The 144,179-nt window shown below is 45.7% G+C and overlaps 2 protein-coding genes across 2 annotated transcripts; both read left to right on the top strand.

Annotated features, from left to right (window-relative positions):
• The first annotated feature begins 30,461 nt into the window (after positions 1-30,461).
• Positions 30,462-59,337, top strand: LOC310780029 (uncharacterized protein). The gene is made up of 5 exons (XM_083640565.1): positions 30,462-30,497; positions 43,613-43,726; positions 45,690-45,803; positions 56,856-56,969; positions 59,213-59,337. Exons 2-5 carry the CDS (start codon positions 43,659-43,661, stop codon positions 59,328-59,330), a joined length of 414 nt encoding a protein of 137 aa, XP_083496691.1. The 5' UTR covers positions 30,462-30,497; positions 43,613-43,658; the 3' UTR covers positions 59,331-59,337.
• A 6,164-nt stretch (positions 59,338-65,501) lies between these two features.
• LOC310780027 (NLR family CARD domain-containing protein 3-like) lies at positions 65,502-100,698 on the top strand. Its single transcript, XM_083640563.1, has 9 exons — positions 65,502-65,554; positions 68,326-68,398; positions 77,010-77,238; positions 90,696-92,502; positions 92,599-92,772; positions 92,938-93,111; positions 97,818-97,991; positions 98,174-98,220; positions 99,759-100,698. The coding sequence occupies exons 1-9, from the start codon at positions 65,505-65,507 to the stop codon at positions 100,283-100,285; spliced, it is 3,255 nt and encodes a 1,084-aa protein (XP_083496689.1). The 5' UTR covers positions 65,502-65,504; the 3' UTR covers positions 100,286-100,698.
• The last annotated feature ends 43,481 nt before the right edge of the window (positions 100,699-144,179 follow it).

Here is a 144,179-nt window from a genome sequence, read left to right on the forward strand (position 1 = left end):
CGGTCACCACCTTGGTATGTTTCATGGCATCGATCCTCGAGCCGGCCACAATAAGAGCGTCGTCGAGGTAAAGGAAGATGCGAACCCCTCTCGCGCGGAGGGGGGCCAAGGCCGTCTCCACGAAAGCCGTGAAGGTTTGCGGGCTCAATGACATGCCGAAAGGCAAGACACAGAACTCGTAAGCCTTCCCTAGGAAGGAGAACCTCAGGTATTTCCTGTGTCTCTTGACCACGTGGACATGGAAGAACGCATCTTTCAGGTCCACGGAAGTAAAGAAATCCCCCTGTCTCAACGCGTTGAAGAGGTGGGGAAAAGAGAGCATTCGGAACGGGAGCTTCCTCAGCGTCTTGTTGAGGCGCCGGAGGTCCAGAATTGGACGCATGGAGCCGTCCTTTTTGGGCACGACGAAGTACCTGTGGTAGAACCCCGAGCGCACCTCTGCCTTGGGGACCGAGTGGATCGCCCCCTTGGCGAGGAGCGAAATGACCTCCTTGTGGAGTATGTCTATGGACTCCCCCTCCACGACCGTATCGTGGGTCCCGTCGAACCTGGGTGGGGCCCTGGCAAACTGCATGGCGTAACCCTTCCGGAGGGTGCGCCGCAGCCACGGGGACGGGGAACACAGACGCTCCCAGGCCTCGAGCCTGTCGGGCAACGATGGTCTGTTTAGTATATTGTTGGGCACCGGGGGACCCGGTGCTTTGGTTGGGGAAGAAAAAAGGGGGGGGGGGCGGGACAAACGAGGCTAAGCCCCTCTGCCGGTTTCTTACGCGGGCTCCGCCTACTGACGTGCCCTGTGAGCGTGTTGAACCTGCGAAACCCCCCAGCCGTGCGGCTTTCGCCGGCTGGGGGGAGTAAGGAGGCAAGCCTCTCTTTTGACCGCCGGATGCGGGCTCGTCCGCTCGCGCGGTCCCCAGGAGAGCTCCCGACCGGACTCGGGCGCTGGGCACCGAGGACGGTGGGCTTGTCCCTAAAGCTACAAGCCGAAGGCTGGCCCTGAAGCCAAGCCCCGGCGAGCTGGGTTGGGTAGGCCCCTGCTGAGTCCCAGACCGAAGTTGAGCGCTGAGCTCCAACGACGGTGGGCTCATAGCCTCCCCCCTTCCCCAGGAAGGTGACTAAGTACGGGACTGGTGCCCCCCAAAACGAGGAGGTGCGCGGGGGCCGCGTACCCTGGCCTGCCGTGGGACCCATGATGGGCCCACCGCGGCTGGGTGGGGCGCATCCACTGGGGGCGCCCTAGCCGGTGAGACTCGTACCCGCTGATGCGGGGCGGTCCGCGGCGGCGGAGGCCCCGGAGGACGACTCTGCGCGCGCGCTTGGACCTGGAACCGGCGGTCCTCCCCCTTCGCCCGCTTGGGCAAGAAGGAGCTGACCGCCGCCGAGTCCCTCTGACGCGTCTCCAACCGCTGGGCCAAGTCTTCCACGGAGGAGCCGAACAGGCCCCCCGGGGAGATCTGAGCCCCCAGCAGCCTCCTCTTATCCTGCTCCGGGAGCTGGGTAAGATTTAGCCACAGGTGGCGGTGGGTGAGAACGGAGAAGGCCATGACCTTCCCACTGTTCTGCGCCAGGCAGTCTACCATACGCATGGCGTAATCCGTGGCCATCCTGAGCTCTGTAAACAGCTCGGGGGCAGGGTCACCTTGCATGTCCCGCAGGAGCACCGCCTGGTAGCCCTGCAGAATGGCCAGGTTGTTGGTCATGGCGGCGGACTGCCCCGCCGCCAAGTACGCCTTTTCGGCCAACTTGGCTGTAAGTTGGCACGCTTTAGAGGGCAAAGCAGGCCTCGCGGAGTTAGGGGCCAGGTGTCTGGCCACCATGTCCTCGAGAGGAGGCATCGCGGTTAACGCGAGTTTATCCGCCCCCTCTAAGGCCGACCACGGAGCCATGCCCGCGCAGAGCGGCTTGGCCTCCTGAGGCCTTTCCCATCCTGACTGCACCGCGCGAACCACGTCTATACAGACCGGCAGCCGGGGCTTCGGGCGGGGTGCCTGTGGTGCCTGGAGTGGCTGGTAATAGCAACCCCGCAGCACTGATTCGAGGGGCGGAGGTGTTTCGGCCCGAGCGATGCCAAGCTTAGCTGCAGCCCTAGACATTACCCCCAGAAACTGCTTCTGATAGGGCTCGTTGAGGCTAGCCTCCGAACGGGTCCCTAAGAGAGAGGTGGCCGCGGTAGCGCGGTCCCATTCCTCCCCGCCAGACAACTCCTCTTGCGGGGCGTCCTGGGGGGGAATGATGGGGTCATAGGGGAAAAACCCCCCCTGTTGTATCACAGGGTCGATGGGCTCGTCCCCCCAGTTCAAACTCTGCCATTCGGGTAGGACCGGGGAGCCCTGCTCTTCAGGTAACTCCTCTTCCTCCGAGCGGTCAGACCCACCGCACGCGCCTCCCTCGGGAGGTGCGTGGCTAAGCCGCGGGCCCACCTGGATAAAGAGCATCGCTCTCTCCCGTAAAACGGCCAGGGTAAAGCCTTCGCATGCCCGGCAGAAGTCTGACTTCAACAGGGCGTCGCTAGCATGGTTGTGCCCGAGGCAAAACACACACTGGCTGTGGCGGTCCTGGATCGCCAAAGTAGCCTCACAGCTAACACAGCTCTTGGCTGTCTCCCTCTGTCTCATGTCAGCCGCCCGGTTCATTGTGCGAGTAAGCAGTAGCTAACCCGCCAACAAGCCCCGCCGACTGTACCAGAATTAGCGGGAGTTAACTGTGTAAGCTGACTGTCTACAGTCGCTTGCAACGGTGAAGATGCTGGAGTGCTAAGCTAGCTGCTAGCTGCACGAGACGACTAGCTAGCTATCTATCTAACGTTACTCCAGCCGGAGAAACGTGCGCGCGCTAAGGCTAGTAGCTGGCGCCTACAGTACCTAGCAACAGAAGCAACCGCACGGATGCAAGCTAGCTAACTGTGACAACTGTGCTAATTAGCCTGTTGTTCTAGTGCTTAACGGTACAAGCTATTCTGCACGTGTGCAACCTAGCTAAAAGTTATGAGTGCAGACCTGAGTCTTGCGCTCAAGCCTAACAAACGTTAACCCAGCCGGGGAAACGTTATTACATGTGCTGCACGGCGGCAGCAATACAACAGTTAGCAAAGAAGATACTCTTAGCTTGGATGACTTGATCCAATGCCGCTGGTGAAGAGAACAGGAACGGGTCCCCGAATCCTGATTTATCGAAGGTGGGCAAATTAACCGGAGCGAGTCTATTTGTCCAAGCTATGAAGAGCGCTGACTTTAGAGCTAACCGCGGAGCTTAAGAAAACGACGTCCTCACACTGGCTGGAAGAAGCGAAGAGTGGCGGCCCCTGGGCTGACTGGCCGTGACGTAGTCACGGGGGCGAGGTGGGAGGCCCAGTCAGCCCCAGGGGGGCACCACGTCACCTAAAGGGGCGTGGTCAGGTTTTAATGTAAAGTAATTTTTGGAGCAAAAATGACAGTCTTCCATAATGCTGCGTACGCAGCGAACTAGGCACTAGTGAGAGCTTGAGTTCGAAACGAAGTAAAACATAAAAATCAAAACACAACCCTATGTGAATGTAATCCAGGTCGTATATATATATCAGTCGCAAATAACGTGTTATAGTCGAGTGACAACCGTAACACGGTTGTACTGTGATGTCCGCTCCAACAAGACTTAGCTTACTTGACACGTACTTTTTCAACAAAAACACATTTATGCCATGACTTTACATAATGCTATATTTATGTAGCATCGTTTAGCCTGTGCTGTGATGTGCAGGAGCAGCAGGTAGCCTACAAGTTATAAAACTAAGCCTGCCCTGAATGAGCCGAGTGGGGGTGCTTGTTCACTATTGTGAAAGTTATGTGTTTACAACATTAAGATCATGGAATTGGATGGTATCAGGAATGTCACCGATTAATTAACTTTCTATATTGTAGGCTACAGGGAGACCATCAGCCCTGCTGAACAGATCTGTATTTGCCTGGCTGTAGGTTGAATCGTTTTATTCAGGCTATGATCTGTGATGCGCTGAGATATCCAAATTGGCATGAAGAAATGACAGCATGCAGCCGCAACCGGACTTTATCGAGTGGATCGGAGTTTGGAAAGGAAGAATGTGATTGCTTTACTGCAGATCGCCAATGGCCACAGTGGTGAATAATTAATGGTTAAATGGTTAGCGCCGGCTTTAGCACAGAGGAAAAATTAGGGAATGCGCCTGACCACACCCACAAATAGCGCTAGGCCAAGCCATAAACACAAATTTAAGGCCAGGGGGAAGATAGAGCCCACGATCTCTAGTTCAAGTTAGCTTGCTAGGTCAGCACTAACCCCAGACTCAGTTCTGTCACAACATTTCAGGGGAGAGGTGACCACATGACAATTTAGGAGACTTGCTCCTCGTTTTGGGGGGCGGGGGCCGCGTACCCTGGCCTGCCGTGGGACCCATGATGGGCCCACCGCGGCTGGGTGGGGCGCATCCACTGGGGGCGCCCTAGCCGGTGAGACTCGTACCCGCTGACGCGGGGCGGTCCGCGGCGGCGGAGGCCCCGGAGGACGACTCTGCGCGCGCGCTTGGACCTGGAACCGGCGGTCCTCCCCCTTCGCCCGCTTGGGCAAGAAGGAGCTGACCGCCGCCGAGTCCCTCTGACGCATCTCCAACCGCTGGGCCAAGTCTTCCACGGAGGAGCCGAACAGGCCCCCCGGGGAGATCTGAGCCCCCAGCAGCCTCCTCTTATCCTGCTCCGGGAGCTGGGTAAGATTTAGCCACAGGTGGCGGTGGGTGAGAACGGAGAAGGCCATGACCTTCCCACTGTTCTGCGCCAGGCAGTCTACCATACGCATGGCGTAATCCGTGGCCATCCTGAGCTCTGTAAACAGCTCGGGGGCAGGGTCACCTTGCATGTCCCGCAGGAGCACCGCCTGGTAGCCCTGCAGAATGGCCAGGTTGTTGGTCATGGCGGCGGACTGCCCCGCCGCCAAGTACGCCTTTTCGGCCAACTTGGCTGTAAGTTGGCACGAGAGGTGACCACATGACAATTTAGGAGACTTGCTCGTACCATTTCTCACAATTGGCGGCGCCTGCGGTGACATATCTCAATAATGGACCATCTCTGGGCGGTCAGCTATCAGCCTGCTGCCTGCTTTGCACTTACTCAGTGGGGGAAGCTAGAGAATATAGGGATCATTTTTCAATAAGATATTGTGTATTAAATTAGATGACTTTCATTTTATTTTTAAATGGAAATCAACACAGAGCGTACAGCTAACTATAACGCCTCGCGGTTGTATGCCACCACCAACAAGTCAATTTGCAGTCTACATCTATGTCTGTCCAGACTCATACAAGCACAAACATGCATTCACCCTTATGCCACTTTAGGCAATGTTTGGGAATACTTCACCAACATGGCTAATAATTTTCAACATGGAAAATGGTCCTAACCCTAAACCACCCACACACCCCCAGCCACTCCCCCTACCCACCCCTTTAACAATGACTCCCTTGCTATCCCTAGCTACTGCCCCTTTCCCCTAGCCCTACCCCTTCCCTCACCATGACCCTCCTACCACCCACATCCCCCTAGCCACTCCCCCTACCCACCCCTCGAATCCAGACACTCTATGACCTCCCTATCCCTAGCTATGGCCTCTTCTCCCCAGCCCCGCCCCTTTCCTTGACCTTTGATCACCAAAATGTAATCAGTTCATCGTTGAGTCAAAGTGGATGTTTTAGCCAATTTGAAGAAATTCCCTCAAGACGTTCCTGAGATATCGCCCTATATTGAGCATGGAACGGGTGCTCATGATGTCACAGTGACCTTGAACTTTGACCTTTGACCACCAAAATCGAGTCAGTTCATCATTGAGTCCAAGTTGGCATTTGAGCCAACGGCAAGGCGGTCCTGAGATATCGCGTCAATGAGCATACGTACGGACGTGCGGACGGACGGAGAACCCAAAAACATAATGCCTCCAAGCAGCCACAGCTATCACCGGCAGAAGTCTAAAAACAGGAAGAAAGCACAAATGGTTCTCACAGTCGCCTGAAGCTCATCTGTCACGGATCCCGTCATAGATGTGCTGACTGTCTAAAAAATATGGACAGAGTCAGCGTGATGTCACCCATTGGTTTTTGGAGACATGGTTTGAAGCCAAAAATCAGTTGAATTCTGGGTAATTTTCAGTTGAATTCTGGGTAATTTTTTGATCCACGATCTGGAGCCAGAAGGCCAGAACTCCCTATTTGAACACGGGGATGTTCGGGGGTGTGTCCAACTTGGTCGGACTCCCCTTGAGGTGATCGCCATCATGTTCTCCGCTTACCGCTGCTACTGTGAGCCTGCTAACTCCTGCTAACCTCCACAAGGTCAACTTTATGGGAGCGTACCTATGTCCCCCGGGTTCTATGTTCCCCGGGTCCTATGTTCCCCGATTTTCACTAACCTCTCCCAGCCCCCACGCCAAACCTAACCTCCCCCCATGCCTAAACCTAACCTCCCCCAGACCCTAACCCAAAACCTAACCTCTCCCACCCCCACGCCTAAACCTAAGGTCGGCATTGCGGCTTCTATGTTCCCCGGTCCCACAAAAACGGGGAACATAGGACCCGGGGAACATAGGACCCGGGGAACATAGGGATGACCCCAACTTTATAGCTGTTAAGTAATCTAAGTAGTTAGATAGCCCCGGTCAGTCTGTTCACAGACCGTGTTGTTTTCCTTCACCCCACAGTCATCAGCCTATTCGCCTAATGTTACCACAACACATAGACTGTATAGAGTACCGCAGGGTTTGACATATTTTTTTAGGCTTAACCAGAAATCCCCGCCATTTTGGACGTCAGGGAAAAAGTCTATGGGGTTTTAGAATGGGGATTTCACTTAAATGCATAAAATAAGATCTGTGGTTAACAAAAGTCTATGGGAGCGCAAATTTGGGTTCAGCAGGATAATCTTCATGAACGTTAATCACTTGTATGCCTTTTGAAGCATTTCCTAAAAAAAAAAAAAAAAACATGTTCCAAAAGGCATAAAAGTTATTCACATTTGATTATTCTGCTGAATCCAAATTCTCTATAACATTAGCAAGTTGGCTATGCTTGGCACCGTAGTACTGCAACACTGTAACCAAAATGTGGACGTGTTATGACTAATGTTAACATTATACAGTGATTAATAACATGGTGTATTGTTTGTTTGTTCAAGGAGACTGCGGACCGACACCGAGTGCCATGGAACGGCTAACGTGATGGGACACAGCACAGCACAGGGCACATTGCCTGCATCAAAGGATTTGTGAAAATTAACTAAGCTTTAAATGTTGTAATGGTAATTCTCATGTGCATGGCTCATTATTTATTCTTCTGCTCTCCTGAGATGTATAACGTCAACGTTAAGTATATTGTTGATGATCAGTTAGTTTGTCTTAACCTAGGATCATTGAAATAACATAAGCAGCTGCTGACAGAGATTTGAGACTTTGAGAGATTTGCTATTTAGTGGCTGGTCAATATTTGAACCATTTGAACATTTATCTGTCAGTGCACTGGTAGATGTTCACGCTTGGCCGGATAATTTGTTATTTGCTCGCTTTTGTCATAATAAACAGATTACCTCCAATCATTGTGTTATGTGTACTGTACTTCGGGAAAATCATGTAACGTTACTGAATCATGTATTACAAATATGATCGCATTCGACAAGCTCGTTAGTCGTTTGGTGAGAGTTAGATTGGATAAAATGACAAGATGTTTATATGATTGTTTATGTCGATTGAACATGAACCGAAGCATGGACCAGAAAGGCCGGACCACAGGACGAGAGGTAGGCATGAAGATGGAAAAACAACCGGCCAGCAACCTTCACATCTCCCAATGCTTTATATTTATTCAAATGAATTGTGGTGATATCTTTAACAATTTGGCATACAGTACATTGCATACAACATGTACATGTATTTAGATTTAATTGAAACGTTAAGAATGGGTCCTTCCTGGTTTCCCATGTTTTAACGTTACACCATGGTGGGCTGTAGTCACTACTGTAAGCCGTGAAAAAGTTTATTGTGTCAAGTGCTGCTTGGTGGATTTTATCTATGCCAAATTTACCAGAAGACCCAAACAATTTGTGCAAGATCTTAAGCTATGTTATATCGATAAATTATGTTTTCCAATAGTCAATGACACATTAAATTACCATATTTTCAACAGAGCTTGGCGGAATTACATCCCCGTGCAAGACAAGGGTGTGTATCCGCATTAAATGGCCAATAAGATATGCAGAAGAGCAAAACAAATGACCATCAATAGCCATTGACCATCAATGGCTATCTTAAGTTCTGGCCAAGGGACATCAGTTGAAAATTAGCCGTTTGGCTAACACTGGCATGTTTACAGTCATGTTAATTAATGTGCACTGTCCCTCAAATAAATCAATAAATACAAATACAAATACAAATACCAACAACATTCAAATCTTCAAAAACGATGTGATCTGTACATCACATTATATAACATTATAGAGCCCAAAGAGGCAGTCTGTCCAGTACTCAAGCATCACTTTACATGTAAACTATGGTAGGGAATAGAGTACGGCAGGAATGAGTCTGGAAGTAGTACTTCGGTTCCTCTGGGGGAAAGGCTATGGGGCTTTAGAATGGGGATTTCGCTTAAATGCATGACATAAGGTCTGTGGTTAACAAAAGTTGATCTAGGTTCAGCAGGATAATCTTCACAAACGTTGACCTTAAAATGTGTCTTTTTTTTAAAGCGATTAAAAAAACAACAACAAAAAAACGTTTTAAAAGTCATAAAAATATGGGGTCAGCTCTGCTCTGCTGGTCCGTGATCGGTCTTCCACCCCGGGGGTCGGAGACCCGCTAATAATATTTTATAAACCTTGTTATAAGTTGCCATGCATGATTATAATCATTTATAAATAGCTTTATGAAGCCTTATAAATGCATTATAATGTTTTATGAATGTGCCCATAATGCATTATCCATGAACTTCATAGAAAGTGTTACAGAAATGTTCCCATCACATTATCTGTGCTCATCTGCATAATGTATTTGGATGTGGGTACAGTACATCCGTAACAATATACAATATAATGCAATGACTATAACCTCAAACCTATAAGTCACTCAGTCATAATTAGTTACATCCATTTTGCATGAGAATTACTTAGTTATTTCCAGGCTGCATTACTACTGCATAATTAATGGCCTGTAATTTAACAAATTATCAAACGTCTTTGAAAAATAGGGAAAACGCACACACACACACACACACACACACACACACACACACACACACACACACACACACACACACACACACACACACACACACACAGACACAGACACACACACACACACACACACACACACACACACTTACAGAGCAGCCATTGCAGAGATGTACTCTCCATTGTACAGCTTGCTGAAATGAGATCAGCACTAAGGTTTACCAAGTCACACCAAATAAAGCCCACCCACTTCCTCTGTGCATGTGTGATTATGCCAGGGTGTCATTGTGGTTTTCTCTGCAGCAGCTCTGCGGAAACAGGTTATGTATTTCCTCACCACCTCAATCTAATTCAGTCTAGTTTATTTGTACTGTGATAAAACATAATAAGTGAAGTGATAAAACCAGTGATAAAGTACAATGACAACAAGCACAGGAACCACACGCACACACACACACACACACACACACACACACACACACACACACACACACACACACACACACACACACACACACCTTTCTCCCCATTCACCCCCCCATGAGTACATCTACCCAGATGAAGATTCACCCCCCCCCCACCCCATGGGTACATCTACCCAGATGAAGGTTCTGCACCCCCCCCACCCCCCATCCCATGGGTACATCTACCCAGATGAAGATTCTGCACCCCCCCCCACCCCCCACCCCATGGGTACATCTACCCAGATGAAGATTCTGTTTTCTCGCACTGCACTCGGTCAGGTCCCCCTAAGGGCACTCCCCAAGTTTGAAGTCGATAACGAACAACAGTTCTGGAGATACGCAAAGGACAGACATACACATACATACACTACAGACACTGCTGGAATTATAGTATAACCTTTATGTATACAGGGTAGCCTAATTATTATAATAATAATAATAATAGAAAAGAAAATACAAAGAAAGACTGTTTTGAATATTTATTGTTTGATTTTAACTTTCAACCGGGAACCCTGCTTTGTTTGGCTTTATTTCCCATTTGTTTTGATACAACAATTATTAACACATACACTCCTACCAAGAAAATCACCAGCTTGGAGTTGACCATTGGAAAGCATAGCATTGGAATGGGTGAACGCAGAGAGATGCAGCTGGGCTAATTTTTTAAGTTAGGTTACGAAGCATTCACTCATTGGTTAATCCGTATTACTGGCGTAAAGGCTGTTGGTGAGCAATACATGGAAATCAATAGGCCTTTACTGGCCTTTACAGGCATTCTGTCTGGCTGACTGTAGAGTGGCTCTCTGCTGACATCTAGTGGTTTAAAGCAATTGTTTCGGTATGTCTGCAGACAGTCCCTCGCCTACAGAGAGATTTCCATGTGCTCACATTTCTCCTCCTTCATGGATCACATAATTTTGTGTTGAAGTCGCTACTTACTTCAATGTAGATGACGAGGTTAATGCGGTCCATGAGGTGGACAGATAGCAGAACTGTGATTTTCCATAGGCGTGGCAACATGTTCAAATGGTCTGATGTCATGTTGCAAGCAAGTTATGAGGAAATGATAGCAGCCTCAGATCAAAAGACATTGAAGGAGAGTAAACAGTGTCTTCTCTCTCTGTGTTTCATTTACAGGTGAAGGTGGAACGTGTATTTGACTGCTGTGAGGTCACAAGGTAAGGATCTTATACCAGAGAATATTAGATGTGTGATGAATAGCTGGCTCTCATCACATTTTGTTGGTTAACAGCATAACAGACTTGAGATGAGATGGTGGTGATAGGGTTTCTCAAAATGTCTATTTCATGCTTTTAGATATAAATATTCTTTAGAAGAAATTACAACATTTCTGTCTGACTTGAAGGCAATGATAACAGAATTATTTACAAGTCTTACTTTTATTGATTGTCAGGTATAGAGTGAGCACAAGTACTTTGTAATCTCAGCTTGTAAAAAATGCAGAAACTCGACTTTATGACTGTCTTCACTCCTGGTTTCCTGGAAAATCTCCCATTCAAATTGGCAAAGGACCGCGTCACATATCTTGGCTTGACCATACCCAGAGATCCTAAACTATAAGTTACATTTCGGTGATTTTGTTTTAAGACTTAAACAATGTATAGAAAAATGGAAAATCCTGCCCTTGTCTATGATTGGCCGTATACACTCAGTTAAGATGGTTTCACTTCCCAGGTTCCTCTATCTGTGTCAAAAACTTCCCATAAATATTCCTTACATCAGCATTTTTCAAAGAACTGGACTCATTAATTTTGTCCTACATCTGGAACTATAAGAATCATATAATTTTTCGAAAATTAACTTGCAAAAACCCAAGTGTGAAGGAGGGCTTGCATTACCAGTGTTTAGGCACTACTATTGGGCTGCCAATGTTAGGGCTTTAATGTTTTGGCGTCAGGGGATTCCTGACGGATCAGCTCTCGGGGCGCCCCTGTGGCTGAAAATGGAGGCTAGTTCTGTTGCACACTTCTCGCAGCCATGTTGTTCTCTAAGCTAGAGAGGCCTGGGACTTTACAAAATGTACGTTTTGTTACGAAAAATTCTGTTAGAATTTTAAATCAAGTTAGGAGTGTTTTAAATCTACCAGTTGTTTCTGTCCATACACTGATTTGCTTCAATCACTCTTTTTTGGCTCCATGATCAGACAAAAAATACCATGCATTGTGGGTTAGTGATCCGGGCAGCCGAGTTCTGGATGAGCTGAAGTCGGTTGAGCAGTTTGGTGGGGAGGTGGGGGGAGGTGGGAATGTAAAAAATGCTGATAGTCCAGTCAGACAGCTCGGATCAGCTTGACTGATCTGTTTCTTCTTCTTCTGTGGTGTTATATGGCAGTTGGCAGACAACCTCCCCCTCCGTATTAGATCGGCTCAGAGCCTCGAGGCGTTTACATCCCTGCTCAAAATGCACCTTTTCTCCCTGGCCTTCGACCTGAGTTGAGCCTTGCCTCTTGGCAACCTACCTCGTTATTTAGTTTTTATTACTTGTATCTCCTGCATTGTACTGCACCTTGTCCTGTAGCAGTGTATTCTGTACTTGTCGTTTTCTTCCATATTTTATTGTTTTATCTCTGAAGCACTTTGGTCGGCTCTGTCGTGGTAAACGTGCTCTATAAATAAAGTTGACTTGACTTGACTGTAAGGTGTGTGACCTTGGGTGTCTTGAAAGGCGCCTCCAGATAAAATGTATTATTATTATTATTATTATTATTATTATTTACAAGCTGAGATTACAAAATACCTTGTCCTCACTCTACATGTACCTGACAATCAATAAAAGTAAGACTTGTAAATCATTGTCTTCAAAGTCAGTCAGACAGAAATGTTGTAATTTCTTCAAAATAATATGATCTGAAAGCATATATATATATATATATATATATATATATATATATATATATATATATATATATATATATAACTCTGTCTGTTTCTCTGTTTCAAGAATTTTGTCCAACCACAGCTATGCCGTTTTAAGTGCGATCGCCCTGAAAGTTTCAGGGGGTGTAAAGAGCGCCCGTGCGGGTGACCTAACAGAGCCATTTTTTTTATTATGGCAGATTAATGGCAGATTTATGGCAGATTAATTGCCCAGAGCCATTTTTTTTATTATGGCAGATTAATTGCCCTAATTGCCCTAAGTCTGATTGCCCTAAGGCTGAGGCTTCAGTGATGATGTCATCAGTGATGTAATCAGTGATGATGTCATCAGTGATGCCATCAGTGATGTCATCAGTGATGTCATACATAGGCATTGTGACATCATTGATGATGGCTTCAGTGACACACACACAAGAGAGAGACTGAGGGAGAGGGCGAGAGAGAGAGGGAGAGAGACTGAGGGAGAGGGAGAGAGAGGAGAGTGAGAGAGACTGATGGAGAGGGAGAGAGTGACTGAGGGAGAGACAGGGAGACATTGCGCGCACGGCAATAGGCGAGGCAATGCAGCAGCCGAGCTGCGGGCGAGGCTGCGCTACGGCTGTGCTGGCTGCGCTGCGGATGCGAGGGCCAGCTCGCCAGCGGGTGAACCTAGGAATTAAACGCGCATAGTGCGCGAGATGCCTATATCAATTTGGCAATGTGGACTCTGTTTGTCCGGCCTCTGTTTCAATAATTTTGTCCCCGGCCACAGCTATGCCATTTTACGACCTGACGGAGCTGGATTTTTTAAAGTAGGTGATTGCCCTAATTACCGATGTCATCAGTGATGTCATAAATTACTGATGATGTCATAAGTGATGTCATCAGTGATGTCACTTCAGCAATTGGGGCAACTGATGATGGCATAGTGACATCACTGTGATGTCGTCATACATAGGCATTGTGACATCAGTGATGATGTCATCAGTGACACACATACACACACACACACACACACACACACGAGAGAGACTGAGGGAGAGGGAGAGAGAGAGTGGGGGGGAGAGACTGAGGGAGAGAGAGGAGAGGGAGAGAGACTGAGGGAGAAGGAGAGAGACTGAGGGAGAGAGAGAGGGAGATATTGCGTGTGCGCCAATAAGGCAGGCGAGGCCATGCAGCAGCTGAGCTGCTGGCGAGGCCGCACAACTCACCCGCCCTGCAGCTGGCATACAGAGCTCGTGTATGCCAGCTGCAGGGCGGGTGAGCCAAGGAAACGAGCATGCGTAGCGCGCGAGATGCCTAGTGTATATATATATATATATATATATATATATATATATATATAATATTATATATTATATATATATATATATATATATATATAATATTATATATTATATATAGAGAGCTAAACCCTGTTGTTTGTTTAAAGGTTTTTGGCTACTAGTGAGGCTGAGGAGAGAGAGGAGGGGCTCTCTCCGTCTGGGGAGCATGACCATAGACATATATAAGGCTAGATGGCTTAAGGCGGAGTCACCAGCGTCGTTGAAGCGCTGCCATCTTGCTACGGCAGGCTTTCTGGTACGTTCTATGGTAGCTGTTGGAGGGTGCACAGACAAAAATACTCATAACTCGCTGAAATCTTGACGGATTTACAAACGGTTTGGTTTATTACAAGCATATTCCGTTCCCGAGATATGGCAACAACAAAAAAAACAACACTAAAAACACTATTTTTTTGATGGGCTCCAAATTACACCAAAATTAAACCGAAGCATCTATGCCATGAGAGGGATTCAGGCACAAAGTTTCATGCAGTTTCATCCATTTCCCTAGGAGTTATGATCATCTGATGTGATAATACTAACCCAACAACAGATGCTCATAGCTCCTAGCAAAATGGATGAAACTGCATGAAACTAGGTGCGTGAATTCATCTCATGATGATGATGCTGCAGTTTAAGTTTGGTGTAATTTGGAGCCAAAAATAATAATAAAATGTTAGCGTTTTTTTAACCCATAAATATATATAAAGCTGTGGTGCCGTAGCAAGATGGCCACCATGCGACGACGTCGCTCTCCATTGACCGGCAGCGCGGGTAAGCCATCTAGCCTTTATATATGTCTATGAGCATGACAGCCGGACCAAAGCTAAGAGGCTCAGTTGCACATTAGCTGTCTGACATAGAACTGCTCTTCTGTGGATACCCCTCTCTGTGATTTAACTTTGGCTTCAGTGGGTAAGTGCTTAGGCTGTGTTATTTTGTGTTATTTGTGTCTGCTATTTCCTTATTCTAAAAGGAGTAGTTTTTTAGGCTAGTTTTGTCTCTGAGTGAACCTGTGGCTCAGCTGGTTGATAGCTGGTTGATAGCTCTCAGCTGACACCAGCCCAATCACCCACCTGGGAACGACGGGCGCTGATTAGAGAGGTGTGGCTTATAGGCTCCATATAAGTTTGGCTGCAGTAAGGTCTTGTCAGTTGCACATTAGCTGTCTGACATAGAACTGCTCTTCTGTGGATACCCCTCTCTGTGATTTAACTTTGGCTTCAGTGGGTAAGTGCTTAGGCTGTGTTATTTTGTGTTATTTGTGTCTGCTATTTCCTTATTCTAAAAGGAGTAGTTTTTTAGGCTAGTTTTGTCTCTGAGTGAACCTGTGGCTCAGCTGGTTGATAGCTCTCAGCTGACACCAGCCCAATCACCCACCTGGGAACGACGGGCGCTGATTAGAGAGGTGTGGCTTATAGGCTCCATATAAGTTTGGCTGCAGTAAGGTCTTGTCAGTTGCACATTAGCTGTCTGACATAGAACTGCTCTTCTGTGGATACCCCTCTCTGTGATTTAACTTTGGCTTCAGTGGGTAAGTGCTTAGGCTGTGTTATTTTGTGTTATTTGTGTCTGCTATTTCCTTATTCTAAAAGGAGTAGTTTTTTAGGCTAGTTTTGTCTCTGAGTGAACCTGTGGCTCAGCTGGTTGATAGCTGGTTGATAGCTCTCAGCTGACACCAGCCCAATCACCCACCTGGGAACGACGGGCGCTGATTAGAGAGGTGTGGCTTATAGGCTCCATATAAGTTTGGCTGCAGTAAGGTCTTGTCAGTTGCACATTAGCTGTCTGACATAGAACTGCTCTTCTGTGGATACCCCTCTCTGTGATTTAACTTTGGCTTCAGTGGGTAAGTGCTTAGGCTGTGTTATTTTGTGTTATTTGTGTCTGCTATTTCCTTATTCTAAAAGGAGTAGTTTTTTAGGCTAGTTTTGTCTCTGAGTGAACCTGTGGCTCAGCTGGTTGATAGCTGGTTGATAGCTCTCAGCTGACACCAGCCCAATCACCCACCTGGGAACGACGGGCGCTGATTAGAGAGGTGTGGCTTATAGGCTCCATATAAGTTTGGCTGCAGTAAGGTCTTGTCAGTTGCACATTAGCTGTCTGACATAGAACTGCTCTTCTGTGGATACCCCTCTCTGTGATTTAACTTTGGCTTCAGTGGGTAAGTGCTTAGGCTGTGTTATTTTGTGTTATTTGTGTCTGCTATTTCCTTATTCTAAAAGGAGTAGTTTTTTAGGCTAGTTTTGTCTCTGAGTGAACCTGTGGCTCAGCTGGTTGATAGCTGGTTGATAGCTCTCAGCTGACACCAGCCCAATCACCCACCTGGGAACGACGGGCGCTGATTAGAGAGGTGTGGCTTATAGCCCTGTTGAAGCAGTATTTCTGAACACTGTGAGTCTACAGCGGCAGCGGTAAGCGGCACGTAGCCTCGGACACGAAGACTCCTTCGAGGGGAGGCCATAGAATAGGGTTTTTTGCTACCTCTCTTATTCTACCTACTCATCTACCTAACTATGTGTTTTCTTCCCATCCCTGTTGTAACCTCAGCCCACAGACGCCGTAGACACGGCTGCTCCAGGGGTAGTAACTCTGGTAATCTCTCCCACCCTAAGCGCGCAAACAGTCCTTTTACTATTGCCGGAGGTCTCTGGAACTGTCAGTCGGCTGTTAAGAAAACTGAGACCATCTTGGCTCATGCTCTATCTCAAACCCTCCACTTTCTAGCTCTCACAGAGACCTGGATCATTCCTGAAAACACTGCTACTTCTGCAGCGCTCTCTGCTGCATATTCCTTCTCCCACACCCCTAGAGCCTCAGGCCGTGGCGGTGGCACTGGTATCCTCATCTCTCCCAAATGGACCTACACTGTCACCTCTCTCTCTCATCTGTCTATCTCATCTTTTGAGTCCCATGCAGTTGCCGTATCCCTACCCATCAAGCTCAACATTGTGGTAATCTACCGCCCGCCTGGTCCGCTTGGTCACTTTCTGGACGAGCTGGACACCCTCCTCTCCGTCTTTCCTGAGGATGGTACTCCACTCATCCTTCTGGGAGACTTCAACATCCAGCCAGTAACCTTACAATCTCCGTCTTTCCTTAACTTCTTCTCATCCTTTGACCTTTACCTCTCTCAATCTCCTCCTACTCACAAAGCAGGGAATGTGCTTGACCTGGTCTTCACCAGATCCTGCTCCACCTCTAATCTCACTGTGACTCCTCTTCCTGTCTCCGACCACCACTTTATCACCTTCTCCCTTCCCATCCCCCTCCCCTCCTCCCACCCATCTCCCCCTCACTCTACCACCACCCGACGCAACCTAAAAACTCTCTCTCCCGACTCCCTCTCTTCTACCGTCCTCTCCCTACTTCCCCCTGCCGAGCAATTTGCTCTGCTGTCCACCAACGAGGCTTCCACTACTCTTCTCTCCTCTCTCTCCTCTGCTCTTGATTCTCTTTGCCCACTCACCACTAAGCCTGCCCGATCTTCTCCCCCTTCTCCTTGGCTGACTGAATCTCTGCGAACTTATCGAACTGAGCTTCGGGCAGCTGAGAGAAAATGGAGAAAATCACATCTCCCTGAAGATCTCTCTTCCTACCACCTTATCCACTCAAACTTCACTGATGCTGTCTCTAAAGCAAAAACCTCCTTCTTCATCTCTGAAATCCAGTCCTCTGCATCCAATCCCAGTAAACTGTTCGCCACTTTCTCCACGCTCCTCAACCCTCCCTCCCCTCCCCCTCCCTCCTCCCTCTCTGCTGATGACTTTGTAACCTTCTTTACTAAAAAGGTGGATGACATCAGCTCCTCCTGCCATCCTCCAGCCACCCTCACTAACACTCCCGACTCCAATCCTGCTTCTCGGCCCCCTGTCCCTGGATTTCCTTCCTTCTCTCCTCTCTCTCCTGATGAAGTGCTTAAACTCATCAGCTCAAACCGAGCCACTTACTGCCCCCTCGATCCTATCCCTTCCTCTCTCCTCCAAACCATCTCACCTAACATATCTCCCTTCCTCACTACCTTCATTAACTCCTCTCTGTCCTCTGGTCTTGTCCCGCCTGCTCTAAAGACTGCAAGAGTCAAGCCTCTGCTTAAGAAACCCTCCCTTGACCCTACTGCTATTCACAACTACAGACCTGTCTCTCTTCTCTCATTCCTTTCCAAAACCCTCGAACGAGCAGCGTCCGAACAACTTTCTCTCTATCTCTCCCAAAATGACCTCCTGGACCCTCTGCAGTCCGGTTTCAAGGCCTCTCACTCCACTGAGACAGCTCTTCTTGCTGTCACAGAGGCCCTTCACACTGCTAAGGCCTCATCCCTCTCTTCTGTTCTTGTCCTCCTTGACCTGTCTGCTGCCTTCGATACAGTCAACCACCAAATCCTTCTTTCCACTCTGTCTGACCTCGGCATTTCAGGCTCTGCACTCTCCTGGTTTGCTTCCTACCTCTCGAATCGCTCATACCAGGTCTCATGGAGAGGGTCTCTCTCCAGATCCTGTCCTCTTACCACCGGTGTCCCCCAGGGCTCAGTCCTGGGCCCCTTACTTTTCCTTCTCTATATCAGATCTCTTGCCTATGTGATCTCTTCTCATGGCTTTTCTTATCACTGCTATGCTGATGACACCCAGCTTTTCCTTTCCTTCCCCCCCTCTGACACGCAAATCGAGGCTCGCATCTCTGCATGCCTCAAAGACATTGGCGACTGGATGTCTGCCCACCACCTCAGGCTCAACCTTGGTAAGACCGAGCTACTCTTCCTCCCAGGAAAAGACTGCCCTCTTACAGATCTCTCCATCTCCATTGACAACACCACTGTACTTCCCTCCCAAACAGCCAAGAACCTTGGGGTGATCCTTGACAACCAGCTGTCTTGCTCTGCCAACATACAGTAGCTGCTACAGCGTGCTCCTGTAGGTTCTCTCTCTACAACATCCGCAAAATCCGTCCCTTTCTCACAAGAGAAGCGACTCAACTCCTGGTCCAGTCTCTTGTCTCCTCCCGCCTGGACTACTGCAACGTGCTTCTGGCCGGCTTACCTGCCACCGACATCCGACCGCTTCAGCTCATTCAGAACGCTGCAGCCCGTCTGATATTCAACCAACCCAAATTCTCTCACGTCACTCCCCTCTTCCAGGAGCTCCACTGGCTTCCCATCTTGGCCCGCATCAAATTCAAGACACTGGTACTGGCCTACAGGGCAGTACACCAGTCAGCTCCCCGGTACCTGCAATCCATGGTCAGGTTCCAAACCTCTCACCGCTCCCTTCGCTCCTCCACCAGTGCAGGTCGCCTCGCCCCTCCTTCGCTACGGGGGCTCAAAAGTCGCTCATCCCGATCTCGACTCTTCTCGTCCCTGGCACCTCAATGGTGGAACGAGCTTCCACCTTCGGTCAGGACTGCTGAATCACTGCCGATCTTTCGGAAAAGACTAAAGACACACCTTTTCAGGCTCCATCTGGGCCCTCCTTGATCTAACTTCGTCTCTCTCTTTCCTTATATTAAAAAAAAATAAAAAAAAAATAAAAAAAAAATAAAAAAACCTAACCAACCTTGTACCACTAACCTAAACTTGTACCACTGTTCCTTCAGAAGTTGTAGTTGTCACAGACTGTGCTCCATAGTTGATTGTTCTATTGCTGACAAAAATGTGTTATTGTAAGTCGCTTTGGATAAAAGCGTCTGCCAAATGACGTAATGTAAATGTAAGATGACAATCTATAACTGTCCATGACATCTTACAGCTCAGCAGTGACATCATTACAACTCAGCAGTAACACCTCAGCTTCAGTGACATCATTCCAGGTCAGCAGTGACATCATTAAAGCTCAGTGACATCATTAAAACTCAGCAGTGACATCATTACAGCTCAGCAGTGACGTCTTTATAGCTCACCAGCAGTGACATCATTACAGCTCGGCAGTGACGTCATTATAGCTCAGCAGCAGTGACATCATTACAAATCAGCAGTGACATCATTACGGGTCTGTCTATAAGTCAAGTGAGCTTCCTATCACCTAGCTACCAACCTAGATACTTGATTAATTAGGTATCTCACCGAATATAGGTGACTGAAAAATAAGTAGTTTCAGACGTTTTGTTACACTTTTAATTTGCAGGCAGAAAAGGGAAATGGTACATGTGAAATGATAGAATTGACAAACCAGTGTCTATTCAATCTACTATCACACCATTTCACTTTTCCGCCTTCAAATTAAAAGCTTAAATCCTAGCTAATTAAAACATTATTACATTACATTACATTATTCACAAACAAATGGGTACTTAAGTAATGACAGCTTATCATTTAATAAAGCACGGTTAAAACAAACTCGACTTACACTTGAAGCGCTGCCATGCTGCTATACTGGCTGTGTAATCCTGCTTTTGGGGCGGGCGGAGTGAGTTTGAGAGGTACTATTAGGTTAGTTAGCAACCTAGCCGGCTGCTGTCCAGATTAGAGCCAGGTATATAGGGTGCTTCCTACTATACATCAAAAGTTATTGTTATTTAGCTGTCCAGATTAGAGTCAGGTAGGGTGCTTCCTACTATACATCACAAGTTATTGTTATTTAGCGAATGGGTGTTTCACTTTTTCTTCTCTTGCGGGAGGTTTGTGGGAGTGGCCATTGGAGAAAGTTTGGGGGGAAGGCTTTGTTCTTCGTCGATTGGAAGGGTCGCAAGGTATTATGGGATATCCTAACCCACCAAAGGTACCATTGTATGGTTCTTCAAAAAATGGCCAAAAACAGGTACCTATAAAGGTTGCAAATTCAGTGAACTTGTGTATCAAACTGGTTTCAGACAGCCTAATTACAACTTCTTACCTAGAAATGTCACCTAAAGTATAATAGCTTGTTCACTTGAGAATTGGACAGGGCCTTACAGCTCAGCACTGACATCATTACAGCTCAGCAGTGACATCATTACAACTCAGCAGTGACATCATTAAAACTCAGCAGTGACATCATTACAGCTCAGCAGCAGTGACATCAAACAGCCAGTGTGCGAAATACCCAGTGGCAATCGGGGGGTCCCCCCTACCTAGTGGTCCAGTGTTCTTGCACAGACACATTATATAGCTACAAGTTTTCATGGATGCAAGCCAAGAAAATCAACTAAGATATACAGATTTGTGTGCTTCCTGGTGGCTCACGTGGTAACACACGCACGACGTTGGCTCGGTCTTCGTGCGGCCGGCGCGGGTTGGAATCAGACCTGAGGTCCTTTACATGTCATCCCCTCTCTCTCCCCACGTTTCCTGTCTGCCCACTGTCCTATCTAAATAAAGGTAAAAATATATAACCCTACCCCCCCCCCCCCCCCCCCCCAGAAAAAAGAAAAAAAAAGTATACAGATTTGCGTACACATCAGCAAAGCTAATGTTAACAATAAGGCCACTCACACACAACTACACAACAAATACAGTATGCTCTGCAACAACCCCAGGCACATGCACAGATGGAGCACCTGCCCTTTTGGCATCGCCCATTGGAAGATGTCTAATACTGTCTTGGCATGGTAGAGCTTCTCTTTATTATTGAGCTTTGATTAGCCTTGATTATTACTTGCGAGCTCTTTTCTTAGTGACCTGCCCACGTCTGCCTGTAGATAGATGGCAGGTTAGAGGTATGAGGTATGCAGGTATGCCTGTACAGATCCTGATGTCATCAAGGTGTTATGACTTCCTTACTGGATTGTGAAGAACAACAATGCTGTCAAGCAGGGGATTTCCGTGATGAGACAACCGGTTAGTTGTCAGTTTTATTGTGTCATCCTTGTCAGTTTTTAAAGCTATGATGTATTTTATTGTACTGTTGCTTTTTCTATTGTCGAATCAAATCAAATCAAATCAAATCAGGAGCCTCTCTGCATAGCTCTCAATATGCCAAGTTAGATGTGCCTTTGTTGGTAGCTGCAGAAATTGGCTGTAGATGTACAGTAGAGGCAGGCTTTCATGATTAGTTCCTCCTCTGTGGTCACTCATCAATCAAGCATCTGCTGCAGTGTTGGAATGAAAGGCTGCATGGCTCACGTCCCTCCATGCACGACACACCCTGCCATAACACCTTGATAACATCTTGTTGCAATTCTGCATACCAACAGAGGCTCCTCTGACCTGCCATCAGGGCAGAACTGGGCACAATTTATTGTTTGCTGTTTTCAATACTTTAATACACATAATCAGCGAGTCAATCAGATGGAGGATGATGGCAGACATGCTTCAGTCAGCTTTCAGCATTCCTGTTGACTCTTTTAATGAATTAATCTATTGAGATTAATGCAGGTAAAAGCCATTATCCCTTATTAATTTCCCTTATGAAATCTATACCACTCATAAAGGAGGAAATGTAGCCTAGATTAGTGTTGTCACGGTACCAATAATTCAGTAGTCGGTACCGGTACTAGTTAATTTCCACGGTACTCGGTACCAATTTCGGTACCACGGTAAAAAAAACAGACTGATATTTCTTGAACATATTCTCCTTTATTAAAGTATGCAACCATTTCCAATGAACAAATGGCATGTAGCCTTCAACTTTAAAACAAAACAATGTGCTTCTGCTTACTTCTTCTTACATTCAACTCTGTATGGCAGTGAGTACAGACAGTGCAACACCAGTGGCATGTAGCCCTCAAGTATTTAATTTTATTATTATATTAAATATTATAATTTAATTTATTTCACAGAATTGCTGGAATCCTTTTTTTTCTCAACGGTGTATATTGGTATTTGATCGATGCATAGGAATTCTGCCAATGCCCTATCACACTTTCTTGCTTCATGTGAGTTCTTGTCATATTTCCTCTGCTTTTCAAAAACATCAGGAATTGTCTAGCTGCTGGGTGGTCTTTTGGGCTCCGCGACTTGTGCCTTCCTCTTCATCTTCATCTCTCGCATACTGTTAAATGGAAAGTAACGTCAGTGAGATTTACTAAAATAAAGAGATGATAGAGACAACTGCACATACACACATGTAGAGTGCAAGCAATTTTATGTAGCTAGTTTTAATTCACGGACATGTTTCACCTTGTAGCTTGTATTTGAAGCTTGTATTTATTTTGATGCCATGTTGAACTAAGGCTAAGTTCGGCTATTAGCCGTGTCCCATAATGTTTCCATTACAAACATTGCATTGCACACGCGTTACACTATGCTAGCTAACGCTGTACCAGGTATTAGCCGATGATGATTCCATTACAAAACACGTTACGTTAACGTTAGCGCAAACGTTTTTTGGTTACACAATGCATTGCCAGCTATCTCAAAAACGAATGTGACAGGATAAGGTCTGTTTGATATGTTGTTAAACGTGTTATTTTACACCGTTTGAAAGAAGTAACCCACCTTGAATTATTTGAACAGGTCTGGGTGCCTGTCTTTCAGCTGCTTGGCGAGATTGTTTGGTTTGGAACTCCCTTTCACACTTTTTGCAGATGGGGCTTTGGGGAATGATATTTCCAAATGCGACTCTTTGCATTCTTCTTCTCAACAAGTTGAGTTGTTGGAATAGGAGCAGCCGCTGCTGCTGCAGCCGTAGCCATTCTCTTCGCCGGCCGCCTGTGCGCACTGCTTGTGTCAACATACAAGCTGTGAATGACTGTTCGCGATTACGTGTGGACGTTCGGGGACACCGTAGTCCCGGAAGTGCGCGGGGCTGTATGCGCAGTATGTATGTGTGTTGCTCAGGCAGACAGGCTAACCTAGAAAGAAGAAGAAGAAGAAGACAGGCTAACGTTAGCTGGCGGCTGGGTCCATGAAGCCAAGCCATGGTGGCAAACTAAATAGTAAATTCGGTACCCTCGGTACCATGAAAAACAGGTACCGTTCAGTACCGTAGCAATGTAGTACCGTCCAAGTACCGAAGTACCGAGTACCGTGACAACACTAGCCTAGATAAAGAGAAGCAGGTAAGATTTGAGATGAGTACTGTGTGAAAGGGACATGTTCAAATGCTCTGATGTCATGTTGCAAGCAAGTTATGAGGAAGTGACAGCAGCCTCAGATCAAAATACATTGAAGGAGAGTTAACAGTGTCTTCTCTCTCTGTGTTTCAGCTACAGGTGAAGGTGGAACGTGTATTTGACTGCTGTGAGGTCACAAGGTAAGGATCTTATACCAGAGAATATTAGATGTGTGATGAATAGCTGGCTCTCATCACATTTTGTTGGTTAACAGCATAGCAGACTTGAGATGAGATGGTGGTGATAGGGTTTCTCAAAATGTCTATTTCATGCTTTTAGATATAAATATTCTTTAGAAGAAATTACAACATTTCTGTCTGACTTGAAGACAATGATAAGAGAATGATTTACAAGTCTTACTTTTATTGATTGTCAGGTATGGTGAGCACAAGTTAGTTTGTAATCTCAGCTTGTAAAAAATGCAGAAAGTCAACTTTATGCCTCTCTCTTATGTCTTCACTCCTGGTTTCCTGGAAAATCTCCCATTCAAATTGGCAAAGGACCGCATCACATATCTTGGCTTGAGCATACCCAGAGATCCTAAACTATAAATTACATTTCGGTGATTTTGTTTTAAGACTTAAACAATGTATAGAAAACTGGAAAATCCTGCCCTTGTCCATGATTGGCCGTATAAACTCAGTTAAGATGGTTTCACTTCCCAGGTTCCTCTATCTGTGTCAAAAACTTCCCATATTCCTTTTTGATCAGTTGATTTTGATCAACTGAAGAGGAGGTTCGAGTTGCCCGGCACGAACTGGTTCAGATACTTGCAAACCATACATTATGTTAGATCTAAGATTCATACCTTTGAAGCGCTCCCAAATGAGCATGCTTTTTTCGATGTATAGAGGGTATGCATGTGATGTCACAGAGGCAGAAGTCACTGTGGGGTCACGCCCACTGAGTCACAGCAAGACTGAGCTTGAATGCAGTAATCAGCCTAGATAACTGACACCTGCTGCTCAGGGAGGAATTTGACACTCATTTTGACACTCGTTCCCGATTGAGGGGGCGTGTTCCAGTGGGTGTGCATACCCTCTATTGCTGAGCCCTCCTCACTCCAGGCATCTTATCTCTAGGTTTGTATGTCTGTTTGACAACCGCAACACAGCCTCTACTGAAAGGTTAGAGAAGCATGGCAGGGGGAACTTGGTATTGATTTATCTGACATTATATGGGGAAGGAGTATGTCTGTGGGACAACTCTGCTCAGTTAATAGTAGACACCAGCGGATCCAATTTAACATTGCTCACCGTCTTCACTACTCCAAGCATACATTACATAAGATCTTCCCTTCTGTCTCACCGCTGTGTGACAGGTGTCAGGTGTCAGAGGGCTATCTCATGCCTTCTGGTTTTGCCCTTCATTAACGAGTTTCTGGTCCAAAATATTTGACTGGTACTCTAAGGCCTATGAAATAACCCTGCAGAGACAGAACTCACCATCTTCGGCTGCTGCTGAGTCCTCTCTGAACTTCCCTACAGCTGTGCAGCAATCTCTGACACTGGGGACAACTGTCCCCAAAATACTTATCTTGACGGAATGGAATTCCTCTGCTTCACCCTCTTTCCAGATGTGGCTAATGTACATGGTCTCTGTAATACAGATGGACAGACTCCGGTTCCTGAGAACAGACTCATTTGTAAAGTTCTCAACTATCTGGGACCCGTTTTTTTCCTACTTTGATGAGGTTAAGAATCAGGTTAGGGGTAACTGACGGCTTGCCCAGCTGATTTCCCACAGACCCCTTGTATACGTAAGATCCCATACACAATATCTCTTACAAGCACATAAGCATCTTGGCTGGTAGCTCCACATTACAATGTTAAATGTCAAATATGTTTTTTGTTCTGTTTTTGTTTTTACATTATTGTTTATTATTATTATTATTATTATTATTTTATGTTTTTACTTTTTATTATTATTCCTTCTTTTCTTGTGTCTGAGCCTGTTTGTCTTGTATGTTTATCATTCTATAAAAAATTTAAAATAAAGTATAAAAAAATGCAGAAAGTCCGGTCAGACAGCTCGGATCAGCTTGACTGAGGTGCACTTTATTCACGGATAATACTTCAAGTGTCTATAAAACACACCCATCTTACCAAACTGAGATCAGGAGGGGGGTCTCTCCGGAGGGGAATGGAGCGGTCCATAGTAGAGGGACAGAATGTAGGGAATGTAGTGAAACAGAGGATGGATGGGTCCAGAGGGAGGCAGTATGCATTATGCAACATAAAGGATGCCAACTGCCATAAAACACCACAGAAGAAGAAGAAACTGAGATCAGTCAAGCTGATCCGAGCTGTCTGACTGGACTTTCAGCATTTTTTACATTCCCACCCACCTCCCCCCACCTCCCCACCAAACTGCTCAACCGACTTCAGCTAGTGGCGCCGGAACAAGTTTGCAATTAGGGGGACAAAAGCAGGATGGGAGTCTTGCCATTCTTTTTAACGTTTGGATGATTTTTAACCATATTTAGAGGAATATCTCATTTTAAATTAACATTAGGATTATACTGTAGTGATGTCATTATTCAGTATTTTCTCCTTTTCTCACTCACTTGGTGACCTGCTCTCCCTTTAGGTCGTTTTACAATTACACTACAACAGACAGCAACACAGGCAGAAACACTGAACTTATTATTATTATTATCACTTTGAAACGCAGTGCAAAACTTGTCATCTCAACACAACAATAAAATAAAACTAACCGTATACTATACCATTATAGCAGCAGCCAATGACAACACATTCAAGCCATCCTAAAGTGCATTAGTGAGTGCAGTACAGAGGTCTACAGGTCTGTCTGTCTCTCAGGTGTAACAATCCCACAACGATCACGGCTTTAACAAGCGTCACAGGCTGTGTAAACAGTGTAAAGTGGGCTCTAAGCATCATGCCCATTGTAACTGAGGGGGCAATTGCCCCCTCAGATTGCCCCCTCAGATTTTTGAGGGGGGAAAATTAGTATTTAATTTTTTTATTTTTTTTATTTTTTTTCAGGGGGACCACATTTTTAGGGGGACAAAATGTCCCCATGTCCCCCTGCTTCCGGCGCCTGTGACTTCAGCTCATCCAGAACTCGGCTGCCCGGATCACTACCCACACCAAATCATCCAACCATTATGGTTGGATGATTTGGGTGATATGGTTGAACCATATCACCCCCATCCTCATCCAACTTCACTGGCTACCCGTTCTTTACAGAATTGACTATAAAAACCTGCTCGCCTATAAAGCCCTCCACAATCTAGCCCCCACCTATCTTTCATGACCTCCTGCAGGAGTGACACCGTCCCGCTCCCTGCGCTCATCCTCAGCTGGTCTCCTTACCATCCCCACCTCCCGCCTCATCGGTGCCAGGGCCTTCAGCTGCACCGCCCCCAGGCTCTGGAATTGCCTACCCCCTCACATCCGCCAGTCTGACACCATAACAACAAATCCCACCTCAAAACGCACCTGTTCAAACTGGCCTATTCACTGTCATCACTAACCTCCTCCCCTACTAGTCTTTAATTTTAATTTTCTTGTCTGTCACTGGTTTTATGCAGTTTTCTATATACATTGTATGCTTTTATATGCATTATGTATTATTATTATTATTTACAAGCTGAGATTACAAAATAACTTGTCCTCAGACAGAAATGTTGTAATTTATTCAAAAGAATATTATCTGAAAGCATGAATTTATATATATAGCTATATATATATATATATATATATATATATATATATATATATATATATATATATATAACTGTTTCAAGAATTTTGTCCAGCCACAGCTATGCCGTTTTACGTGCGATCGGGCTGAAAGTTTCAGGGGGTGTAAAGAGTGCGGGTGACCTAACACAGCCAGATTTTTTAATTATGGCAGATTAATTGCCCTAATTGCCCTAAGTCTGATTGCCCTAAGGCTGAGGCTTCAGTGATGATGACATCAGTGATGCAGTGATGTCATCAGTGATGTAATCAGTGATGATGCCATCAGTGATGTCATCAGTGATGTCATCAGTGATGTCATACATAGGCATTGTGACATCATTGATGATGGCATCAGTGACACACACACACAAGAGAGAGACTGAGGGAGAGAGAGAGAGGGAGAGAAACTGAGGGAGGGAGAGAGAGGAGAGTGAGAGAGACTGATGGAGAGGGAGAGGGAGAGAGAGAGTGACTGAGGGAGTGAGGGATTGCCGCGCGCTACGGCTATGCTGGCTGCGTTATGGATGCGAGGGCGAGCTCGGTGAGCCTAGGAATCGAACACGCGTAAAGCGCGAGATGCCTATATCAATTTGGCAACTCTGTTTGTCCGGCCTGTGTTTCAAGAATTTTGCCTGGCCACAGCTATGCCGTTTTACGTGTGATCGGGCTGAAACTTGAAGGGGGTGTAAAGAGCACCTGTGTGATTTCCCTAATCACCGATGTCATCAGTGATGTCATAAATTACTGATGATGTCATCAGTGATGTCACTTGAGCAATTGGGACAACGGATGATGTCATAGTGACATCACTGTGATGTCATCAGTGATGTCACTTGAGCAATTGGGACAACGGATTATGTCATAGTGACATCACTGTGATGTCATCAGTGATGTCATACATAGGCATTGTGACATCCTTGTGACATCAGTGATGATGTCATCATTGACCCACACACACACACACACACACACACGAGAGAGACTGAGGGAGAGGGAGAGAGAGGGGGGGAGAGAGACTGAGGGAGAGAGAGGAGAGGGAGAGAGACTGGGGGAGAAGGAGAGAGACTGAGGGAGAGAGAGAGGGAGATATTGTGCGTGCGCCAATAAGGCAGGCGAGGCCATGCAGCACAGCTCACCCGCCCTGCAGCTGGCATACAGAGCTTGTGTATGCCAGATATGTATGTATATATATATATATATATATATATATATATATATATATTATATTATATTATATTATATTATATATTATATATTATATATAGAGAGAGAAACCCTGTTGTTTGTTTAAAGGTTTTTGGCTACTATGAGTGAGGCTGAGGAGAGAGAGGAGGGGCTCTCTCCGTCTGGGGAGCATGACAGCCGGACCAAAGCTAAGAGGTAAGATGATGATCTCTAACTGTCCATGACATCATTACAGATCAGCAGTGACACCTCAGCTTCAGTGACATCATTACAGGTCTTTTCTTAGTGACCTGCCCACGTCTGCCTGTAGATAGATGGCAGGTTAGAGGTATGAGGTATGCAGGTATGCCTGTACAGATCCTGATGTCATCAAGGTGTTATGACTTCCTTACTGGATTGTGAAGAACAACAATGCTGTCAAGCAGGGGATTTCCGTGATGAGACAACCGGTTAGTTGTCAGTTTTATTGTGTCATCCTTGTCAGTTTGTAAAGCTATGATGTATTGTATTGTACTGTTGCTTTTTCTATTGTCGAATCAAATCAAATCAAATCAAATCAAATCAAATCAAATCAAATCAGGAGCCTCTCTGCATAGCTCTCAAGATACCAAGTTAGATGTGCCTTTGTTGGTAACTGCAGAAATTGGCTGTAGATGTACAGTAGAGGCAGGCATTCATGATTAGTTCCTCCACATCTTGTTGCAGACATATTCTGCATCCAACAGAGGCTCCTCTGACCTGCCATCAGGGCAGAACTGGGCACAATTTATTGTTTGCTGTTTTCAATACTTTAATACACATAATCAGTGAGTCAGTCAGATGGAGGATGATGGCAGACATGCTTCAGTCAGCTTTCAGCATTCCTGTTGACTCTTTTAATGAATTAATATATTGAGATTAATGCAGGTAAAAGCCATTATCCCTTATTCATTTCCCTTATGAAATCTATACCACTCATAAAGGAGGAAATGTAGCCTAGATAAAGAGAAGCAGGTCAGGTTTGAGATGTGTACTGTGTGAAAGGGAATGGAACTCAACATCACAGATGTCTCTTGCCACTGTGTCATGCCACTGATCTGAACTGAACATCGTCAATGTGTGGGTGTTTTTATGTGAAAAAAGTCAGCCTATAGACAGTTTTGACTGGACAACATAAACATTCTAAATTGGCGAGCATAGGCTACTTCATGTTGCAGTGTTTCTCAAAACAATAGCTGCCAGGAAATAAACTAGGTTTCAAACTGTTCCCTGGCAACAATTCCGTGAAAACCGTCTATATGCCTAACTAATACCAACCCAGTTGGACGGCTTCATCAGCATGCAGTTATGCTGCATTTATGTGCTCCTCAGATGTTCCAACTTGAGTGTCCATTCATGTGAATGTTAAGTCAAGTCAAGTCAAGTTTATTTGTATAGCCCTAATTCACAAGCATGTCTCAGAGGACTTCACAGAGAATATGTCTAGCTAAATCTAACTGACTGTTGTGTATATATATATATATATATATATATATATATATATATCTGAGGTCTCAGACCCCCCCAAGACCCTGTATTTCGCACAGTGATTACAGCTCAGCAGTGACATCAATACAGCTCAGCAGCAGTGACATCATTACAGCTCAGCAGTGACATCATTACAGCAGCAGTAGGCTAATCACAAAGTTCTGTTTCTGTTGTGTTGAAGCTCAGTCCAACAGGAGAGAGCAGACTCCCCTGAGGCCAGCTGTAGTGTTCACAGTCGAGTATCTGCTATTGAGAAAACGTAAGTATAGACACTTTTTCAGACAAACACAGTTACTTGTAGCCTAAATTTGATTGAAATAATTCTGTGCAGCAAATGTGATCAATTGATGAAAATGGTCCACAAGACTTCCGGTTGAGCATGCGGTAGGAGCTGGCAGGAGACTTGTAGCTCTCCCACACACTCACTAAAAACCTGTTAAAAACTTCATAAAGTTACTATTTGCAAACTTTTTCATCATCCTTGTGAGCCAAACGACACCTTTAGAGGAGTACAGAAGGTTCTAAAAAGTGCGAATGGCTTGGCCATATAGCTTACCACACTGGTAAGCTATCATCAATGAGATTATCATCACTGAGATTATCCCTTATTATATTTAACCTTCCTCACTACGTCTAGCACCTCACCAGCCAATAAAAACGAGGAAAGGTGAGCTTCTTATCCTCGTTGGTTCTAGTGATCATAACGACACTCACACACTTTAATTGAATTTGATGTCATACATCATGCCACACCTAGAGCATACTCTGAGAAGCTGCTGTAGGCCGGCACTGCATGGAGACAGTATAACTAGATCATCTGCATACATAAAGTGATTAAAAAGGCTATCCCCTGCCATACAGCCAGTGTTACATTGACTTAACTCTTTGGACAAACCATCCATGTATAAATTGAAGAGCACCGGCGACAGAATTCCGCCCTGGCGCATCCCATTGGACACAGGAAAAGGTGTGGACAAACTCTTTCCCCAACTAGCTTGCATGGATTGGTGAGAATACCAGAACTGCAGGATCCTAATTAGGTATGAGGGGACACCTCGCTCCTGTAGCTTCAAAAACAGTTTACTGTGGTTGGTTGATACGATCAAAGCTTAGATGCATCAAAAAAACACATATTGTGGTGTTACATCTCTTGTACTTACTGACAATTTCCTTAAGTGCATATATGCATAAATCAGTGCCATGTTTATTCTTAAAGCCAAACTGATGATGATCAGCAGATATTATGTATTATTTGAGCCTATCCATGATGATACCTTCTAGTACTTTATAAGGTATGCTTGCCAGTGCAATAGGTCTATAATTTTCTATAATTTACCAGTTTTGTTTTTGACTACCGGCACCAACACGACAGATATCATGGAGCTAGGCAATATTCCATGCATCATCAAACCAGAGAAGCACATGGCAAGTAGCACTGAGATTCTATGACTAGCATACTTCAAGTTCAGGTGTTCTGCCGTTATATGATTGTGGCCACAAGCTTTGTTCAATTTCAGTCTATCAATAGCATAGCACACTTCCTCAGGTCTGATAGTTACACCATCACTGTGCAAACCTCCCCAATATTAAAAACATCACTCTTAACACAGTTAAAAATACTCTCATGTTTCTTCCACAGCTCTGCGATACTGTCAGATAGATAGTGCCATCAATACAAGAAGGCAGTGGCATCGATCTTGCTATTGTTAACCACCTTCACTTCCTTCCAGAACTCGAATACATTATTCTACTGTAGCTTTTTGGCCATAGAATTAGCCCTCATGGCCTGCTCATTTCTTTTAATATACCATACTGCATATTTAAATCTAGCATTTACCAGCTTCTTGTATTCACATTCTGGGCCGTGCCTAGGTTTTCCTGCTAAAACCCACATTTTAAGCTTCTCTGGCCTCTACATGGAATTCAACAACGTAATCTCTCCATCCAGGTCTCAGGTTATGATGTTGAACCCTTTTTCTTCTGAATGGTTCACTTCCATTACTTAAACAGCTTACAATTTTATCATATAATGTACACAGGTCACTATTATGGCTTGCATCCTTACAATTAATATTTCCACAAATAATAGCATCAACAGGTATATCAATATTACATAAGTACACATCAGAGAGTGCCTTATAGCATTGCAAGTCATCTTCAGTGAACTTAGTCCAATCCAATTGATCATTTTGTTCATGGCTATCATTACTGTCCAGCTCAGTAATGACATCAATTAATTAACATTAATAGACATAGTCACAGGAATATGATCTGAAGTAGTAAGACCATACAATATCTCAACCTTCTCAATGCTATCATGAGCATCAGCTGTGGCTATACAGTGGTCCAGCCAGGATGTTGAGTGCCAAGCTTCACTCACATATGTAGCTATCTGCTGGCAGCAGCACCTTGGTGGACAGGATAACCTTGTTATCTTCGCAGAATTGTAATAAGTGCTGGCCAAATAGTGAATTAATAATATCTGATATGTCAGCATTCATATCTCCCAGTACAAATATAGATGTGTAATGATTTTCTTTTATATAAGAACTTATAAAAGCAAGCCTATTAAGATATTCATCCTCATTTTTGTGACATTCATAAGGAGTATAAATATTCTAAATTATAACACTTTTATCATGCACAACTTTAATGCCTATGCACCAGTCCACGTAAAGCCTAATCACACCTTTCATGACTTGGGGGAGCTGAACCAGTTGGTATCTGGTGCTTCACAACACCAGTGCAGCCTAAGTCTTCATCATGGCTGGAAAACACCTCTGTCCACCTCCGTAGCAGGTTGATCATCTCCCCCTGTTGTTCTGAGGTCTGCCCGCGTCTCCATGCAAGGACAACACAGGATGTGGATCAACACCACTGCCTCCCTCTGTGACCCCTACCCGCCTTACCACTACCTCCACAACGCCTGGCGCTACACTCTTGAGAACCAGCTCTTGTTCTCCCTTTATGTCAGCCATAGCCACCTCAGTTACTTGGGCCAATGACTGGCGCTGAGGAACCTCCACTGGGTAGGGGTTGGGGTTATAGACCCTGCAAGGCACTCGTCCTCTGTTTAGCCTGGCCAGGGTGCGCCCCATACACCACTCTGCGTTGCTGTCATGGAGAGGATACCTCAGATACCTGTGTCCACAGGATCATCTACGATTCAGGTGGAATGATGACTGGTTGTTGCTGTGGTAATTTGGCTATGCCCTCATAAGGTGGGAGAGGACCTCTGGTGGTGACCAGCTGGCATTCAGCAAATGCTTTAGCCCAGAGCTGTCCTGCTGCATGGGGGCATGGTGGTCTTGAACGCCAGCCCTGGGTGATGTCCCTGATTGAGACCCGTCAATACAGGTTTAATAATCTTCATGCCAATTATGCCCTTATCCGGTCCCAAGCATTCATCATTAACAATTATCACTCCTTTGTCAGGATGAACACTTCCTACCATACAGTCAACCAGAGTGTAACCCACGTAGGGGATCTCCAGGCCATTAGCAGCACGCAGAGTCAGCCAGGTTTACAGCAGTGGTTTGGGCTCTTTATCTTTGTTGACTGCCCCTACCTCTCTGCCCACAGCTGTAGAGGAAATTAAAAATCCTTTAAAAATCCTTGATGTTCTGCGGGGGCACCAGCGTTGAACATGGCCGAACATGTCTGCCAGAACTCTGCCAGAGTTGTGGTGATGGGTCTGCCCGGTTACATGACGCCATTCCGATGTGCCGCCACTCCGACGTTCCGCCACTCAGAAATATCGGCACTCAGAAATATTGCCACTCAGAAATCCCGCCACTCCGATTTTAATAAGGTCCGCCACTCCGAACTTGATTTGACTTCCAGTTCACGTTCAAGCAGCTGTCCAGCGTGCTGAACCGGCCGGGTGTCAGATAAAGTAGGCTACTCGGGCGGAGCCGCGGCCTGTTTCTATCTCTACCGTCCTCAGACGTGAAGGGAGCACAGCACAGGAGAGGTGTGTGTGTGGATAGTTAGTTGAGACAGGTGAAACTTTCTGACAGCTCCTCACAGCAAAGTCTGTTCACCTCGTTCTTTTGTTTATTTATTACAGGCATTAACCGCTGCCGTCGGCAGCATACAAATAACAACTGTGGGGTTTTTATTGGTGTCATTAGCATCACTATTTTGTAATGGAACAGAAACGACAATAAGGCTGTTGTCAGCTGCAGCGCTGTGTGCGCGCACCCTTTGCTGCACCCTGCAGCTGTGTAAAATGTCATACGAAATAATTATAAATTCCAATAGGATAAGCTTGCCTGATTAACTGAAAACAATTATACAATAACGAAAAAAATAATCTCCTAACGAAAATAGAAGTCTAATCAAGTAAATAGCCTTCAGAAAGCATCAGTAAAAGCCCAGTTCTAATAGGCTACTGCTGCGCTGCTGAGACGCACAGTGTGCGACTGAAATGTCTGCACTTTTGTGCCATATTCCACAATATCCAAACTTCTGAATGGCGGATCCTTTAGAAAAAGGAGGAAGGGCTGATATTTCGAATAATGAAGGCAGGAATTTTCGTAATTGCGGGACCTATGAAAAAAATGTGAAGGACCGCCAGTCCGAATAATGGAAGTGAACATTCGGAGAGGCAGGGTTTCGGAAAGGCAGTCAGTTACCGGTCTGTCCTGTGCATCCCACTGATAATTTGGTGCCCTGGGGCCACATTACAGAAACTCCCTATCTTATGTCTTAACTCATTAAGTGCCATAGACGACCTAACTCGTCTTACATAATCCAGCGCTTAAGTGCCAAGGACGGACTAACTCGTCTTACATAAAGATTTTTTTTTTTTGACGGTGGGACATCAATCAACCCCTTTTACATCTTTGAGATAACTATTTGGAGCAAGAGCATGTGTGTAATCTATTTTACCGACCACTAAGTGGCGACAGAGACCGAGAGAAGCCACAGCCATGGGACCCAAAAGCCACGGGACCAAAAGCAGCCGCCTCTTCGATGGCGATTTTACAGTCAGAAGCCCGAGACACACACACAGAACGGACAGAGATCCCTTCCCCCCAGAGCCGCGCAGCAACGCGCGAACACACACACACACACACACACACACACACACACACACACACACACACACACACACACACACACACACACACACACCGCGGAAGCAAGCCATTCAAGGAAATGGCGACGCGATTTTACAGTATCCATTTCAGACTCGTCTTGCCCGACAGGCAGACAGGCAGGCAGGCAGCAGCAACGCGCTTCTGACACGCCCGCTGTTAGGAGGAAGGAGGAGAAGACACACGGAGGGAGGAGTTTGAATGAGAGGGGTGTTTCCTGTTGTTATGGAGGAAATTACTGTTCAAAACTATTGTTTAGAATGTCTGACGGTCTTACTGATGCCAAAAATGAATGGTTAAAGTGACTGTTTCACAAAAAGCCATTTATCTCTGAATAAATTTCCAGACGCTGAAACCATGCTGTACTCAACGGCTAATATCTACATAACTACTAACTCTGCAAACTAACTCTTTTAGACAGAGAAAGCACACATTCTATTAGTTATTTTTAGATGATTGATGTTCATGAATTCTTAACAGAAAAGAATCCTCGGCTGTTCTAAAATGAGCCAGAATCGTCAAAAACACCCCTGGCACAACTTACCTACAGGAATGAAAACATGGCTGGCATTCAATGTGTTAAGTTAGGATAGGACTAGTTTAAGATAGGATTTTTTCTGTTTTCGTATTACAGAAGCAAATCCTAACTAACTTTAGGAATCCTATCTTATCTTGCTAAATCCTATCTTATGTCTTGTTAGGAAATCCTAAATACTCATCCAGCATCGGTTATCAACTTTTCTGTCTGTTACCCTAGCAACCACTAGCAACAGACACCTCCTCCTTTCTCAACTTGCGGGGGGAAGTAGGAGCGCTAGTAGCCTGCTGGCTGGAAAGTTTCAGCCACCCTCACGCGCGAGGTGAAAGAGAGGGAATGGGCTAAAATAGCGGAAACCGTCTCTGCCGTTCCTCCCCCCTTGGAAATTGTATGTACCGAGGAGCCAAATTGCTGATGGCTGTTGCTACCTCAGTTAAATTACGTGACATACCAGGCTGAGATATTTTGGATATGTCGGCCACTTCAGTTTGAAAATCTCCCTTCGCAAAAAACCGAAGTGCATTTGGGCAAGTTGTACTACCGGCAGAGGCAGAGCCCCGTGTCACCTATAGTCGGTCTCTCCAACACAGGTCTCAGCTCCTCGGCTAGCTGCAGTATCATGTCCCGGGGTGGTCTGTATCGATTAACGAGCGTTATGTCATCAAAACGCAAAACGTCATTCGGGTCCCGCATGAGCCTCTCGGCAAATAAATTGCGCCTGTTGACATTTTGTTGGTTTTGCAAATGTAATAGCAGCGCAGCCATAACGTAGGTAGGTAGGCTATAAATAGGCTATAAATTATAACGAGATGCAAGATGGCTGTTGTTCCAGTTGAAAATAGCGTAAATTAGTTAGGACAGCATAGCTGGCATCTTAAAGTTAGGAGAGCTTTTTTAAGATTTTGGGGAGTTGGGACGCTTCTGTAATACGCTTTTCCCATTTTAAATTAGGATGAGAATATTGACTTAGGAACTGTTGTTCTGTAATGGGTGTTTTCCTAAATCAAGTCCTAACTCTAATTACCATGGTTACCAATCATTTAGGATAGGATTTGGAATTTAGGAAGTTTCTGTAATGTCGCCCCTGGTGCCTGTTTGCTGTCGTCTTCCCTGAGGGGTGCATGCTGCGGCCGTATGATTGTCCATTGGTGGATTTCTAGGGGTTGGAAGTGCTTCCCGGCTGAAGAGCTGTGTCTTCACCTCCTCCATTAAATTAGCTGACAGGGCTTTCATCTGTTCCCTGAATTCCTTCCTCATTTCTCCCATCAGCTCCTGCTGCAGTTCAGCCTGTATCTGGCGCTTTAATTGTTCCAGGTTTACTGCAGTGCTCCATGGGGCTGGAACAGCAACCCTCTGAGACAAGATGGCATCGCCCCCATCTTGCAGCTCCTGTTCTAGGGCCCGAGCTTCTCTGCAGGTGGCTGCGAAGGTTGTGCGCTCGTTCCGCCGCATCTGCCGACACAATTCCTGCTTTATGGGTCCTGCTTGTAATCAGTAATCAGCTGGTGGAACAGCAGCTCATCACTGTCTTCAGTCCCACCTCCATCTTGCTCTTGCCATCTGAAAAACAGCTCTCGCAATCTGAGTATAAAAGCACTCAGACTTTCATCTGCCCTTGTTTACAATTATGAAAACTACCCCATAGTTGTGCTTTGGTGGCTGGTTTGGCATATAGGGCTCTATTCTCCCCCTGGCCTTATGCGCTAAACTGGCCTTAAACGCAAAGAAGATATCGTCATGTTTTTACGCCCCGAAATGCACTTTACGCTGAAGAGGCATGGCGCAGTGCCAGAATAGGCCAGAATAGGCGTTTCGGCCTTAAATACCAGCCTAAGGCGATCTTCCCAATGGGAGTTAATTTTGCGGTTAACACTTTTCAAAACCAGGCCTTATTCAGTGCACCGGGGATTCACCCACGGCACGTTGTGTGCCTCCCTCCCCTACCAAACGCCACACACAGACACACATTTGCATCTCTCCCAGCATGCATTGGGGCTTAATACATTTTGACAAGAAAAAGCAACCAAATCAGCCTAAGTAGGCTAAGTGGTAGATAGAAATAATAGTTCTGTTAACACAACATGCAATTCTATAACATTTCAATATTGGACAAAATAAAAAATAAAAATAAAAACAACCCTATGTGACACATACATGTAATCCAGGTCGTATATATATCCGTTGCAAATACATGTTATAGTCAAGTTTGACAACCATAACACGGTTGTACTGTGATGTTCGCTCCAACAAGACTGACACTTAGTGTAGGCGCCAAATGGGTCATGGTTTGTTTCTTGTATGATTATTTGAGTGTAATATTGTATGTGTCCAGGGGGCGTCGCTGTGACGACTACCTGGGCTCAGGTAAGCTATTTAATGCTCTTTCCACTGGGTGTCGTTAGGTGTTTGAACCCGGAAGGGCGAACGGTTTTTACCGCACTGCGTGCTCTCGTGCCGATAATGTTTGTGCTACATTTGCTTTCTGTAGAAAAGAACTTTGCTGTATTCACATCGGTGAAATGGAATAAATGGATGGGTTCCGAACATCAAGGACAAGCCTTCTTCGTCGTTCTTATACAGCACTCAATGCAATGTTATCGTATATATTAACATCAGCACAGCTAGCGAGTCAGCCACAACTCAACCCGGTAATTCAAGCACCTCGGTGGCTTACAGTATAGGGCTGTGAGCCTGCCTCAACATTAGTAAAAACCCTGCCAAATTCACAACCGGACTTTGTTTTGTTTGTTGGATACGTCACGTTTGTAACGTTACGTTACGGAGGAGGTGGTTGAGCTGCCAGGACAGGCCGGGTAGCCAGCGTTGCTAACGCTAACGTTTGGATTAACGTGGATGCTTTTGGATTACGCGATCGCTGCGCCAGTGGGACCGGGAGACCTGCTACGGACAGGCCGCAGCTAGGCTCATCTCGGCTGGCCTTGCTGGCGCTGCAGTCAACCGAACCGGAGGAGGACCAGGTGATCTGCCGCGGACAGGCCGGGGTAGCTGCTTGGTGCTTGGCCTCTCGGCTAAGGTGGAGGACGTCTGCATCCATTCATAGGGGGTGGATACAGACACGCAGGAGCTACAGTGCTAATGCTATTTAGCCACACATTGGAGGTATTGACTGTTCACTTTCCATTGACTGTTCATGCGAACGGACTATAGGACTGACGTTGCACCATGTCGTCCGGAGCGGTGCACGCCAATATAAAGGAAAATGTGTTTAATCATGGTGGTATGGATCTTGGTGAATTGTTTGTTGTATGTGCAAAAGCTAAATCTATTAATGAAGGTAGTGTATTTGAAAAACGTAATGTTGTTGTGGGTGATGTTCATCCTGATGTCAGTGTGTCTAACCATGACAGTAAACACTCCAGTAGTTGTAAAGGTGTTAGGTCAAGCACCATATCCAAAATGATAATTCAGACAGAGGCTGAAAGGGCAGTACTTGTGATCTGTGCAGCAGCTTTAAAGAAGAAGCATGCTCAGGAGGACGAAGCAAGGGTGCTGAGAAGGCAAGCCTTGGAGGAGCAGCAACTACAGCTGAAGAGGAAGTTGGAGCAGCTCCATATTGACACTGAGCTAGCTGTTTGTGATGCTAAGCTGGCAGTGTTTCGTGCAGCTGAGCGCAAACGTTCCCCTCGAGCATCCCCAAAGAGGAACACACCACCACAGCAACCACAACCACCAACACAGCAGCCGCAGCAACCCCCACAATCACCACAGGCCGATCTGCAGCAGGAGAAGGTCGGTGAGGTCTACGCCTCCATGAGCGAGTCGAACTCGCAGCAGGAGCGGGAGGTGGCAGCTGTCTGTGAGGTTCTGGAGGAGGAACCACAACAGGAGCGGGAGGTGGCAGCTGTCTGTGAGGTTCTGGAGGAGGAACCACAGCAGGAGCGGAAGGAGGATGCCCACCAGGCCGACCTACAGCAGGAGCGAGAGGCGGCGCTCGGTGAGGCAAACCCACAACAGGAGCGGGAGGAGAAGCCACATCAGGTGTTGGAGGAGGCTTTTAGTGACGTTGAAGCTTCCATGGCTGAAAAGGAGTGGTGCCAGGACCGCTCACTTCTTCCAGCCAGCCCAACCTGCTGCGACGGAGAGGCAATGGAGCAGCCGGCCTCTCGTCGTTTGGCAGTGCTACAAGAGAAGGAGCAACATTCTCGCCCCCCAGAACGCTGTCTTCAGCTGGAGGAGAGATGCACCGTGGAGCTGGACAGTATGTGCTTTGACCTTAAACCTCCTTAGTTGTCTTTCATTAATTCATTTGGCTCCTTTGGTTTATTTTGTGTAATTGTTCATGACCTCCTGTCATTCCCAATTAGGAGCGGGTATGTAGGCGCCAAATGGGTCATGGTTTGTTTCTTGTATGATTATTTGAGTGTAATATTGTATGTGTCCAGGGGGCGTCGCTGTGACGACTACCTGGGCTCAGGTAAGCTATTTAATGCTCTTTCCACTGGGTGTCGTTAGGTGTTTGAACCCGGAAGGGCGAACGGTTTTTACCGCACTGCGTGCTCTCGTGCCGATAATGTTTGTGCTACATTTGCTTTCTGTAGAAAAGAACTTTGCTGTATTCACATCGGTGAAATGGAATAAATGGATGGGTTCCGAACATCAAGGACAAGCCTTCTTCGTCGTTCTTATACAGCACTCAATGCAATGTTATCGTATATATTAACATCAGCACAGCTAGCGAGTCAGCCACAACTCAACCCGGTAATTCAAGCACCTCGGTGGCTTACAGTATAGGGCTGTGAGCCTGCCTCAACACTTAGCTTACTTGACATGTACTTTTTCAATAAAAACACATTTATGCCATGACTTTACATAATGTATATTTGTCGCATCATTTAGCCTGTGCTGTGATGTACAGGAGCAGCAGGTAGCCTACAAGTTATAAAACTAAGCCTGCCCTGAATGAGCCGAGTGGGAGGGCTTGTTCACTATTGTGAAAGTTATGTTTACAAAGATCGTGGAATTGGATGGTATCAGGAATGTCACCGATAGTTAACGTTCTATATTATAGGCTACAGGGAGACCATCAGCCCTGCTGAACAGATCTGTATTTGCCTGTAGGTTGAATTGTTTTATTCAGGCTATGATCTGTGATGTGCTGATATATCCAAATTGCCATGAAGAGATGACAGCATGCAGCCGCAACCAGACTGGATCAAGTCGCTCTGTGGATCGGAACTTGGTAGGGAAGAACGTGATTGGTTTACTGCAGATCACCAATGGCCACAACCCTAACCCCTAACCCTAACTCTACACTTAAAAAGGCGTGGTTAAATGGTTAGCACCGTGCAATCTGGCTTTAGCGTCAAGGAAAAATTTGGGAATGCGCGTGACCATGCCCACTAATAGCACCGCGCCAAGCCATAAATTCAAATTTAAGGCCAGGGGGGGAATAGAGCCCATAGTGTTTGTAAAATGTCCAGTACTTGCTGTCCAGTTTTCTTTTCCTCTGGGCTGACGCTGTAGCTCACGCTTAGCTTCTCCCTCTAGGGCGCCCAAAACAAAATCACCTTGTTGCTGTTCATTCAGTCCTTGTGCCCTCAGCATCGCCTCCACCTGAGCCCGCCATTCTACAAATTAGCTTTTTCACCATCAAATTTAGGAATCCAAGCAGCCCCCATAAACCATGGCATGACAAACTGTGCTGTTACAGGTGTGTTAGCACTACTCCTGTCAACACTCATTTTTCAACAGTAGAGCTGGTATCCTGCTGACTAACGCCAAAATAGATGTCAGAGTTCTTAAAATACCAGCAGTTAAAAATGGTTACACTGTTAAAAAGATGACAATGACAATGGGGACAGTTTTAAGGATTTAATAATTAAAAAAAGTGTACCCAGGTCAATAAAAAAGGAATAATCAAAACCAACAATCAGTTCCTAAGAGTCCAGATAAACCTAATAAAAATGTCAGAGGAGGAGAGCGCTCTGCTTTGGTGCTCCGGTGGTTAAGAGTATAGTCCAATGCAGCCTATTCCCTGGCGTCCCGTCACAGCGTTCTCTCAGCGGGCCTGACCCTTGGCTGGCTGCAGAGCTGCTGTGGAGGAGGAGGAGAGGACACCTTCAGACAGGAGCCACTTTCAAAGCTTGCATACTCATGCACAGAGGGCTTGGTTCAGTCACTTTCCTTTATTTAGCTTAATAGAGTGCAAGTCGCCACTTTCCATCTGTGGCGACTCGTCCGGCTGAGTCTTGTCAGGCTGCGTCTCGTCGGCCTCTGCGTCGTGCCGAGCTCTGCTGTGGAAGAGTAAATATGGCCTCAGTCTGGATACACGTTCAGGCATTAGCTCGCACACACACACACACACTTGGTTTCAGCTTATCATGTTCCTTTACTTAGCTAATAGAATGCGTTACCAAGCCTTCCTGCCTCGTCTGGCTCTGTGTGTGGTCTGGGTCGTCCACAGCGGTCCATTCCGGCCACTCGTCCTGTCTCCATAGGCTTGTTTCAGCAGGACCCTCGCTGCTCGCTCTGTGGTACAACACCATCTCTGTGTGTTGCCCAGCTCCTCTGCGCTTGCTCTTTCCTGCTGCACACCTGTCTCAAAATCCATTAATCCAAAGCACGTCTCAAACACCTTGTCCCGTTGTTAGCCAATCCGAAGCTCTGAGGCTGTGTGTGTGTGTGTGTGTGAGGGGGAGGTAGTCGAGTTAATGTTCACAGCTGTTCCCATTCAATGATCCCCTCAGTTCAATCATGCAATTTGTATGGCACATCAAACTCATGCAATAGTAAAATGAGAATGCATAAACTACAATCACACAACACATTTAATAAAAAACAATCCAATATTTTAGATAAATACTGATAAAAGCCACACTGTATAATGATCAAAGCCCCACAATAGCAGAGCAAGGCATGCAAATATAAAGATCAAAGGAGTAAAACAACTTAAAAGGATGTACCACTGTGACAGTTCCATTATAGGTCAATAACAGTGTCTACAAAATATGGTTGAGATATCTCATTGTACTTAATGATTTTTTTTTATTATCAGATTCAGATTCAGATTCATTTATTAAGGACTGCACAATAAGTCGGCAGAATTTGCTTTCGGTACAGCAATTGTTAAGCACATGAATATAGTGTCAGCATGAGACATTACAGTACATAGACAGACATATGACAACATAAATACAGAACATTCAACATATACATTGCTGGAGAGGTATGCAGTGAGGTTTCAGGGGTGAGTGGAGTTCAGAAACCTGATGGCAGTGGGGAAAAAACTGTTTTTGAAACGTGTTGTTTTGGTGGAGAGTGATCTGAAGCGCCGTCCAGAGGGCAACAGTTGGAACAGGTGATTGGCTGGGTGAGATGGGTCAGAAACTATTTTTTGTGCTCGTGTGATTGTCCGTTTATGGTAGAGAGTGTCTAGTGATGGGAGTGGGGTACCTATAATTTTTGAAGCTTTTTTTATTATTCGTTGGAGTTTGTTTCGTGAGTTACTGTCCAGGTTGCCGTACCAGATGGTTATGCATGAGGTGAGGATGCTTTCTAGTATGGCTGTATAAAACTGGAGGAGCAGATTGGATTTTAATTTTATTTTATTGTTTTATTCTCTATTATCATTGTTATTTTCTATTACTGTTGTTGTTTTTCTTTCTTGTCTTTAGTGGGAATGAGTTGTACTGTGTTTTTGCTTGTCTCTACATTGAAAAAAAAGAAAAAAAGAAAAGAAAAAGGTCCACAATGCTCATAATATAATTATGTCAGGTTCCAGCAGAAAAGAGCAGTCTCCCCTGAGCCCAGCTGTGTGTCCATGAAGAGTAAGCAGTCTATGGATTATCCTGTTGCATTCAAAGATGGACAACACTCTACTGAGCAAAGGTAAGAATTGAAAAAAAGTTAGCTAATATTTAGTCTCGCTGGCCAGCCTCCTCTCCCTTCCGTCCCAGGAGTCTGGCGCCGCAGGTCTCCATAACTGGGATAAACCCTCCCCTGCTCTACTCTGCTCTCCCATTGGAGCGACTGTTTCGGTGGCAGCTGGATGTCCGCTCCCGGCTTATTACAAGCTCTGTCATTGGCTCCGACCATGTCCCACAACAATAGAGAGCCGCAGGGATGACGTATTTTTGTAGGCAGAATGCGGAAGTCCCGAACTTCCTGGTTCTTCACTGTTTCTGTCTATGGGATTTTTGAATGGGTTTTTACCGCGATGCTTCAAATAAGGTCTCTGGGCAACGCAAGATTAATCAAACGCGAACCAGAGTTCCGTCGGATAATCTTCACACATGAGGACCACTTTCATGAGTTTTGTAGCGTAAATGCGAGCCCTAGAAGTAAAATGCTCGAGCTAAGCTAATCCAGAACTACACACTGTCGCATAGGTCCATCGCCAGAGATGGGCACTTGAGACTTGGTGACTTGGACTCGAGTCGACTCGAGTCCCTGTTTTGATGACTTGTGACTTGACTTGACAAAAACATAAATGCCTTGAGACTTACTTGGACTTGGAAGTTAAAGACTCGAGACTTGACTTGACTCCAGAGGTAATGACTTGGATGACTTGTTTGTGTTTGTTAGTTTAAAGTTTAAAGTAAACAATGAAATAATAACGTAACGTTGTCAAGTGTTTGTCCGGTAGCGTCATGCAGAGTGCATGGCGAGTGCAGCTGGAACGGCATTAGAAAACATTTCATTAGAGCGTGACTGACAGCCAGTCATCCAATCACAACAATGCCATAAGGAGGAGCATGGCTGAGTCATCCAATGACAAATTGTCATTCAGTCATGCTCCTCCTTATGACATGGTTGTGATTGGATGACTGGCTGTCAATCACACTCCTCACTGATTGCGCACAGCTGAGATATTCTGCAAAGAGGCAGACGCAGGCAACTTTGTCGCTACATTTAGCTACTTTTCAGACTTCCCTGGTGACTTTATTTCTCAAAATCTATATGTTTATCGAAGCAATGTTAATGTATTGAATCCAGGTGAATCGCAACGGATTTTGCCCATGAATTGGTATGGGTGCGGGTTTCCTCTCTCTCTCCTTGTCTCTGCCTGTCTGACCAACACAGCGCTTCTCCCCTCCACTGAGAGAGCAGCAGGAAAGGGTTTGCTGCTTGTAATAGTGTATGCCGAATCTGGCCCAGGCGGGCGGAGTCAGCACTATATTACAACCATACAGCCAATAATTATTACAGTCCCTCCAGGATTTTGCAGAGTTTTTTTGTGATTATTGCGATCATAAATGCTTGATTTTGCGGCTGCTTTTGTCAAAATTTGCGATGCAATTTGCAACATTTTATGTGTTTTTTTGCGGTAAAATTGCGGGAACTGGCAAAAATTGCAGAGTTGAGGAAAAAAATTCGATTTTAGTTTTTAATTTTTTATTAAATTTTTTCTTTTCCTCCCTTCATCGTTTCTCTTCTCCTTTCTTCCTCATCCTCAATAATGCTATTATCACTTTGCCTTTTCTCATACTTTTTGCTTAGTGCTTTATATATTTACTCTTATCCTTATTTCCTCTTCATGCCTTCCCTGTCCTCCTCATCCCTTCCTTGTCCCTTGTTCCTTGTTCCTTGTTAAATATTCAAACAACTAGACCCTAAGCTAAATATGCCACACACTTCCTTGTTCCTTGTTAAATATTCAAACAACTAGACCCTAAGCTAAATATGCCACCTGTGTGTGTGTGTGTGTGTGTGTGTGTGTGTGTGTGTGTGTGTGTGTGTGTGTGTGTGTGTGTGTGTGTGTGTGTGTGTGTGTGTGGGTCTCAAATGCTTCGCGCTAGCAAAGTGGCTGTCCAGTGACGATTTCCGTTTGCTCATAATATAATTATGTCAGGGTCCAGCAGAAAAGAGCAGTCTCCCCTGATCCCAGCTGTGTGTCCATGAAGAGTGAGCAGTCTATGGATTATCCTGTTGCATTCAAAGATGGACAACACTCTACTGAGCAAAGGTAAGAATTGAAAAAAGTTAGCTAATATTTAGTCTCGCTGGCCAGCCTCCTCTCCCTTCCGTCCGAGGAGTCTGGCGCCGCAGGTCTCCATAACTGGGATAAACCCTCCCCTGTTCTACTCTGCTCTCCCATTGGAGCGACTGTTTCGGTGGCAGCCGGATGTCCGGTCCCGGCTTATTACAAGCTCTGTCATTGGCTCCGACTATGTCAATCAGAGCAGCTTCCGCTCCTTCCTCCCTGTGTGTCGCTGTAAATAGTGCCCTGCCGCCGCAGTGAAAACAACAACGCTAACTAGCTAGCAAGCTAACGGCAGAAACGTACACGCTCGCTCGTTGCTACATGCTGAAAACGGCAAGTTGGATTGTTTGAAACTATTTTCCAAGGGCACTGCCGCTGAGCGCCGCCCATCGCAATCCCACTATGGAGACCTGCGGCGCCAGACTCTTCGGACGGAAGGGAGAGGAGGCTGGCCAGCGAGACTAGCTAATATTTGATTCTATTGAACAGAGGAAAGTCACAATACTCTGCTGATTCTCTCAAAACATCACATCCAATCAGAGCATCAGAGTACAATGATTTCTTTATTCATTTTAAAGAATGGTCAGTTATGTTGTAATCCAGGTTCCCTGAGTAGTATTGAAGAAAGACATCACTCCAGGCCAATGTCCGCTCTCTTAAGAGCTGTGGTCCCAGATGCAAAGTCTATCATGCCATGTCCCACAACAATGAGCCTAGCACATGTCTGCTTCACTGTCCTGAGAAGGGTGGAAAGGCTGCAGTTCCATAGACTGACTTGCACAGGACTCTGACCAGGTCTTAGTGTAGAATGCAGGTTTTGAGCACCCCAGCATCACCCGGCAATAAGCGGCAGGAGTCGTCATGCACCAAAAGGGCCATGGAGTTTGCAGATTCTTTTAGCCGACACAATGGCATTGCCCTGTTTCAAGCGGCTGTCTGCTCTCACCGATGGAGAACTAGGCGCAGCCTGTGTGCTTGAAGATTTCCCTGGTCCAAGGTTCAAGTAGCAGCATCACACTGGCCACCAGCCCAGGAGAGCTGGGGGCACAATGTCCACGGTGGAAGCCATCAACCCCAAGAGGCAGAGGCATAATCTCTCTGTCACTCTGGCTTCCAAATGAAACTGGGCAAGTAAGCCCTGAGGGTTGCATGTCTTCCAGGAGTTAGTGAAAGAGATCCCACTCTGACATTCCATATGCCTGTTGGATTGTTTCCAGAACCCAATGAGAGTATCGAGCCTTGGACGCTGGTTGCCCAAGTGAGCTAGGCCTGTAAGCTGTAACTTTGTGGAGTCCATCGCCAGAGATGGGCACTTGAGACTTGGTGACTTGGACTCGAGTAGACCCGAGTCCCTGTTTTGATGACTTGTGACTTGACTTGACAAAAACAAAAATGACTTGAGACTTACTTGGACTTGGAAGTTAAAGACTCGAGACTTGACTTGACTTGAGAGGTGATGACTTGGATGACTTGTTTGTGTTTGTAAGTTTAAAGTTTAAAGTAAAGTTTAAAGTAAACAATGAAATAATAATGTAACGTTTTCAAGTGTTTGTCCGGTAGCGTCATGCAGAGTGCATGGCGAGTGCAGCTGGAACGGCATTAGAAAACATTTTATTGGAGCATGACTGACAGCCAGTCATCCAATCATGACAATGCCATAAGGAGGAGCATGACTGAGTCATCCAATGACAAATTGTCATTCAGTCATGCTCCTCCTTATGACATTGTTGTGATTGGATGACTGGCTGTCAATCACACTCCTCACTGATTGCGCACAGCTGAGATATTCTGCAAAGAGGCAGACGCAGGCAACTTTGTCGCTACATTTAGTTACTTTTCAGACCCCCCTTGTTATATACGTCCCCTTTCTTTTACTTCCTCTTCACTTTCTTTACTTTCCTATTGGTGAAGGCATTTGGTTTCATATATATTATGAGTGGCGGCTGTATGGAATGTATTGGGGATTATGTATTTGTCCCTTTAACTCTCCTTGGGATTTCAAGAAGATGATGTCATGCCCTGGAGAGTGGCACAGGTGCTGTGCATTACAGAGACAATAAAGATGGCGTCTAGCCAAGCACAAGCAGATGCTACAGGTGGCACATAGCAGTGAGACCAGCAGAAGCTGCAGAACACCTGTGTGAGGTGAGGTGAGAAGGGAGAACCAGGCCAAGTACTGGTTACTCCAGGTACCAACCTGACATTGAGCAGGAGAGCTCCGTTAGATGGGAGTGGGCGCTTCACTTCGCCCAGCCAGTTATTCGGAGCCGACTGCCGTAGTCATTGGAGAGTCTGAGGACTTCAGGGAGCGTTGTGCAGAAGACCGACGGAGACCCGAAGGAGGACCTTCTCCATTCAACCACCTCCTCACACTGAACAGTTCCAGGTCGAGCGGGCTGGCCGTGTTCGGAGTGACACAACGCCGGTGCTGGCCCAGAGGTCCACACGCCATACCGTTGTTTCGGACCATCTGGTAGGCCGCCAATCTTTTATTTTATAATATAAGGAAACCAAATGCCTATTTCTTTCTATTTTCTTCTTCCTTGCTTGCGTGGGAATTAGCTGTATGACTACATAGCTGATATCATTTCTGATCCCACTAAAATACACGTCCGCTAAGAGATTGCGAGCCAATTGTGTAATATTTCTAACTATCATACCATCTAGCAATCTCCCGCGTTCGTAACATGGGGGCTCGTCCGGGATGACTTAAAATAAACACTGAGAATATTATGTCTTTGTGAAACAACCGGGACAGTGGAAAAAAAAAAAAAAAACTTTAACTAAACCCTGTTTAGTCACGGTTTGGTTTGGGGGCTCTGAGCTAACGAAACAAGCTAATGATAGCATTTGGGAAGCTAACAAAGCAAGCATGTATATTTATAATTCACTTGTAATTTTGCGATAGTTTAACGAGTTACAGCCTGGCGTGCTATTTGAGGGGAAAGGCAAGAGTGAGTTGGATTCAGCTCGGGAAGTCGGATGTGACTAGGTTTATATCACGGCTACGAGGATTAGCGACTCGACGCCATAAACATTTCCCCGCATATAGCCGTTTGGGAGTGTAAATAAAACTAAGAGCTAGTTTGAGTGAGGTGATAGTACATCACACTGTGTGGCAGTACATTTCTATCAATAGTAGTTATAGTAAACAAAACGTTTGCGTAGCCTGCGGAGCGCAGTGTGGCATTTTGACGTAGCGTAAGCGTGTGATTTTGGCGGTGATTTTTGCGTAACGTTGTTGTGAATACGGCTGTGTTTACAAAAAAACTAATGGGACGTAAATTTTGTGCCGCTGTAACTTGGTGTGCATAGCCTAATTTTTCTTTTCAGTAGCTGGTTGACTGTGGCGTGTGTGGTCATGGCGGAGTTCGATGTGAATATATTTTGTGGCAGCGAATTTGGACGTGCTGAGTTGCGTAGGCTAAGAAAGGAAAATCTAATTGAAGTTGCTGAGTATCATGAGTGCCCCGTTGCTGGGGGGATGAAAAAGCTAGATATTGAAGCCATGCTTATTGAGAAGCTAGAACTGCCGGACTTGGTAGAACTAAAAAGGGCAGAACAAGAACTAAAAAGGGCAGAACAAAGAGAGAGAGACGCTGTCGAGAAAGAAAGAATAAAAGAAAAAGCTGAAGCTCAAATGAGGGACATTGAGTATGCTAAAATAACGTTAGCGGAGGCTCAGTCTAAGGAAAAAGTAAATGCTATGCAACGTCAACAAGAGACGCCTTTTGACATGGCCAGTGCTTTAAGGTTCAGACCTCGATTTAACCCTGATGATGTGGGAGCATTCTTTCAAGCTTTTGAGAAAATAGCTAGGGAGTTGGAATGGCCGCTAGAGAAATGGGCTATCCTCGTTCAGACAGCACTAGTGGGGAAAGCACAAGAAGCTTATGCCGCTTTGGACAGCAATGACAGCCGAGACTATGATCTTGTGCGAAAAGTAGTCTTGGAGGCATACGAACTCGTACCAGAAGCCTACCGACAAAAGTTCAGGTCTTTAAGGCGTGAACCAGGTGGGACTTTCTTAGATCTGGCCAGACAGCAGGAAGCGGTGTTTGAGCGATGGTTAACCACCACCGACACCTTTAACTATAAAACATTGCGAGAGCTAATGCTAGCGGAGCAATTTAAAAATAGCATCCCTCGACAGCTTGAAGTGTATCTTAATGAGTTACCTTGCTGTGAAGTCAGGAAACTCGCCATAGCTGCAGATTCCTATGAATTAATCCATAAAGAGGTGCAGGGGAGGGGTAGGTTTAACCGACCTGAAGGGAGGCTGACCGTAACATCTGCCCGGCCTGTGGAGGCAGCCCCAGACCAGTGGTACTCTCCCCCTGCTCAGCCTTATGGATCAGGAAGGCGGCATGAAAAGCCACAGGAGAAGCGATACTATAACTCATACGATAAACGACCCGATAAGTCATATAATAAATCTTATGATAAATCACACTTCCCCAGAGATGAGGTTATTTGTCACTACTGTAAAAAGCCTGGGCACGTGATCAGTGACTGTCTTAGTCGTAAGCGAAAAGAGGGAGCAGGGAAAGCAGTTGGCGTGATTAGCGCTCCCGCTCCGGCTGCTCTCTATGAAAAGGATGGGTCAAACCCACCGTCTGATCCCATAAGCAAAGGCTTGGAGGGTTTTGTATCGGAGGGAACCATCTCCGCTACGCTTAGTGGGGAAAAAGTCCCGATACAAATTTTGAGGGACACTGGAGCCACGCAGTCTCTATTGCTTGAGGGAGTCCTCGATTTAACGCCATCCAATAATTTACACACTTCCACCCCGATACAGGGTGTAGGAGGCGGTTTTGTGAGTGCCCCTAGGTATCGCGTTTATCTAAAATCTAATCTCGTAAATGGACCGGTGGAGGTAGCTATGATCTCTTCTGCGTCTTTACCCATGACAGGAATAGCCCTTGTACTGGGAAATGATCTAGCTGGCACGAAGGTCTGTGTGACGCCTGTTATGAGGGAAACCCCTTATGAAGCTCCAGAGACGGTAGCTTTAGAAAAAGCATATCCTGAAGTGTTCACCACATGCGTAGTGACGCGAGCACAGGCTCGTGCGACTCTCAAAGAAGATATTGGTGAGCCGGCTGAACCAGATGAAGGCGCGGGTGGCAGTTTTCTTACAAAACTAGCTGAGGTGCCTCAGAGCTCTCAGTTTTCGCGTGACGTCTTAATTCAGGAACAGAAAACGGATCCCTCTGTGGCTGGATTACGTCGATCTGCCGGTAGTCTAAAGGACCTAGAGGATGAGGCCGTGGGGTTTTTTCTTCAGGAGGGCGTCCTGCTGAGGAAGTGGCGGTCTCGTGACCTCCCTGCAGACGAGCCAGGAGCTACGGTCACACAAATAGTGTTGCCGGAAAGTTTCAGAAAAGAAGTACTGCGTTTAGCGCATGAGGTATCCATGGCGGGTCATTTAGGTACTAGCAAAACACAACAGAAAATATGGAGACATTTCTATTGGCCGAAATTGCGAGCAGATGTCGTTTTGTATTGTCGTAGCTGTCATGTCTGTCAGGTCGTCGGAAAGCCTAATCAGACCGTCCCAGTTGCTCCTCTCTGTCCCCTACCTGTCGTGGAGGAACCTTTCTCGCGAGTCTTAATAGACTGTGTGGGCCCGTTACCTAAAACAAAAAAAGGAAGTGAATATCTCTTAACAATAATGGACGTCGCTACTAGATTCCCAGAAGCCGTACCACTGCGATCAATAAAAACTAAGGTCATAGTAGAAGCGCTGCTGCATTTCTTTTCACGGGTAGGTTTACCACGCGAAATTCAGCATGATCGCGGGTCTAATTTCACGTCCGGTGTATTTCAGGAGGTAATGCATGAGTTGGGGATAAAGCAAGTTATGTCCACAGCTTACCATCCTCAATCACAAGGGGCGATTGAAAGGTACCATCAAACCTTAAAATCCATGATTAAGACGTATTGCGTCAGTTATGAAAATGACTGGGATGTGGCGATGCCATTTTTGTTGTTTGCTATAAGGGACTCGGTAAATGAAGCTACAGGTTTTAGTCCGTTTGAACTCGTTTTTGGGCACCAAGTGAGAGGGCCGCTAAAGATGGCCAAGGAGCAGCTCCTACAGTCGGCTGTACAGCCTGAGGCTGCCGATGGGGTTCTGCAGTATGTAGCTACCTTTAAGGATCGTCTGCATACGGCTTGTGAGGTGGCCAGGAGCAACCTAACGGCCGCTAAAGAAAGGATGAAGGCCCAATACGATAAAAAGAGCGTACGACGCACCTTTAGGCCAGGTGAACGGGTCCTGGTATTGCTGCCTATGGGTGGACCTAAGTTGGGGGTAAAGTTCTATGGACCATATGTAGTTCAAAAGAAAGTTAGTGAGTGCAACTATGTGGTGGAGACACCAGACCGTCGACTAAAGTCACGCCTGTGCCACATCAATCTCTTAAAGCCTTATCATGATCGCGACGCTCCCGCTGTGGTGTGTATGGCCGCTCAAACTCCGGTAGATGAGGAGAGTGGGGATGATGAGGTTGAGTTCCGTGAGCCAGTGACAGCTAGGTTTAGGAATACGGAGGCGTTGGCTAATCTTAGAGAGTCTCTAGCGCACCTGCCCCCGGAACAAATGGAGGAGGTGGTGTGTTTAGTCGAACAAAATAAAGAGCTTTTTAGTGACACTCCTGGTCTGACCACATTAATAACCCACGATGTGGACATTGGGGCGTCAACGCCGATAAAACAACATCCGTATCGGATAAGTCCGCATAAATGGGCTCAGATCAGGCCTGAATTAAGTTATATGCTAGAGATTGGAGCTATTGAGCCAGGAACGAGTGAGTGGAGTTCCCCTTTGGTTCTTGTCCCTAAACCAGATCGTACAGTGCGACTTTGTGTCGACTACCGAAAAGTGAACACTGTGACAAAAACCGATGCATATCCGATACCGAGGCTTGAGGATTGCATAGATAAAATCGGCCAGGCTCAGTACGTATCTAAATTCGATCTCTTAAAAGGGTACTGGCAGGTCCCTCTGACCGAGAGGGCCAAAGACGTGTCAGCATTTGTGACCCCTGAGTCTCTGTATCGGTGTAAGGTTCTTCCGTTCGGAATGAAAAACGCACCCGCAACTTTTCAGAGATTAATGAACATGGTGACTGGTGGATTGCAGAATACTGTGGTCTACTTGGATGACGTGGTGTGTTATAGTTCTTCATGGTCTGATCACATGGAACACATCAGGCAGCTCTTTGACCGTCTTAAACAAGCTGGCTTGGTGATTAATTTGCCAAAGTCTGATTTTGGGAAGGGGCAGGTCACATATTTAGGGCACCACGTAGGCCAAGGTTCTGTGAGCCCAAGGACTGCCAAAGTGCAGGCCATATTAGAGATGCCAGTCCCGAACACGAAACGGAAGCTCATGCGCCTGTTGGGCATGTGTGGGTTTTATAGACGGTTTGTGGATAATTTTGCTGCTGTAACATCGCCACTCACAGACCTGTTAAGACGGGGAGTCAAATTTCGGTGGTCAATGGCATGTGATGCTGCACTGGAAGGGGTGAAGTCGATCCTCGCTAGCGAGCCGGTGCTGGCAGCGCCAAATTTTGATTTACCATTCAAACTTGCAGTCGATGCGTGTGACGTCGGCATAGGGGCCGTGTTGCTGCAGACCGATGTGTCTGGAGTGGACAGGCCTATTGCCTACTTCTCCAAAAAGCTAAATCGTCATCAGAGGCGCTATTCGACTATCGAAAAGGAGGCCCTAGCCCTAGTCCTAGCTGTCCAACACTTTGAGGTGTACGTTTCTAGTGCTGGAGGCGACCTTGTCGTTCTGACTGATCATAACCCACTCACCTTTTTAGCGAGGTTCAAGACATCTAGTCAGAGGGTATTTCGTTGGAGCCTGATCCTGCAGCCTTATAATATAACCGTAGTGCACCTACCAGGAAAGGATAATGTCATTGCAGACACACTGTCAAGAATCGGATGAGCCTGTTGAGAAGGGCTAGAGAAAAATTCTAAAGTGCATTCTTGAAGATGCGCATATCGTAAGGGAGTTAGGAGTCTGATATAATGACCTATTAATAATCCTTAGATGCTGGTTGTCAGTCACTACTCCAGGATGGTTAGGTGTGCAGTGCCACCAGATTTTACCATTAATAGATATTTTTGGAAGATGGGAAAAATGAAAGAGGAAAAAGACAAAAAAAACAAAACAAAGGTGAACGTTTAGATGTTACAGTTAGACGAAAAACCCACGCAGGAAATTAGTTCCCTCGGGGGGTTTTCGTGCTTTGGGGGGGGAGATGTTATATACGTCCCCTTTCTTTTACTTCCTCTTCACTTTCTTTACTTTCCTATTGGTGAAGGCATTTGGTTTCATATATATTATGAGTGGCGGCTGTATGGAATGTATTGGGGATTATGTATTTGTCCCTTTAACTCTCCTTGGGATTTCAAGAAGATGATGTCATGCCCTGGAGAGTGGCACAGGTGCTGTGCATTACAGAGACAATAAAGATGGCGTCTAGCCAAGCACAAGCAGATGCTACAGGTGGCACATAGCAGTGAGACCAGCAGAAGCTGCAGAACACCTGTGTGAGGTGAGGTGAGAAGGGAGAACCAGGCCAAGTACTGGTTACTCCAGGTACCAACCTGACATTGAGCAGGAGAGCTCCGTTAGATGGGAGTGGGCGCTTCACTTCGCCCAGCCAGTTATTCGGAGCCGACTGCCGTAGTCATTGGAGAGTCTGAGGACTTCAGGGAGCGTTGTGCAGAAGACCGACGGAGACCCGAAGGAGGACCTTCTCCATTCAACCACCTCCTCACACTGAACAGTTCCAGGTCGAGCGGGCTGGCCGTGTTCGGAGTGACACAACGCCGGTGCTGGCCCAGAGGTCCACACGCCATACCGTTGTTTCGGACCATCTGGTAGGCCGCCAATCTTTTATTTTATAATATAAGGAAACCAAATGCCTATTTCTTTCTATTTTCTTCTTCCTTGCTTGCGTGGGAATTAGCTGTATGACTACATAGCTGATATCATTTCTGATCCCACTAAAATACACGTCCGCTAAGAGATTGCGAGCCAATTGTGTAATATTTCTAACTATCATACCATCTAGCAATCTCCCGCGTTCGTAACACCCCTGGTGACTTTATTTCTCAAAATCTATGTATGGGAAGCAATGTTAATGTGTTGAATCCAGGTGAATCGCAACCGATTTTGCCCATGAATTGGTGTGGGTGCGGGTTTTCTCTCTCTCTCCTTGTCTCTGCCTGTCTGACCAACACAGCGCTTCTCCCCTCCACTGAGAGAGCAGCAGGAAAGGGTTTGCTGCTTGTAATAGTGTATGCCGAATCTGGCCCAGGCGGGCGGAGTCAGCACTATATTACAACCATACAGTCAATAAATATTACAACGGCTATACGCTGACCTGTGTTTTTGTTTGTTTGTTTTCTAGTGACTTTCTGAGCAACCAATAGCGACTTTGCTTGGAAAAGAGTTGGCAGCACTGGGCAGACGGGACAGGGGCAGAATCTAAGAAAGTTCGATATTGTTGTAGTCTGGCTGTCAGTGTTTCACTGTTTAAAAGTGATTGAGAGGAAATGTTTATTTAATATTTTTTACATTATGCTTTGATTGTTTAAGCTATTTGTTTTTGTTTGATTACGTTTTAGTCTGGCTGTCAGTATTTCACTGTTTAAAACTGACATGGAGGATTATGATTTTGAAGCAGTTATTGAAATAAATAAGCGTTTATAAAGTTATTTGACTTTTGTTTGATTCCATTTATTTCACTGAATATCAATGATTATAATACAAATTAAATTAATTCTTTAACAGGTTAGATACTGTAAATTGACCAATAATATCACTATTAGACAAGTATTAATACCATGTTTTAATAATGCATCTGTCAAGGTAAGACTGCAGTATCTTGGGCGGGGGGGGGGGGAGTGACTTGACTTGGAACTTGACTTGCCTTAACTAAGGACTCGACTTGACTTGACTTGACAAAACCTGTGACTTGACTTAGCTTGAATTGCCCAAAACAAAATGACTTGGGACTTGCTTGAGACTTGGACCAAATTACTTGGCACTTACTTGAGACATGGACCGGTGACTTGGTCCCATGTCTGTCCATCTCCCTGTGGGCACGTTTTTTGGCCAGCGCAAGCAGGCCATTTATCTAGCATTGTCATGCCGATCCTGTCACGGATTTATTTGCCAATTTACTAGGACATGCCCCCCCTCCCTGCTAGCGCAGGACACCAGCAGACAGCAATGCACGGCAGACAGCAGAGCAGAAGTGAAACTCTGTGAAAGTGAAAGCAGGAGGTGCGACTATTGGCACTTCTGCCCAGAGATGATGCTTAATGTTTACAGAGTGTAATTCGAGTAGTATTTGTTAAGCCAGTTGCTGGGGGGTTTTGGTTTTCAGAGCTGTGTGTGTTCAACCAGTAAGTTGTTTAATATTTGTTGTCGTTTGCCTTGGAGTGATGTTTGTATTGTGTTCTGCGATGCGGTCGACTCGTCAAAGTGGCTCCTCTCAATGCTAAGTTTCAGTGCCCGTTCGCCATTTGTATGGCACATCAAACTCATGCAATTTTAAAATGAGAATGCATAAACTAAAATTACACAACACACTCAATACAAATCAATCCAATATCTTAGATCAATACTGATAAAAGTCACACTGTATAATGATCAAAGCCACACAATAGAATAAAAGGCATGCAAATATAAAGATCAAAGGAGTAAAACAACTTAAAAGGATGTACCACTGTGACAGTTCCATTATAGGTCAATAACAGTGTCTACAAAATATGGTTGAGATATCTCATTGTACTTAATGATGTTTTTTTAATTTTTTTTTAATTTTCTATTATCATTATTATTTTCTATTACAGTTTTTTTTTCGTTGTATTTAGTGGGAATGCGTTGTACTGTGTTTTTGCTTGGCTCTACATTGAAAACTTTAAAATAAAATATAAAAAAAGAAAAAGAAAGACAAAAGAAAATGGTCCACAATGCTCATAATATAATTATGTCAGGTTCCAGCAGAAAAGAGCAGTCTCCCCTGAGCCCAGCTGTGTGTCCATGAAGAGTGAGCAGTCTATGGATTATCCTGTTGCATTCAAAGATGGACAACACTCTACTGAGCAAAGGTAAGAATTGAACAAAGTTAGCTAATATTTAGTCTCGCTGGCCAGCCTCCTCTCCCTTCCGTCCGAGGAGTCTGGCGCCGCAGGTCTCCATAACTGGGATAAACCCTCCCCTGCTCTACTCTGCTCTCCCATTGGAGCGACTGTTTCGGTGGCAGCCGGATGTCCGCTCCCGGCTTATTAAAAGCTCTGTCATTGGCTCCGACCATGTCAATCAGAGCGGCTTCCGCTCCCTCCTCCCTGTGTGTCGCTGTAAATAGTGCCCTGCCGCCGCAGTGAAAACAACAATGCTAACTAGCTAGCAAGCTAACGGCAGAAACTTACACGCTCGCTCGTTGCTACACGCTGAAAACGGCAAGTTGGATTGTTTGAAACTATTTTCCAAGGGCACTGCCGCTAAGCGCCGCCCATCGTAATCCCACTATGGAGACCTGCGGCGCCAGACTCCTCGGATGGAAGGGAGAGGAGGCTGGCCAGCGAGACTAGCTAATATTTGATTCTATTGAACAGAGGAAAGTCACAATACTCTGCTGATTCTCTCAAAACATCACATCCAATCAGAGCATCAGAGTACAATGATTTCTTTATTAATTTTAAAGAATGGTCAGTTATGTTGTAATCCAGGTTCCCTGAGTAGTATTGAAGAAAGACATCACTCCAGGCCAATGTTCGCTCTCTTAACAGCTGTGGTCCCAGATGCAAAGTCTATCATGCCATGTCCCACAACAATGAGCCTCACATGTCTGCTTCACTATCCTGAGAAGGGTGGAAAGGCTGCAGTTCCAGACTGACTTGCACAGGACTCAGACCAGGTCTTAGTGTAGAATGCAGGTTTTGGGCACCCCAGCATAACCGGGCAATATGCGGCAGGAGTCGTCATGCACCAAAAGGGGCATGGAGTTTGCAGATTGTTTTAGCCGACACAATGGCATTGCCCTGTGTCAAGCGGCTGTCTGCTCTCACCGATGGAGAACTAGGCACAGCCTATGTGCTTGCAGATTTCCCTGGTCCAAGCTTCAAGTAGCAGCATCACACTGGGCACCAGCCCAGAAGAGCTGGGGGCACAATGTCCACGGTGGAAGCCATCAACCCCAAGAGGCAGAGGCATAATCTCTCGGTCACTCTGGCCTCCAAATGAAACTGGGCAAGCAAGCCCTGTGGGTAGCATGTCTTCCAGGAGTTAGTGAAAGAGTTCCCACTCTGACATTCCATATGCCTGTTGGATTGTTTCCAGAACCCAATGAGAGTGTCGGGCCTTGGACGCTGGTTGCTCAAGTCAGCTAGGCCTGTAAGCTGTAACTTTGTGGAGTCCATCGCCCTGTGGGCACGTTTTTTGGCCAGCGCAAGCGGGCCAAATATCTGGCATTGTCATGCCGATCCTGTCACGGATTTACAAGCCAATTTACTAGGACACGCCCCCCCCAACCCCCCCCCTTCCTGCTAGCACAGGAGACCATCAGACAGCAAAGCACGGCAGACAGCAGAGCAGAAGTGAAACTCCATGAAAGTGAAAGCAGGAGGTGCGACTATTGGCGCTGCTGACCAAAGATGATGCTTAATGTTTACAGAGTGTAATTCGAGTAGTATTTGTTAAGCCAGTTGCTGGTGGGGTTTGGTTTTCAGAGCTGTGTGTGTCCAAGCAACCAATAAGTTGTTTAATATTTGTTGTCGTTTGCCTTGGAGTGATGTTTGTTTTGTGTTCTGCGATGCGGTGGACTCGTCAAAGTGGCTCCTCTCAATGCTAAATTGCAGTTCACCATTTGTATGGCACATCAAACTCATGCAATTGTAAAATGAGAATGCATGAACTAAAATCACACAACACACTCAATAAAAATCAATCCAATATCTTAGATAAATACTGATCAAAGCCACTGTATAATGATCAAAGCCACACAATAGAATAAAAGGCATTCAAATAAGGATCAAAGGAGTAAAACAACTTAAAAGGATGTACCACTGTGACAGTTCCATTATAGGTCAATAACAGCGTCTACAAAATATGGGTGAGATATCTCATTGTACTTAATGTTTTTTTAATTATTATTTTATTTTCTATTATCATTATTATTTTCTATTACTGACGTTTTTTTCCTTGTCTTTCGTGGGAATGAGTTGTACTGTGTTTTTGCTTGTCTCTACATTGAAAACTTATAAAAAAGAAAACTAAATAAAATATACAAAAAAAGAAGAAAAGAAAAAGAAAGAAAGAAAAAGGAAAATGGTCCATAATATAATTCTGTCAGGTTCCAGCAGAAAAGATCAGTCTCCCCTGAGCCCAGCTGTGTGTCCATGAAGAGTGAGCAGTCTATGGATTATCCTGTTGCATTCAACGATGGACAACACTCTACTGAGCAAAGGTAAGAATTGAAAAAAGTTAGCTAATATTTGATTATATTGAACAGAGGAAAGTCACAATACTCTGCTGATTCTCTCAAAACATCACATCTAATAATCAGAGCATCAGAGTACAATGGTTTATTTATTCATTTTAAAGAATGGTCGGTTATGTTGTAATCCAGCTTCCCTGAGTAGCTTTGAAGAAAGACATCACTCCAGACCAATGTCCACTCTCGTAAGAGCCGTGGTCCCAGATGCAAAGTCTATCAGGCCATGTCTCACAACAATGAGCCTAGCACATGTCTGCTTCACTGTCCTGAGAAGGGTGGAAAGGCTGCAATTCCATAGACTGACTGGCACAGATTCAGATTCAGATTCAGAAAACTTTATTTATCCCCAAGGGGCAATTCAGTTTCTGCAATTCATCACCGTTGCGGGTAAACACATTGTGTCTCAGTCCTAAATCACAAGATACAAAATACAGAAACATACAGAAAGAAAAGAAACAAAAAGAAAAACTCAGTGTGATCGACCGAGGGGAAGTGCGTTTACAAGCCGATTCCTCGTCTCCTGCAGCACACATGGATCTGAGCCGCATAGATGCATGGCGCAACATTGTTTGTACACATGTAAAGTGCATAAGGTGCATGTGTAAACAATTGGTTTTAAAAAGACATAAAAAAAATTGCATACAAAAAAAGTGCAAATGCTAGGATGCACAGTGTTGTTGGTTCAAGTAGGCTACATACTACATACATACAGTAAGTACAGTTACTTCTCTGCATTCAACAGCCGAATGGCTGCGGGAATGAAGGATTTGGAGTAACGGTTTCTGAACCACTCGCTTCTTCCAGAGCGCGTTCAGGTCACTCTGCTGGACTCCAGTGATGTTGGAGCAGACTTTGACAATATTGTTAAGGCTGTTTCTCTCCTTCACAGACAAACCGTTAAACCAACATATAAAAGAAAAGGTTATAAGGCTCTCAATATAAGATCTGTAAACAGTGCACAGGATGGTTTTTGACACTTTAAAGGAGTTTATTTTCCTTAGTAGGTAGATTTTCTGTTGGCCTCTCTTAACAAGAGACTTTATGTTTGTGTCAAACTTAAGATGCGAGTCAAAAACTGTTCCCAGGTACTTATAAGAATCGACAATCTGGACGTCTTCACCATGAATGGAGCTAGCAACAGGGTCAGCTTTCTTATTTCTAAGATCGATTACAAGCTCCTTTGTCTTTGACACATTAAGATCAAGGAAGTTGTCATCGCACCATTGAACAAAATCAGGAAGGGCACAACCGTGGTTCGACTCTGCCCCCTGGAGGAGCGACAGGAGTGCAGTGTCGTCGGAGTATTTGACTATAAGGCTGTTGTCCCTGTTTAACACATTGAGTGCCAAGGACGTCTGTGCACGTCCTAAAAAAAAGTAACGTTCAGTGCCAAGGACGTCTGTGCACGTCCTAAAATCATAATTCATATTATTCCATAATTCTGCTGTTTAAGGTCGTACCTAGCCAGTGAGCATGAATCCCTTCAAGGGATCACACAGCGCCACCTTAAACATCGACACCGGAGCTGCGCCACCCACCTCAGATCCTTTAGTTTGTGCAGGAGACAGCAGGGAAAGACGTGATCAAAGAGGAAACCGATGCATGCTTATGCCAGAGCCGTATAGATTGCTCTGTCTGCAGCGGACAGTGGGCTCGGCTGCATCCGCGCTCACAACTGAGCTCTTATGCTTCTATCTATCTCCACACGATTCCCTGCCAGAAAGCCAGCATCCGAAGCCGAACGGCCAAGCCTTTTCGTTCAGTCGCGTTTGGCATTTCCTTGATGCGCGCTGGGATTCGTCCGGGGCAAAAACGGAGTCTGTGAGAAAACAAACTCTGTGCGTGTGGGGAGGAGCCCGCAGCTCAGAGGTGGAGAGGGGGGGGGGGGCACGCAGGCTGCACAGAAACCACACCACGCCACCACATCAGAAAACACCAGCCAGAGTCAGTGAATGTGCTCGAAATTAGAGTGCAAAAGGTATTCATAAAAGTGACTATATCTTGGAAAGTAAAAAAAAACGACAGAAAACCCTTGAAAGTGCACTTTTTTCAGAGCCTGTCATTTCATAATGGAACTGTCTAGAAACAAAATTTCTTCTTTGGAAGAAGCAGGAGTGTTCAATGTTTCATTAAAGTCCAGCCCTGTCAATATAGCCCTAATAGAAAAAATTCTATAGCTGTTTTCAACTGAATGGAAGTGAACCTGGCACAGGCTCCAGACAATTTTACTGAAGCGCTGTGGCACTCAATGTGTTAATCTGCAGCTGTCTGTGTACAAGATAAAGAAGACAGATGAAAAGATGCTGCCCTGTGGGCAGCCTGTGTTAGAAGTTGAAATGCCAGACATAGTGCCATTTACTAAAACACGCTGTGTTCTATCCATTAAAAAGTTTAAACAAAGGAGCGAAAGTTGATCGGGAAAATTAAAGTAGGATTTAAACCTCTCTATTATAATGTGGGGCTGCATTTTGTTAAACGCTGAGGAAAAGTCAGCAAATAAAATGATGGCGTGAGATCCAGGTTTCTCTAGGTGTTCATAGACTTTATCAAGGATAAGGAGCTTAGCGTCCTCCACACCTTTGCCAGTTTGTTAGGCAAACTGAAGTGGGTCTATTTTTTCAGCAGCCAGGGAGATGATCTCCTCTTTTAAGATTTGTTCTAGGTTTTTCATCACAATGGATGTTAGTGCTATCGGTCTGAATTTGTTTAGTTCCCTGGGATTCTTTACCTTAGGAATGGGAATAATAGTGGACTTTTTCCAGATGGAAGGGAACTGACATTGATCAACACATATCTGAAAGAGCTTTGTGAATACCTCTCCTAGTTGGTCTGCACAATGGCGCAGAGTGCGACCACAGATGGCGTCAGGGCCAGCTGCCTTCTTTGGGTTTGTTCTTTTAAAAAGGCCAATCACCTGCTCTCGTGAGATGAGATCACCAGGTCATTCTGGGGCAGAAGGGTTTCCCTCAGCCTGGAGGCATCCTGCTTAGAATCATATGTTTCAAACCTAGAAAAAAATACATTAAAAACATTTGGCAGGTCTACATTGTTAATATCATCTATGCTAATAGGCTGCCTTTTCGTGTCGTTCTGTTGATTTATGGAGGCCATAGTTTTGATGCCCTGCCAGGCTGCTCTAATGTTACCATTGGTGTACTGTTGTTCGATTTTGGTTTTGAATTTAGCTTTAGCCTTAGCTAAACTCGGACCAGGTCTTACTGGAGTGTAGTAGCTCCTTGTACCCCGTAGTTATACTATAACTACACTCCTTGTACCCCATAGTTATACTATAACTACACTCCTTGTACCCCGTAGATATACTATAACTACACTCCTTGTACCCCTTAGTTATAGTATAACTACACTCCTTGTACCCCGTAGTTATACTATAACTACACTCCTTGTACCCCGTACCCCATAGTTATACTATAAGTACAGATCTTGTTACCCTCTAGTTACAGTCTAAATTCACTCCTTGTACCCCGTAGTTATACTATGACTACAGTGTGGTACCCAGTAGTTAGCCTATATGTACAGAATTGATCCCCTGCTTTAGAATACAGCCCGCGACCCCGTAGTTACCCTGTAAGTACAGTGTGGTACCCCGTAATTAGCCTATAAGTACAGAATTGGTCCCCTGCTTCAGAATACAGCCTGCGACCCCGTAGTTACCCTGTAAGTACAGTGTGGTACCCCGTATTTATACTATAAGTACAGATCTTGTTACCCTCTTAAAGTTTAAATTCACTCCTTGTACCCCGTAGTTATACTATAACTACACTCCTTGTACCCTGCAGATCTTGTTACCCTCTAGTTAAAGATTAAATTCACTCATTGTACCCCGTAGTTATACTATAACTACACTCCTTGTACCCCGTAGTTATACTATAACTACATATAACTACAGATCTTGTTACCCTCTAGTTAAAGTTTAAATTCACTCCTTGTACCCTGTAGTTATACTATAACTACACTCCTTGTACCCCGTAGTTATACTATAACTACACTCCTTGTACCCCGTAGTTATACTATAACTACATGCTTATTTGCGGGCTGTATTCTAAAGCGTTACCTTTCTTTATTTGTCATACAGTGCCTGTTAGCAGGAGGAGAACTCTTGCATTTCTTCTCCTACTTGAACGACTACAGGGGGAGGGGGGGAGAATGAGAAGGAGTCGGTATTGGGTCTGCACATGGTGTTTTCAATAATGTTTTTGATCATTCAATAATCAGTAGGCTATACTGCACTGCTATAGGCTATAATGTAACAGACAGTAGGATACGTCCAATGCAAAAAAAATGCAAGGTGCTCTTCAAACACGACTCCAAGAAGACATCTTCCCTCAGCCGCCATACCAACACAGACTAGAGAGCTGCGCGGGCCTGAAATCTCGGCCCGAGCCCTCCCCGGCCCGTGACATGCAGGCCCGTGCCCGACCCGGCCTGGATGAGTCATGAAATTAATTGGCCCGAGCCCGTTGCGAGGCCCGACATCAATATCACGATATGACGACACATCTCTCTCTCCCTCTCTGTGCATGCTGCCGCGCTGCTGAACTCGTTGGTCCAAAACGTTGCTAGACTGTGTTGCCTAAAGACAAACACTGCAGCTTTCTCTCTGTCTCTCTCTGCCCCTCTCACACATGCTACCGTGGCCTGTCAAAATCCAGACATATTGTCTCGAGAAAGAGAACGTTAGATCGTTTAATTGCCAACAGCAACAATGCCCACAAACTGAAACATTATGTCACTCAAGCATATCGAAATTAAAACAGCAGACTTACCGTTTATAGCTGCATTGAATAACGTCACATTAGTGTCCTCACAATGTATGGTAGATGGGTTCGTTTTGAACAGGTTGAAATGAGCTTTCCCTACTGCAGTGGGGACTGTTTAACTCTCCCCTCGCAAACTTTGTTTTATGTCCATCGATCTTATTTCTCTCTCTCACGACACGGACACGGACACGCGGCTTGTTTTGTTGTTGTTTTTTACGCTGACAGTGACAGCATGCTGACTGAACGGTGGATTGTGGACTGGCAGACTAACGTCACGGTGAGGGTGTGTGTGTCTGTGTGTGTGTGGCTGTGCAGTGTGCGCTCCTCCTCTTTGTGTGACTGCTCTGAGGTGTAAAATCAAGCGAGTAATACAACGTTATTTTATTTAATTATTGAAAAACGGCCCGACCCCGGCCCGGCCCGGACCTATTAATTTAAAAAAAAGAAAAAACGAGCCCGGCCTTGGCCCGTATTGGCAGGCCCGAGGGGCCCGCGAGTGTACCCTCGGGTTTGCAGCTCTCTAACACAGACACACACACAGACACACACACACACACACACACACACACACACACACACACGCAGAGGGGGAGAGATATGTATAATGTTTGTAGGAATCCGACTGCGCTGTGCGCCCTCACCGCCCTGTCTCTCCACGCGCGCATCCAAGCTGATCACTGCTGAACTGATCATAGGTTTTCAGGATCCACACGCAGATAGCCTAATTAAACAGACCACGACCCGCCATATAGAAATGGGACCAGGCAGCGCAGCCATACAGTTTCCAAGTTTCTACAGTGAAATCAGGAATAGGCTACAGGATTTTTTTTGAGTGATCGATTTAGGGAACATTATTAGCGCCGCCGCCGCCCGTGAGAGTAACATGACTCTCTGATAATGAACTCTGATAATTTGTTATGAGTGTTATTGAAGATAATGATGAGTCAATAGCACAGGCCCGGTTCTATGGGGGTGCAAAAGCATGCATTGCGCCCTTATTTTAATTGTCTGCATGCAACGAGTGGGCCCGGCCTTCGGCCGGGCATCTGCACCCCTTCCTATCTAGGATGCATCCCTAGTCATCTTGTTCTGGAACCGGCCCTGACGGAGCATTACGCACATTATTTTCTATTAGCCTACTGTCGTTTTTTCCCCTTTCTTGTCTTTAGTGGGAATGAGTTCTACTGTGTTTTTGCTTGTCTCTACATTGAAAACTTTAAAATAAAATATAAAAAAAAAAAAAAAAAAAAAAAGAAAGAAAGAAAAAGGAAAATGGTCCACAATGCTCATAATATAATTCTGTCAGGTTCCAGCAGGAAAGAGCAGTTTTCCCTGAGCCCAGCTGTGTGTCCATGAAGAGTGAGCAGTCTATGGATTATCCTGTTGCATTCAACGATGGACAACACTCTACTGAGCAAAGGTAAGAATTGAAAAAAGTTAGCTAATATTTGATTATATTAAACAGAGGAAAGTCACAATACTCTGCTGATTCTCTCAAAACATCACATCCAATAATCAGAGCATCAGAGTAATGGTTTCTTTATTCATTTTAAAGAATGGTCGGTTATGTTGTAATCCAGCTTCCCTGAGTAGCTTTGAAGAAAGACATCACTCCAGACCAATGTCCACTCTCGTAAGAGCCGTGGTCCCAGATGCATAGTCTATCAGGCCATGTCCCACAACAATGAGCCTAGCACATGTCTGCTTCACTGTCCTGAGGGTGGAAAAGCTGCAGTTCCATAGACTGACTGGCACAGGACTCGGACCACCAGGTCTTACTGCTTGGTCCCACCAAGTCCGTCTGCGCAGCGTTCTGGCTTTGCTCCGTCCTCCGCATGGCTGCCTGGCAGCTGGATGCAAGATCGCGCGGGATTTACGAGATCGCACGATACTGTGTGTACAATGGGGTGGATGTAAAGAGCACAACACACAAACGTCACAGTCTGTCGTTGACTTGCTTTTGCTTTTCCCTTGATTTTTGTTCTTCTACCATGGGCAAGTAGGCTGACATTATTTATTTATTAGTCATACAGTGCCTGTTAGCAGGAGGAGAACTCTTGCATTTCTTCTCCTACTTGAACGACTACAGGGGGAGGGGGGGAGAAGGAGAAGGAGTCGGTATTGGGTCTGCACATGGTGTTTTATTATGAAAATTGACTGGATTCTCATGCAGTTGCTGTGTTTGACTTCCAGCCTGAACGATCTTCTCTGTGCAGCTTGACGCAGCTTCCAGGCGGGGGGACTGCCCCCTAGTCCGACACCTCACGAGTCCGACACCTCACGAGTCCGAAAATGGCCCATTGGACAGACATCTCATTAGTCCGACAGCTCGTCACTAATCCGACAGTTCGTCAATCCGAAAATAATGTGCTCTGCCTGCAGCGCAAACGACACATTTCTCCGACACATTTCTCCACTGGTTTTCTCTCCTTATTTCTCTCTCACCCCCTCTCTCCCTCCCCCTCTCTCTCAAAAGCCATTGTTTTTACCCGGGGGTCGGGGGGGGGGGGTCTTATAATAAGGGGTTTTAACCCTTATTTCATTCATGTTAAATGTTGCGTGCTTCATTCCCTCCGTAGCCCTGTATGTCGTCCGTAAAAGGAAAGGAAGAGTCTGAGGTTTTACTGCCAACTTACCTGTGGGTAGGAGTAATCTCTCTGTCCCAGTTTGATGTGATGTGTAACCCGGACGTTTTGGGTTAGCCCCCCTTTAGTGTGGAATCGTTGCTGTGGACTGTATTTATTGCATGCTTTGCGTGCCATCCTTCCACGTGTGCCGTGCTGTGCGTAATCCTATTACTGTTTGATCTATCTGCATTTGTAGTGGTTCGCCTAATCAGTTTATTTGCCTTAAGACAGGGGGACAGACAGTCCCTCTGTGACAAATGGAACCCCATAATTCACCTGTGATTCTCCATGTAGGCTATTTTAGCCTTGTTACATTCATCAAAAATAAAGCTGTAGGCCTCTATTTTCCATATTCGCATGTTGTTTGGTCTCCGACAGAGCCCTTTCCGGGCTGGTTTATTACAATCATGTTTTTGATCATTCAATAATCAGTAGGCTATACTGCACTGCTATATGCTATATATAATGGCCTGATGACAGGCAGTAGGATACGTCCAATGCTAAAAAAATGCAAGCTGCTCTTCAACACGACTCCAAGAAGACCTCTTCCCTCAGCCGCCATACCAACACAGACACACACACACACACAGACACACACACACACACGCAGAGGGGGAGAGAGAGCGAGTGTGTATAATGTTTGTAGGAATCCGACTGCGCTGTGCGCCCTCACCGCCCTGTCTCTCCACGCGCGCATCCAAGCTGATCAATGCTGAACTGATCATGGGTTTTCAGGATCCACACGCAGATAGCCTAATTAAACAGACCATGATCGAATAGGCTACAGTTCCACTTTTACCAAATAAACCAAAATTGATGTTCTGCGACAAGTTATATCATATCTACTAGCCTCTTCATTTTGCTCTGAGTGCACCAGATTAATGCATTTTACTTTAAAATATACACAATTTCTTTGTCTGGGGGGAGCACAGCCCCCCCTAGATACCCCCCAGTCGGAGTCCTATTACCTTCTTGGGGGTGCAACCCCTGTTTGGAAAGCCTAGAATCGCCTATGATGTACAGTACTATCATACTAGACAAGCACCAAGTAGGAACAATGCAGGGGGAACTAATGTTTTCAGACGGTAAACAAAATCCTTAGAGTACAAATATACTGTATGTGATTTTTCTTTAATAACCCATATGATGCGAGAAGCAGCTGGCCCCCAGCTATTTTCACTAATCTGGCCCCATTCAAAAAAGTTTGGAAACCCCTGCCTTAGCTAATGAGTTCAAAGATGGACATCATTCTAGTGAACAAAGGTAAGAATTGAAAACAGATGAGTTTGTTATTATTTGATTCTACTGAACAGAGGAAAGAAGTCATGATACTCTGTTCATTTAGTTTCTTCTCTCAAAACATCACATCCAATAATCACAGCCACATTTACAGTGGAGTTTGTTGACGTTCTACTCACCTTAGCTGAGTGTGTGTGTGTGCGTGTGTGTGTGTGTGTGTGTGTGTGTGTGTGTGTGTGCGTGCGTGCGCGTGCGTGCGTGGGTGCGTGCGTGCGTGCGTGTGTGTGTGTGTGACTTATGACGTAATACATCATGTTTTCTCCAGAGTCCACCAGTCAGAGGTTCCCAGTGGTCAGTCTGCCCAGGAGCTTCAAACAGACCTGGATTCCATATTTATGGTGTGTAAATGTTCAACAACACATTTTACTTTACATCTTACTTCAGCTACAAATTAAGTACAAAACAACCTATCTCATACCAGTCTTCATGCTGCACTCAGACCAGTGGTTTTCAGTCTATGCCCAGGGCTGGCCCGTGCTTATAGGTGAACTACTGTAGGCGGCCGCCTTTAGTTGCACTTTGGAGGCGCAAATTGTGTGCTTCACTTGCAGCGCTCTGCTGCCTCTTCCCTCCTCCATCTGCAAGATTTGTATTCCTAGATAGGCTTGGGCGTCCACCTGAAATATGTTTTTCTATGATGGGAAAGGCACAAACCGCCCACGCTACTATGCCTCTGATTGGCTTACCCTGATATTTACCCTAACCCAACCAATCATCACTCCTCATGCCTAAACAAGCACTACTACTAGCCAATCAGAGGCAGAAGAGGGCGGGTCATCATGCCTTCCCCATCCAGCTTGACTGAGGAAAAGGAAGTACCATGTGTAAATGAAATTACACAGAAAGTAGACTAATTTGGTGGCTCAGTGGTTAGCACTATTGCATCACAGCAAGAAGGCCCCTGGTTCGAAACCGGCTCTGTCCCTTCCTGGGTGGAGTTTGCATGTTCTCCCTGTGTTCATGTGGGTTTTCTCCGGGTGCTCCGGTTTCCTCCCACCATCAAAGACATGTATGTTAGGGTTAATACTACTCCTGTCAGTGCCCCTGACCAAGGCACTGGCAAGATAACTGCATTTGGTCCCCGGGCGCTGCACTGTGGCTGCCCACTGCTCCTAGTTCTAGGAAGGTTCCTAGTAGAGGATGGGTCAAATGCAGAGGATGAATTTCCCCAAGGCGATAAATAAAGGATAACTTAACTTAACTTAACTTAACACAAGTTTTCCATCATTAACACATTCACTGCCAACAACGTGTAAACACGTTTTCAGAATCCAGCTGTTGACTGCCAACAACGTGTAAACACGTTTTTGGCATCGATTTTTTTTTTTTAACGGGGGGTTGTGCATCTAACCCTTTTACATATCTTATATAAGTATTGGACGTGTACAACGTGTACAACCCATTCCACCGACCCACTAAGTGGCGACAAGGAAGTAGGAAGGCAAGCAAAAAGCAGTGTGATCCATTTCCATTCTCATGAAAATGGATTGGCGGAGGCGCTTTCGTTTTCGCGTTGATTGCTGGCGGTGCGGGATTGCAAACTTGCATCGTGGATTGCGGATGGAGCACACTTTGAGGCACGCAGCGTAAATATGACCAGAGTCGCAGGGGCTTCATCGGAGCTCTCGGCCAGGGCTCCGGGAGGCGGGCGAGTCCAGCCGGGCTTCCTCAAAGAGCGGCCGCACAGACAGGCTCACACCCGCACAGCAGCAGCAAAGCAAACTGGTGACAAGCGGGGACTGCCCCCTAGTCCGACACCAAATTGGAAACAAATCCCATTCTAAAAGGCTTTTAGAATGGGATTTTCAACCCATTCTTTTTTGTTTCTTTTTCGCTATAATTTAGGGTAATTTAATTTCTATTCAGAAATTTATTTGAGAGGTCGAGAGTATGAGAAAGTGCATTTGCAAAGGTAGGAAAGTGCTTGTGACATGGCGCTGCAGCCAAAAAGAACGCCCACAGGAGGGAGGAGTTGAGCAGAGGGAAGTTTACTGCTGTTATGGAGGAAATTACTGTTCAAAACTATTGTTTAGGTCTTACTGATGCCAAAAATGAATGGTTAAAGTGACAGTTCTATCGAATTTCACAAAAAGCCGTTTATCTCTGAATATTTTTTCTGACGCTAAAACCATGCAGTATTCAACTGCTAATGCTTACATAACTACTAACTCTACAAACTAACTCTTTTAGACAGAGAAAGTACACATTCTATTAGTACTTTTGAGATATTGTATGTTCACAAACTCCAAGCAGAAAATAATCCTCGGCTCTTGTAAAATGAGCCACAATCCTCAAAAAACGGCTTGGCAGAAGCTACCTACAGCAAGAAAAAAACGTCTGGCAGTCAATGTGTTAACTTGCAGTAAAGGTAGTATATTGCAGCCTTTACAGTAATGTGCTTGCGCCGCCGTGCACACGTGTGTGTTTTACACATCATGAGAAAGTCATAGATAAGAAAGATTTGCATAGTTTGAAGATCTGAAAAAAAGAAATATTTGGAAAATAGCTGTGCTGTATCATGACTGCTGTGGTTATTAAGAGTTATTATGCAGGCCTGTGCACACATAAAACACAAAATGTTGTGAAGGAGGGGGGGGGGGGGGGGGGGGCTTGCTTGGGGGTTGTTAAAAGATAATTCCTGTTTTTCACCCCTCACACCTTATTTCCAGCTTAAAATATGATGTTTTACTCACCCAAATAACTTTGGTGTCATTCTGATCCCCCTAGAAGATATTCAGATCTGAGTAGAATCCTGGAACAGGCCAAAACGGGCCTAAACGGGCAGGGCCGATTTTACACTTCATGGGCCCCTGGGCTATTGATCTCTGCAGGGCCCCCCCCTCAAGCGGAAAAAATTTGAGTGTTTTTTTTTAACCTTTTTTAGCCGTATTTAAAGGAATATCTCATTTTAAATCAACATTAGGATTATACTGTTGTGATGTCATTATTCAGTATCTTCTTCTTTTCTCACTAACTTTCATGTCACCACCTGCTCTCCTGTCAGCATTCTAACTTACAAACACAAACTGTAGGTTTAGCCATCATGTTCTTTCATAAACAGCCTGATTGGAAAGAAAACATTGCCACTGAGATGTCACAACAAGCACTTTTATTATTATTATTTAGTATTTATTATTGCTGTTATTATTACAGTGCACACACACATTCTCACAATTATTGCACAAATCAATCAAGCAGTATTCAAGTCTGTTCGTACCTGAAATGTCTTCTTCCTGACTTTTGCCGTGGCAACGCGTTTGACTAGAGTGGTGAAGTCCAATGTTCTAACAATGTCACTTTCCAATGACATCAATGTCAAGTGGGTGAGCCTTTCTTGTCCCATTGTAGACCGTATCCTGTTCTTGACAAGCCCAAGTTTTGAAAAGGAGCGCTCTCCAGAGGCATTTGTTACAGGGAGAGTTAAGTAAATCCTGAAGACAATATCCACATTTGGAAAAACTGATGACAGGTTCCTCTTCCTTATTATTTGAAGCAAGTGCCGCACACTTTTATTGTCTTTGTTTTTGATGAATTCTTTGAATTGCACTATTTCATCTACAAATTCGGGAGCCCTCTCACAGGGTTCCATGTCGTTGTTCCGACCTCTCGCTGTTCCGACCTCCCCTCTCCCAGCCCCCATGCCTAAACTAACCTCCCCCAGACCCTAACCCAAAACCTAACCTCTCCCACCCCCACGCCTAAACCTAACCTCCCCCAGACCCTAACCCAAAACCTAACCTCTCCCACCCCCCACGCCTAAACCTAAGGTCGGCATTGCGAGTGGTCGGCATAGCGGGTGGACACCCTCTCACAGTGGATGTTATTACTCTGCAAAAAAAATTGAATGGCGTCAGTAAAAAAATTTTTTTTTGCGAAGACCCTGGACAGGGGGCCCAAAAAAAAAACATCAAGGGTCCCCAAATTTTTTTTTTTTTTTTTTTTTTTTGGGGCCCCTTGATGTCCCGGGCCCCGGGCTTCAGCCCGGGTAAGCCCGTTGGTAAAATCGGCCCTGTAAACGGGGCATACATCGTCCACATTGTAAATAACGTAAGGTTACATGATGTAACCATGGTTATCTGAGTAGAGGGGTTTACCCTCCAATACAGAGATATGAATATATCTTGTATGGGGAAAACCTGATTATTGGAATCAGGTGACGTGAATAATTACTTTAAGACAATCCACCTGTGGACGTGGTTCCAGCCGAGCTGATATAACCACCTGTTAACCACGCCCAACTCGACTAAAGTTTCGATTGAACGAATCCCCGAGCGGCCTCGAGCTGGAGGGTAAACCCCTCTACTCTGAGAACCATGGTTACATCATGTAACCTTACGTTCTCTATCGTCTATCGGGGTTTACCCTCCAATACAGAGATATGAATATATCTTGTATGGGAAGTGCTGTAAGACACACCGCGAGGGAATAGAGCAGCACCAGCTCCCCCAGGAGGCTGAATCGTGGGAGCTTCGAATGAGACGTCACCACCACCAAGAGTGCTCTACAAAATCAACAAGTGCATCAACAACTACAGTATATACAAATGTACACTATGTACAAAACCCCCCCAAAGTCGGCCAGCTCCGCCAGACGCAGGATGCTGCCGGTTCGAGCCCTGGCGCCAGACGCTACCGAGGGCGAGTTGGCCCCGCAAGTCGCGAAGGCTCAACAAGAGGGGTCAAGAGGCCACTCAGACCAGCCCACACTGTGCTGACTGACAGGGAAACAAAACCATAAGTCACTACCGCCGGGCTCCGCCAAGCACTCGTTCACTGAACGACGTGCCTGCAGCCACATTGAATTGGTAGAATCGAGCAAATGTGGAAGGGGCCGACCAGGTGGCCGCCTCGCAGATCTCACCGAGAGACGCACCGCGCCACGCCGTCCAGGACGTAGCCATGCCCCGGGTCGAGTGTGCCCGCACCCCCGAAGGGAAGGGCATCCCAGCCACCACATATGCCTGCTGGATAGCTTCCACAATCCAGTGGGAAAGACGGGTCTTAGACAGCGGCTGCCCCAGGCGGTCTGGCCTGAAACAGACAAACAACTGGTCAGTCTGCCTATGGCCCTGTGTCCGGTCCAGATACACTCTCAGTGTCCTGACCGGGCAAACCAGCGAGTGCCTGCACTCCCCTTCCTCTGTCAGAGCAGAGTAGAGGGACCGGAGTTCTATGGCCTGGCTCGGCTGAGGGATGGACAAGACCTTTGGAAGGAATGCAGGGTTTGGTCACAAGACTACCCCTGCCTCTTCAGGCAAAAATCTGCACAGGCCTTCATGCACTGAGAGAGCATGGACCTCCCCCACCCTCTTGGCCGTGGCCAGCGCCAACAGAAGGGCAGATTTGAAGGACAGCCACTTTAGGTCCACTGACTCCAGGGGCTCAAATGGAGGTGCCTCCAGAGCCGCTAGAACCAGCTCCAAATCCCATGGTGGGAGAGATGGCCTACTGCGTAGGCCGACGTGTCTCCTAGCGCCCTTGAGGAACTGAGATATCAGCTTGTCTACCTCCTCAGACAACCGATACTTCCCAACCCGAGCTGCCTTAATTGCCGCCACCATAGCCCTGAGGGTGGACGGCGACTTCCCGGCATCCAAAAGCCCTTGTAGGAACTGCAGAACGGCCGGGGCAGAGGATGTAAGCGGGTCAATCTGGTGCTCCCTGCACCAGGCCGCAAAGGCCCTCCATTTGAAAGCGTAGAGTGCTCTCGTCGATGGTGCCCGAGCCTCTTGCAGTGTATCGACCACCGAAGGAGACAGCCCCATGGCTAATGGTTCGGTCCCCTCAGGGGCCACGCCCATAGCTTGAGCCCCTGGGGAAAGGGATGAACCAGAGCACCTTGTGCCTGGGACAGCAAGTCCCGCCGCACTGGAAGCTCCCATGGGGTCCCGTCCAGCAGTGGCGGGATGTCCGAGAACCAGGTCATGTGTGGCCAACACGGGGCCACCATGACCAGCCTCATCACCTCCAACCGTACCCTCTGTAGGAGGGCCGGGAGGAGAACAAATGGGGGGAAAGCGTACAGCAGGACGCGTGGCCAAGGGTGAGCCAAGGGATGGACAGATGAGCCCGACACTGAACTTCTGAGCGTGCGAACAGGAGCCAGTCGTCTAGATAGTTCAGGATTCGTATCCCCTTCCATCGCAGAGGCGACAGAACTGCGTCCATGCACCTGGTAAAGGTGCGGGGAGCTAGGGAGATCCCAAATGGCAGGACCCGGAACTCGTACTCCTTGCCGTCGAAAACGAACCTGAGGAACCGCCAATGCCCTTCCCAGATCGGAAATTGGAAGTAGGCATCCTTCAAATCTATGGTGACAAACCAGTCCCCTCTGTCGATGGACTGTCGCACCCTTGGGATTGTCAGCATCTTGCAAGGCAGACGCCTGAGATGTCTGTTGAGACCCCTTAGATCTAAAATAAGGCGTAGTCTCCCATCCTTCTTGGGGATGAGGAAATACCGGGAGTAAAATCCAGCCTGTTTGTTGCCCTGAGGCACCTCCCTGATGGCTCCCTTCTCCAACAGGGTAGAAACCTCGGCCTGGAGCACTGCCTTGTGCTCCACGCCCACCACCGTGACAACCGTTGGGGTCCTCGAGGTATGCACCTTAGCCAGTGCGGCATCGAGCATTTTACAGTCCCCCGTTGGAGTAGCCGGCCCCAGCACTGGGCTGGCCGGGAACAAAAGAGCTGATATGGCTTGGTCCAGCTGAGGCAATGGGCCACAGCCCACCTTACCCCTATCCTGCATGGCAGACAGCCGTCTGTTCGTAGAGGTAAAGGAGAGTGCAGCCATGGGTGTTGCAAACCCAGCCTGCATTAGGTTCTCCACTTCCGGGAGGAGAGGCACCTCAAATGGCACCTCCGGACCTGGCGTGTCCTCATCATCGAAGCGCGAGGGAGGAGGGGCTTGGCCCGCGGCGGGCTCAAGTCCCAAAGCTTGGGAAGCCCTGACCATCAGACCCTGGAATTGCTTGCGTTCACTGGTCTGTTCGCCCTCTGCGACGGACCCCTCAGTGAGGCCCCGTCATCTGATAACCCCTCTATGTCGACATCCTCCTCGACATCCTCCTGATCACCAGCCTCAATCCTGATGCTGTCATCAGGTAAAAATGTCCTAAGTAAGGGAAAGGGGCGGGGATCCACTGAGGAACCACCCCCACTCCCCACCGCTTTAAGGCGCTTAACCTGCTGGGGCGGAGCAGACTGTGCTACAGCAACCCGCCTGCGCTTAACCCCAAACACACAAAGCCGAGCCTCCAGGGATCGTGCTGGCAAAATGAAGCAATCCATACAGGAGGAGGGATTAACAACCGCTTCAGAGGCATGTTCTTCTCCCAGACAACGCACACACACATCATGCCCATCTTCAGTGGGCAGCTGCACTCCACACACCACACAGACATGGCTCATAGATGCCATAGCTTCCTTTCCTTTTAATGATTTTATTTTGAAGGAAGAGAGGAAGTGCTAAGCCAGTGTAACTGCGCTTGCTGCCAACTTGACACGCATGCACAGTCCACCAAACCTCGCGATAGGCCCCGCCCTCGCGAGACTAACAACACGGAAGAGCTCTAAAAGTTGTAGCTCCAGTCTGTGTGTTTTGGTGTGTTTTTGTGTACCGTTGTTAATGCCCGGGCTATTGTTCGCCAGACAGAAGCCACGGCCAGAGAGAGAGAGAGAGATAGAGAGAAAGCTGACAACGAGCTCTCGTTGTCCTGATTAGGGAGCCGAGAGAGGACCAAGCGCCGCAGGACACGGAAGCCTCCAGAAACCTGGAGACAATATGTCAGCGCCGAGGAAGTTGTGTTTAACATTATATAGGAGACGGACAACACACTCGCGGACCTGCTCTCACTGTCCAGTTACGGAGCCGAGAAACAAGACCTAGCGCCCCAAGACATGGAAGCCTCCAGAGACCTGGAGACAATATGTCAGCGCTGAGAAAGTTTGTGCTCACCCCGACAACAGCCGCCACGAGAGGCAATCGTCCTCTCTCCCACCACCGAAGGTAAGAGGCAAGGCTGTTTACGAGAGAGTCAGAATAGAAGATTAGATTAGATTTTTGATTGTCTCAGACAGAGGGACCACACGTCACACTGCTCCAGTGAAATCGAAAAAGTCGAGTTGGGCATGGTTAACAGGTGGTTATATCAGCTCGGCTGGAACCACGTCCACAGGTGGATTGTCTTAAAGTAATTATTCACATCACCTGATTCCAATAATCAGGTTTTCCCCATACAAGATATATTCATATCTCTATGCTATGTAACGAAGCTCCATGCTGCCGGCAGCCTGCTCTGTTTGCTGTCCGAGTGTCCGTCACATAGATAACACCTCCCGCTTTATCTCCCACTGCTGTTTGTAATCGATATATGGCCTTATTCCATACGAGCGGCAATTGAATTGAATCGTCCATAATCTTGAAATCAGATCGTATCTATGATAAGCTAGGCTGCTAAGCTACACAACACAACAGACGGAGTCCACTATGACCTGCCCCGGATGTGCTTCAGAAGAAGCAGTGAGAAGCGCTTCTGTTTGGTAACAGAAGAAGAAGAGAAAACCACAGAAGAAGTCGCTTTACGCCCAAAACGTTTACGCCCGTTTTGGCCAGTTCCAGGACTCTACTCAGATCTGAATATCTTCTAGGGGGATCAGAATGACACCAAAGTTATTTGGGTGAATAACACATCATATTTTAAGCTGCAAATAAGGTATGGCGTGTAAAAAACAGGAATTCTCATTTAACCAACATTTGGGACATAATTAAATTTGTGTCTGAGATTTTGTTTTGTTTTGTTGGACGAACGTAACTTTCGTTTCGTAATTTTGTCGTTTTAGCGATCATGTTAATTTCACATATTTGTGTGAGATCACGTTGGATGAATCTGATGTTGTTATTCCCAATTTTAATAAGAAAGTTTAATTCAAATATTATTGTGTTCCAGCTGCTTGAGGAGAACATCATCACATTTGTGAAGAAGGAGCTGAAAATGATCCAGAAGGTTCTGAGTCCAGAATCCCCAGAATGCCTAAAGAGTCAGAGGGAGGATGAGGAGGAGGTGGACGATGAGGCAGAAGAGCAGAGGAGGAGCAGCACAGAGGCTTTTCTAAACATCACGCTGCTCTTCCTGAGGAGAATGAAGCAGGACGAGCTGGCTGACTCCCTGCAGAGCAGTAAGACGCTTTAATGTTAAAGCTTTAACAGCTTTAACATGATCAGTGTTGGGAAAGTTACTGAAAATTAGTTAACGTTAGGCTACTACTTCTCTCAAAAAGCAATTGAATTACTTTAAAATGACTGCATAATAAAAGTAGCCTAATTAGTTACTAGGGGAAGTAATGTTTGAGTTACTTTGTCTTATAAATTCACACTGAAAGCGGAGTCTATCTTGGAGTCTATCTTGGCAAAAGCAGTAATTTAGCATTTTGCAAATTGGGGGTGTGCCCCAATTGGTATGCATTGGTATTCTCCCTCCTGCGCAAAATGCCTGTGCGGCTGTCGCAAAAGCTTTAAATGGGTGTTGTTACAGTGAGAATTATGCAGCCCACACATTGGTTTGATTCATGTAAAGGCCAGACTCTGGGCATTACATCAATCTGACCAATCAGATCACTTCCCTCTCTCACTCCCTTTATACCCTTTACAAGGTGGAGAACCCAACACACATCTGTAATCAATCATATTATCAAAACATTTTCACCTCATACTTTTCACATTAAACACCCAAATAATGTTATTTTTTCAACATGTCCTCCAACTTATATGACCATATATCACGTAGCGCTGCAATACGACCCACGTATGCTAGACTAGCGCCCCTCAGTGGCAGAGAAAATGTACTACGCTACTTCCGCACAAAAGCAAGTTGAAAGCAAGTTGAAAAAGCGAGTTTTATCGACTTGTATTCCAAAAAACAAGCTGACAAAGAATTAAGAGTACTTCAGTACTTCAGTCTCTCTTTTTTATGTGCACTCAAGGGAATATCAAACAGATGTTGTCTATTCATTTTAAGAATGGAATTTGAATGAATTTGCCGATACATGCTGTATCTCCATCGCATCATATACCAATAACATTGTATTCTTTATCAAACAAAATACTTGGTTAATATATTGTGTTAACCTTTTATCCTTTCAAAATTATGCTTCAGTTTGTCCATAATAGTCTAGGGAATCTCTGAGAAAAAATTACTCAACCTTAAACTAATTGCAACAGAAATTATTGTTGTTGTATTCAGCTCTTGAAACCTTCCAATTTAACATACTAAAAATCCCAGAAAATCCCAGTAGTGGAACATTGTCAAAATTGGCGTTGTCTCCACAAAGGAGGTGATGTTTTCGGTGCCGTTTGTCTGACCGTTTGTCTGTTAGCAGGAGGATTACGGCAAAACTACTGGGCCGATTTTCATGAAACTTGGTGGAAGGGTTTAGCAGGGGCCAAGGAAGAACCCATTACATTTTGGAGTGGATCCGATCCGATCCGGGTCGGGTCAATGGAGGGGGCGGGGCTAGGGAAAAGGGTCCGTTGCTAGAGATAGGAAGGTCGTAGAGAGTCTTGATTCGAGAGGTGGGTAGGGGGCATGGACAGGTGTATCGAGGGGGAGTGTATGTGGGAGGTGGGAGGGGGTGTGGTCAGGGAAGGGGCAGGGCTAGGGAAAAGCCCTACCAAACATATTGTAACATAACCAACAAAACAAACAACATAAAAAAGTTAAGCATGGCTAATGTGTTCTAATGTTACAGTTAGTGGAAAAGGGTGAGTTTCATGCACATCTTGTTCCCTCAGACAGCCATCGCAAACCATAACTTCTTAGTCATGTCATTCACGAGTCTCGCATTGGAGGCATTTGTCAGTGATTTCGGCAAGGCACAGCGCAAGTTGTAGCTCAAACATGCAGACAAGTGGACAGGTAGGCTAAGTGTTCTCCATATGCGAAGGTTATGGTTAAGTTGACCGCCATTTATTAGCATAATATTTATTATTGTTAGCAATGACAGTCATTCTCTGTTTCCATTCAAAGTAGGCTAGCTTAATAAGCACTTTACTAGTTCACTAATAGCGTACTAATAGGTATAGCTTAATAATAGCTTACTAGCTAATTCCTAGCACTTACTACTACTTATTAGCAACTAAGCTTAACTAAGCACTAAAAGATTTTATGATACTAGGAATCTTGCGCGCTCGATTCCTAGGGTGGAGACTGGAGATAATGCACCACTTGTCCTTTTTCCATACTTATACTCCCACCACTTATGGCCCATTTCCACCGCAGGTAGTAGCGCCGGTCACGCTCCACTGGACTCGATAAATGGTCTCATTCCACAGGTAAAAACCTGGACAGCCCCGGTTGAGTTGGAGTTGAGTTGTGCTACTTTTGGTCCCTGCTTCTTTGGGGTTCTAGGGCTACCGGTACCATACGGTGACGTGAAAACATTATAGACGACTGATTGGTCAGGCAGAATCGTGTTTACTCTGTCTATCTACAATGCAATGCTGCATACCAGTTTAGTGGGCTTAGCTTCTCTTCTGTTATGTTATTTCCATCAGTCTTTTGTGTTGCTGCCTTCGCCTCTGGTGAAATAAAATGGTGGCGGTGGTTTAAATTGTTTTGAGAGAGAAAAAGTGCAGCTGCTCAGGAAGCCCTTGTAGTTGAGTGCAGCGTCGGCTCCGCTAGGCCGCAGGCGCTTTGGTGAAGCCGCGGTCTTGCCTGGTGAGAGGCCACCGGGGTAGAGGCTTCACTCTGTAGCGCAACCCCCGCCCCTCGCGCAGCACATGCATGTGAGTTTGACTAACAACAAAGTGATATCCATTCTCCTGGCCGATTGTCACATTTGCCCACTGTAGGTGCACTGTAGGTCATTTAGAGGCACCAGTATTTCATAAACAGTTTAAAAGTTCTGTGGATGGATTTAATTTTAACGTTATGTTATAGCCTACTTCGGCTATAGGCGGAGGACAGATATGCGGTCGCTATGACGACCAGCTGTGGGCGGGGGTGGGCGGGGGCAGATGATCGGCGTTCGAAGCAGAACATCCATCGGGCCGAAACGAGTAGAGCCGAGTGGTGACGAGCTGTGCAGGGCTGTAAAATGTGGTGGAAATGAGCCATTATAAAGCCTCACAATTGCTCGAGTGACAAGTCAAGTCAAGTCAAGTTTATTTATATAGCCCTAATTCACAAGCATGTCTCAGAGGGCTTCACAGAAAGTATGTCTAGCTAATTCTAGCTGACACAACAGTAACATGAATATACAGAATAAAGATAACATTTGAACAATTGATAATATAGAAAAGATAGGAATGAGGGGAGAGCAGAGGAGAGCGCAGGAGAAGGGAGAATAGCAGGGGGAATGTGAGAGAGTGATGGGGTGGGGAGGGTATAGGAGGTGGGGAAGGAGCAAGAGGAGAGAGCAGGAGAGGGGAAGGGAGGGGAGGTGTGGGGGAGAAGAGAGCAGGGGGAGGGAGGAGGTGGGGAGAGGATGAGCAATATAGACGGAGGAGAGGGGGGAGGTGGGGAGAAGATAGGAATGTGGAGGAGGAGAGAAGGAGAGATGGGGATGCAGGGGAGGGAGAGCCAGGGTAGAGAAGCAGGGGGAGCGTCCCACATCCCCCCCCCCCCCCCCGAGAGGACAGAGAGGAGGAGAGAACAGAGAAGGAGAGGTGGGAGGGTGCAGGGGAAGGAGTGCAGGGGGAGAGGAGGAGAGAACAGAGAAGGAGAGGTGGGAGGGTGCAGGGGGAACGCGGGAGGAGGAGGCGGGGGAGGGAACAGACCTCCCCCCCCCCCCCCCGAGAGGACAGAGAGGAGGAGAGAGCAGAGAAGGAGAGGTGGGGGGTGTAGGGGAAGGAGTGCAGGGGGAATGTGAGAGAGGGGAGAGGACAGGGAGGAGGAGAGAACAGAGAAGGAGAGGTGGGAGGGTGCAGGGGAGGGAGAGCAGGGGGAACGTGGGAAGTGGCGGCGGGGGAGGGAAGAGCATGGAAAGAGAGGGGGCGGGGGGGGGAGTGGGAAATGTGGGAGAGTGGGGAACAGGAGGGGGAAGAAGGGAAAGGAGCGGGGGAAAGAGAAAGAGAGGGGGGGGGGGGGGGGAGATCAGACAACTGACTACTCTAAGCATTAACCAGAGCTAGCTGGGGCATAGTATCTAGCTAGTCTACAGCCTAATCTGGCCTATCCTACTCTGCTCTAGTCTGATCTTTGCCTGAACACTATAACAGGTCAGCCTTAGGCTGTAGCTAATCTATCGCCTACCTAAACTGTTCTAAACCAACCGGCAGCCCTCGACCAGTGATGAAGAGCACCGATGCCCCCCGCCCCGGCCCCCCGCCCACATAAGGCGTGGGAGAGAAGGCCGGCCGGGACACAGCGGCGTCCCCACACCCCCAGTGAACGCAAGAAAACCTTTCCACCAAATGGATTGCCCCAGTGACTTGGCTTGGCTGAGGAGGAACCTTGTGAGGTCGTTGTGCTACAGTGATGTCATCACTGATGACATCACAATTGCTCAAGTGACATCACTGATGACATCACAATTGCTCAAGTGACATCACTGATGACATCACAATCAGTGCTGTAGTGGTAAAAAAAAAAGTGGGTAAACTATACTTTTGACTCGAGGCAGCTTTCTTACGCGGCACCGGCAGTGTTATAACGGCGGATAAATAAGCTTCCGTGACCGATATACAAGACAAAATATGAGAGTATATAGAACAACTTAATCTGAATCATATAGCCCTATAAGGTATATCAGGGGGTTCCCCCACATTTCTGAGTAGCCAGCCAGATAGAAAAAGTAGCTGGCTATGGGATGGGCCTTGCCCCTCAAGGGGGGTCCGGGGGGATTCTCCCCCGGAAGATTTTTTTTTTACATTTTAAAGTAAAATTCATCAACCTGGTGCATTTGAGAGCAAAATGAACTACACACATCTCTAATGTGTTGTGACTTTACAAATAATTAGGCCTAAACAATCAATATAAAATGTATTTATTGAACATTTGTTGAATTTCTCCAGGTATGAAAAGTTAAATTATACAGTAGGTAGCCTACTTTAAAGGACCTTGTATGAACCCAGTATATACAGTTTGAAGAGTAATATAGTTCTCTCTCTCACACACACTGTACCTGTGATTGTCAGCTTCAGCTTTATAGCTAAAAGTATGTAGACAGATTGAATCTGTGATTCTTGAATACCAATATATAATTCAAACTGTCCACAAACACATTGGGCAAGGATAGGTAGACAACATACTGTACATGGAAATAAAAGTGGTTCTGCCACTCTGGCCACTAAATTTTAGTCAGCCAATATTTATTTATACAGATCTCGGCACAACAAACACCAGTATGTTTCTAGATAGTTTTCAACATGGTCGTATTATATTGGCTTTATACAGTAGCACCTGGACTATTCAAGTCGACTCGCACGCACCTAATGTTACAAACTTTACTTGATCAGAGGGAAATCAATCATGTTTCTTACACCAGTGATTCACTCTTCAGTTGTAAAACGGTGAGCCTATATGATTTTCCCCACTCCGGACACACATTTTTAACCAACCTTACCTATGTTCAGCTCTCCAAATGCGCATTGAAGGCGGAAAAACCGGTGCAAAAGTGACCGCTATTGTGGCCAGAGAGAAAATGAGCGCAAATTGGCAGCTACGCTTGTCCAACGATAGCATAGGCACGCCGTTATGGCGTGCAAACTCGCTGACAAGTGCAAAAAGCGGATAGCACTTTTATCAAGATAGAGCCCCATATGTTTGACTGGAGACCCTGTCTGGTTTTCATAACGACAACATGGCAAGTTGGAGAAGTTAACGTTACTTTGTCGGTGTAAATGTGCATTTCTGTCAGCAGAACAACGATCATAAAGGCAGTATGGATTATACCGGACACAGTGGCGGACTGCATAATCGGCACGTCGGGCAAATGCCCGGTGGCCTGGCCTGGCCTGGCCTGCAAAAAAAAGAGCAGGCCAGGCGCCGCCTACTGGTTTACTAGTGGTTTTATTACTTTATTCAGGTTTAAAGTTGGTGCATCTCATTGTAAAATTGGACTTGGCCCAAATTGGGCTTCAAACGGCCCAAATTGGGCTTCAAACGGCCCAAATCTGGCTTTAAACGACCCAAATTGGGCTTCAAACGGCCCAAATCTGGCTTCAAACAACCCAAATTGAGCTTCAAACGGCCCAAATTTTTCGCCGCCGCCCTTCGGACGCCGGCACGCGCGTCGGCCCGTATCGGCCTGGCCTGCTTGGTATCTAATGCCCGGCCTGAATTATGATCCCAGTCCGCCCCTGACCGGACATGTATTACAATATTTCAATCATTAGAGACCAGTGGGTAAAATTTAACAAGCAAGCTTTAGTCACTAATGGCATGGCGACTGATTTTGGCATAATGACTGACTGGTAAGATGACCCTCTTCTTGTGGTGAGAGAGGAGGGCATCTGCTCAGACTAGAATAGAGAACCCCCCCTCTTCTTGTGGTGAGAGTGGAGGGCATCTGCTTAGACTAGAATAGAGAATCCCCCCGTAGGGAATTCTTCAGGAGTCAGGACGTTGGTGGTGGACTGAGGAGGTGGGTGGGGCGAAACACAGCTCCAGGGAAGACGATCAGCCCAAGATACGCCCAGCCACTGAGGTGAACAATCCAGAAGAGGATGAGGACGGGACGACCACGGCTATACTGCTCACATCCTCTTCGATGATTGGCTCAGCAGATGGAGATGTATGACATCCCAGATGACATCACAGCAGCGAGTATGACATCACCGATGACAATGTTTTGACAGATGACATGGGCTGATTGGCTATTGAGGATTGGGTGACGGTGCCATATATGGTGGCGTGACTGGATCTTCATTCGTGAAATTTGGTCGAGACCCCCATTTGTTAAGTCTGCTGGTTGCACAACACTGTATTGTCTGATAGAAGTGCTGACCAGTTAGTTACTGAGCTAACGTTAGCTGCTGCTATGCTAACGTTACAGGTATCAGCCAGAAAGACTGCTATTCGCCTCCTGTGTGAAACGGTGGCAGTTTAGTTTGGTTCAAAGTGAGCGACTGTGTTTCTAGCCTGTGTGATTATTAATCACAGGTATTAATCACTGTTTTGTTTTTCAATATTTTATTTTCAAGACAGACTCAGACACAGGAAAAGAAAGGAAGGAAAAAATACAAACATCAACATTCAACATTCAACATTACAATGTGGTGCTACCAGCCGCATAAGGTGCTTATGTATTTGTAAGAGATAATGTGTGGGATCCCACACAAGGGGTCCATGAGATACCCGCCGAGCGAGCCATCGATTACCCCCAACCTCAGTCTACGGCAACCATTTTAGGGCATCCTCCTCCCTCAGAGTATTGGCTATCATTCCTCAGTCTAAGCGTTGTCAGTTCTTGTGTCTCATAGTAAACCGCATCGGGTGTGCTCTGAAACGCCTTTAGTCCTCACACGAAAACATTGTCATTCTTCCTGCAATACTGTTTCACTCCTCACACGTCAGTCATCGCATATTATGCCGTCACTCGTCAGTCCTCGTTCCAAACTCCATCAGTTATCATAGCTCATACAAAACCTCTGTCAGTCATCAGTCCTCGTTCCTCAGTTATCATAGCTCATACAAAAACTTATCCTCTGGTGGTAGGGTTATTTTGTAGGCCTTAGAGTATCAGTCAAATATTTTGGCCCAGAATCACGTTAATGAAGGGCAGAACCAGAAGGCATGAGATAGTGTGCGTGCCACCTGGCATCTGTCACACAGTGGCAAGACAGAAGGGAAGATCCTATTTATGCTTGAGTAGTGAAGACGGTGAGTGACTTTAAATTGGATCAGCTGGTGTCTGCTATTAACTGAGCAGAGTTGTACCACAGACAGACTAAATCAATACCAAGTTCCCCCTGCCATGCTTCTCTAATCCTCTTAGTAGAGGCTGTGTTGCAGTTGACAAACAGACATACAAATCTAGAGATAAGATCCTAGTGAGGAGGGCTCAGCAATACATTGAAAAAATAATGTTCATTTGGGAGCACTTCAAACGTGTGAATCATGGATCGAACATAATTTCTTAGTCGGTGATTCCATAACCAGGAACATGCGTTTTGTTAACGCAGTCACTCATTGTTTTCCCGGTGCAACAACTACAGACATTATCCAGATACTCCCGTCTGTCCTGGCTTCACTTCCCCCATCCATACAGAAAATAGTCCTTCATGTTGGTTAGAATGATGTCGATAAACAACACTCTGAACTGACAAAGAAAAACTTTTTCGTGTTGTTTGACCTACTTGCCAAGTCTGGTAAATAAATTTTTCTCTCCGGCCCCATTCCCACTTTGCGTCACGGCAACATGAGATTCAGTCGCCTGCTGGCTCTCCACACCTGGCTCCAATCCGCCTGTGCCTCCCGTAACATCACACACATCCATAACTTTGACTTGTTTTGTGAGCGTCCCTCCTTTTTCGCTCCAGATGGCCTCCACCCGAACGCACTGGGAGTAAAAATGCTCTCAGCTAACGTCCATCATGCCTCTGTCGTCCAACCCTCCATGTCGCCCCGTCCGTGACTGCCCCCCCCCCCCCCCCTCCCCCGCGCCCACTGGTCATTCCCGGTCAGCCTCCTCTTCGCTCTCCTGGCTCACCTGCTTTAGCACCCCCTCATGGCCAGGTAGTCTCATTACGCCTCCTCCTTCTCGCTCTCTTACTGCAATTACTCCTGTTCACTTCACTGACTTCATACACTACTCAACACTACCCATCAACCCAACCTCTCCGATTCCCATCAGCTCTGATAATTTGGTATTATTCAATTTCGTCTGTTTCCCGCCCCCGTCGCCCCGCCATTTCTCATCACCGTGCCAATATTTTTCGTATCAATAAGGGTATAAACAAAAATAACCACATACCAACTACTCTTGTCCCTTCTCCCACACCCCCTCAGCCCTGTCATAATTGTAGTATAGCGGGTGGACTCAGCCCACGCTCTCTCTCAATCTCTTCACTTTCTTGCCCTCATTGAGACTTGGATCAAGCCAGAAAACACTGCCACTCCAGCTGCTCTCTCCTCTGCTTTCTCCTTCTCTCAGACCCCCAGAGCCTCTGGGCGTGGGGGTGGCACGGGTCTTCTAATTTCTTCCGAATGGTCCTGCACGGTTACACCTCTCATCTTTCCATCTCCTCCTTCGAATCCCATTCAGTTACCGTTTCCCTACCTACCAAACTCATCATCATCACCACAATCTACCGCCCGCCCGGACATCTTGGCTTATTTCTTGATGAATCAGATCAGAATCAGAATCAGAATCAGAAAGACTTTAATGATCCCCGGGGGGAAATTGGGACAAGTTACAGTAGCTCGCTCACAGAACACACATAGCATAAAATAAACAGTAGTAAATGCGATATTAAGCAAAATAAGCAGAATAAGAACACAACATAGCATAGAATAACAGTAGTAAATGCGATAGAAGCAAAAATAAGTAGAATATGTCTAAGTAAGCAAAATACGTAGAGTAAGTATACATTCCATGCCAATTATCATTATTGCACCCTGGACTTATATTAAGTCGGCTTGCCCTATACGTTACACGTGGCTCAGCCAGGCACAGTTAACCTATCGGCTGGCTCAGTCTCAGGGAGACTGAGCGTCTCCGAGGTGCTCTTTTAAGAGAGGCATTAAATAGACCAATGGCCACAGGCAGGAATGATTTCCTGTGCCTCTCCGTATTGCATCTAGGTGGAATCAGTCTCTCACTGAACGTACTCCTGTGTTTGACTAGTAGCACCCGTGGAGTGGGTGCGAGTCATTGCTCATGAGCGTAGCCTGGACAACGTTCTCTTCTCTGACACCGCAGTCAGAGAGCCCAGATCCAGCCCCACAATGTCCCTGGCCTTACGGATCAGTTTGTTGAGTCTGTTGGCATCCAGACCTATGAAATGGACACCCTCCTCTCCCTCTTTCCAGAGGACGGCACCCAACTCATTCTCATGAGGTATTTTAACGTCCAGACGTCAACGCTGCACTCTCCCTCCTTTCTTAACTTCTTTTCATCTTTCGACCTCTCCCTCTCTGCTTCTCCTCCTACTCATAAGGCTGGTAACCTGCTTGACCTTGTCTTCACCCGTTCATGCTGCAACCTCTAACCTCACTGTCACTCCCCTCCCTGTATCCGACCATTACTTTATAACCTTCTCCCTCCCGATCTCCCTCCCCACCTCCCATCCATCATCCTCTCACTCTATTACCACCCGACCTAATCTCAAAACTCTCTCACCTATGTCCCTCTCCTCTGCTGCCCTCTCCCTTCTTCCCTCTGCTGAGCAATTCTCTCTCCTCTCCACTGAAGAGGCCTCCAATACTATCTCATTGTCTTTCTCCTCTGCTCTTGATTCCCTCTGCCCAATCACCAACAAACCCGCTCGATCCTCTCCCGCTGCTCCTTGGCTGACTGAACCCCTCCATACTCCCTCCCCTCCCCCACCTCTTCCCTCTCTGGCGACGACTTCCTATCCTTCCTCACTAAGAAGGTTGCTGACATCAACTCTTGTTCCCCCCATCCAGTCACTCATAACACTACTCCTATCTCTAACCCTAATTTGCCACCCTCTACTTCCGGTCTTCCTTCCTTCTCTCCTCTCTCCTCCTCCTCCAAAGTACTTAAACTCATAAAATCAAACCATGCCACCTCCTGCCCCTTGATCCTATCCCTTCCTCTCTTCTACAGTCCATCTCCTCCGACATATCCCCCTTTCTCACTACCCTCATTAACTCCTCTCTGTCCTCTGGTGTTTTTCCGGCTGCCCTAAAGACTGCTAGGGTGAAACCACTACTTAAGAAACATTCCCTTGACCCTACTGAAATCCAAAACTACCAACTCATCTCTCTCCTATCTTTCATCTCAAAAACTCTCAAACGAGCAGCATGTTCAGGATGTAAAGGATGTTCAGTAAGGTGGCTGTTGCGTCTTGCACGCCTCTTTTCGCTCTATAAGCAGACTGAAAGGGGTCGAGCAAGCTCACAGTTTTTATTAAGAGTTCTGCTTTTACCAACTTCTCAAACTGCTTCATAACCAGTGAGGTTAGGGCAATTGGCCTGAAATAATTTTGAGTCTTGGGGTTGATGTCTCTTTCTGCGATTACAATACCTTCACAGTAAGATGATCAGCTACAACATCAGTCAGTTACTGGGGAAACTCACAATGCAAATATGGGGGACGTAATGACAGTATAGTAATCAAATACAGTATGTAGCCTAATTATTGTTAGCTAGGAATATTGTACACTTTGTACCTTCTAGCATGCTTTGGACGCTCCCACAGCTCACACACTTCCCGACCTCCACAATGTGTCCCTACCAATGTCAAAGTCAAACCTACGCCCTTGGTTCCACTCATAGTCCAGGGCCTTAGTATAGGGAGATATCAGGGTCAGTTCACGCAGATTTGTGCAAAAGCACAACATTTGGCTCAGATATAGCCCATGGCATGCTCTATTGATTTAGCGAGGGCGAGATCCTCATGGCGCCTGTTGCAGGTCCCGAGTGTGAGACTGCAGTGCGTGCATACAGAAAGGATTTTTCCGTTAAAACATATACGAGAAGTGGACACGGCAACGTTAGTTGTTTACCCATGCATTTCTCACGGTAGAATCTAGTAAAGTCCACAAGTTAGTCTTTTGTCTTCGTTTCATAGTGTCTCTTATGTTTTCCTTTTTCAAAGTATCACATTTTCAAATTCACATATTCCAGAAAGCATCAAAAACACAAAATACATACTTCAAATAGACTATCAGTATCACAAATAAACTCAAAATTACATTCTCAAATTCGTGTAATATATTCTGAATTACATTCAGTAAATGGCTTTACTTGGTATTATAATACCTTTCACACTAGTCACAACCATTAGGACTGTATATAGAAGTAATAAACAAAGTAAATCTACGAGGTAGCATGTAAACAAATGAATCAATAAGGGTTAATGCAAATCAACATTATCTACCGTCTATGAAAATAAACCTTCCAACATGGTAATACTTAACAAAACTCGAATATGCAATGCTATATTATAAAAACTGGAGCTTTACATTGAAAATAAAAGAGTACAGGAACTTAGAATCACAGTGAAATGGAAGGGAAAGATGGCAGTGATTGACTTGTGAGACCCAGGCATGTAATGTCAATCTTAATCCTAAACATAACACAACTGAAACACTGCTAAACATTTACATTATTTTTCGCCAGCATTTAGGGTTCCTTCCATTTTCGGGATATTTGGGGTGCTTATACATAACACCAACCTGTTAAAACAGGTGAAAGAAGTGGACACGGCAACGTAGTTGTTTACCGATGCGTTTCTCACAGCAGAATGATGAAGCCCAACGAGAGTGTAGAGGGTAGTGAGAGTACTTCCGCTGCCTTGCCCCACTCCGCTACACACCGCTGCCGCCTACTGGTCAAAGTGAATATTGAGTCCTTGGAGGATCTGATTAAAATGAGCAATGATGCTGCTGGGATACAGCAAAAAAAAAAATCTGACCTATTTTAGCTATTTCGGCCTTTTTAAAGTGTCTGACTGGCAGACTGTGTACATATCACACTCATTTCACTCTAAACTTCCAAAACACCCAGTAATGATGTATGGATTAGTTCCAGGCTGAATCAGTATATAGGTTCCAACATAAACACACTTTTCACATTTTATATCTGACTCCAATTGACTGAAATCAGTCTAGCGACTGAGCACTTTAATCCCTGTAATTCTTCTCTTAAAAGGATAGTTCAGTTTGTTTGAAGTGGGGTCCTATGAGGTTCTCTCATACAGTCAGTGTACTGGGTAAAGCACTCTGGATGCATCGTGCACCGAGATAGGAGAACTGCACTCCAGCTGCAACAGGCACAGAGAGCTGTCTGCTGAGTGTGAAGGGGCCATGAGCAAAAACGTAAAAAACAACAGAAAATACATAAAATGCTTCAATTCACCTGGCGTAATGCAAGTCTCCACAAGCCCTGAGATGCCAAGTTGACTTGAAACGATGTAATTTACACCCTGTTTTTAGCTCAAATCATCACTGTAGCAAGGTTGTACGCTAGTTGTTGTACTTTCAGCTGCTAGCTCCAGTGACGATCATCATCAAACTTCCCCTGTTGATTACTTAAATTAAGACAAAAAAAATGTAATACAAATTTTCTGAAATGTTATGTTTAAATATGGAAATTTACAGAAAACGAACCCATTAGGCCAGTCAATATAGGAAGAAAAAGAGCATCTAACCCCGAACAAATTGATACAAAAGGTTTTTCAATGGATTCTGGTATATTGGGCATGTTAAATAACATACTGAAAATCTAACTCCTGGAAAGGGGTCAGTTTAATAGAAATTGAGATATCTGCCATCTCGCCGGCTCGGGTGCTCTCGCTAAATCAATAGACGCGGGCTACATGTCAGCCAAATTTGGTGCTTCTGCACAAATTTGCGTGAAAATATCCCTAAGGGCCTGGGGTATCTGAAATTAGACAAATAGATTCCCGTTGTGATGGACACATTTACCAGGAAATATTGACATTTCTCACATTTAATATAATATCAAATACATTGATGTTACAGTATTTGTTGTTTGTCCATTCAGAGACTCTTGCTCATCGGTGCGAACGTGAACTCAAATCTGATCTGAAGGAGAAGTTTCAGTCTCTGTTTGAAGGGATTGCTAAAGCAGGAAACCCAACACTTCTGAATCAGATCTATACAGAGCATTACCTCACAGAGGGAGGGAGTGGAGAGGTCAATGATGAACATGAGGTCAGACAGATTGAAGCAGCATCCAGGAAACCAGCAAGACCAGAAACACCAATCAAATCTGAAGACATCTTCAAACCCTTACCTGGAAGAGACAAACCAACCAGAACATTGATGACAATGGGAGTGGCTGGCATTGGGAAAACAGTCTTAACACAGAAGTTCACTCTGGACTGGGCTGAAGACAAAGCAAACCACGGTATACAGTTCATATTTCCATTCACTTTCAGAGAGCTGAATCTGCTGAAAGAGAAAAAGTTCAGCTTGGTGGAACTTCTTCATCGCTTCTTTCCTGAGACCAAAGAATTAGGAATCTGCAGGTTTGACAAGTTCCAGGTTGTGTTCATCTTTGATGGTCTGGATGAATGCCGACTTCCTCTAGACTTCCAGAACAACGCAATCCTGACTGATGTTACAGAGTCAACCTCATTGGATGTGCTGCTGACAAACCTCCTCAAGGGGAACATCCTTCCCACTGCTCACATCTGGATAACCACACGACCTGCAGCAGCCAATCAGATCCCTCCTGAATATGTTGACCTGGTGACAGAGGCGAGAGGCTTCACTGACCCACAGAAGGACGAGTACTTCAGGAAGAGATTCAGAGTTGAGGAGCAGGCCAGCAGAATCATCTCCCACATCAAGACTTCACGAAGCCTCCACATCATGTGCCACATCCCAGTCTTCTGTTGGATCACTGCTACAGTTCTGGACCATGTGTTGAGGACCAGTGAGAAAGGAGACCTGCCCAAGACCCTGACTGAGATGTACAGCCACTTCCTGGTGGTTCAGTCCAAACTGCAGTCTGTCAAGTATCATGGCAGAGCTGAGACAGATCCACTCTCGAATACAGAGAACAGGCAGATGATCCTGTCTCTGGGAAAACTGGCTTTTGAGCAGCTGGAGGAAGGCAACCTGATCTTCTATGAAAATGACCTGACAAAGTGTGGCATTGATATCAGAGCAGCCTCAGTGTACTCAGGAGTTTTCACACAGATCTTTAAAGAGGAGTGTGGGTTGTACCAGGACAAGGTCTTCTGCTTTGTCCATCTGACCATTCAAGAGTTCCTGGCTGCTGTTCATGTCACCATCTCATTCATCAACACTGGTGTCAATCTGCTGTCAGAAACACAATCAACATCCCGGCGGCCGACAAAACTAACAGACTTCTACAAGAGTGCTGTGGACAAGGCCTTACAGAGTCCAAATGGACACATGGACGTTTTTCTCCGCTTCCTCCTGGGTCTTTCGCTGCAGACCAATCAGAGTCTCCTACAAGGCCTGCTGACACATACAGGAAGTAGCCCACAAACCAAGCAGGAAACAGCAAAACAACAGGAAACTACAAACCTGTACATCAAGAAGATGATCAGGGAGAATCCCTTTCCAGAGAGAAGCATAAATCTGTTCCACTGTCTGAATGAGCTGAATGACCATTCTCTAGTGGAGGAGATCCAAGAGCACCTGAGATCAGGAAGACTCTCGACAAACAGAGTATCCCCTGATCAGTGGTCAGCTCTGGTCTTCATCTTACTGACATCAGAAGAAAAGCTGGATGTGTTTGACCTGAAGAAATACTCTGCTTCAGAGGGGGCTCTTCTGGGGCTGCTGCCAGTGGTCAAAGCCTCCAATATAGCGCTGTAAGTGCTTTCATAACTGCCTGGATATATTTGATTATATTAAAATGTAATCACACAGATTTCTTTAAAACTTGTTCAACACTAATTCTTCCTCAGGCTGAGTGGCTGTCAGCTGTCAGAGAGGGGCTGTGCAGCTCTGGCGTCAGTTCTCAGATCACAGTCGTCTAGTCTGAGAGAGATCGACCTGAGTAACAATGATCTGGAGGATTTAGAAGTAAAGCTGCTCGCTGCTGGACTTGATAGTCCACAGTGTAGACTGGAGACTCTCAGGTAAGAACAGGATATGATGCTTTTGTGCAACAATATGTTGTGACTATAATGCTGTATGCTGTTTATGATGGATTTGTGCTTTTTAGGTTTTCTCATCTTTTTGTATTTTTTTCTACATTCGTCAAACAAGACAAACAAGTAAAACAGTGCTATATGTTTTGTCAGGTTAAATCAAAACAAGCTCACAGAGAAATGCTGTATGGAGTTGTCATCAGGACTCAGCTCCCAATCCTCTAGTCTGAGAGAGCTGGACCTGAGTAACAATAACCTGGGGGATTCAGGAATGAAGCTGCTCTCCGCTGGACTGGAGAATCCACACTGTAGACTGGAGACTCTCAGGTCAGTATCCCTCAATCTGTTCAACAGACAACCATTTACATTCTGCTTTACATACAGGTTACTATCAGCAGAGAAACACAGAGTTTTTTCTGTGCATGTAATGTCCATGTAATCCATTTAATGTAATTTGTTTCATGTAATTAAAATTGTGATTAGGGTTGCAGAAAAAGAAGGGATGCCCCCCCCCTTCCTGCCCCTTAGCAAGGGACGCGCTCCTCGGGGGCCACGGCCACCACGGGCCCGAGGGTGGGCTGGGGCGCCATTGGTAGTAAATGATAACTTAGATTGTTCCAAGAAAGCATTTAGATCAGGGGTACTCAATTAGAATTCATAGAGGTCCAGTTGGAGAACATTTCCTCAAGCAAAGGTCGGGAACATTTTAACGTAGCTTGCGTTATGATTCAGTGCCATTGAACTTAGGCTACTTCAATGATTGCAGTAGCCTAATGGTACAATGTATGGAATGTAGTCAACGACTGACTGTTAAATCAAAATAAACATCAACAATGTTTATTTACAGTTTTCATATTTAACTGGATTCATTATAAATAACTAGCCTACACTAATAATAAATACATGTTCTTTTCTCATTTCAAGTAAAATAATGGCTGCATTTAAAAATAACATACAACAGAGTGCTTTGGAAAAATGTGCATCTTAAAAGTGCTTTAATTTTAGAAAAATAAGTTGCCCCTTTTCTTCCTTTTGTTAACTCCATTTCACATTTTAACAGTCTCAGCCAACAAACCTCCACCTTTTCTCTTTAGAGAAGTGAGCTCCCTATCTGTCTGTCTGTCCCCTCTGTCTGTCTGTCTGTCTGTCTGTCTGTCTGTCTCTATCTATCTGTCTGTCTGTCTGTCTGTCTGTCTGTCTGTCTGTCTGTCTGTCTATCGATCATTCACAATGCAAACTTCACATGCCATTGGACATGTGTGAGTGCGCCCTCAGTCTGGATTTGAGTGTGTGTGTGTTTTCTCATGTTAGTTCACATGAGACATACTCCCTATATATTTTTAGGCAGCATTGTCCAGGTAGGAACTGACAAGTTTTACTGTCACTGCTTTCCTTGTATTCTGACTTTATAGTCATGAGCTATATGGGTTCAAGCATTGAAAACATTAAGTGATGTTTCCCTGGTTAATGCCTAGGATTAACGTTATAATCTGAAAATGATCATGTTTTACAGTGCCCCCCCCCCCCCCACAAAAAATATCGAAAAATATGTCATGATACCTTGCATCCAAATGTGCTGTTGCTGTGTCCTCTGTATTACTATTTGCAAGATCCTCAATTTCAAAGTCACTTTCTCTCCAAATAATGATATTATCATCATCATCATTGTTTACTTGTCTGTTGTCTAAAGCCACAGTTTAGAAAAGTAGCTATGCTATGTGATACTGTGATATTGGGCTAGGACGGTTTTAGGAGTCAAGTTGACAGAGAAAATGTATACAAAAAGAAATATATTGCAGTGGGCAGCAAAGATCATGTTCAACACTCATCGATCAAAGAGAGACTGCAAAAATGCTGGAAGCAGGAGGGGCTGGTAGTCATCTTTTTTACGTGGTGTTGATGCCAAACAGTTTTGCTCTTTCTCTATAACTGTAAGACACATAGACATTACACACATACAAGTGAAACAACACAACCAAAGCCAACACAAACAGGAAAGGCAAAACAATTTGCAAAAGTGTAGAGCACACCTGAAATAAAGTATTGGCTTTGTACTTGCAAAGGCTATATTGCACTTGGTTATAACAATACCTTCGCTGTCTCCACTGCTTGGACTTACTGAAAAACTTGCAATTTGACTGGGACTCATCTCAAAGACTTGGACGGCACGGTGGCTCAGTGGTTAGTACTGTTGCCTCACAGCAAGAAGGTCCCGGGTTCGAACCCCGGCCTGTCCCAGGTCCTTTCTGTGTGGAGTTTGCATGTTCTCCCCGTGTTTGTGTGGGTTTTCTCCGGGTGCTCCGGTTTCCTCCCACCACCTAAAGACATGTATGTTAGGGTTAATACTCCTCTCAGTGCCCCTGACCAAGGCACTGGCAAAAAGAACTGGAGTTGGGGCGCTGCACTGTGGCTACCCACTGCTCCTAGTTCTAGGAAGGTTCCTAGTAGACGATGGGTCAAATGCAGAGGATGAATTTCCCCATGGGGATAAATAAAGGATAACTTAACTTAACTTGAACTTACAAAAAATACTTGTGAGCACCTCTTTTGTGTTTGTGAGCACACACACAGACACACACACACACACACACACACACACACAGACAAACAAACGGGGGAGAGGCTGGAGCGTGAAAATAACTGGTAGCGTGGGTCTGGCATAGCCTGCCTGGATATAACGTTACCTGGTTTCGTTACCCTGCAAATGAGTGGATCTAAAGCTAGTTTGTAAGAACTGCTGCAGGAGCACAACGTCTGTGAGCAGAATGAGATAGCTAGCTACTCGTGCTCTGTTCTGGGGTTGCGTGGCTTCGGCTCGTTGCTTACGTGAGGCTAAAACAGGCTAACAGTTAGCCACAGACATGTTCACTACCTTATTTTTGCGGTGTTATCTAACTGGCTTTGTTTACGCTAGATATTAAGATTACACAGGTGACTTGCTGCTCTGCCATTGTTGTTAGCGAACAACAATACCACAAGTTGGCAGATATCGGTTAATAGCGTACCTGTCCAAGAGGAATAGAGCAAGCTCCTGGTTGATCTTCAGCCCCCGAAGCTCTCGCCATCTAGAAAAGCCTCACCGATGTTCACCCTCGTTGGATCTTTCTTTTTTATTCAGGGCTTTCCATTTCTCTCTCTTCTCCTCCACGGGCTGCTTTGAGGGGGAGGCATTGACAATTTGCCAACAACAGCGGCCATACTCGACACCTCTTCTGCGACTGCGTACAGTACGTGCTCGGTGCTCGTCCCCGAGCGAGTAGCAGAACACCTTTCACTCACCTTGTGTGCGGTTACGTTCTACCTACAACTCTAAGCCCTGATTGGTCGCTTTGGCCCAGACCCGCAAAGTTTCTAACTGCTGTTATGTAGGGCGGCTAGGGCCTGGTGACGCTGTTATGTAAAGGGGAAGGCGCTCACAGACACGCGTTTGTTGATCTAACCCATCAATATTGTTAGTGACATGCAATAGTCAAAATGTGCTATTTCAACCAAAATTATAATATAATAATGCCTACTACAGCTTTAACTTCTCCCTTCCTACCAAAGAACAGTGGACGGGTGACAGCTGACGGTCGAGTTGGAACTCCAGGCAGCCTGTCTTCGCTCAAGCAGCGGAGAAGTGTTTTTGTTATTCCTTAAAGCTATCCGCTAGCCTCCGGCTAGCCGCTTGTGTTGAGGGGCCGCTAGCCATTCTCCATGTGGTTTGTCTTAGCTCGGCCTGCCTTTGGCTTATATGCTAGCTGCTAGTTAGCTTAGCTTCAGAGTGGAGGACACGCGCGTAGCTAAGCTATCACTTGAGGGGCGCTAGCTTAGCCCCCTCTTTGTCAGGCGGACTCTGCTAGCTTAGCTGTTAGCCACGCTCTTGGCCGCTTACACTGTGTTGGGCTGCTTAGCATCCTGCCTTAGCTTGTGTTTAGCCAAGTTATGGATCTGGCAGAGGAGACGCTACAGCTATGCGCCAAGTGTGGTGCTGGCTTGGAGCCATGATTGCCATGATGCCAGTGCCGTCTGCTTAGGTGCCAGCCTGCCAGGCATGCGGCGCGGTCACTGGGCGGATCCCACCGTTTGCGTCTGCTGTACCGTGTTTACCGCTACCACTCGCCGTTATCCTGAGGAAAGGCTACACGCTGCAGTTTGCGTGTCCTTTCGACGGGATGCCCGTTTCCGAAGTGGACGAGAGCTCCATCGCCATTTTGCGGGAGGAGGTTTCCACTATCTGACCAAGGGGGCGGTACACCCAGTCCCAGAGGCAGAGAGGCACTCGGCGTACTACCACAGGAACTTCGCCATGCCCAAAAAGGACGGATCCATGTGCCCCATTTTGGACCTGAGGGCTCTGAACATGACGCTGAGGAAGTTGCGCTTCCGCATGCTTACTCTCCCCACCTCTTCAACGCGATCAGGCCGTGGGACTACTTTACTTGCGTCGATTTGAAGGACGCGTTCTTTCATATCCCCGTATTGGAGAGGCACAGGAAATATCTCATGTTCATTTTCCTGGGAATAGCGAGTTCTGCGTCCTGCCCTTTGGCCTGTCCTTGAGCCTGCGGATGCTCACCGTCTGATATGCATTTGTCTACCTCGATGGTATACTTATAGTGGCAGACTCGAGGGCCCTTGCCGTTGCGCACACCAGGGCGGTGATGGACCACTTGCAGGGGTTCCTGATAAACTGGCAAAAGAGCTGTCTCGTCCCATGGGCAGGTTACAACCTTCCTGGGACTGGAGTTGAGCTCTCTGTCCACCTCTCCGTGGAAAGGCAGAGGTGTGTTCTGGCGACAGCCGAGGCCCTGCACCGGAGGCGCACGTTCAGTCCGACCGAGTAGTATCTGGGAATGTTCAGGAATTCCCTGCATGTTTAGAAATTGCTATTATGTTGCATGGAACATGAGTGGAACAAACTATTAGGCTTCGGTTCTTATCAATCTAAGCTTTCACCTGGTGTGTGTGTGTGTGTGTGTGTGTGTGTGTGTGTGTGTGTGTGTGTGTGTGTGTCTGTGTGCATGCACGCATGCTCACGTGCACTCGTGCAGGCTGTCAGGCTGTCTGCTCACAGAGGAAGGCTGTGTTTCTCTGGCCTCAGCTCTGAGCTCCAACCCCTACCATCTGAGAGAGCTGGACCTGAGCTACAATCATCCAGGAGCCTCAGGAGTGAAGCTGCTCTCTGCTGGACTGGATGACCCACACTGGAGACTGGAGTCTCTCAGGTATGGAGATGGAGCATCTGCTAGAAGGCTGAGGGTCACACATTTTCTCTGTCACACTGAGAAGCTGTGAAGAGGTTAATATTTCATGGTGGCTATGAGTGATGAGCGAAAGTCCATCATAGGGAAGGTTATATTTCTATCATCAAATAGAATATTCTGGTCTGACTTTGTTTCCTCCACAGTGTGGACCATGGTGGAGTCCAGTGGTTAAAACCAGGTGTGAGGAAGTGTAAGTGTGTATTAAGTTTGATTCATGAAAACAATGCTAAGATTTGACTATTTACATGTTAATTAATACATATTAAAATCCCTCTACACAGCAGTTTTACTTCGTTTCGAACGAAGTAAAACTGAGAGGCAGTGTGGAAGCAAGCCCTGAGAGGCAGCGTGGCCCCCGAGCCCAGCCCGGCGGGGAGCAACGTGGCCTGAGCGAGGGCTCGGGCCTACGGTGGGCATGCCACTGGCAGGCATCTCCCCACGAACGGCAGCGGCCCGGTGGCGGCGTGCCTACATGAGGAGTGCGCCACACTTGTGACAGTAGTGTGGATACGCCAAAGCGCACTCGGCATGCTCCGGCCCCAGACAGAACATGCACAGGTCATGCGAGTCCTCCGTAGCCATCTCAGCACGGCATCGGCTGCACTGATGGAATGGTGCGTTTGCATCCATAGCTCGGGGAGGCGGGTCCGTGGACACAGCCTGACTAGCAAGGACAAAGTAAAAAAGCTGCGAACGATTCGGCTAACAATAGAGCCTAGCGAAGCAGGCTAACAAGCTACGGTGCAGAGCAACAGTACAAGCTAGCGCTAAGCAGGCAAGTCGCTAAGCTAGCTAAAGACACGACCCCAGCCGGGACCTAGCCACAAGCCTGGCTAGCAAGAGAGAGACTACCGAGCTGGAAGTTAAAGAACGAGAAAAAATCCTTAGCTTTCGTAGTATGTCCCGCCGCTCCAGGCGAAGAGGGCCGGGTCGACAATGTCTCAATGGGTTGCTGGACAAAAGCAGAGTGATGATCTGGGCAATATGGCGCGGACGTGACATGGTGGTCATGGGGCGGAGCGGGTGGCCACGTCATAAGCCAGATGCCATGATGCCTTCAGGCACAATGGATGGTTTTATAGGGGTCAATTTTGAGAAAATAGACATGTTCCCGTTGGTGCGCTGCAGGGAGCAGCTTGGCATAGTGTGAGATTCCTCGTTCTCACTCGTAAAACCTGGCTTGTAGGACAACCCCAACGTTTACAGTATCTATTAATTCAAGTCCTATTGTGAATCGGGCATCTGGGTAGTGTAACGGTAGATTCCCTGCCTACCAACATGAGGGTCGCAGGTTCCCACCCTGTGTTACCTTCGGCTTTGTCGGGCATCCATACAGGCAAGCCTGGTCGGTCGGGGCGCTGGTCAGATCGGAAGGGAACTGGTGGGAATAGTGTGATCCTCCCACGTGCTACATCCTGCCGGTGAAGCTCCCCACTGTCAGGTGAGATGAAGTGGCTGGCAACATGTGCATGTGTTGGAGGAAGCATGGTGCTAGTCTACGGCTCTCCCTAGATCGGCAGAGGGTGGAGCAGCGACCGGGGCAGCGGAGGGAAAATCGGGTTTAATAATAAAAACTGTGAATATACTGTCTGTGAATGAAGATGATGGCTGATATGTCATCATGAAACTGTTAAGAAATTAAAGGTCAACGTGTTAATAAATCAAAAAATAATAAACAGCTCTATTAGGGGAAAAAGTTGATCTATTTTGTCTTATTCTCTCCATCAGATGCCTGTGAACTCACACTGGAGCCAAACACGGCACACAGAAATCTTGTCCTGTCTGATGACAACAGAAAGGTGACGTGGGTGAGAGAGGAGCAGCCATACCCTGATCACGCAGAGAGATTTGACTACTGGTTGCAGCTGTTGTGTAGAAATGGTCTGACTGGTCGCTGTTACTGGGAGCTCAAGACAAAAGGAATGGTTTCTATAGGAGTAACTTACAGAGGAATCAGTAGGAGAGGAGTGGGTGAAGTCTGTGGCCTTGGAAAGAATGAAAAGTCTTGGAGTCTGTACTGCTCTGGTGATGGTTACACTGCCTGGCACAATAACACATCAGTATCCACAGGAATATCCTCCTCTGACAGAGTAGCAGTGTATCTGGACTGGCCTGCTGGCTCTCTGTCCTTCTACACAGTTTCCTCTGACACACTGATCCACATCCACACGTTCCACTCCACTTTCAATGAACCACTCTACCCTGGGTTTAGGTTTATGTTTACGTGTGGTTCCTCAGTGTCTATTGTCAGATAGAGGTAGAGAGAAACATTCACACTGCTAACCAAACTCAGCTGCTGAATTTATGCATTCACAGGATCACACAGACAACAGGCAAACCATCTAGATAGATAGATAGATAGATAGATAGATAGATAGATAGATAGATCGATCAATTGATCCCCTTATATTGTCGCTATAAGGATCTGATATTATCAATAAATGATTACCTGGGTGACAAATGTACTCCACTTTAAATAGTTCCATTTGTAAAAAAAAAAAAAAAAAAAACTCTGGGCCCTATCTTGGTACAGGCACCAAGACTATGACTTCTACGTGACGTCCCTGTTTTTTAAGTTAAAACAGCCCCGAAATATGGTGGGGATGCAATTCTCGGCGGGGGTGCAGAACTGGGCACGGCACCTGCCGCAGGCGGAAATTGGAGGCGTGCCAAGTCATCTCTGCGCCCAAAATGACAGCACAAATGGGATTTGGGCGGTCTTAAGCGCCAGAATTATTCACAGGTGTGGCCAGGCAATGCCTGGGCGTTACATCAATCAAACTAATCAGATTCCCGTCTCGCAATCACTGATGACATCGAATCCAGGGCAAGACGGAACAACTTCATTTATGGGGTGAAAGAAGGAGCGGAGAAGAACGATATGATTGACTTCATAACCAATTTGATGTGCGCTTCACTTGAACTACCAGTGGAGATGGATCTATGCGTAGAGAGGGCGCACCACTCGCTGACCAAAGGACACTGAGCCTCCAAGATCCATTATCATTAGGTTTTCCGACTACAGAATCAAAGACGAGATACTTCGAAAAGCCTGGAAGAAGCGAGGAGTGACGTATCAGGGACAGAAGGTCTTCTTTGATCAGGATTATATGGCACGTACAGAAGGCAAGCTGGTACGCAAGGAAATAAAACAACTAAAAGAAAAAAACATGAAGGCCCAATCACCATTCCCTGCCCAGTTGAGGATTCACCTCAGTGTCTGGCAGTCTGGCACGAAGACTTTCAAGACCCTCGCAGATGAGGCCCCCATCCTTAAAGGGATGGGTATACAGGTTAAAGTGGATGATCGGGAGGAACTCCAGAAGGAACTGTTGCGCAATCCTTGGGGCATAGCAGAAACATCAAATGCAGCAGGCGCATCAATGATGACGAACACGGACTTGTGGGCTTTTGTTTGTGGTGGTAAATAACAGACAACACTGGGATATAAGTAAAGTGAAAAGGAACGGTTTAATGACACTGGACGCAAACCAGGCTTGTTTTGTTTCTCTGAGATTGCTGTCTGTGTTATAACAAAAGTTAAATTTGGCTGGATCATACGAAGAAAAAGAAAGGGAAAACGGGTTTCCCTACAGAGACAGAAGGGTTGGTTTAATTTAAGTTAGTTTAAAGGCAAATCTAATCACAACAAGTTTGCTGTTATGTGTGTCTCCCCAGAGAGACTAGTCACAACTGTCCGTCTTTCTTTTGTTTGGGGGGGGAGTCCATTTTTCGCTTAGTTTATTGATTTTCCTTTTCTCCCATTTCTTCACATCACGTTTGATGTTTGTTTCTATGATTCTCACAGACATGCAATCGTGTTACATATTACTGATGCTGTACAGGTGCATTGTATTGAAATTGAGGTTTGGGATGAGAACAAGATGGAAGGACAACATTAACACCTCTGTCTTATATGAATAACTTGATCATAGCCACATATAATGTCCATGGGCTGAATCATCCTATTAAAAGGAAAAAATATATAGTCAGTTATAGAAACAATTATACTGTAACAGTTATGACCTGTTAGTGAAGCTTCTCCCATGCGAGTGAACAGGGACTGACTCCATGTATCGCCGACAGAAGCAGTCAGCACTTGGAAGCACTGCAGCACAAACTACAAAGTTTTGCCCAACTGTAATAAATGATGTGTAAATCATTTACAAGTCACTTATAAAGCTTTATGTATCCCCTAATCTAAAGTGTAAACAACTCATCACACATAAATGTGTGGCATATTATTTGTAGATCTTCCTCAATGGTTACAAATGATTTGTACATGTATACAAATTATTTATAAAGCTTTCTGTATCCCCTAATCTAAAGTGTAAACAATTCATCACTCATAAATGTGTTACATATAATCTGTAGATCTTCCTCACCTGTTACAAATGATTAATATATGTATACAAGTCATTGATGAGGCTTTCTTTATCCCCTAATCTAAAGTGTAAACAATTTATCACTCATAAATGTGTTACATATAATCTGTAGATCTTCCTCACCTGTTACAAATTATTTATTTATTTATTATTATTATAAAGTAGAAAATGTTTATTGCAACAGTATAAAACCAGTGAATACCACTTGCTGTGCAAACTTTTGTGCAATATGTTTCACCATCTACTGTACAAAACTGTAAACTGTGACAGCAGAAAATGTGTACTTATTATTTAACGCCTTATAAAATAAATATACAGTAGAAAACATTTATTTGAACAGTTAATAAAATGTTAACTTGCTGTGTAAACCTTTGTGCAATTTTTTTTACCGTCTACTGTACAAAACTGTAAACTGTGACAGCAGAACAATGTAATAAAATAAAATAGATTCACATTCTTAATTTAACAAAACAATAAAACACAATTAAACAAAAGTATGACTTAAAGAGGACATGAAACATTTGATCATGATTCATGAACTCATATGAACATTTCACCTTTTTGTCTACTAGGTCACTGCTAGATTATGTCACTAGGTTGATTGTACAGTAGCCTACAGTACGGCCTAGTTAAAGGATGGCTTTACCGGTTTTCAACCAGATTTGCATCCTTACAATGTCAGTAGTATGAGTAGATGGGCAGCCTTTACCTCCCCTCAGTAAACCCTCTTGGCTTCCCTTTTCATTCCCATTCACGATGCGCCGCTGTGACGCGTTTTACGTCACGACCGGGTCAGAGCGGTGCATTATACATGCGGAAGGGTTGTAGATTAGAACTACAACTCTTTTGTGTGTGTGCCCGCCTCCATGGGCAAAGAGGGCAGCGTCACAACTCCGAAATCAAAACACTCCGTCAGCCATCTTTTCTGCCCGCATCGACTGCTAGCTAACTTAGCTACCTTAGCTGCTAAAGCAAAGCTACTATGACTGAACCATGGCTGAAGGAAATATTCCTGATGAAATTGAAGAGTTTGATATGGATGAAGACAATTTCCAAAGTGTGCTAATAAACTCTGACATTCAGGGCTACTTATATGAGCCAGAATACAGTGCAGAGGAATTGCGCCGTATGGAAGAAGAAGAGGCAGTTGAGCAGGCCGCAGGAGACGAACCAGAGCCCGGCCCCGAGCTCTGCTGCAGCGAGTTTCACAGAGGCCAATTTCTTCTTGAAGAAGTCGCTGAGGAAGGAGAGGGACTCCTCTCTGAAGAGTAATGTGCTCTATGCCCTGGAACCTGAGGGAGGAGATGGGGTGTGAGTGGTTATCGAAATGACAAGCTATTGGATAGTTGACATCTTGGCGTCTTATGGAACTTTTGTGTTCACTGATCCTTCTCCTCCTCCTTGGATATGTTATATTGGTTACCTTAGATGTGGAAAGCCTTTATACGAACATATCTCATGAGAGAGGACTAGATGCTCTAGGCTTTTACCTCATAGTCATCGCCTGTACTAACTCCCCCTTCTGCCCCTTCACGTCCATGGCACGCTACATCAAGCTCAGACCTCAGACTGGCCCCTCGGCTCCCCTGTTCCTCATCACACCCCGTCACCACATGACAAGATCCTGGTTCATCCTGCACCGCAAGCGGACGCTCCAGAAATGAAACCTCCCGACAATAAATACTCTAGCCACTCCTTCAGGATCGGAGCGGCCACCTCGGCTGCCGTGCAAGGAGTGTCCTCCGCCTCCCTCCAGCAAATGGGCCGCTGGTCTTCATCAGCATTCTCCGCCTACATCCGCCTGGAGCAGGCGGCCATACTGGCGTCCCAAAAATCCCTCCTCCCTTAATTGGTGAGCATGGCAATGAACAGTGTCCCGATACTTCCATGTCAAAATGTCTTGTTGGTGGTGGCTCCCCGAAAGCACAGCACCATGTAAGGCACCGTAAGTCGCCCCGATTCAAACACAAAGTTAAATCGGGGCGGTTCAAAATTTCACCGGCTCAAATTTCTCAATTCCATCCTTTTGGGGGGGAGAGAGAGGAAGAAGAGCGAAAAGCGAAGCCCAGTCAGGGTCAGTTGGGAGGCGCCAAGTTGGGGGCCAAGGAGGCCAAGTTGGGAAGCGCCGAGTTACATCGTTAATGTACCAAGGTCGAAGGCCAGGCCGAGTTGGGAAGCGCCAGCCGCAAATCGCTGTAAGTCGCTAAAGGTCGAAGGCCAGAAAAGTACAGTCAAATTATTGGTGCCCACAGGTCAAAAGCAAGGCCAAACCAGGAAGCTCCAGCAGCGAGTCGTTGCTGTAAGACGCCTAGTCAAAGTAAGGCAAGTGACAGACCGATCTCAATTAACCTCCGGTAATCGGATCTTCTTTTTGGGGATCCCCTATCCTAGCCTATGCAGATGCCCTCCTCTCGCCTCAAGAGGAGCGCCACTGTCCAATGGAGTCATGCGCCAAAGTATTTGCCATGCATGCCTATTGCTAAATAAAGTTTGTTAAATCCTACCAACTGGCCTCTCATGATTGAAATAGTTTGATGCGGTTTCCCGGCCGCGTGTAACGTATGCGCTATATGGAATCACAATCAGAATGATTAGAACAGCTGTTTAGATAATCACATTTCTACAAAACCATGGAGTGCTATACCTTATTCTGTTCATAAGAAGGAGGGCTTTCCACTACAAGTAAGCAGAAATATATGAAAGCCTGAGAATGAAAAATAAGTAGTAATTCAATTAGTTACAAACCAGTTCAATCTCTTTGGTCTGACACATGACATCTCCGTTCTCCATCTACTCTCTAAAACTTCCCTGTGCTCCATAAGAGTAATACACATTATGGATATGAATTAATTAGATTGTGATATTAAAGATAATGTGTGTTAAATCGAACATGATGCTGTGATATTGTCCAAATCTCCAAGAAGCCTTTTATTTTTATTTTTTCCTGTGATGGCTATACTACTGTATACTAGTCCTACATAATAATTTCCTACTCAGTGGACTTACAGGGTCTGAGAGTTTATAGTGATACTCTTGTCTTGTCCTAACCATAGAACTGTCCTAGTGAATGTTATTCAACTTTTGTATATCCTACTGGAAATTAAGCTGTTAGTCCATAGTGAAATAGGCTGTTACTTCACATAAATGTCTGAGTGTTTACATTACACTCCTCTTCTAGCCAATATTTAATCAATGCAGGGATTTTTTTTTTTTGCAAGCCATTCATACTAAATCAATTGTCCCTGGCCTATACAACAGTCTATAATAACAGACTCCTGTTGGACTCCATATGTGTATCAATATTCTTTCTAAGTCATTAGTTTACTGGTAGTATTTCTTTGTTCACTCTGGGGTATTCAGAGCAAAGAGGGAGCGAGAGGGAGAGCATGATTATTCAACAGGGCAAGGAGAGCTGGCATAGATGATATGGAGGTGAGTGAGAAAGGGCAAATAATGACATTACAATAGTCTAATCTGAATATTAATAAAAAATTAGATATTCCTCCAAATCGGGCTTCAAATGGCCGAAGTTTTTCGCCGCAGCCCTACGGATCCCTGGCTGCACCCCTGCCCAGGATATAAATGAATTGCCAAATCCTAGTTTGTGTGACTCGAACATATGGCCCCTATCGTTGCATCAGCCTATAAACTGCGCTGAGCGCTCAGCGCAGCGCAGATCAGTGGGCGTGGACCAGCCCACTCGATATCTTGGTGTTGGCGCTACACGCAGCCTTAAACATTACAACCACGCCTTTTAAGCATAAAATTATGCACTATCTGCTCATTGGGTAAGTGCAGTAAACGAATCACATGCTTCACTTTTCAGCTCCAATTACACGGAGCGATCCAGTCCGGCTTCAGAAAAGCCGATGGCTCTGATCTCCCCCCCTCCCTTTTATCCCCTCTCTCCATATATAGGCTATTATTCCATATTATTCTCAAACCAATCTAACTGCAGTTTAAATACTGCAAGCATGTAAATACGCTACACTATAGCAAGAGCAAAGTGAAAAGAATGTTCTAAACGCATCAGCTAGAAAAATATAGCCTCTCCGTATGATGAGATTAATTAGATTGGTGAAAGTTTGTCCAGAATTATATCGTTTTGCTACCTTTTCTTCTCCCCTGCTGCACAGTGAGGATGATTCACATACATATAGCCTACATTATGTAAAGTCATTGCAGAAATGTGTTTTTATTGTAAAACTAAAATGTGAAGTAGAGCCAATTTATTGGAGCGGACATCACAGTAGGACATGCCAGTAGAACCGCGTTACACTGTCACTCATCTAAATCACGTTAAATCTACAAGGGATATATTTAGCCCCAATATGATATGTTTCACATATAGGGTGGTGTTTTCATTTCGATGTTTTATTTGCTCCAATATTGAAATGTTCTACAATTGCAGGTTGTGTTCACATTACACATTATTTAGATCTACCTTTATATCTATTTCACCTCATTTGGTTGCTATTTATTAGCGAAATGGATTAGCCCAATGCATGCTGGGAGATTTCACATGTGTGACTGTTGCAGGGACCCAGGCAGTGAATGTTTGGCCAGAATGATATTTTCTCTCCTTCACTGCACAGGTAGAATGATGCAACACCCTCTGAATGTCACTGGCTCAAAAATGTCATGTTAGAAAAAAAGGTCATGTTGTTATACTATTGTGTTAAAAACGGTCATGTTGTTATACTATTGTGTTGTGTCTGTCTGAGCGAGGGAGTCAGAGAGAGAGATCTGTCTGAGCGAGGGAGTCAGAGAGAGAGAGAACCAGCTAACTTTTTTTCAAGTATTGTGCCTGTCAGACTGATGAGCAAGAGAGGGAGTGACACAGAGAAGGGCGACGGAGGAGAGGCAGAGGAGCGCTCCGCGCAATCGGCGCACTGAATAGCCCTGCTTTTCAAAAGCGCAAAGCGCTAAATTTACGCCAGGTGGGAAGATATCATTAGGCCGGTATTTAAGGCCGAAACGCCCATTCTCGCCCATTCTGGGACTGCGCCACGCCCATTTCGCCTAAAGCGCATTTGGGCGCCTAAAGCCATGTTGATATCTTCCCGAGGCAGGCGCAAGGCACGTTTTTTTTGCGTTTAAGGCTCGTTTTTGCGCCGAAGGCCTGTGGGAGAATAGGGCCCATAAGGCCACTCAACCTGATCAAATGCCTTCTGTGCGTCAAGTGACAAGATTGCTGCACTGCGGGTCTTATTGTGATCTGCATACATGGAGTTGAGAAGGCGCCTGACGTTGAAAAAAGAAAGCCTATTGGGAATTAACCCTGTCTGGTCGGGGTGAATGATCGATGAGAGATGCTTATTCAAACGGGTAGCCAGAGTTTTAGTGATTACTTTTCTATCAAAGTTCTGACGTGCAATGGGTCTGTAGCTGGCCGGATCTGCTTGCTCCTTCCCCTTTTTATGCCTCCGCCGGCGATAGCCAGGCCGGAGGCATTATGGATCCGGGTTGTCCGTCCGTCCGTATGTCCGTCCGTCCGTACAATGTTCGTTAACGCGATATCTGAGGAACGCCCTGACGGAATTTCATCAAATTTGCCTCAAACATCGACTTAGACTCAAGGATGATCTGATTAGATTTTGGTGGTCAAAGGTCAAAGGTCAAGGTCACTGTGACCTCTCGAACGACATTTTCAAGCTTGTTAATGCGATATCTCAGGAATGCCTTGACGGAATTTAATCAAACTTGTCTCAAACATCGACTTGGACTCAAGCATGAACTGGTAAGATTTTGGTGGTCAAAGGTCAAGGTCACTGTGACCTCTCAAATGCCATTTTCCAGCTTGTTAACGCGATATCTGACGAATGCCTTGACGGAATTTCATCAAATTTGTCTCAAACATCGACTTGGACTCAAGGATGAACTGATTAGATTTTGGTGGTCAAAGGTCAAAGGCCAAGGTCACTGTGACCTCTCGAACGCCATTCCAAAGTTTGTTAAAGCGAGATCTCAAGAACGGCTTGATGGAATTTCTCCCAATTTGGCTCAAACGTCGACTTGGGCACAAGGATGAAAGGATTACATTTTGGTGATCAAAGGTCAAGGTCACTGTGACCTCTCCAACGCCATTTTCAAGCTTGTTAACGCCATATCTCAGGAATGCCTTGACAGAATTTCATCAAATTTGCCTCAAACATTAACTTGGCCTCAAGATTACATTTTGGTGGTCAAAGTTCAAGGTCACTGTGACCTCACACACCCAATTTCCAAGCTCTGTAACCCAACATCTCAGGAGCACCTTGACGGAATTTCTTCCAATTTGCCTCAAATGGCGATTTGGACTCAAGAATGAACTAATGGCGGAGGCATAAGTCTGCGTTGCGGTCGTTCTAGTTTAAGATGAGTGAGATGTTAGCTTCATATAGTGTCATATGTGTCAGCCGCTAGGATTTTCAATACAAACTCGCCAAGGGGAAATCGCGCAAATCGAGTGAATAGGTTCATTAGTGAAAAAATGTGTTTTTCGTTTTTTTTTATAATTACACAAAGGAGAGTATGGACTATCCATCCCACATAAAATTGAGTTGTTTTATAACCAGTAAATAGGTATATTTAGCGATTTAAAAAATCAAGATTTGCAGTCTTCAGTGCCTAGCTGAGGGGGGAGGGAGAAGTGGTTTTGCACATGCAAATCTGCCTCACCTCCCCCTCACACTGGCCGAAACTATTCGTTTGTCCTCAGCTTTCAGCCAATCAGGTGACCTGAAGAACAGCTGATAAGCACATAAGCCATGTGGAGCCGGCTTCTCCTCTTGAGTCTTGTTTACTGAGATAGATCATGGAAGCCCAGCGAGTTGCAGATTTCCTGAACAGACAATCACAACACGGCCGCAATATCGACAGCGGAGAATGTATGAGTGGATTCGTTCTTGATTATATGAATGCTGACGTTGCTCCTCCTCCGGAATCTGAAGATGATGAATATGATGATGAAGACAATGTTATTAACCACGAGAGCAAGGCAGAGGACATTGTCAATGAGAGCATCGATCAGGTTTTGAGATCAGTTGATCATGATGACGAAGACAATGTTATTGACTACGAGAGCGAGGCAGAGGACATTCTGAATGAGAGCATCGATAAGGTTTTGAGATCAGTTGATCATCAATCTATTGATGAAGAGTCTGAAAAAGAAATGGAAAAAATACGACATTTTGTCTGTGAATGCGAGCAAAGGCGAAAGGAAAACTCAGATGGACAGGCATCCTGCAGTAATAGATTGAATCCAGACTTTATTTACCGCACTAGATTGAATACAGCCTCTTTGTCACATAACGAGAAGGACATGTTCATTATGGGAACGCTGTTGACATCAATGAATGATTCCGATATGACTCAATGCACAAAGCAAATTAACAAAAAAAGAAAGGTGCACAGGACGAGCTACACGCTACATGGCACTACAGTCTGCAGAAGTACGTTCTGCTTTGTACTCGGGTAAGTTTGTATTTATTAAACCTTAATGTGGTGTGTGTGTGTGTGTGTGTGTGTTGTGCTACCCTGTCTACCCTGTCCCTACCCTGTGGTAGGGACAGCGCTGGTAGTAATGTGTGTGTGTGTGTGCGTGTGTGTGTGTGTGTGTGTGTGTGTGTGTGTGTGTGTGTATGTGTGTGTGTGTGTGTGTGTATGTGTATGTGTATGTGTATGTGTATGTGTATGTGTATGTGTTTGTGTGTGTGTGGCTGCTTGTTCTCAACTTTAAAACTGAAACTAGTGTCTTTCTTTCTTCCAGCATCAGTAAAAGCCTTCTGCAATCCATTGTCAAATCTTACAAGGACAATGGCGGGGTCCCACGCCAGCGTAAGAAACACCAGCGGACAAACACAAAGTACCTCACCACTGAGGACATCAACAGAGTCGTGACATTCATATCAAACTATGCAGAAGACCACGCTTACGTCCTACCTGGCCGGCACCCTGGGCACAGGGATTTCAGTGCAAAGCTTCTGCCTACAAATGTCACAAAATCTTCAGTGTGGCGCCTCTACAAAGATGCTGTGGAAACGCTTGGTAAGTGCTTACTTTATTAGTTATGTTCAATGACTATGCCTTTTTAATCTGATCACATACTTTTCATTAGGCTATTCTGTCTATTCTGTGATCTTCCTGTGATTCTTTTGATAACTAATGGAATAAATAATGTGATTATGTGCTATTGCCTCCTCCAATGTAATACTCATAAAAATATTCTGTCTTTTAGGCAAACGTGTTGTTGGTCTGTGCAGCTTCGAAAGGCTGTGGAAGTCATTGCTCCCCCATATTGCCAACACAAAACCAGCGACAGATCTGTGCTGGCAGTGCCAACTGAACAACAGAGCGATCCGGCGAACTGCCAACATGCTAGATGTGATGAAATCAGACAGTCTGAAAATCCACAGCAATCATCTGGAGCTCGTTGGGAAGGAGTGTGCACTTTACCAGGAGATGACAGCAGCCTGTAAAAACACATGTCAACAGTTGAAGTTGACATTTGGCAAGTCAGACGGGCCTGCCACCAAGCCCATCACCATGCACTACAGCTTTGATTTTGCACAGCAGGTGAGATTGTTTTTCTCCATCACATGATTACAGCACACGCACACACACAAAATACTAATCATGACGTTTACAAACTCACTCGCTCATGTTGATTTTGTATCTAATGCCTTTTCTGTATCTCCCAGGTGCATTACCCTTCGGACCCACAGCAACCCGGCCCAATGTATTTTTTGACTCCACGCAAGTGTGGCATTTTTGGTGTCCACTGTGGGGGCATGCCAAAGCAAGTTAATTATCTAATTGATGAAGGAATGGCTTGGAGCAAGGGCAGCAATGCAGTCATCAACTACGTGGATCATTTTTTCAAAACGTACGCAGTTGGAGAAGAAGACGTGGAGCTTCACTGTGACAACTGTTCCGGGCAGAATAAAAATAATTTTGTTTTATGGTACTCTGCCTATCGTACTATTCACAAACTTCATTTAAGGCTAGGCCTCCACTTCCTGATTGCAGGCCACACAAAGTTTGACCCTGACTGGTGTTTTGGAATGTTTAAGCAGTGCTTCAGGAAGACCAAAGTGTGCACTTTGGCTGACATTGCGAACGTGGTGGTGGCCAGCTCTCCTGTTGCACACGTAAACATCCCCCAACTGGTAGGACAAGAGGATGGCACCGTGTTAGTTACAACCTATGACTGGCACCAACGTCTGAGTCAGTACTTCCGAAGGCTGCCACACATTAAAAGTTACCAGCACTTCAGGTAATTATCATTCTTAGTATTTTAATTATCAGGCAAGTATTTTGTGAAAATGACAGTTGGCAATATTTTAAATGTGCTCCCTTTCTTCGATTCTGTTACAGCTTTGATGCCCAGAGACCTGGTGTGGTTGTGGCCAGGCAACACCGTGATGCAGAACCAGTCGAATTTCAGCTGCTACGTGACACAGATAATCTTCCTCCCAAATACGGTGAAGAAGATAATGTGCAGACCCCGCCCGGACTGGACATGGCCAGGCAGAAGTACCTTTATGAGAAGATCAGAGAATTCTGTTCTGATGCAGCAAAAGACATCACATGCCCACCACCTGCTGCTTCGCTCCCTCTGCGCATATAGACAGTTACTCTGAACCTGAGAGCAGGGCTCTCTCACTCACAGTGGTGTCGGAGAAGAGAACGCTGATCCCACCCATAACGCCTCATTAAGAAGATAGCTGTGCCTAAGTTACACTACATGTAATGTGCAAGTTGATTTAATGACACGTACTGTACATTCTACTTTATTTGACTTTATTCTCTTATTTTATTTTACTCTATTTTATTTTATTGGATTGACTGTATTAGGCTACGTTGATTCTGATTCTGAAAAGTTACTCTGACCTGCGCTGGAGCAGGGCTCTCTCTCTTTATTTTATTGTATTGACTGTATTATCTATACTATACTGTGTTATTCTGATTCTGAATTCACGATTGACAGTCCAATAAATGCCTTTTAGGATAATGACATTTTTGTCTTCTTTTCACTGTTCATTTAGAACTGACTGAATGGTTTTTCACGTTATTTATTTTTCTAGTCCGCAGAAATGGAAAGAATATTCAATATCAATGACCAAAACAGTCCTACATTCTATTATATTAAATTATAATAATAATATAATTATAGTGAAACTAAGTATCCCCCTTTTTGCTGGGATTCTCCTGGAACCCCCCAAAAGACAGCAGTATCCCATGTGTCAGTGGACTGATGACAGCTGGGAGTGGTCAATGTAAATGAGCAGCTATTGTTCACATTGTTCACTCCCCCCCCATTACCTGGCTGGCCCAGAGGTGAAAAGTGCTCAATCTTTGAGGCTGTTTTTCTCCAAAAGGTGGTTTGAGGTGTACCAACATTCAAATGAGTATATCTTCTTAAATAATTTTCAGATTTCGATGTGTGACACAGCATTTGAAAGTTTACAGTCTGTAGTTTCATAATCTGCAAAAAACAGAAAAATGACCTCGGCTAGATTGTATTGAAATTACCAGCGGGTGACACATATGGTGTCCTCCTTAGACCTACATGTCATTCTGAGGAGAAGTGGGGCAAGGATGTCACAGGATGTCGGCTCCGAATCCGTCCAGACCAGCTGCTTTACCTGACGGGAATGATTTGATGGCAGAAGTTATTTCTTCCACTGTGAAATCAGAGTCTAGGTCCTCTCTGGCAGCGTCACTGAGCTTGGGTGTCTCAAAAGAGTAAAAAAAGTCACTCAAATCAGACCGAGTGGCATCACACTTAGACGAGTAAAGCTCTCTGTAAAATTCCCTAAAACGGTCATTTATTTCCTTGGTCAGCAGGGTGCCCCCCTTCGATTTGATGGAAGAGATTAATCTGGAAGCCTGAGCTCCCTTGAGCTGTCGTGCCAAATGTTTATCTGGCTTATCTCCCAATTCAAATTGCTTTTGTCTCAGTTTTAACAGGAGGGTATTTATTTGGCCGCCCAGAATACAGTTATATTCATATTAGCTTCAATATCTTATTGTAGTCTGCTGAGGATTTTGAGTTCTGATATGCCGCTTCAAAGGAAGGAAGAATGTTTTAAATTTCCAGTAGGCGCCTCTCTCTCTTTTTCTTCGCTGTAGATTCATAGGAGATTATCTCCCCACGAATAACAACTTTTAATGTGTCCCATAGTGCGGTTATTAGAATAAATACGTTTTTTCTCCCCCATTAGGCCTACGGTATGTTTTTGTGTTGACTGAATTCAGTCACTTATGGTAATGACGTGTGTTTTGGAGGAAGTCAGGCGGAAGTCAGTCATGTTCTTTCTCCCCCTGTCAGACAGTTTTATATTTCATGTATTGGACATGTATTGGAAACTTGTCTTGGCATCTACTTATTTTGTAAGTCTGCTTGTTTTTCTAGTAGTGCTGCAGTGCTGTTTCGTTAGCGTTAGCTTGGTAGCTAACGTTAGCGTGCATTCTACATAGGGATGGGAATCGAGAACCGGTTCTAGTTGAGAACCGGGTCCCAGTGGATCAATTCCTTGGAATCGTTAGCCAAAATCCTTAACAATTCCACTATCGATTCCATGCGCGATGACGTCACACGCTGCGACACGCACGCAACGCAGCCTTGTTTTGTTTAGACCGCAGCCACCATGGCGTCTAGGCAGAAGAAAAACGTTGACCACAGTGCCACTTGCAATGCTTGCAAAACCTCTATTTCGTCAAAGGGGGGAAATACTAGCAATATGCAGAAACATTTGTCCACACAGCATGCAATAATTTTGGAGGAATGTCACGTTTCTGATGTGCTACCAAGGGCGTCGTTTTGGTCTCAAAGTTGGTAGGGTCGAGGACAGCATGAGGGGAGGCTGTTTAAAAAAAAATTGAGGTTTTTGTTTTACCTTTTTTAGCCCTATTTAGACGAATATCTCATTTTAAATCAACATTAGGATTATACTGTTGTGATGTCATTATTCAGTATCTTTTCCTTTTCTCAATAACTTTCATGTCACCACCTGCTCAGCTCTCCTGTCAGCATAATTGTAACTAACAAACACAAAGGTCCCTATCGTTGCATCGGCGCTGTTTCTAGGCCGAACGCCTGGCGCAGCTCAAATCAGTGGGCGTGGACCAGCGCACTTGATATCGTCGTGCTGGCGCTAGACGCAGCCTCAACCATTACAACCACGCCTTTTAAGCGTAAAATTATGCACCGTCATGCTCATTGGATAACTGCAATAAACGAATCGCACGCTTGCCTTTTTAGCTCCAATTCCAGTGATCCCGCAAAACCAGACGAAAGCCAAACGCTCTGCCCCCCCCCCCCTCCCTTCATCCAGTCGGTCTGTCTGCATTATAGGCTATTATTCCATATTATTATGCTTCTCAAACCAATCTAACTGCAGTTTCAATACTGCAAGCATGTAAATACGCTACACTATAGCAAGATCAAAGTGAAAATAATGTTCTAAACGCATCAGCTAGAAAAATATAGCCTATTAGATTGGTGAAAGTTTGTCCAGAAAGATATCATTTTCTCTCGCCTGCTGCAGGAAGGATGATGCACATAAATATAGCCTACATTATGTAAAGTCATTGCATAAATGTGTTTTTATTGTAAAACTAAATGTGGAGTAGGGCCAAGTTATTGGAGCGGACATCACAGTATAGCAGATGACAGTAGAAGCTTCCGAAGCGCGTTCCGCTGTCACTTATCTAAATCACGTTAAATCCACACAGGGTATATATAGGCTCAAGAGGACATATATGTTTCACATAGGGTGGTGTTTCATTTCGATGTTTTATTTGGTCGATTATTGAAATGTTGTACAATTGCAGGTTGTCTTACCATTACACATTATTTTAGATCTACCTTTTATATCTATTTCGGCTCATTTGGTTGCTATTTAGTAGCGAAATGGAGGACCCAATTGCATGCTGGGACAGGGACATTCACAGGCAGTAAACTTACAACTGCTATTTCCTATGGGAAGCTGGGTGCTGCTATGTGTTGTGTCTGTCTGAGCGAGGGAGTCAGAGAGAGAGAGAGAAGGGTGACAGAGAAGCGGCAGAAGAGCACTGGCGCACTGAATAGGCCTGGTTTCAGAGAGAGACAGAGAAGGGTGACAGGGGAGAGGCAGCAGAAGAGCACTGGCGCACTGAATAGGCCTGGTTTTCAAAGGCGCAAAGCGCTAAATTTACGGCAGGTGCGAAGATAGCAGTACGCCGAGATTTAAGGCCGACACGCCCACTTTGGCCCATTCTGGGACTGCGCCACGCCCATTCGGCCTAAAGCGCATTTGGCAGCGTAAAGCCATATTGATATCGTCCCAAAACAGGCGCAAGGCACGTTTTTTGCGTTTAAGGCCCGTTTTAGCGCCGAAGGCCTGTGGGAGAATAGGGCCCAAACTGTAGGTTTAGCCATCTAATCATGTTCTTTCACAAACAGCCGGTTTGGAAAGAAAAAATTGCCACTGAATCCCACACATCATACATCCTACATTTCTTCCTCCTAAGAGTTGCACGATCTTCAGTCAGATGTCAATCGCCACCATTTGACATGCCAATACACTGTTGTCATCGTGCAAGCACATGGCTACTTAATATGGACGTTAACATCCATATTATAGCCATGTGCTTCAGCTGCTCGCTGTACTTTGCTAAATTAGCATCGATGCTAGCGGGACTTGCCTGCTTGCTGCTGCTTGCACTGCTGCACTGCTGCGTCACTGCTGCTTGCTGGTAATGTTAATCCCATGTCAGAAAAAGTCTCCAGATTTGTCGCTAACGTTAGTCTCTTCTCCAGGAGGGTCTGTCTGCTGCGCATGATTTCTATAACCCGGAAAACTGTGTGTGTGGGTGGGCGTTTGTTTGGTCATCAGCCAAATGAGCCAATCAAACGTGAGTTTGGGGGGGGGGGAATTGGACTGGCCATTCAGTTGTGAAAAACAGGCGTAAATGTAATTTTTAACATAATGCAAACTTATTTCACTCAATAATGGTCGGGTCAATTCTATCCTTGCAAAATATGGGAAGACAATCTAAATGACCTATATAACTGCACTCCAAAGATAATGCAAATAAGGTTGCTTAAAAGTTGGTAGGGACAATTGGACATCCTGAAATGTTGGTTGTGACTTGTCACGACGGTCCCTATGCAAATCGACGCGCTTGTGTGCTACGGAGTGACGATAACGTGGCTAACAGCAGCGCGGCTAACGTTAGCGCTCCTCCAGACCCTGTCTATTGTGTGTTTATTGTTTGTGCCATTTGTTTCATTGCATAAACCAGATTTCACCAATACTCCATTTCCATCCATTTAATTTAGAGGATGATGACGTTCAGAGTCAGACTGGTTCAGAGGCTGGTATTGCTCTGGGTCAGAGGCTGCAGCGAGTACTTCTTGTGATGCGCACTTCTAGCCCCTCCATTCACCCAGGCAGGGAAGAGTAAAATGACCGAGGCGAGGGTAAACGAATGTCACCGAGCAGTGACTAGTTTGTCTGACATGCCAGCTAAAGTAAAATGTCAAAGTTGCATGTTGTCATTCTAACCACTAGTTCTGTTTCATTCATTCCCACTATATATTTTCTATAGGGAGATGACAAAGATGCTCAACCCAAAATACAAACCCCCAAACAAAGCCAGTTTAACAGACACACTGATCCCTGCTTGGTATGGGATTGAAAAGAGCAATCTGATCTCAGAGCTGAATAAGAATACATAATTATAATGATAATAATATAAAAGAAAATTAATGGTAATAAACCCGTTTGTACTCTTTTTTTTTTCCTTGCCCAATGAGAATCGATAAGAGAATCGATAAGGAATCGGATCGATAAGCAGAATCGAAAATGGAATCTGAATCGCTAAAATCTTATCAATTCCCATCCCTAGTTCTACAATGATGTTGCTATGACTTTCCAATGAAACACTAGTCTCGCTGGCCAGCCTCCCCTCCCTACTCACGGAAGGGAGAGGAGGCTGGCCAGCGAGACTAATGAAACACAAACAACTGAATGTGTGAGCAGTACGCTAATGTTACTTGTTTAAAATATGGTATGGCTGTTTGGCAGAGGGAGACGAGGAGAGCAATACTGATACTGTAACGTAGTTGGATGATGATGATGATGATGATGAAGGCAATACTAGGCAGTACAAACTAGGCATGTTCAAAACTGCCTGTACCTACCCTCTTGTAGGTACAGGTTGTAGGTAACATGTTTCCTCACTGACCCGCAACTGTTTTTTCCACATCCGCAACATCGCTAAACTCAGGTCCATTGTGTCTCATGCAGAGCTTGAAATGCCTGTCCACGCATTCATATCATCCCGGTTAGACTACTGTAATTCACTTTTCACCTGTCTCAGCAAAGCTACTATGTTGTCACAGATCACTAATGATGTCGCAGACGGTGATGATGTCATGATTCATAAGTGTCTAAATCATGCCTTTCGGATGGTCTCACTGATGATGTCATAACACAAGGTGATGTCATATTCGGGATCTATAAGGGTTTGCTCTGCAGGTCCTCTGGTGTTGTTCATAGACTATTCTCACGACAACCCTCTGCAACAGTTCCCATCTTTCGAACCTTGCAGACCCAGCTATCAAGTTCCACAGCGTTCCTAGTTATCGAGACTTCAGTTACCAAGTGTGTCTTGGCCATCAAGTATCCAGTATGAACAGTATGAACAACTCAGAAGCAGATTTAGCGGATACATTTCCGCCAATCAAGGAGGAAGACCCTGAGATGCCAGTTTCCCCGCCGGCCGCTTCAGCTGACCCACCAGGCGGTCAGCTGTATATCTCTACTCATCCTGTCACGTTCGGAGACTTGCCGGCAGTTATGCAAGTCCTGCATTCGGCCATTCGCCTGATTGCCCACCAGGAAAAAGCAATCCAGGCTCTGGCTTCCGAAGCCGCTGATCGGCACGCCCACCAGGAGAAAGCAATCCAGGCTCTGGCTTCTGAAGCCGCTGATCGGCATGCCCTCTTGATTGGCCGGCTAGATCGTCTGGACGGACTAAACCCCCCTGGGGGTGTCATTCCGCAGTCTTCCGCTCCTCCTGCCCCAGCTCCTCAGCGATCAGTCGCCCCCGCCCAAGCACCAGAGGTTTCCAGTACTAGCCCTGCCTCTCCGTCGCCCCCAAGGTTGGAGCACCTAAGATCCTTGGAACTGAGTGAGGTGACCCCTGTCTCTCAGCCACTTCCAGCTCCTAAGCCCATACTCTGGGGCGGAGTTCATATCGCCCCAGAGCAGGGGCAGCCACATTTGAGTCCCAGCAGCCATCTGTACCATGATCAGACCGGCAGGGTTCGCATCACACCAGAGGAGAGGCAGCGCCGTTTGGACACCCGGAGCTGCCTGTACTGTGGCCGAGCCGGGCATTACCTCTCCTCCTGCTCCCGGCGTCCAGTAAGTGGGTCCACCACTCGCCGGCCCGTGAGACTCTCAGCGGGTCAAGGCTCTAAGAGTTCAGCCCCGAAGCCCATACGGGTGGGCAGCGTTCACGTGACCCAGGAGTGGCAGTGTGTCTCCAAGAGGTTTGAGGAGGTGGAGAGGGCTGTTGATCGTCTCACTGAGAGGTTCAATCACTGCCTACAGACCAGCTCCGTCCCCCCGCAGGGGGCCTCCCAGTCTGCTGGCCCTGAGGCCCAACCTGTGGGCCTTCCCCTCGCCGACTCTGAACCCGAACCTCAGCAGCAGCCAATTCCAGTTCTTGACCCACACGTGGGTTCCCGTTTGGCGCTGGGAGGTCCCCGTAGTGTCGTCAGCCTTCGGTCAGGAGCAGCTTCAAAGAAGGAAACTGTGGGTGTCCTACCCAAACTACAGGTCGGGAGGGTAGGCCTCGCTGAGTCGGAGCCCGGTCCTCAGCAGCAGTCTAAATGCAGGTCTAAGCGTCGACGTTCGGTTCCTGCTCAACCCTGGGACTGTTATCGGGCTTTGGAGGGAGAGCCTCCAGTGGCTCTGCCTTCAGGAACGGCAGCATTGGTTGAGGCTCAGCCTTTGGGTTGTGCGGAGCCTTCTGGTGCTCCGCTCTCTGAGCCTGCGACACCCCCTTTGGTTCCTTCTTCCAAGTTTTGGGCCCCACCTTCGGAGCCCGCGGAGTTTGAGGTGTTGCGTCAGGAGAACAGTTCTTGTTGGTCCCCACCGGACCGGGACATTGACCCTTTTGATGGGCTCCGTCTTCCAAGTTTGGATCGTACGCTGTGTGCCCGGCTTCGGAGCCTCCACCAGAGTCTGCAGCATTTCTGTTCTCCAGATGTCATCTTTGATGGTCTCATTGGACGCCAGGTGGCCGTAGAGGGGAGGGTACTGTTAGGATGATGTCATCATTCCTACTATGTTGTCACAGATCACTGATGATGTCACAGACGGTGATGATGTCATGATTCATAAGTGTCTAAATCATGCCTCTCGGATGGTCTCACTGATGATGTCATCATATTCGGGATCTATAAGGGTTTGCTCTGCAGGTCCTCTGGTGTTGTTCATAGACTATTCTCACGACAACCCTCTGCAACAGTTCCCATCTTTCGAACCTTGCAGACCCAGCTATCAAGTTCCACAGCGTTCCTAGTTATCGAGACTTCAGTTACCAAGTGTGTCTTGGCCATCAAGTATCCGCACCTAAATCTACATGTCTCACAGCGACCCTAACAGTCCTGATGGTCATATAGGAACCTTTATGCACATGTACTGGGAATGTATTGATTTAGCGTATTTTTGGAGTCAGGTAGCCTCCACACTATCAGATTTGATGGGAACTGTAATTCCATGTTCACCAAAAGCTATGCTTTTAAATGATTTCCAATTTTCATATACTGGAAAACGTGTGGTGTTAGCAGGTTTGACAGCAGCCAAAAAGATGTTGGCTCTTCGCTGGCAACCTCCTCACACACTTACACGCACACAATGGCTGAACTCATATCTTGATATAATTGTTATTGAGCTATCTGTGGCCAGAATGCATGGTGCAACTGAGAGCACTATCATACAATGGGCTGATGCATATAATAAGATAAAAGAGATGAGAGGGTGAGGGTTTTGTTTGTCTTTGCATGTTAATATAATGCTTTAACAACCTGTGATTTGATAATGTGCTGCTTCTGTAACAGTCCGTATACACACATTTGTTGATTTGTGTTTTGTGTCAGGCTAACAGTTGGATGTCTCATGAGATCGGGGGGTGGGGGGGTCGCCACGGGGAGGTTATGAGGGGAGAGCGAGTTTAAACTTGAATAATGTGCCTGTGTATCTCTATGCTCACACATGTATCTGCATATACTTGTAATGGATGTCAATATCTTGCTCCCCTGAAAGAAAATAAAAAAATATTTGATCAAAAAATTAAATAAATAAATAACCGCCTGGATCCAATTGCCGCCTGGTCTCCTTTAACCGCCTGGGGTCTGAGTCAATTTAGCATAATAAACGCCTGGGCCCTTATTTGAAGTTTTACGGTACCTTATTACGTTTGACAAATGCGTTCATGCCCTTGACATTCCAGCTGGTAAATGTTAGAGCACCTCTAGGTGCTGTTCCGGTGTTAGGGATCGACATGGAATGCTGGAATGTCAAGGGCTAACTGAGAAGTGATGTGATGACATTTAAATACACATATGAAGTTGTAACAAGTAGAAACAATGAGAGTACAAAAAAAGTGACAAAAAACGTTGTAAAAGACATTATTGGAAGAAAACAAGAACACACAACAAACAACCACAATTAACCCTCCTACCCCAGTCCAAAATAGACCTCCCCCCACCCCCCTTCTTCGTGACACTCAAGATGCTTGGCAGATCCACACACAGTGAGGAGCTGCTTATGCCTATTGTCCTTCCTCCGTAGGCCACCCGCTACATCATTACACATATTCACCAACGAGCCCAAAAGTAAATAAAAAGTAAAAAAGAAAAGGGGGGGGGGGGGGGGTTATAGGAGTAACGTTGAATATCCACATAGTCACGAATATAGGCTATTAAGCCCGTGTGGTATATGGCCCATTGACCCTTTAATATTTTATATTATCTTATATTTTATATTTTATATTATCTTATATTTTATCATTAAGAGAGGAGTGCAGTTATGAAGTGTAGTGTTAACTAAATCAGTGTTAACTAAAGGGAGTTGAGGCTAGTGAGACAAAAGGGGCAGGCAGGCTCCTCTTTGAAGCATGTGAAAGAGGTAATAAAGTTGATAGCTTCAGGAGGGACACACAGAAACACATAGGATTTAGCAGAGGGGGTTAGATTAGCATCAGGGGGTGACTAGGAGAGTGACACACAAAAGTACAGTTTAGGGGGTTACGCATACACAGAAGCAACAGCTGTATTGTTTATGAGAGGATGAGCGCACATGCTCAAAGGCTCTCAAACAGTCACATGCACACATTCTGTTGTGACACTAGATAGTGGCTTTGTTTGTGAGAGGACAGGAGAAGGGGGAAATGACCCTGCAAGCCATCGTAAACACAGATAACACCATTTGGTGGGGCCATCTAAGCAGGAAAGAGCAAGAAGCTGTGCAGGCCCTTTCAAAGATGAAAGAGACAGCTGTCAGATGGGGGTTTGATTGATAGGTGACACACTGTAGTGGTTCGACAGACAGCACATACACATCTAAGCAGGGAGATGATTGGATGATAGAGCATTAAAAGTGGGAGTTGCCCTGAGTGGAGGAAGTTTTCATATACAGAGGACGGAGGTTGAAAGGGCAGAGAAGGCACTCAGAGAACACACTTAAGACCACCTCTCCATGACTCTATTAGAGAGCCATGTCAGATATCACATGCAAATAAAACAATACTTTAAATAGACATCATGTTTCTGTGGTTCATTCATTCTTCTCTCTGTGCATTTAAAACACGACACCCGCACCAGTGAACCATGCAGATTATTATTATTTTTGTATAAAGAAATTAACCGATCAATGGCCAGCATACGCCATGAGTATAAAATAAAAGTTCAGCCAAAAACTGGTCATATTGTTGTAGTCCCTGCTGGCCCATGGAAATGTATATCCCCAATTGTAAGAAAATAATCATCAATAGAAACGATAATAATTGTTATCCTAAAACAAAAAGAGAGCAAGAGGGATAAAAGAGAGAGAGAGAGAGAGAGAGAGAGAGACAAAAAGTGGGACAAATATTAAGTTAGATGACGACAGCTCATTTAGGCAGCAACATTTTGGAGAAAGAGAAAAAAAAAGATTTAGGCCCAGTAGTGTTAAAGAAATAAGTAAAATAAAATAAAAATAACGTTAATGTTATGTTGCCTTCACCTTCTTCAATGCTTCACCACCTCGTGGTTCAGTCGAGTTTATGAAGAAATTGCTCCGCCTCCGCCAGTGTTTCAAAGATGGAACCTGTGAGAACGGTCGCCGTGCGACACCCTCAGGCGGGCTGGAAAGATGACTCCATACCGGATCAATTTGGCCCGCAGCCGCTGCTTGACGCTGTCCGTTTCTGTTGTTTATGGACTTCTGCGGGAAGGTCAGGAAAGAACATGACGTGATGATCATGTCGTGATCGGCAGCGATCACGACTCGGGTCTTATCTTGATAATTGAGAAATTATTCCATGGGCACTGTAGGAGCCATATAGGCATTTAATAGATAAAGCCATGTAAGACCATAAGTAAGTAGGTCTTTGCATATTCATGGTCTTGGGTTTGTGGGCACACTGCATTGGCACTGGGGTGGTGGGAGTGTCACTGTGGGTGTGTGCTCTGAATCTTCAAGTAATTGCACTCACCTGGTACACGGGAGTTTTGTTTGGTAACTGGGGTAGGGTGAGCCACGGGAGGATACTTTCTTTTGACCGCTTCACTTATGGATCATACGTCTGAGTTTACTGCCTATTAATCTCTCTCTATTTTTGCAAGGCGATTGGAAGCAGCTGTCTATTGGATTCAGTTGTGCAGCTTTTGATATAAATAAAGAGTGTTAAAACGGAGCCTTGGAAGTGGACGTGAATCATTTGTGCGCGTCACAGACTTTCTCCTGTGCTTAGCCTGCCGTGGCTTAATGACTTTTTTTGTAATCACCATTAGCCGCAATATTAGTCAACAGAAAAGTATCTGGAGTGTTGATCCACGGAAAAGTTTCATTGGCGCTGGATTTCTGGGATCATTGAACAGCACTTCAAACTAGGAAACTGGAGCGCGCGGACTGACGCTATTGGCCCAACTCCATTCATGCCTGTTACGGTAACGTCATTCATTCATTCATCCTTCCCGGCCCGGCCCACTACTACGTTTCATTCATCACAGTCGCTGGAACTGAGGTACGGCTTTTACCACACACACACGCGCACACGCCCCCTCTGTGAATAAAGTGAATGCCGTTTTCCCTCAAGTGATGCTGTTTAATGGGCTGTGTAAAGCGATATGAGATTTGAGTGTGTATGGATTTTTCATGATGTCCGCTCATTCACAAACGGAGAAAAATGAGCGACATGGATCAAGGAGCTCTGATGTCAATGATGAAAAAAGACAATCAAAACTCACTACCAAAGCACTGCACAATAAAATTGAAAAGCTTCAAACCAAACGAAAAGCAAAAGTCCACAAAATTAAAGGTGTTGTGAAAGTAATTAAAGGACTTATGCAAACTGAGGATAATGCTCCAGGTATCCCCAATCTCATCTTGAAAACGGTTACATGCTGCCACTCCGACGTGCTGCCACTCCGACGTTCTGCCACTCCGAAATATCGGCACTCAGAAAGGGGGTCTATATTCCCCGTTTTTCACTAACCTCTCCCAGCCCCCACGCCAAACCTAACCTCCCCCCATGCCTAAACCTAACCTCCCCCAGACCCTAACCCAAAACCTAACCTCTCCCACCCCCACGCCTAAACCTAAGGTCGGCATTGCGGCTTCTAAGGTGAACGACCGCCAGTCCGAATAATGGAAGTTAACGTTCGGAGTGGCAGCATGTCGGAAAGGCAGAGGAACCCCCTTGAAAACATATCTGTGCTGTTGGATGATGCAAGTAAGCTACATGATGCTGTGATTCCCTTGCTTCCTTTGGTTGAACAAGAAAAACAAAATGCTTGGTTTTCTACTGTGCAAGAGAATAATGCTGAATTTGTTGGAAATGTGAATAAATGGCTTTCTGATGCAAATGAGCAGGTTGATCAAACAGCCCATGACATGGAGGGTATTTTGAACTTGCCTCAGTCAGACCTACTTTGTGTTGAAACACATGAGGCACCGAACAGTGAAAATGGTTCTTGTGTTTCTAAACAGCCAGAGAGTGGCATGAGAAATGTAGTGGTGGATGATGATGTTAAACCGAGTGACAGTATTTCTAATGTTGAAACCAGAACATCAAGGAAGAGGAGCTCAACAGGAAGTAAATCATCCATTTCATCTACTACCTCATCTGCACGTATTAAAGCTGAGGCAGACATGGCTGCACTCATCGCTCGTCAGAGACTGTTAAAGGACAAACATGCTTTGGAAGAGCAAGAGGAGGAGCTCAGGAAAAAGAAAGAGCAACTTAACCTGGAGATGGAAATAGCTGCATCAATGGCTAAAATAAATGTGTTGGATCTCGAGTGTCCAGTGCTGTACATGGAAAATCAGATGGAATGAATTCATATTTGGAGAGGGAACAAAGGAAGGTTCCAACACTGAACGCTGATGCTGAAACATTTGTGCCTGTGGCAACAGGGCAGCCCCCTTTGTACATTTCTTCAGGTGACCAGCTACATTCACATTTGTTGGATGTAAGACCTAAAATGATAAATGTGGCTCTGCAGCCTCAAGCCACATTGCCAAACCAGCTGGGGCCAAATCTGCAGGCTAAAGCTACATCGTCACACCAGATTGGGCTAACGCTGCAACAAGGTGGACCACAGAGTATTCAAGCATGTTATCAGCTTCAGTCAAAACCGGATCACTCTGCACCTCTAATGCAAAACAGTACTGATCATCATCAACTTATATCAGTCTTGGAGAAACAAAATGAAATTACATCATTGCTGGTTGAACAACAGTCTCTCTTTTTCCTTCCCAGACGAGACATTCAGATTTTTGATGGAGATCCTCTACAGTTTCAAAGCTTCATGAGAGCATTTGAACATAGCATCGAAGATAAGACCCACAGTGCTAAAGATTGCTTATATTTTCTTGAGCAATATACAAGAGGACAGCCTAGGGAGATGGTCAGAAGCTGTCAGCACATGCCTCATGATGGTGGATATGCCAAGGCCAAATCATTGCTGCAACAACATTTTGGCAATTCACTGAAAATCGCCTCTGCCTACATGGAGAAAGTTTTCACTTGGCCAGTTATAAAATCTGAGGACGTGAAAGCCCTGCAGGCATACAGCTTCTTGTTGCGTGCATGCTGCAATGCACTGGGAGAGTTTGATTCTGCACATGATTTGGATGTTCCTGCTTACATGCAAGCAGTCATTAAAAAATTGCCTTATAAACTCAGGGATCGATGGAGAGATGCTGCATGTGACTTACAGGAGAGGTGTCATCGCAGAGCTGCCTTTTGTGACATTGTTGAGTTTATTGAAAAGCAAGTAAAAATTGTGAGTGACCCACTGTTCGGAGATCTGCAGGATTCACCAGCAGCAACAAGAAATGATGTGAGAAATGTGAGATCTCAAGCTTATTCTAATACAAGGGGAAGTAGCTTCGCCACCATCGTTGCTCCTGTGGATAAGAAAGTTGAATATTATGGAAAAGGGAGAGATATTGGATCACCCGTTGTAAAAGTTTGCATGTTTTGTGGAGCTGGACATACATTGGATCTGTGCCTTCTATTGGAAGGGAAGACGCACACTGAAAAGATGTCATTTTTGAAAGAAAACAGAGTGTGTTTCGGCTGTCTGTGCATTGGGCACATGAGCAAGGATTGTCGAAAACGTCTTTCATGTAAAGTATGCAATCTGAAGCACCCCACTATGTTGCACATCTACTCAAAGGAAAGGGAAACTGGCTCAATGCAAGCAAAGAAGGAAATTGAGACAGCAGGTGCAAGTGCAGTAATTTCTGTACAAACCAGTGGACTTACTGGGGCCGGTGAGCGCGACTGTACACTCGCCATTTTACCAGTTCGCGTGAAGTCTAGGAAAGGGCACAAAACATTGGTCACCTACGCCTTCCTGGATCCTGGGAGCTCGGCGTCGTTTTGTACAGAACGGCTAATGAACAGACTGAATCTCACAGGGAGAAGAACAGGCATTCTCCTACGGACAATGGGCCAGGAGAAAGTTGTTGACAGTCACATCGTGTCAGACTTGGAGGTAGCTGGTCTGGACGCAGACTGTTTCTGTGAGCTACCAGACATGTTCACACAGAAATGCATGCCAGTTCATCAAGGCAACATTCCCAGGCAGGGAGATCTTCTAAGATGGCCACACCTTGCACGTGTGAAGTTAACCGAGATTGACTCAGGGGTGGACCTACTCATTGGAACCAATGTCCCTAAAGCCTTGGAGCCATGGGACGTTGTTCATAGTGTGGATGGCGGTCCTTATGCCGTTAAAACGATGCTGGGTTGGACTGTGAACGGCCCTCTTAGAGGAGACCGCAGCACTAGTGATTCTACTTGTGTTAAGCTTGATGTCACCGTCAACAGGATTAACATCTCGATGAATAACACTCGATGAATTATGGGAGCGGCCAGGTTGGTCTGGAGAAGATCATCACTTCATGGAGTCTGTCACTGAGTCGGCCAAGGTGGACGACGGCCACCGCAGTGTTGGTCTACCTCTTAGACGAAGTGATGTGAAAATGCCCAACAACAAGAAGGTGGCAGAGCAGCACACTCTTCTGTCAGAACAATTGGAGGAATCGCAGAGGATGCAGGCGATGGAGCTGCAGCAGTTGACTGCTACCTACAGTATAGAGCTGGTCACTGCAAGACAGGCCAACAGTGAACTACAGAACATACTCCATTTAATGAGCTCAGAGGTGCTGCAGCTGAAGAGGAACCTGACAGATGTGTCTACTGAACCATATGGACTGAAAGAACATCTAAGCCAAATGGAACAGGCTTTTGAGACACAGTCAGCAACACTGCAGAGCCTTAGAAAGGACATTGAACTAAGAGGAGAGAAGGATCATCGTCTTTCAACCGTAAAGTGCGACAGCAGGAGTTGGAGCAGAGACAGCTGGAGGCCCAGCGGAGCCTGCAGCAGACCCAGGCCCAGCTGGAAGAGAGTGAGGTCTACCTGGAGCACCTCCGATCTCAGCTGCTCAGCCAGCTGGAAGAGGCGGAGGATCCGTGAAGATCTTCATTGAACTCTTGACCTTTTTTGGAGACATGACCTTTTTTGTGACACTTATGGACATTTATGGACACTTGGACTAAACTAAATTTCCAATTTTTGAATGACTCGTTTAGGCTAGTTTGGGTTATGGGTCCAGAATATAACGTAACATTGCTAATATTTTTGACTTTTGACTTACATATTATTATTGTGTAATTATGGCTCTAGCATAATTAGGGGCCGGAATGTAGGAGCCATATAGGCATTTAATAGATAAAGCCATGTAAGACCATAAGTAAGTAGGTCTTTGCATATTCATGGTCTTGGGTTTGTGGGCACACTGCATTGGCACTGGGGTGGTGGAAGTGTCACTGTGGGTGTGTGCTCTGAATCTTCAAGTAATTGCACTCACCTGGTACACGGGAGTTTTGTTTGGTAACTGGGGTAGGGTGAGCCACGGGAGGATACTTTCTTTTGACCGCTTCACTTATGGATCATACGTCTGAGTTTACTGCCTATTAATCTCTCTCTATTTTTGCATGGCGATTGGAAGCAGCTGTCTATTGGATTCAGTTGTGCAGCTTTTGATATAAATAAAGTGTTAAAACGGAGCCTTGGAAGTGGACGTGAATCATTTGTGCGCGTCACAGACTTTCTCCTGTGCTTAGCCTGCCGTGGCTTAATGACTTTTTTTGTAATCACCATTAGCCGCAATAGGCACTTTGATGATTTTGTTTTTTTTTACGCGTTTCACTGGCAAGGTTCTGCTGTAAAGGTACAGGACAGACAAACCACGTCTTTATTTGCCACAATGCACCAATGCATTGCACCCACACACAGACACACACACACACACACACACACACACACACCATCTTAGCTGTCCATCGTGTTCGATGATGACGCTTGCTCTGGTGCCACTTCTCGTGGGCGTTGAGTCCGATCCTTGAGCCGCACACCCGTCCGCAGATGGAGCAAGGGAACCCGGATGTCAGGGGGGTACCAGCCACCCGCTGGTGTCGCTGAATGCGTCTCTCGGATCGTCGGTCTTGGTTGGTTTGGTGTATTTGTGAGACTGCAGTGGCACAGGTAGCCTGCCAGGCTGATCTATCGACTGCCAGAGTTTCAAGCTGCATGGTGTTGATGTTTGCTCGCTTTAGGAGGTCCCTGGTGTAGTCCTTAAAGCGCCGCTTTTGCCCTCCAGCAGAGCGCTTTGCGTCGCTCAGTTGGCCGTAGAGGACTTGGCGGGGCAGGCGGTGGTCAGGCATACGAATGGTGTGTCCAATCCAGCGAAGATGTTTTTTGGCCACAGCTGCTTCCATGCAGATTGAACCGGTGTTCTTGAGGATGTCTGTATGGGGGACTCGATCTTCCCAGGACAAGCCGAGGATCTTCTGTAGGCAGCGGATGTGGAAGGCCTCCAGGTTAGTGATGTGCCGGCTGTATGGGGTCCACGACTCTGCCCCATAGAGGAGAGTGGAGAGACATACTGCATTGTAAACGGCAATCTTGGTGCTGACCTTCAGGTTACGGTTTTCGAAAACTCTGCTGCGTAGGCGTCCAAAGGATGATGAGGCTTTATTGATACGGGTGTGCAGTTCAGTGTCAAGGGAGCAGCATGAGGACAAAGCACACACACACACACACACACACACACACACACACACACACACGTGTTGTTAGGGGTGCTGTGAGATATGTGGATTTACGTGCGGATACTTAATGTCCAAGACACACTTGGTAAACTGAAGTCTCGATAACTAAAAACGCTGTAGCACTTGATAGCTGAGTCTGCAAAGTTCGAAGATGGGAGCTGTTGCAGAAGGTTGCCGTGAGGTTAGTCTATGAACAACTACAGAGGACCTGCAGAGCACACCCTTATAGGTCCCGACTATGACTATAGTGACATCATCAGTAAGGCCATCAGAGACATGATTTAAGACACTTATGAATCATGACATAATCACCGTCTGCGACATCATCAGTGATCTATGACATCATAGTAGGAATGATGACATCATCCTAACACGTGTTTAGAGGCGCCGTGATTTTTTTCCCATCCTGGCTCAATCTCATCCTCCTCCACAGACTGGCCAGGAGCGGTGGGCCGCTGCCATATACTACACCCTTCCACCTCCCCGTGTCCGCCCAGTCTTTGCAGATTCATCAGCTTCATCAGTCACAGGCGAGTCATCAGCCATCATCACCACCACCAGTGGGATCTATCTTGCTGCTGCTCAGGGCCATGCCCTTCCATTACAAATCCCCCTGGAGAGTCTGAGCGCCAAATACTTTATTGACCATACTCCATATAATACGTGTCGCTCTGTTTTGCACCACACTGCCCTGCCCCCGCTCACAACGTGCACTGACTTCATGCCTGGCTGCTCGCATACTGCACGCTGCACACTTGAAATAGACCAGATGCTGAAACTATCTCTGCAGCATGCGTTCAGCGTCGCTTCAGCATGGCGAGGCCAAGTGCTGCGGCTGGCTGGTGTGATCTTTCTCCCCAGTTAACGATGCTGAAATTAAACTTGGCAGGCACATGCACATCAAACCGGTTTGCAATGAGCATAAGATCTATCTCCCTGCAACATTTTACTTGGTCAATTGTAGGGCTTAAGGTAAAACTTTCCAAATCAAAATCTGACATCCTACTGTATTACCAAAGAACAATATGAGAAGGGGAAAAAAAATACTTGGCCTACTTACCCGAAAAAACTTCGGAACGGACGAGCCCCCAATCTTATGCCCAGCCTAGGGGAAACCAGACATAACCCCCCCCCCCCCCCCCCCCCCCCATTTCCCCTCTTCAAGGATAACCAGGCCACGATGGATGCAGTCCAACAACAAGGTTGTTTTTAATGTGAAGTTGACATGACGGCATGACATGACGACATGTGCGTCGGAGTGAGCACAGCCCAAAACAACAATCAAAATCTATTTAAGGTATTATCTTACCTACCAAACAAAAGCAACCCCAAAAAGAAACAAATAGGTACAAAACACAGGAGAAAAGAACTAAGGGCTTTGCACCCCTACATAGCTGCCATGAGGACTGCAATAATTAGATGATAAATTAAGTAGTTAGACTTTTACAGGTACAAAGACTGGTAGCTAAGCTAACAAATCGTCTACAATTGCTAGCTCCAAACATGGCACTGCCTGGTTGGGAGATGGGAAGGAGATGAGTGAGGAGGCCTCTGCACAGCGTCTTTTTAAAGCCAGCCCCATCAGTCTGCCATCCAATCACCTTCATCATCCAATTTGACCGTGACGATCACCAACTGCATCTGCAGTAAGAACTCAAAAAGAGCACACAAAGGGTGGACAGCTCCACGCCAGGCAGGGAGGGAGAACACAACACAGATACAAATACACATAGATTATGATCCCCTGAGTCATAACAATGGCTGATCTTAGAACAGATTGTGAAATGCCTCCAATGGAACTCGGGGGATGTTGGAATGACCCACTTCCAAAGAAGTACACTGACTTTCACAGCAACGGGCAGAGTGACAGATGACAGATTTTATAGCCTGGTGGGAGTGGAATATAGTAGCTAGAGTTTACTGCTGCAGTCCCTCTTCGCTGAGGGACAGGATGTGGTCCTTGGCCGGTGGACCCTCTTCCTCTGCCATCTCTCGGTCCTCTGCTCTGGCCCACCAACGATTCCACTTGACTGTGTGAATCAAGAATATATTACTTTACTTTACTTTACTTTATTGCATTTAGCAGACGCCTTTGTCCAAAGCGACTTACAACATCACATCTCATCAGAATACATAAGAAATACACAGAACAATAGAAAGTAATAAAGGTAACGCTTTAGAATACAGCCCGCAAATAAGCATGTAGTTATAGTATAACAACGGGGTTTAGGGCTGTAGTTATAGTCTAACTACGGGGTTTAAGGAGTGAATTAATACTTTAACTAGAGGGTAACAAGATCTGTACTTATAGTCTAACTACGGGGTTTAAGGAGTGTAGTTATAGTCTAACTACGGGGTTTAAGGAGTGAAAAAATACTTTAACTAGAGGGTAACAAGATCTGTACTTATAGTCTAACTACGGGGTCAGGGGCTGTATTATGAAGCAGGGGACAAATGTTTGTACTTAATTACAGGGTACCACACTGTACTTACAGGGTAACTACGGGGTTTAAGGAGTGTAGTTATAGTATAACAACGGGGTTTAAGGAGTGTAGTTATAGTATAACAACAGGGTTTAAGGAGTGTAGTTAGAGTATAACAACGGGGTTTAAGGAGTGTAGTTAGAGTATAACAACAGGGTTTAAGGAGTGTAGTTATAGTATAACAACGGGGTTTAAGGAGTGTAGTTAGAGTATAACAACGGGTTTAAGGAGTGTAGTTAGAGTATAACAACGGGGTTTAAGGAGTGTAGTTAGAGTATAACAACGGGGTATAAGGAGTGTATTGCTGAAAAAACCAGCATAGACCAGCATTAATTTCTTGCTGGTCTATGCTGGTTTATGCTGGTTAGTGCTGGTCTGATGCTGGTGGACCAGCATTACCTTGCTGGTCCACCAGCTAACGCTTGCTGGTGAAGCTGGTAAACTACCATGGCCTTGCTGGTGAAGTTGCTGGACCAGCATGGTAAAGCTGGTGGACCAGCATGGTGAAGCATGGTGAAGCTGGTGGACCAGCATGGTCATGCTGATGAAGCTGGTGGACCAGCATGGTGAAGCGGGTGGACCAGCATGGTGAAGCTGGTGGACCTGCATGGTGAAGCGGGTGGACCAGCATGGTGAAGCTGGTGAAGCTGGTGGACCTGCATGGTGAAGCTGGTGGACCAGCATGGTCATGCTGATGAAGCTGGTGGACCAGCATGGTGAAGCGGGTGGACCAGCATGGTGAACCTGGTGAAGCTGGTGGACCAGCATGGTCATGCTGATGAAGCTGGTGGACCAGCATGGTGAAGCTGGTGAAGTTGCTGGACCAGCATGGTGAAGCTGGTGGACCAACATGGTTGTGCTGGGGATTGCTTGACCAGCATGGTCATGCTGGTGGAGGAGATTGTGAAGTGCTCCACAATGGAAATTACCTCCTCTGTACCCTGCTCGTCCATGGCATGGATTTAATTTTAACTTTCATGTCCAGGCCAAGCCCAGGTCCCTTTTTGGGGTGTTTTACAAAAGTTAATTGTGTTAGTGTGTGTTAGAGAAGCAAATGAAAATGTAATTAATGTAATGAGAATATAATTAGGCCTATCAAAATCCTGGGGACAATTTTTGCCCCTTGATCATGTTTTTTTGGTGCATTCTGAGATTTATTAGAGCATATTTGGCCTTGCCCCTGGCTAATTTCCTACACTGGATCATACCATGAAAACATACAGTAAGGGGTAGACATCACCTTTTCTGTCATCATGTTTGGTTCAGGAGATTTGATGCAAAAATAATTAGGTTATAGTGGAAAGTAAAATGGCTGCCATGGCAACCGGAAAACATCTAAAAGCAAAAGTTTTATTGGATGGGGGACCCTGGCACAAAATTGGGGGTCTGTGGTCTAGTTTAGGGGACCTTGATGTGAAAAAGTTTGGGAAACAATCTGGCCCATCACCCATCCCCTATGGGTTATAGGGTGGATTATATTAGCCTGGGTAAACCCAGCCTCCACGTGACCTGCTCTCAGACCTGCTCTCAGTCACTACGAGAGCAGAGCAGGTCTGAGAGCAGGTCACGTGGAGGCTGGGTTTACCCAGGATAGGGTTATATGCCTTCTTTTTTATATTTTGTATCGTCTTCTGGCCTCCATTGACAGCTTGCCAGATAAAATAAATGGTACAGGGCCAAGTTATAACATAAGTAACAAATAACGCAACACACAAGAAAAAAGTTTTAACCATGCCCAACAAAACACCTTACAGGGTAACAGGCTAATATAACACAATACAAGAGGCTAATGCAATTCTATATCAAGCATAGTCCTTTAAAATAACATTACACATGAATGTATTATTATTATTATTATTATTATTATTATTATTGTTACCTTTATTGTTATTATTGTTATTATTATTATTATTATTATTATTATTATTATTATTATTAATATTATTAACATTATTATTATTGTTGTTGTTGTTGTTGTCATTATTATTACTATTATTACTTTCAAGCTATGTTATGTTTTCTACTGTAACAGAGGCTTTAATTAAACTCTAGGTGGCCTGGGTCAGACTCATTTCTGAGGCCAGTTTTCCCATATAGAGGGTATGCACGTGATGTCACAGGCAGAAGTCACTGCATGGTCACACCCACTGAGTGACAGCAAGACTGATTTTGAATGCAGTAATCAGCCTAGATTAATGACACCTACTGCTCCAAACAACAGAGAACCTGCTGAATGTTTTGCCCATAGGTTTTAGGTTTTGCCAGTCCCGATTGAGGGGGCATGTTCCAGTGGGAAAGTGACGTCCGTGCTGCATACCCTCCATTCAATTGGAACTATTTTATGGAACTGAGTATCACTACGCCTCTGATATGCTGCGCGAGACCATCTCCAAACTTTCACGCGGCTGGACCTGTCTGCACCATTTGTCAATTGTCAGTACAGCACTCACTGCTCCGGTCTTCAAATAAACTCCAGAAACAACGAACCGGCGGCTTGAAGCAGATTATTTGTGGAGGTGAGTGAAGTAGGCTTAACTTGTGTGTTATTTACTACGACAGAAAGAGGTTATTCACGTCAATTACTTGTAAGAAGGAGAGGGGCCGCTGAGGGGGGAACACTTTTTTACCGTGATAGAGCGCTGCTCTCACCTTCAGCTCTGTGTGTGTGTGTGTGTGTGTGTGTGTGTGTGTGTGTGTGTGTGTGTGTGTGTGTGTGCGCGCGCGTGTGTGTGCGCGCGCGCCTGTGGTGGCGTTATGGCTGGGTGATAATTCTATATTGTAACAGGCTAGTATTTTGGTTTAGTATTTAGTTTAGTATTTTGGTTCAGCTGTCAATCAAATCTTCATTACAGGATCATTTTCTCTTCCAAATGAAGGCGAAAATGGCGCCTAGTGCCTGTCATCTGGCAGAGTTTCTAGCCCATAAACTAACTACTAACTTGAGCAATTATGCAAACTAAATCAAACGGTAATGTCTAAGAATGCAAAGAAATGTAACTGGCTCGTTAAAACACGCATTCCAGGACTATTATTTACATTTATAACGATAATGGCGCGCGCCTCCGAGCCTGACAGCCTCCCTGGCTGTCAGGGGTCGTCTCTCGGAGATTCCAGGCGGGCGGGCAGCACCTATGAATCGGATTGTCCGCTCGCCCCGCACGAAGCAGCTGGCTCCCTGGTACTCTGCGGATCCCACTCGTGTAGCATGACAACAGGCTGAATCCCACTGGATTTGGGGGTGGAACACGCCAGGATAGGCCAATCCCAAAGCCAGTCCTCAGAATTGTCAAATCAAATCATCGACACGTATATGGTCCGCCTCTCAATTCGTTTTCAGTGTCTGACGCTCGCGCTGGTGCATTCCGTTCCGGTTCACTTCGACTTTAATGGTGGAGCTGATTTAATTACTGTATAAATATGAAAACAGGGGGAAAGCTCTACCTTACCTGGTATTTGTGATGTGTAAAGTAAAGCTAGAGAAACTGACCCAGACCTTTTTCGTTGGGTTTCACTTTTCAATTGTGCAAATATAACAGTCACTAAACTGTCTCCCTGTAATGCTCTGTAGATCTTGGATGTGCATGAGAAGCCTGGTGATGCCTCCTAAAGCAGACTGGACAGAGTGCTACAACATCAACTTCTCTATACAGAACCAGCTGCAGCTGACCGTGGCCTCACCCACTGCCACATGTCTGTATGTTAACTACAAGACTTTATCCACTATCTTTCTCCTACTAATACTGTCTCCTACCACTACACCATTCCACTCCCCTCTCTATCCCTCCATTTTTCTCTCTCATTGTTCTCTCCCCCATTGTAGATGATAACGGAACGCTGAACTGCCAGCATTACTATGGCATTGGCCAGGAGGCCATGCTGTACAAGAAGGTGGGTGCTGTCATCCACGCCGTCAACCTCAGGAAGCTCCTGGGAACCAAGTGCAGGATGATACGGGAGGAGATGAGAGCGAGGAGGTCAGTGGCATGTGTGGAAACATACACATGAGCAAAGTGCACACAGACATACAGTACAGACAGACTGGATACTTGGTGAAAGAAGAGCGGCCAACTAAGAATCTTTCCCACTTCATACAACTGCTCATTTTTTTTACCTTTATTTATCCAGGGTAACCATCCATCCATCCATCTCTTTTTCAAGTGGGCCCTGCTCGCACTCACACACACATTAAGGGGTTAAGGGCCTTGCTCAAGGGCACCTCAGTGGTGGTAATGAGGGAGGGGCAAGTGCTGCTTTTCACACATGCTTTTCTAATTGACACTGTCTCTTTGTCTATATACTGTGTGTGTGCAGGTTTTCGATGATATATCATACATTGAGGGAGAAACAGCCAGTGGAGGACACACATTAATCTGTTAAGTAATTTGAGAACTTTTCTTTTCTCCAAAAACCTATTCCTGTGGTCCTCTAGGCCTACTTGCTTTTTATCCTTTCTGGAAAGGATTTTATTTTATTTTATTTTTATTTTTTGTGTGTGCTTTGAGCACCACAACATGGCCGGTGTCTCCAAAACTCAGCAACTCACACCAAAACGATCTAGATGGACATATCCTGTGGGTGGCTGTAGTTTTAATTAAAGGTGACTGGCTTGTAAAATAAATGATTTGTGCACATAGCTGATGCAATGATCCCATGGAACCTAATGCATGTGTCACTGCATTTGGACTCTTATTTACCAAATTGTAATGTGTCTGGAATGGATGAGCTGTTTTACCAGGTTCCAAGGTGGATCAGAAAGGTGCGATTTAATGCCCCCACTTACAGTATCTGACTTATCAACTTCAAGATGAATTTTAAAATGTGTTGGGAACTTGGGACCAATCGGGCTGTGAGCCAGAAAGGTCTTTGTACAGCTAGACCCTGGGCAGACAGTACAGTGAAATAATTTTTAAAGTAGCTCATGCGTCATGCGTCACTTTTGTGTAGCACTTTTTCAAATGGCAGTTGAAATATTGACCAAAGAACAGTGTTACTCTGCCACTAATTTATCTGTGTTTGCTTTTCAGTTTGATACAAAGAATGGCTCCAGAACCAAAACCTGGGTGAAGCAGATGTGGAAGCTCGAGTGGGGAAGCCTGGATGCTACATCACAGAGAAAATAATGGACATAAACAAACAAGCAAAGAATAGCACTTGGTAAATGGTAAATGGTCTGCATTTATATAGCGCTTTTATCCAAAGCGCTTTACAATGAGTAGATAGTCTACATTCACCCATTCATACACCAATGGCGGCAGGCTGCCGCGCAGGGTGCCTACACACCATCGGGAGCAAGGAGGGTTAAGTGTCTTGCCCAAGGACACAGCGACGGCAGCTGGGAGGGAGCGGGGATCGAACCGCCAACCCTTGCGTCATTGGCCGACCCGCTCTACCTCCTGAGCTAAAGCCGCCTCGCACTTGAAGGGACACTCCACCGAAAAACAATGCTGATTTATTTTGCACATAATCTCACACATATCCAAAAACTGTAAACCGTTTTGCAGGCATTCATTTAGTTTGACAGTTATTGAGAGTTGATTTAAGTTGTGATTTGTGAATGACATCACTGGTCCACGACTGAACTCAAATCAACTCTCAATAACTGAAATTAATTAATTACGGTAAATGAATGCCTGCAAAACATTGTTTTTTTCCATAAAGTTTTTAGGATTGTGAGATTTTGTGCAAAATAAATCTGCATTGTTTTTTAGTGGAATTCTCTACTTCTGATTTGACTTAAGGCCTTTGCTCCTCAAGGGAGCATAGGCTATTGACAAAATGTCGGTGGTTGGCGGTCCCTGTTCTCCCCAATTGAGCCTGCTCCCAGACATTTCTGCCTGCACACCTCTTCTCCAGCTGTTCCTGGGGTGACCTCTTTTCTTGTCGGGTGATGTTGCCTGTTTGTTGTGTTATTGTTAATTAGTCAGTAGTTTTATTATTTAATTGAGTTTAATTGTAATGAGTCTTTAATTGCCTTCAGCACATTAATTGAGTTGAGTCACACTTTTACTTTTAATACTTTTGACATAAAGACAGGTACAGGCTGACTGTTCAGGTGCACTGCTGTATGTGCGGTTCTCTCTCCCACTCCCTCTCTGTGTTGCTTTTATTTAATAAATAATTATATTGTTATGTAAACCTGAAATAGTCTTCATTTAACTAGTTCAAGAAAGATTACTTTTGTGATGTTTATCTGGTCTGACTACTCTCAGCATGGGGTGCTGGTTAACAAGCATTCAACCATAGACCAGCATGTTGTGTTTTGACACCAGAATAGCTGGTGTATGCTGGTCACACCAGCACACCAGCATAGGTGTACTGGTGTATGCTTCCCATGCTGGTCACACCACCAGCATACCAGCATCATCGCATGCTGGTCACACCACCAGCATCCTATGCTGGTCACACCACCAGCATAACTTGTTGTGTTTTCAAAACACAACAAATTTACCAGCATCCCAGCATGCGATGCCAGCATGCACCAGCATAGCTTTTTATGCTGGTGTACCAGCATCCCAGCATGCGATGCTGGGATGCTGGTACACCAGCATAAAAAGCTATGCTGGTGCATGCTGGTTTTTTCAGCAGGGTAGTTAGAGTATAACAACGGGGTTTAAGGAGTGTAGTTAGAGTATAACAACGGGGTTTAAGGAGTGTAGTTAGAGTATAACAACGGGGTTTAAGGAGTGTAGTTAGAGTATAACAACGGGGTTTAAGGAGTGTAGTTAGACTATAACAACGGGGTTTAAGGAGTGTAGTTAGAGTATAACAACGGGGTTTAAGGAGTGTAGTTAGAGTATAACAACGGGGTTTAAGGAGTGTAGTTATAGTATAACAACGGGGTTTAAGGAGTGTAGTTAGAGTATAACTACGGGGTTTAAGGAGTGTAGTTATAGTATAACAACGGGTTTTAAGCAGTGTAGTTATAGTCTAACTACGGGGTTTAAGGAGTGAAAAAATACTTTAACTAGAGGGTAACAAGATCTGTACTTATAGTCTAACTACGGGGTCGCGGGCTGTATTATGAAGCAGGGGACAAATGTTTGTACTTATAGGCTAATTACGGGGTACCACACTGTACTTACAGGGTAACTACGGGGTTTAAGGAGTGTAGTTATAGTATAACAATGGGGTTTAAGGAGTGTAGTTATAGTATAACAACGGGGTTTAAGGAGTGTAGTTAGAGTATAACAACGGGGTTTAAGGACTGAGTTAGAGTATAACAACGGGGTTTAAGGAGTGTAGTTAGAGTATAACAACAGGGTTTAAGGAGTGTAGTTAGAGTATAACAACGGGGTTTAAGGAGTGTAGTTAGAGTATAACAACGGGGTTTAAGGAGTGTAGTTAGAGTATAACAACGGGGTTTAAGGAGTGTAGTTAGAGTATAACAACGGGGTTTAAGGAGTGTAGTTAGAGTATAACTACACTCCTTAAACCCCGTTGTTATACTATAAGTATGGATGTCATCATAATTTCGTCGTTGGCGCGTCGGCTGGTAGGCATCGACTGCCTCAAGAACAGGCCTGACGGTGGGCCATTATGGACCGTTTCTACAGTGTGGTACCCCGTAATTAGCCTATAAGTACAAACATTTGTCCCCTGCTTCATAATACAGCCTGCGACCCCGTAGTTAGACTATAAGTACAGATCGTGTTACCCTCTAGTTAAAGTATTTTTTCACTCCTTAAACCCCGTAGTTAGACTATAACTACACTCCTTAAAACCTGTTGTTATACTATAACTACACTCCTTAAACCCCGTAGTTAGACTATAACTACACTCCTTAAACCCCGTTGTTATACCATAACTACACTCCTTAAACCCCGTTGTTATACTATAACTACACTCCTTAAACCCCGTAGTTAGACTATAAGTACAGATCTTGTTACCCTCTAGTTAAAGTATTAATTCACTCCTTAAACCCCGTAGTTAGACTATAACTACAGCCCTAAACCCCGTTGTTATACTATAACTACATGCTTATTTGCGGGCTGTATTCTAAAGTGTTACCGTAATAAATATTAAAACGTAGCGTATTAAAAAGCATGCAATACAATCAATAAGAGTCGGATATCCTGGTCTATCCTGAACTAGAGTAAGTACCTTATGGGCATACAAATAATGTAAAAAATAGTCAGGGGCGCAGCTAGCAGCATGTGAGTGTTTAATAAATGGTTAAATTTCAGAAGGGCCCAGGTGTAGGCCGAAAATGTGGGTCTTTAGTCTCCGGCGAAAAATTGCCAGTGATTCGGCCATTCTGATCGAGGGGGGAAGCTCATTCCACCACTGAGGAGCCAGTGAGGAAAAGAGTTGTGATCGGGACAAGCGACCTTCGGGCCCATGTAGTGGTGGAGGGGCGAGGCGAGCTGGACAGGTGGAGGAGTGGAGGGAGCGATGCAATGTTTGGAAACTCACCAAAGATTGCAGATATGGCGGGGCTGACCGGTGAACTGACCGGTAGGTCAGCACCAGTGTCTTGAACCTGATGCGTGCCAGGATGGGAAGCCAGTGAAGGTCGCGAAAAAGGGGAGTGACATGAGAAAATGTTGGTAAGTTGAACACCAGACGGGCTGCATCGTTTTGGATAAGCTGAAGGGGTCGGATGGCCGAGGCAGGTAGCCCGGCCAACAGAACGTTGCAGTAGTCTAGACGCGAGATGACAAGCGCCTGGACCAGGAGTTGAGTCACCTCTTTAGTGAGGAATGGACGGATTTTTCTAATGTTATAAAGGGAGAGCCTACAGGAACGGGCAGTCGCTGCGATGAAGGCTGAGTTGGATAACTGGTTATCTAGAATCACCCCGAGGTTCTTAACTGTTGGAGAAGGGAGTACAGTAGTGTTGTCGATATTGATGGAAAGGTCTGTGACAGGGCAGTCTTTTCCAGGGAGGAACAGTAGCTCAGTCTTGGCAAGATTCAATTTGAGGTGGTGTGCAGTGATCCAGGTGACAATGTCTCTCAGGCAGGCGGCTAAACGTGATTCTATTTGAGTGTCAGAAGGGAGGAAAGAGAGGAAGAGTTGAGTGTCATCAGCATAGCAATGGTAGGAGAAGCCGTGGGATGAAATCACGTGACCGAGGGATCTGATGTATAGGAGAAAAAGGAAGGGGCCCAGGACTGAGCCCTGGGGTACTCCAGTGTTGAGGGTGCATGATCTGGAGAGTGCCCCACGCCATGTGATCTGGTATGAGCGGTTAGAGAGGTAGGAGGTGAACCAAGACAGCACGGATCCTGAAATGCCGAGGTCTGAGAGAGTGGAAAGAAGTATTTGGTGGTTAACTGTGTCGAAGGCGGCAGATAGGTCGAGCAGGACAAGGACAGCAGGACAAGGACAGAGGAGAGGGATGAGGATTTGGCAGTGTGTAGGGCATGAATGGCGGAGAGGAGAGCTGTCTCAGTGGAGTGGGAGGCCTTGAAGCCAGACTGTAGGGGATCGAGGAGTTTATTCTGAGCGAGGTAGAGAGAGAGTTGTTCTGGGACTGCTCGCTCAAGGGTTTTTGAGATGAATGACAGGAGTGAAACGGGTCGGTAATTTTGAACAGCAGTATGGTCAAGGGAGGGTTTCTTAAGGCGTGGTTTGACTCTGGCAATTTTGAGAGGAGCAGGAACGAGACCGGTGAACAGAGAGAAGTTGATAAATGACGTGAGAAACGGAGATAAGTCAGCAGAGATGGTTTGGAGTAGAGAGGAGGGGATAGGATCCAGGGGGCAGGAGGTGGGACGGTTGGACATGACAAGTATAAGGACATCTTCAGGGGAGAGGGGAGAGAAGGAGGCGAAGCCTGTGGCAGGGAACAGAGAGTCAGATTTAGGAGTGTTGTTGTTAGTGGCTGGAGGGGGGAAGGAAGCGCTGATGTCATCAACTTTTTTGGAAAAGAAGGTCATGAAATCATCAGCAGAAAGGGAGGAAGGAGGGGGAGGGGAGGGAGGGTTGAGGAGAGAGGAAAAGGTGGAGAACAGTTTACCGGGGGTTGGAGGCGGAGGTTTGAATTTCGGAAATTACCCCCATGCACATCGTTCGACTATTTTTTTCTACTTATAACTGTATGAAACACCATAAAACCAGAGGAGAATCCCGAATTCTTCTGCTTCTCTATGCTTCTCTATGGAGTTCTAGGCTCAGCTTGTATGAGTGTATTGTGGAGCTACACGCGCTGTGATTTGCTCGTCTGCATTCGGGCGGGACTTAGCAATAGGTCAATTTGATACTCTGAGCCAGACAGCCCAATGCTGTACCTGTGGTGAGACCATTTGAGGTACAGGTTTAGTTTCATTGAACAGTGAGATGAGGGGCTTGTGATCAGTTACAATTGTAAAGTTCCTGCCATTTGTGAAAGTTCTTTATTCAGAGAATCACAGCCAAATGCTGTCCAGCTGTGAGTATTTTTCTTCAGCCGGAGTCAAGGTTCGTGATACAAAACCAATGGGTTTTTCAGCTCCACCTTCCATCCTGTGGGACAGCACAGCTCCCACACCATATGGTGAGGCATCACAGGCTAATATCAGAGCCTTATATCCAGAATAGTGTACTAAGACTTCAGCTGACCTCAGTAAGTCTTTGGACCTCTGGAAGGCTTCCTCTTGACTGTCAGTCCATCTCCAGGCTGCATCCTGCCTCAACAGATAATGTAAAGGTGGAAGCAATGTGGACGGCTTGGGCAGGAAGCGATGGTAATAATTCAATAAGCCCAAGTAAGCCTGGAGCTCTGTCACATTAGTTAAGGTGGGAGCATTGACAACAGCTTTTACCTTGGTTTCCACAGTGTGAACTCCCTTAGCATCCACTTTATGTTCCAGATACTGAACCTCATCAGCCAGCAAGGTGCATTTGCTCCTCTTTAATCTGAGAGCAGCATCTTCCAGCCTGGTCAACACCTCATTCAAGTTACAGAGGTGCATCTCCCTGGTTGCCCCAGTAACCAGGATATCATCCAAATACACAGTGGGGTATCCCCTGGAGGACCCCCTCCATGGTTCTCTGGAATATTGCAGGGGCGGAGGATACACCAAAGGGTAGCCTGTTATATGTAAACATCCCCCAGTGAGTGTTCACAGTTAGGTATTTCTCAGATTGTTCATCCATTTGTATTTGCTGATATGCATGACTCATGTCAAGTTTAGTGAACTGTTGCCCACCAGCTAGCGCAGCCATCAAATCCTCCACTATAGGTATGGGGTACTGTTCCAGGGTGGAGACTTTATTTACAGTCAATTCATAATCTCACATAATCTGCAGGGACCATCTGGTTTGACCAGGGGAACCACAGGAGCTGCCCATTCAGAATATTTGATGGGAGTGATAATATTCTCCTTTATCAATCTGTCAATCTCTATATCCACTTTAGGCTTCATTGCATAGGGAACAGACCTTGGTCTATAGAAGCGGGGAGTAGCATCAGAAGACACTATAGTGGCTTTAAAACCTTTTAACCCATTGATACCTGATGCAGCATTTGCGTGTATATCCCTCATTTGTGTGTGTATCCCTTTAAGACCGCGAACCGCATGTCAGTAGATGTTCCTGTAGTTTGTAGTTGACTTTCACATATGTCTTGCCGAGCACTTGCATCTTTTGTCTGGTGTATGTTCTCAAATCCAGTATCCACTTCAAATGTCACTGGCTCCTCATTTAGATCAATGCATACCTTATAGGGTGGCACCCTCTCCTCTCCATCGTCTCCTTTGACATGGAAACCCCCTGTTCCTCCTAATCAGAGGGCTCACTCCCCTCTGCCACTCTGGGAGAACAATAATGTAGTTTGCGCTCCTGCGTGAAGCGCCTTCCTTTTCCTCTGGGCCTTCGGTCACTCCTCTTTTCAGCATTTGCTGTTTTTTTTTATTGCGACAGGCTCGGGCTATGTGTCCGGTCATTCCACATGCATGACATTTTTCATTTTTGAACCGACAGTCTGTGGGTGCATGTTTCCCCTTGCAGCGGTAACACTTTTTTATCATTTTCACATTTCCACAGCTCTCTCTCTTCTGTCCCGTTCGCTCTGATCCACCACTCCTCACTGTGTTACATATAGCTGCTGCTTTTGTCTTTAAGTCCTGCACATTTTTGTTTGCAGACTCCATAGCTGCTCCATAGGTCTAAAGACAAGGCATTTTCAAATGTGAGATTAGTCTCTGACAGTAATCGTCTCTGGATTCTATCATAATTTATTCCACATACCAGCCTGTCTCGTAACATTTGTGAAAGTGTCTCTCCATAATTACAATCTTGAGATAGTTTCCTCAATTCAGCAACAGATTCAGTGTTCATTTCCTTGTGCGTGAATCAAATTTAAATCTCTGGGCGATTTCACTTGGCTTGGGGTTAAAGTGGGTTTTTAATAAAGTTACCACAACTGTGCAAAAGTCTTCTCTCCAGGCTTTGTGGGACTGAGGAGGTTTCTCATCAAACTAGGT

Source organism: Poromitra crassiceps, assembly GCF_964638095.1.
Source record: "Poromitra crassiceps genome assembly, chromosome: 7".
In the NCBI taxonomy this organism is placed as follows: domain Eukaryota; kingdom Metazoa; phylum Chordata; class Actinopteri; order Beryciformes; family Melamphaidae; genus Poromitra; species Poromitra crassiceps.

What these genes read in the sequence shown, in the direction of transcription:
- LOC310780029 (XM_083640565.1), top strand. Translation starts at nt 43,659, where the DNA reads ATGAAGAGTAAGCAGTCTATGGATTATCCTGTTGCATTCAAAGATGGA. An exon ending in CAACACTCTACTGAGCAAAG is followed by an intron (nt 45,804 to 56,855) that starts GTAAGAATTGAA and finishes TAATTATGTCAG; the next exon opens with GTTCCAGCAGAAAAGAGCAG. An exon ending in CAACACTCTACTGAGCAAAG is followed by an intron (nt 56,970 to 59,212) that starts GTAAGAATTGAA and finishes TAATTCTGTCAG; the next exon opens with GTTCCAGCAGAAAAGATCAG.
- LOC310780027 (XM_083640563.1), top strand. Translation starts at nt 65,505, where the DNA reads ATGGATTATCCTGTTGCATTCAACGATGGACAACACTCTACTGAGCAA. An exon ending in AAAGCCTCCAATATAGCGCT is followed by an intron (nt 92,503 to 92,598) that starts GTAAGTGCTTTC and finishes ATTCTTCCTCAG; the next exon opens with GCTGAGTGGCTGTCAGCTGT. An exon ending in AAAACCAGGTGTGAGGAAGT is followed by an intron (nt 98,221 to 99,758) that starts GTAAGTGTGTAT and finishes TCTCTCCATCAG; the next exon opens with ATGCCTGTGAACTCACACTG.